This window comes from Chaetodon trifascialis, chromosome 8 (assembly GCF_039877785.1).
Source record: "Chaetodon trifascialis isolate fChaTrf1 chromosome 8, fChaTrf1.hap1, whole genome shotgun sequence".
Lineage (NCBI taxonomy): Eukaryota > Metazoa > Chordata > Actinopteri > Chaetodontiformes > Chaetodontidae > Chaetodon > Chaetodon trifascialis.
Window position 1 is genome coordinate 20840736 of NC_092063.1, and position 121896 is coordinate 20962631.

Here is a 121896-nt window from a genome sequence, read left to right on the forward strand (position 1 = left end):
ACAAATGGGGACTGGAGCTTGTCTTCAGTAGTGGGACAGATTAGAGTTCTGTTGCTTCGAGACAATTAAGAAATACTTGTCCTTTTTAGTTGACTTCAAATTTTCTTGGAGAATGAATTGAGCAAATTGAACACCTCCTTAAATGAATAAGAAATAAGTGTGATTTATCAAAGAATTCCTTAAAGGATAATCCCCTTTTATTAAAACAATGTAAAGTCACAAAATGTCAAGAAAGGAAATATTCTTACACCTATTTTCCCCATTAAACAAAAAAGTACAACCATACACCTGCTGTTTTATGTTTACCTAACTAAGATGAGCTCATTTGCCAAGTTAACAGCGTAAATGACACATCATTCAAGCTTGACAGAAACAAAATAAAACTCATCAAACTTATCTTTCCACTGCTAAATCAGTCACCACCTCTGGGTTAGTTCTCCAAGTCAGATGTGAAATTATTCTGTTTCTAGACGCTGCTGATGCTGGCCTTGCTGTCACTTCTGTCCTGCTTCATGCCCGTCCCGTCCTGGCCCGCCGTGTTCTCATCAGCCCTGGACTCAGAGTCCTGGTCGGAGTCACTGATGACCTCAGCACTGTTTTCCCTGCCATCAAACTGGCCTAGGTCTTGGAGGCTGTTTTCAGTTGGGTTTTATTCCCTGGGGCTGTGAGCTCTCGGCCCAGGCAGACTCAGATTAGCTAATAGGGCCACTAGTTGCATGGCTTACTGAGTGAACTAACTAACAGGAGCTAGTTGCTATAGCCAAAGATGGCTACAGCAAAGAGTGCTGTGAGCAACAGGAAGCAGTTACTCTGGTGACATGCTGCCTCCTATTTGTTTTGAGTGACCTTCCATTGTGATTGGCAATATTTTTTTTTTCCTGGTAGTCAGGAGGATATTGGCAGGTTCCTTTAACAACTCAAGTTATTTTTTTTTAAAATTTCATTTTGATTTGTGATGTTTATTTTATGATTTAAATTTTTTCACACCAGCAGTTACAAGAACGTGGACTGCAATCAAGCTTTGATTAAGCTAAGCAGGAACCTTGTTACTAACCCTATTATTCAACAGTTTACCTGAAAGCCACCATGAGTATAATTTCATATTGCATATAATCCTGTTGGCATGTTTTTGTTGAGTACTGATGTGGTCTATGTGTTCCTCTCAGTGGGGTGTTGAGTCGTGCACTGCTGTATGTCACAATGTCTCTTTTTGATCCGACCACTGGGGGGCGTCAGAGCCAGAAATTTTCAAGTTCAACACAGTAGCTTTGACTTTGGACTCCATTTGAGAGAGTTGTTGCAATACCTTTTAGTATGTTTCAGGTATAATTCAGAATGAGCCACTGGCCATTTGCATTGCCACAAGATGCTGATACAACTTTGTCAAACTAGACAATATGGGTGTGATGGATATGTGATGGGTGACTTATCCCACGGACGTTTCAGGCGTCTTTGAAGGGATTTCCACAGCGCACTGAAATGAATAGAAACCAAAGGCTGCATGGAGGTTAACAGTCACTGTCGAACTCTCAGTGTGCTCTGGAACAATCGATACTGAGGCAGTGTGGTTCAGCAGGAGAAACACACCAGCAGGGTTACACTGTGTTAATTGGTGTACAAACTGTTTTACAGGCTTTTGCTTTCATTCCCACTGGATGTTATTCTGGGTAGACACACTGTTAATAATGCTGTTACAATGTGCAGATCACTGAATGAGATAGTGTGTAATCTCCTAGGTGGATGACATCCTGCTAATTACAATAAGAGGCAAAACGATAAGCTCTGATAAATGTTTATCATAGAAGCCTCCAGCTAATGACAGTTTTGTTTGTGTGCAAATATTGTTATGCTTTACAATTACAATTTGTCATTTTTATGCTTCGCGAATGAAGAAGTGATATCATTATTAGAGCCAGGCTTGCATTACAGTTAATCAGACAGAGATGGATTCATGTTTGCTTCAGAAAGGTCAAAGGATTTGCTTATTTCCTGTGGATCGCTGCTTAGATTTCTTTGGCCAAGTCCTCTATTATTCTCTTCAGCTGGAGGAGAAAATAGAGAAAGAAACAGGGGGGGAGGGAGGGAGGGAGAGAGAGAGACTGCTTTGAATCGGTAAGTAGCCATTTTGCCTCCTACACTCTGCATAATTTTCACAAATCCATACAGGGACATGGTCGTGTTTGCTAAGTGCATATGGACGAGACAAACACCCACAGAGGAATGTAACAAGCTGTTGTGTCATTAAGAAAATACTGAAGATTGCATTTGTGTAGATGAGTCTAAATACACATCTTATATTGCAAACACTCATTACCTCCGGCCATGTGACGAGCCCGACCAGCCTTCCCCTGTCTGCCACGAACAATGTCTGGGCTCCAACCAGACTCAGGATACTGTGGACCTGTGAGAACGCAGACAAAACTGCATTTGAGGCGTAAAATATCACTGACCTTGGGAAAAAAACTTACTCAATTCCTTTCTGAGAGCTGGATGAGAAGATGTAAATCCCTTGCTTTATAGCCTGAGATTGACCCCAAATATGTTATGAACACACACTGACATATCATCACCTTTTAAGTTGATATGCAAAGTTTGTTAGCAAGCAATTGGCTTTTTACGCATACAGCAGTTATTCAGCAGCATTATCATTCATTTGGAGTCGTGTTTGAGTCGAATAGTCACTCTGTTCTGGCTCCATTTTGAGTCTCTACCATCACCTGAGGGAAATATCTGGTGGTTCTTGAGCTGCTAAACTCACCAGCTGGTCCCCAGGTGCTCAGTGGCCAAAAACAATGCTATATGAGAGCAGCGAGAGTGAACTGGTAAACCTGTGGGCCAGACGAGCCCAGTAAAACAGAGAGGTGCTCAGTGATTCTGTGGTTCATCACTACAAGTGACTCCTTCCACAACGTCACATTGTTTGATAAATGAATAATGAACAAATAGCAATTATGTTGCTTAGCATAGAACTGGAAACAAAAAAAACTGTACAAATTAAACACCTAACAATTCACTGATTAAAATGTTAAATTTCTGTACTTGTCTGAATAAAATATCTAATAAAATACGAGGTGTCAGTTAGCTTTAGAGGTGCTGGTTTTTGACCTTTGGAGAGAGCCGGGCTATAACTGTCTCCTCCTAGTTTCAGTCTTTATGCTAAGCTAGGCTAATCACCTCCCAGCTTTGCCTCTGTAAATAACATACAGACATGCGATGGGCTCAATCGTCTCATCTTAGTCTTGAAAAGAAAGTGAATAACAGTAATTCCCAGAGTGCTGATCTATTCCTTTCAATTCAGCAGTTCTAATGACATTTCCCAAAGTCTCCCTACCTCCTGAAGCGTGTTGTGAGGTGATAGCAGGACAGAGGTTGGATAAATGCAGCAGACCTCATCCAGATGTTTATCTGGAGTCTGCACAGAGCAGCACAAAGATATCACATTTAAATGTATTTTCTCTCTGGCAGACGCTTGTCACGCAGTAGCATTCAGTATAATTTGAGAAATTATGATTCACAGTGGTTTCCATTGCCTGAACACACTCATACTTTCTCTAGTGCATCCTTGGACATTATTTGAAGCAGCAATCCCATAAATTGGTTTTCTAAAACCATTTTTGATAAGCAGCTCAAGTATTTTTCTGTAACTACATAATGCTTTGAAATGGATCTCAGCTGTCACGAAATAAGCGTCTCAGTCAGCCATCCGTTCTGTCTGTACATCCTGCCCCAGTCCTCCTTTTCGCAGCTGTTTTACATTCAGCCAATGTTGAACAGATTGTAAAGACATGACCTGCCTTTTAAACAGCATGAGAGAGTTCACTCCTCTTTCTTCTAAACATTGAGCTACCTGACTTACTCCGTCCTTACCTCAGTCTTACTGTGACGCAGGAACATCAGCAGCTCTGATCGGAGAACAAACCCCAGTAAAATCAGCGACTCTTCAACAGAGGAGAGGAGAGGAAATCAGTTGTCTTTGGTACAGTCGGTGCTATGGTTTACCGTGTGTGCACCTTTCTAGTGGGCTGTGAGCTGTCTGCAAACATAACATTTTCATGTAAGTGTGATTGCCGCTCTGAGCTGAAAGGCTCATCCAACCAATTGACTATTTTCTAACACATGTCCGACACATTCTCACTCCCAACTCACACATACAGGCGCTTTCTATCTACCCTGTCTATAGCAGTCAGTCAGACTACCCTGTGCCTTGAAACATGGGTACCTAAAGGGGTACCCAGTGCGTTAAAAAGTGATGCCAAGGGGTCCTGACTAAGCATCCATATGTGTGAGTTGGGAGTCTGATGTGGTTGACTCGGCTCCTTATCGAGGCACTTTGCTGAATTGCCACAGTTTTCAGAGTGGTTACAGTTTTTCATCATTTCTCATCATTTTCATCCTTTCTTTTCAGCAGCTCTGTGCGGTGTTGTAACTATGTTTTTGACCAGCATGTATGTGATGTTTTCTTAAGGATCCTGCTGACTTTCTGCCAATATTCCATATCCTTAAATATATCTTATTTTTTGTGAGACAATTTAGACAAAATATGATTCCTCAGCCAGAACTCTGGGATGAAAGCTGTCAAATATCTTTGTCTGCGCACCATGCGAGTCAACCACAGGGATTTGTGTTTCAGCGCTGGTGTTGACAGCGTGCTGAACCTCCGCTGGCCCTGCTGCTTTCTGAAGCTGCCCTGATCTCGCTCCCAAAACCTGTCCGACAGGCGTGGAGGGAAGCCTGCAAAAGAGATTAACCAAGTCACACCTGGAACAAAAGCAGCTGTGGTTAGATGAAATGATAAATGTAAGCGTTTTTATCTCCGAGATGTCAGAATTGATTCATCTATGGTGGGCCAAAGGTGAAATATTTAATTTGAAGCCAATTTAACACTAAAAGAAAACTATTCTCTGGATGTGAGGATTCACAAAACAAATGGTTTGGTTTGAAGGCGTTAACAAAAGACAGCGTGACATGTTTGTGCTCAGTCAACAGAGGTGAAACAGCAAAACCGCAGGTGCTGCAGTCTGCTGTTAAATGCACGTTACAAAGCTTTTCCACTGGCACGTTTGTTCAAAAGTTTAAAGTCAAAAGGTTAAAGTGACCCGACCACTTCCAAGCAGACTACAGTGACATCAGATGGGCTTCATTATAATTCAGGAACAATTCAGTGACATGTTTAAATAGAGTAGCTGGTTACCAACCGTTGTACAGTGCAATAGCAAAGAGAGCTAAAGAGGCCGCTGCTGTACAATGTTAACAACACAAGACAAAGTGTGTCATCACTTCAAGGCACACCTTCCAGTGGGTAACCCTGGCCATGCAAATCCCTCCTGCACTTTGCTGACATGCCGAGTCAAGCCAAACCAGAGCACGTGTACGGAGTAGGGCGACTAGAGTGCATTTCCTGCTGTCAACACATTCAAGCCAGCATTGAAGCTTTTTGTTTTTCCCTCTGGAAATCATTTTCAAGTAGTTTAAGCTGTCTGGCTCACAAAATGATGAGTGAGTTTGTCAGAGGAATAGTTGAAGCCATCTCAGCCTGAATGTTGTCAACAAGGAGCTGTTGGTAGCGTAACGATGACTTGATTTCTATCTAAACATATCATTAGGGGCTGAAATCCTGTCTGGGTGAGAGACAGATGGAGAAGAACAAACCTCAGTGGGGCTGCTAACTGCTGTCATCACGACAGTAAGTTTTCCTTGACATTTACATCTACATCATATTTTTCAGGAAACTCCTGTTTCACAGTTGTCTATAGTTTGATTTATATCTTTAATCAGTGCTTTACTATTGAGTCACATTGGAACGCCTGCTGAGGAAAATGACTGATCATGATTCAAAATGTCAAGGTCTCCCTTTGACACCTCATCAGTGACACCGGAGGATTATTAACCCGGGTGATTACGTTGAGAGATAGTGGGGGATGTTTTCATCACAGCTCCTATAGTACAAAGACCACCGATAAACAAACTCTTGTATGGATGAAGTGCAGACTACATATTCTTACATGTCCACTTACACTTTAGTCCACATCAGTGAATCTTCTGCCTGTTGTTCTGCCTGAAGACACATTTCTCCCACAGCTTCATGTACTAGAGATGCTCGACTTTAACAGGTAACAGAACCTGTTCTCAATCAGTGTCCACACATGATGTAAATTATTTTCCTGCAACAGTGAGTAAGGTTTTCCGCCCTCGGAGCACAAATTGAGAATAAGAGATTCGTGGGTGGTTGAAGGGATTCTTGATCAATACCAGTGACTCAGCCAGTACTTGGCAGGCTGCTGAAATTTCTGCCTAATAAAAATCACAAAGTCCATCCTTCTAGTTGAACTCGCTGTGAGTTAACATCAGGCACCACAAGACATTTCTGGCTAGAAGGTTAAACAGACTGTGTTTTGTTTATTCTGTTTTGAAAATGTAATCACCGTCTGTCAATTATGGATCACTGAAAGCCAGGTACGGGAATAAGAAGTGTGTGTGTGTGTGTGTGTGTGTGTGTGTGTGTGTGTGTGTGTGTGTGTGTGTGTGTGTGTGTGTGTGTGTGTGTGTGTGTGTGTGTGTGTGTGTGTGTGTTGTTACCAGTTGTGGCTAAAAGGATAGAAATTTTAGTCTGGGAGTTGCCACAGGAGAGGACATGTTACTTAAATCCAAATGGTTTATCGTCGTGCACACTCAGCTGTCAGATTTGACTAATTTTACAGAAGTTTTAGATATTAGACTTCTGCTGCAATGAGACTCAACCACGCTTAAATCAAATGCTAAAGTTAACATTTTAACTTGAAGACAGTTGATCTTAAAATGCCAGTGTTTACTGCTGGTATGCAAACTTTAGGATGTTAGCCTCCTATGTTTGTATTAAGCTCAAAGGAGAGCTGAGGGTAACTGGGATTTGGTCATAGTTATAATTGGTAGCTTTTCATGAGAATGTATTATCTAATGTATTTATATACACATATACATAGTTAAGTTTTGATTTTTTATCCTGTATCCTTACCTTGATCTTTCTATGCCACTGTTTTTGTCTACCTTTTAATAATTTGCTGGCTGTAACTAATTTCCCCAGTGTGGGATCAATAAAGTTTTATCCTTTCTTATGTCGTCTTATCTTATCTTATAACTAACCTGGTGCACCAGACGGTTTGTTACACAGAAAGTCATGTAATCTGACAAATGTTATTTCTAAACTAGACAACTGGACATTTTGACAAATTGTTGCTGTAAATGTAAAGTGAGGGGACCATCTGAGAGAAAATGGTGATGTTGCTTCTGTCTCACCTTGCTTGAAACATGTTGCTGCATCAAATTCAGAATAAGTAGATTTTTGCAAAAATCAATGAAGTTGATGAGGTCAAACACTAAATATGTTGTGTTTGTACTGTTTTCAATTGAGTATATGTTAAAAAAGATTAGAAAATGGTCACATTCTGTCTTATTTCTGTCTTATACAGCATCCCAACTATTATGGAGTTGGGGTTGTATCCCTTTAATCAATCTGTTTTTACTCACTGGGGGCATGCCTTCATCAGAGAGGGCAGGTGGGGGAGCCTCTTGCTGATGGAGAGCGCGTCATAGAAAGATGGGCGGTGCTCAGAGCGAGCCACAGCATTGGCCAGCAGAGTGGCGAGGAGGACGGGGACTGCATGGCTGAACTGACCAGTTAACTCTACAGCCAGGAGAGCTGGGGACAAGGTGTGTGTCACAGCCCCGGAGAAGGCTGCTGCACCTACAAGACAGCAGTTTGATCTCTAAGATCGTTATTGTACAGTTGATCAGTAATATTCCTGTCGTCAGTGAAACTATGACCCCAACTTCAATCTCACACAACATTTTAGCAGATTCAGCACAAATTTGTATCAAACATAACACTGTTTCATAGGTTTTAACATCCTAATATAAAACACTTAATATTTGTAAGTTTCTGGAAGTTTACATGAAAAATATCAGCAGGATCATGACTACGTCAGCACCAAAGAGCTATTGATCAGGTTTTTCTACCAGCAAGTGCGTAGCCCCCAGGATTTACAGCAGCCCACTGCTCGTCTGTCGTCAGTGCAGAGGAAGACACATAAGATACTCCTTCTCCAAGCAAACGGCCCAAAGCTGCCCCTGGAAAACAGAAATTTATATTTCACTTTCCAAGGCAAATTCAAACTTTTGCCATTTTAGTATTCTGCAGAACAAAGTTGCCCAAGTCCTTTCCTTTCACTCACCGTAGACAAACACTGGCATGAAGTATCCAGCTGGCAGAGGCAGAGTGCAGGCGAGGACCAGCATCCACATCTCCAAACCAACAACAGAGACACACACTGTCAAGTCTCTCCTTGGCATCTGAACAGCCACGAGAGCTATACCAGCACATGCTGCACAGCAGATGAGTCAATGTTTGCAGTGCATCAAATCAATTTTGCATAAACACATAAATATTGAATCATGCCCATTTACATGTCACATTTGCATGTGGTAAAACTGGCTAGTAGATCAGACTGAATGGGTTCTGGAAAAGTGAACATCACATGTGGCTTCATGCTTTGCAGAAGCTTTACTTTGGCTGGTAGAGAAATGCAGAAATGTTCACATATGCCGCTTTTTTTTTTTCTGCAGCAGTTTCTGCAAGGATTTCTTTCCATTTGGAGTACAAATGAGAATAATAGATATGTGGGTGGTTCTTGATCAATACCGGTGACTCAGCCATTACTTCGCCAGCTGCTGAGATTTCTTGTTAAAAATCCATCTTTCAACCTCCAGTGCTGCAATGAGTAAGCATCAGACATTTCAGCCAGAAAGGTTACACAGGCTTTAGCTGGCTCACACTACTATGAAAATGTCAATTCCTGTATGTTAATCATAGGCCACTGTGACCCAAGGGAACAAAAGGAGTGACTGGTTGAGCTTGGTGCCTTGTTAAGATCCCTGACAGTTATCAGTGCAGAGATGAAATTCCTCTTAATTGGCCTTTTCTGTTGCGAGTACCTTCATTAGCAGAAAGACGGCCAGAGAAAGGTAGACAGGAGTCCCCGATGAGCTCCACTCCAACAAAGGCTGAGCAGAGGCATTGTGGGATTCAGAGCTCCACTGCCTGCTGTCCAGTAAAGAGGTGAGGAGCTGCTTCATGGTGTACTGTGAACGAGATTACTGTCATTCTCCACACAAGAAAAACTGGAAAGAAACCAAGGGTGAACATTGAAGGACAAGCCTGTCATTGTTCTGTATTTTTCATACAGTAGCAGGAGTCTTTGGCTATGCTAGCAGCCCTGTGAGACTGTACTGAGGGACCCCATGTGCACCACAACAATGCTAACATGGCAATGTTTTGAAGGTAATGTTTAGCATTTTAGCTTTGCATGTTAGCATGCTAACATCCATCCATCCATCCATCCATCCATCCATCCATCCATCCATCCATCCATCCATCCATCCATTTTCTATACCGCCTATCCCTTTCGGGGTTGCAGGGGGCTGGAGCCTATCCCAGCTGTTAACAGGCAAGAGGCGGGGTACACCCTGGATTGGTCGCCAGTCGATCGCAGATGCTAACATTCAATTTTTAGCAAATGTTACTCAAGCAAGAGTGACTAGTGCATTTGATTGGGACTCTTTCCCGCCGTGGATTAATACACATTGTTGTTCTAGTGAGTATTTCTGGTGGCACGAGGCTGTATGGAGAGTTGAACCAAAATAAATTGCAGTCTGTGTGTGTGTGTGTGTGTGTGTGTGTGTGTGTGTGTGTGTGTGCGTGTGTGTGTGTGTGTGTGTCTGTGTTCATGGTAATGAAGGAACATGTGACCCAGTGCAATAGTGCGGCTCAGAGATGTATTTTTAACAGTGTTTGGACAACTTGTGGAGCTCTGTGGCGCAGAGCAATAAGGTTTTGTTTGTCTTGGTCTTTGGGATTTATCAATAAGAAAAATAAAAAATATTTCCAGCCGTATCCTTCAAAGGCACAATCTGTGATCCATGCACCAAAGCCAAATTATATACTTCATCAGCTCATTAATCATGTATGTATATCCACAAAAGTCTCAAAGCTTTGTTTGTTCCCACCTTAGAAGCCATATATTGACCAGTGGAGTGGGGAAATGTCAGAGATGCCAGGAGGAAGGCCACCATGCCTGAGTATAGACCCTTCCTGCAGAGAGGTATTCACATATGCTATAATTACTCATTTGGGTCTCTCCAGTTTAAATTTAAATAGGTTTTAACAGGTTAACTGCTCTCTGTGACCTCATCAGAATAAACGTGAGTGTTCGGCCTGCTCTGGTCTTTTTCAGATCTGCAAAGGTTTACAGGTTGTTGTTTTTTTGTTTTTCACATGACTTAAATCTTTTTCTTCTTAAACAAAGAAAACAGTTAAATGAGAAACAGATTTTCCAATTTGTTTAGGAACTATTTAATGAGGGTTGAAAGGCCTTACATAGTCATTGAGCGTATTTTGTGCTTTACACAATCTATTATGCTATTTTTAAAGCAGTTTATATAGTTGCATAACAGTATAGTAAACTGGATTATCCTTAAAGAAACACACCATATTTTGGGGCATTGGTCCAACAAGCTGCTCGAACTGATGCTCCACTCAAAATCTACAGTACCTCATGAGTCTGCCTTACACAGCAGATGACTCATCGCTGTATCACAATCTGGCTTATGTATTTCAAAGAGCTCTCACTCTGTTGTCAGCATCTTGATGAAGATCGAGTTTGTTTTGGTGAACTGCAGGATCCACCGATGGCAGAGGAGATAGAAGCAGCTCACAGCTCCACACAGCAACCTGTTTCCAGACAGAAAGCTTACTCAAACAAGAAAGACAAAAGGCTTATTTTAACCCAGGCAGCAGCAGATCTGAAGTCATCAGAGTTGGGGAAGTGATGAGGAGGCCAGGAAATGCTTTGAACACTCTGGATGCTAATTAGAATAGGAGGAAAACACAGAACGGGTCAAAAACTTTTCATTGTGCTTGATATGAATATGACTACCAAATGTCAGATTGTATTTGTAAGACACAGACAAATACACAGACACAGACTTGTTTAACCATGCAGATGCTGTCAACAATGAACTTACCCCAGGAAAGCAAACAGCAGAATCTCCAGTGGGTAGAAAGGTAAACCAGCAGGGAAATTAGTTTTGAACAAGGCCTGAATAGTCTCTGTGGACACAAAACAAATTGGAGTCATCCCTCCAATTTGTCCCACAGCCATTCAAATCTAATCTGGCCTCACTTTATTGCATTGGTTTTTATTGAAATTTACATTCTGTCAGCTTAAATGTTTCTGTAAATTCTGCCAGTGCTGCTGTTCCCGGTCACTGTCATGACATGAACAAGTATGACATTTACTTTGAAAGCAATGCGTCTACCTTCTCATGGGAGAAAGCGCTTAAACCAAACTCAGTTAAAAACAATGCATTTTAATAAAACCATGTTTGTTCACAAACACATACATAGCATAGAACACATTAGACCTTTTACAAATTGTCTGCTGATTTCAGCATATACACTACATGGCCAAAAGTATGTGGACATTTCATTCCCAAACCATGGGCTTTCTTCTGCAACAGCTCCCACTCTTCTTGGTGGGATTTCCTGTCCTGGTTATAAACTGGGAATTACACGGTTTCTAAAATATAACTGTATTATGTAGCATTAAGATTTCCCTTCATTTGTACCTTTGTTTCTGCTCAAACCATGAAAAACAGCCCCAGGCCCAAAGTATGTGGACAAGGGTGTCATACATAGTTGGCATATAGTTAAGGTGCTCCAATACACCTTTTTTTCAATAAAATCTTAGCTCTTAGGTCCTGTTATTGTGTTTGTGGCCCCTTTTTCAGTGACTCTAAAGGGAAACTTCTCCTTGTTGGCCATGCAGGGTCAAGTGCTGATCAGGGCCTTCATTACCTCCATCTCCACTCCAGACTGAGAACAGGTGGAAGGTCAGCGCCCCACAGGCAGCTGAGAAGAAGCAGGGGCAGTAATGCCTCAGGGCAAAGTGAGACCACATCACCTCCACACTGAACAGGACACCTAGCAAAGGAAGGACAAGGGAGCGACAGAAAACAGTGAGTGTGAGGAAGTAACTTGAGACAAAACAGAAAAAAAGAACAAATATATCACAGAAAAAGGAATTGTGAAAATATGCAGATATTTCAAGAGTTGATATGTAGTTTAATGTTTTATTGTTGTAATAATGACATTTTAATTTCATCCTACACCAGTGTTTCTCAATTCCAGTTCTCGGGCCCCATTGCCCTGCATGTTTTAGATGCTTCCTGCTCCAACACACCTGATTCAAATGATCAGCTCGTTATCAGGTCACTGCAGAGCTTGATGACGAGCTGATCATTTGAATCAGGTGTGCTGGAGGAGGGAAACATCTAAAACATGCAGGGCAGGGGGACCTGAGGACCGGAGTTGGGAAACACTGTCCTACACTGTGAGTGTGTGGAATTGGAACCTGGGGTGACGAAGCCTCGACATGGTTGTGAAAATAAAATAGAAAGCAAAGTGAGAGGATAAAAATATTAGGCGTCGAGTTCATCAAAGGAAGAAGAAAGAAAATGATGAATGGTGGAGGAGCAGTGAAGTGAGGGCAAAAAAAAAAAGAGAAAAGAGCAAATAAGTGAGGTGTAGGAGAGGGAAATCAAAGGTGCAAACACAGTAGCCACAAAAGTGTAAGAAGGGCAGAGGTAGCGCTTGAAACCGATAAATGAAAATCATGGATTCCTGATGCTGAACCTTTACTGGCTGTCTCACCGCTGATGGGAGCTCCGAAGCAGCTGGCCACCCCAACTGCAGCAGCTACAACCAGCATTTCTCCAGAAGCTTCTTCCTAAAAGAGAAGCATGCTGTTAAGTGCTGTCTCTTCTCAGATCTTTGCAGTAACAGACTGCTGCATCCGTGGATTTGACACGGTTGTAAAAATAAGATCCTGACATTAAGTAGTATAATCTGCACATTGTTAACGGCAACATCTCCTTTTAGCTCTGTGTTGGTTTCCACCCTCTCCTGGAAAGAATTATATGGCCCTTGCGGTTAAATGCTCTGCTATGTTCACCAGCTGGTCGCTAACTTTATCCGTCTGTCGTTAGATGCTGGGCAGGTAGTGAGGGTTTTGATTGCTGTAAACAGCTGTTTGCTTCTGCTGGAAACAAAGCTAAAGGGAGCAGAGTTTACTGGCCAGAAAAAGAAGATAACCAGCAACAAGAGGCTAAAAGGCTACGCAGAGCTGAGATGATAATTCTCTGTGATTGACACCTCACACAGAGCCATCTGACCCATTGTTTATGTAAATATATTGATTGGTACAATTTTAAGATTTACTTTAAAGGTTTTTGATAATTATATAAGTAGAAACATGGGTAAATATTTCGCTACATTTGAATGACTTCACTGTGATTTTACCTTCTCATTAGCTTGAATAAGAGTGCAGAGTTTGCTCAGGTAGGCTCCAACCATGGTGGAAAGATGCACAAATGGGCCCTTTAGGAAATATAGAAAACTTTTCATAATGAAGCAGACGATGCATAATTTTAAAGAAAAGCTCCGTATTTCGAATCACAAACAGGTATACTGAGATGTGTCTCACCACTTTGCCCAGGAAAATAGTGCTGCCAGCTGCCAGTGTACAGATAAGGCCCAGGAACTTGGTAAACATATTAGTGAGAGACAAGTAATGAGGCATTTCAAAACCAGCCAGCATGGTTCTCACCTCTGGAATCCCAGAGCCTGAGGAGAAATGAAGCAACCAGACAAGAATTGCGAAAGTCGCAGGCACTGTACTAAAGCAATCAAGAAGTTTTTTGGCAGCTATTTAAAGTAAACACACAGGACTGATTTCAGAATAATTAAACAGCGGGTAAGGAGATGACAAGGACAGTGAGATTTCAAGGACAATCAGTACAAAACAGATGAAAATGAGGCATAATCTAGTTTGTGATTGGTAGAGTTATGTAGCTGTACATCGTGTTTCCAGGCCTGAGGAGAACATGGTCACAAATCAAATACATTTCCCCTTTTAGGGTTCATCTGAAAGTCATAAACATGAACATGAAGCTGACAGGGGTGAGGGGGTAATGTCCTCTGAAAGATCGGGCGCTTGGGGCAGAAATGGTCAGGGAGAGCGAGGTCCTCTCTGGTACATCTGTCATATAACACCAAGCCTTCTCCTGCAGTGCCATAAACAGCAGCACACCAACACCAAAGAGAACTGCATAGAGATCCCTACTCCCAGGACTTTTTCCATAAGACATACAATCATATTTGACTTTTCATGCTGTATGTCCCCCGCTACCTCGCACTGAATTTGAAAGATCATATCACACTTGACTTTTTCTCAGTGCCATTTACTTCAGATAGGAAAGTTGGTTCTTAAAGAAACCGGGGGGAAAAAAATCAACATGTACAGAGCAGTATGTCTCCGTTCTTCATCTCATCTCTTCCAAGAGTACTCGCCTAAGATGGAAACCTGTTCCCTGAGATAGTTCGCTTATCTGGTCGATTGTTTGTTCAGGTTCTAGCCCATGGATACACACCTTCCATAATAATGAACAACCAGGAAAATGAATGAACGACATAAAACAGTGCCATCTATATTTTTACTTTCATTCCAGCTTTTCCATGTAGCCAGCCAGCATTTGTTTATACTTGTATGGTTTTAAATCCACGCTAAGTCTAAATTTAGTAGTGCTGTCCTAATACTTAACCATGCAGTAACCACTTGGGGGAAGTAGAGACAAGGCACAACACTGACAATTTTTTGGGCGTACTGTAAGACATTGACTGTTGCAGGACAGACCTGTGGAGAAGGGACAGATGTTGTGTGAGAACGATGATGCGACAGCACACAGGCATGCTGGGTAAAGAGTCCAGCAGAAGAACTGCAGCAGACTGTTGCCCTCCAGCTTCATGTAAAGCCACTGGTGAGCTACAAGCACAGTGACAGAGAAACATTGATAATCCATTGCTCACTCAGACCATATCCTGTACATCGGTGTGTGTGTGTGTGTGTGTGTGTGTGTGTGTGTGTGTGTGTGTGTGTGTGTCTACCTCTCAGCAGCTTTGTTACAGTGAGGTCCATGAGGAAGCTGAGGATGGCAGTGAAAATGCCCAGAGCAGCATAGCCATACCACTCCATCCCACACACTGTTCCCAAACAACGTGTCAGCTTCCACAGCCACTCTGTGGACAAAAACATGTGGACTAACTTTCCTGAAATTTAGTTTGTGTCTTATGTGAGGCCAGAAAATGTGCATTAAATATGATTTATGGAGACTGTGAGAAGACAGATGGGTTTTTCTGGGTTAGATCTAATGTTAAAATGCAGAGCTTGTAAGACACACAGTGGCTGCTGACCCTTTAACTGCTGTTTTCTACTGCAAGAATTGAATGAAAGGCGACAAAACTTGCAGCCATTCTAAAAAGTTGTACTTTCGTTTCCAATATTCTCCATTTGGGCATGAGATACAACAAGGCTGACTACAACAGTCAGTCAAATAAAATCACAATTTTACTACTGCATCTGTATCGACCGGGACGATTGCTACTTGAAAGAATAAGAAGAATGGAGGATGCGTGTTTAAAAAAAAAATATCCAGGCCTTCATTAGAATTTGGGTTCAAGAGGCAGGAGGGAGCTTGAGTCAGAAGTTAGACACAAACCAGAAGATTTCTCAGTGTCTGGCAGAAACGGACATACCCAGGAGGGGCACTGAGCATGAAAGAACCGGTAAGAAAATCAATAACAATATCAGCACCATACTTCTTCCATTGTCGTCTGTCCTGCAGCGGCTTACATCATAGCTGGTTCTGCTTTTGGCTTTTTCACATTATGCATAAGCAGAACTTGTTTTGTAGCCGCACAAGGTACTTAAAAGGTTCAGGTCATGCAAAGTCCGAGGTTTGGGGCTGTTACATTGATGTAGTGGAAAAGGGCTGCAAGGATCTTCATTTGGAATGTGGTCACATGCAAACACTAATATAATACAGAGAAAATACAGATACACATATGAAACAGAAATTACTGCATATGTGCAGAGTATGCCACAGATCATACCTATGTATGAACAGATAATGAATATTAACAAAATAGAAATCTCTGACAGTATGAATAGTGAGGGAAACAGTCACAATCTGAGAAAATATTTGCATATTTCAATAGTATAAATATTATAATACCACAATGATTGCGTTGTCCTTCAGCTCAACAATAATCTCTGACTTTTATTAAGGTCTAATAAAGCTCTTCTTGCATGATATCACATGCATGATGTAGATTGGCTTTAAATTACAGCAACTACTCTATGATGTGCTGATGAGTATTGATCACATTCTAATCGTTTCCCCCGCTCAGTCTGACCTTTGACAACTGCACGGGTCCGTTGGCATGGTTTCATTGGGTCAGCAAGGAGCAGACTCTTGTAATGGGATGTCGCCGATTGATTTTCTCGCTCCTGGTTGTTCAGTATGACAGTTTCACTCCCAGGAGCCTCGTCCATGCTCTCCATTGTGTCTAGAAATGTTTTGCGTTATTGTGAGATTAATACAGTCTCAAACAAACACAGAGGCTCAGCAAAGATAATATATACATATACATTAATGCAGCGATGCAGGCTGTTACTGCTATAGCTACTGTAAAATGCAAATAGAAGACCGGCTGACTTACCTTCTAGTTGCATCTCTCTATGGTTGTGTGTGCATGCAGTGTACCAGTGTATCAGTCCCACCACTGGCCTCTGTTAAGGCATTAACATAGAAGTAATGGAGCAGTCATGGCTGAAAGGGTAGCTAATATTAACTCTTTGGAGGAACATTTTTAAGTTGCCCTTCATTTGTCTTGGTTGCAAAAATGCAATGTGAGAGTCAGACTCTTTCATGCTGCTCAGCTTTTTAATAGGTTTTTGGTGATACTATCAAATGTAGCACAGAAAACAATGTCATAATACCTGTTCCAGTCTGGTATAATCCCATTAATGTAAACATGAGCTATAACAACGTGTACGACTGCCGATTATAACTATAATGTATCTGTTTGACAGATATATAACAGATACATATTGATTCCAAGGTCAAGAAGGAACTTTGGTGCTGAATACTGTAATATTTTGGTATTAGTAAAGACATTCAAAATCAAGTAGATGGAGATATATCCACACTCAAACCTTGGAACAGTTAGAGCCGGAAAATATGCAGTGAAAAATGGGGCCAACTGATGTCTGCAAAGTGTGAATTATGGTTTATAGTCACTGTGCTTATCCTCATGAGAGCACTATTTGGTGTGAGTAACATTTTACAGCTCAGATGAATATGAACATGTCATTTCCCCGAGCCTCCTTATGTCCGTGATTGGCTTCAGAGACGTCCATCTGAACCCTCTAACGTCCGACACTTTTTAGAAAATCAAGGTTGTGTATCTGAAATCAAGCAGCCTGCTCAAAGTCAAGGTAATCATTGGTCCGATCGTGACACACACACACACACACACACACACACACACACACACACACACACACACACACACACACACACACACACACACAGACTTTAAATGAGCCCTTAGTTAATGTTTGTTTTCCCGAGTTCCACCTTGCACCTGGCACCAGTACTTGCATTATTATAGATTTGAAATCTGCATGCTGTCGGTCACACTAACTGATGGAAATGTACACACACACACACACACACACACACACACACACACACACACACACACACACACACACACACACACACACACACACAAGCCTGCTTTTGTCTGTGTGAAAACTTGTTGCCATGGGAACAGCACAACGAGGCGACCAGAGAAGCAGACAGGAGGTTATTTTACTCTCATAACAATCATCACTGCTTAAGAAGGTTTTCCTCAGGTAAATTACACGCAAACCCAATTATGTAATGCAGTTACCAAGCCCCAAAACTGAATATGAACATATTTACAGATCAAGTTAAATCAAGTAAAATGTCATCTTTTGTTTATTCAAATGAATCTGTGCTTTTCCTTCCAGAGCAGTGCAAGATCCATATAAAATGCAAACTACTGGTTAACTCTTTATTAGCTGAGATTTTAAAATGAACCACTTAAGTTAGCATGATAATCGGCTAGCTCCAATCAGGGCAGACTCCAGTCAGCTAACAGCACCACTGGCCCTGCAGTTAACTAAGCTAACCTGCTAAATGCAGCTAGTAGCTACAGCCAAAGTTAGCAACAGCAAAGTGAGCAGCTGTTAGCGGTTACTCTAATGATATGCGGCCCGCTCTTAGCTTGGATCGACCTTCAATAGGGGGCCATTTCTTACACATTGTACCTTTAAAGCTGCACTAATCAATACTTTTTATATCAACAATGGATCAAATGACTGTGTAACATGAGAGATTGCTCACAGAGGTAAACGCACAGAGAGCGTTTTCAGCCCACTCAACAGTTTATCTCAGCTCTATTTAGCTTCTTTAAGTTCATTCTTTTGGTTTTACTGACCACACACTCTGCCCTCATCAACCCCATTTTCAGCAGCAGCAGGCAGCAGAAGTGTCCCTGATGAACCCACTGTACTCAAACACCAAAGAGCAAACAAAGTTAGCAGCTATAGTAACACTCATCATGTGGCCAGGAACAACTCCAAATGAATGTTAATGTTGCTCCATGTCTGGACGTGTAAATGGGTGACTGTGTGCACCTTTGTGAGGCAATAGTATGTTAGATGCAATCTTTTCATCTTGTTCTGCTGCCCCCAAGTGGCCATAAACATGAATTAATGCAGCTTTAAAGGAAAACTCTTTGAATTCCCCCCCCCTCCCCCCACAGACTGGCTAAATGACTAGACTGACAAGACAAAAAAAAGTAAAATCAAAGTCTCATCTCAATAGGACACTACATGAAACTGAATAAAGTCAATTTCCATTTGTTTGTCTGACAATTACATAACTTACAAAAAGAAAAGAAAAGCACAGGAAAACACATAGATTTTATTTAAATATTTCTGTTTAACGTCATGTTAAAAATGTATGCATAAATGTTTCAAAAATCAATTTTTCATAAGAAGTGCAGCTTTTTATGAAGGAGGGTTTCATATGAAGGTCAAGGTCGGTGAAGCCACTGAACTGAGCCCCCGGTCTCAGTGGCTTGTTATTCATGAATACCTGTATAACTACAATTGTTTACAAAGCTTATTTATGAAAATAAGTCGGAGCAGTGAGCCGACCTTCCAGCTCAGCCAGTCACTGTGGGATTGGTCCCTCTGTCTGCGACATTATGTAACAGTTGAGTGTGTGTGTGTGTGTGTGTGTGTGTGTGTGTGTGTGTGTGTGTGTGTGTGTGTGTGTGTGTGTGTGTGTGTGTGTGTCTGTCAGTGTTCTATGTGGGCAGATAGGAATGCACACACAAACACATGCATGTAGAGGTGATTCAATGTCACTGGTGAGACTGCTGAGATTACTGACAACTGGATCAGACTTGCACATTTCTTCCTCCCACTCTGTTGTCTTTCTTGTTCCTCATTCTGATAATTCCCATGCTCCCTGATGTTATTATGAAGAATATTTCATTTTATTCATTTATTGGTGATTCTCATGTTTCCCTGTCCTTTTTGACTTTATCTTTTGTGCTGAACTTAATCAGAGCATAAACACTGTTTGTCCTGGTTTTAACCTCACAGGACAACAGTGTTGATATCTGAATGCTTTGAGGTGGCAGTCACACATGAAATAAGACCATTCATTTCTTTCAAGTTGTGAAGGTGCCATGATCCATTGAGTTTTCCAGGGCACACCTCTTAAATGTTATCATTAAATGTTATTGTTTGCGAAGATAGAAGTGTGAAGATATGAACAAGCCTGCTTTTCTGTTATCATCTCTTAACATCTCTATGATATAATTCATACAGCAGAAACACATCTTTTTGTCTTTATGGGTGAGAGATTATTGTGTTGTTTATGTACTTATTATTCATTTACCTGTGCTGACTAGAGTTCATAGGTGACCCACCGTGCTTCAAATAACTTTAACTTTAGAACTCCTTCATTCCAGACTGTGACCATGCTGTTCTGTCTTGATGCTGTTGATTACTCAGGCTTGAACAGAGAAAAGCTCAGTTTTCAGGTGTCTTGAGTACAAAACGTCACTGTTGGCTCTCTACTGTGTTTTTCAACCCCTCCCATCCTTTTTTTAAATTAATCTCTGCATAATCTTAGTGTATCTCTATCACCACTCCATCTGACACCCTCTCATCTTTGTCCATCTCTTGTCTTCTCACCCATCGGTCCTCATTCCATCCCTGCCCCAATGGAGGCGTCCCTGCACACACTCCTCTTTCACTTTCGCTCCATAATTGCTCTGGAATAGCAGCCTGGTCATACAGGACTCTTGATTGACTCCTGATTGAGAGTTTCATTGTAACACGAGTGCTGATGGAATGAAGCTGGAATATGTAATGAGTTCAACCAAAGAGCGATGTTTCAGATGGTTTCATTTGAAGTTAGAGTAGGAAACTATCCAGTATTTGACAATAAATACAGGCAAAGATTAAAAAAAAGAAACATTTCTTATGCTAAGAAATGCCAAAGAAAAAACGATTAAGAAATAAAATCACCAGCATCATTGGCATTTCATAACACATTTTGCAGACTACCTCTAGCTTTGGTCTCTGACAGCTCGGTCACATGTGCAAAACACTCTCTGGTCAATTTGAATAAAAGACCAGAAAGAACAAATAGTATTAGTGCTGTTACTAGGGAGGGGAGGAGGCTGTGTGTGCTCCCTGGCAGGGGGGTGCTGAGTTGCTGGGCTGGATTTAGACCTTCAGCAGGGGTCTCTGAGCCCAGTACTGATAAGACTGGAAGCACGTAGCACTGTGTGGTGTCATTTGTAATGCTGGGTAACCTTCAAATATAGCTTCAAAACAAAAGATGACAACCTTACAGTGAGTTTCATTTCAACAGCGGACTGCCTTGAAATTCAATTTCAGGACACCTGTCATGGCTGATATTTGATGTTTGGGACTGAGGTCGTGGTGCCAGTCAATAAATCAGTGATGTGTCGTATGTGTCATACTCAGGTCATTACAGGCAGCTGCCTGAAAAGACAATTCAGAAGTCAAAAACATAATGTCAATGAGTCCATAAATGGATTGTAATGGATTAGCTGTCAGCAGCAGTGACTGGAGAGAAGAGCAGTGACTGTTTTCTAATCATGATGGGCTGTGCTCTCCGTGCAGATATTAATAGCCACAAAGCAATGTCACTACTAAGTCCCCTGCTCCCGCCGACGGCTTTGTTTTCAAGCACATTCTTTCCATCTTTGTTTTGCACCCAACTTATCCTCTGAGATAAGAGGCGAGGCCCCTTTTTCACATTTCAGTTCACTTTCCTCTCACCATCCAGCTCAGCGGGAGAAAACAGCATTTTCCATTTGGTGTTGACGTTGTGTGATGCAAGGTTTAACATGTTCATTCTGACAAACAGATGACCTGAAGTGGGATTTTGGTTATGAGGTAAAAATCTCTAATGAGATGAAACCATGCCATGCAAACATTGGATGCTATGTCTTTTAATGGCAGAACCATGTGCGGATCTGATTTCAGGACAAAAGGCACAGCACCCAATGTTAAAAAAGCAGAAGAAACAGACAGATGGAGCAATTGAGTGCTGGGAAATTAGACAGGAGAAGAAAGCTATTTCAGGGATGGTGTATGTGAAATGACAACTGTTGCCACCCCTCACCCCCTGCTCTTTCTCTACCTCTCTCCATCAAATCCCACTCTCTCTCCTGCTCTTAACCTCAGGGCCTTCAATGCCCAGAACTTTTCCAACCACAGACCCTTCTGTCCATCGCTCTGTGCGTCTCATGATAAATATAGAACACTGTTACCCTTTCCCAATGAGCTGTGACACACGTGTGCACCACCCAACCACCCATGGGACCATACAGTATATAAGAGCCAAGGCTGAGTGGCTGCAGGAGAGCAGGACAATAAGCAAATTTCCCTAAGAAGAAGCAAAACAAGTAGATAAAGAAAGAAAGGAAGACAGACGAGCTGTGCGTATACTTTCTTGCATTTTAAGCCTGTGAAGACTGGCAGAGCAGCCGCAAGAAGAAGAATCAACTCTCTCCGCCTCCCTCTTCCCTCTCTTTACACTCCTCCTCTGTCTTATCCAGCGCTCTCAGCCATCCATGAGTGTGACCAACTCCTCAGCCTATCGATCGGAGCGTAGTTTCCACCAGACTTCATCCTCGTCCTCATCCTCGTCCTCGTCATCATCATCGTCCTTGTCCTCTGGTAACCCATACATGGAGAAGAGCCGGGGACTGTTCACTGAGGACTTTGGCTCCTTCATGAGGCCTGGGAGCGATGCCTTGGGATTTTCCAGTAAGTTGGGAGCAATTTCAGGCCTCTGTTACTCATTTTGTACACAAAAGTGGTTTAAAAATGATGGTAACAGCAAGTTGAAGTGACAGCTTTGACTGTAATGTAGATTTATGTGTGTGCTTGGGAAGGATTTGTTTGAAGTGTGGTGTTTTTCTCCATAGTGTGGTGATAAAACATGTCCGAGGTGACAGATCAGAGGAAGTAGACAAAAGGCAGGACTGAGTTCACTCTAGTGTGGTTGATGTGTGGAATAATGTGTTTCTAAATAAGATAGTCGCCATGGTGCTGTTTGATGGAATGACTGCAGTGTAGAACAAGCTGAAAAGATAACAGATGCATGCAAGAGAGCACACACTCAGAGCTGTTACAGAGCTGTGGTTTTGTAGAAAGTCACACACTGTTTGAGCGCTCTCAGATTTTTCAGGCATACACACTGAGGTCAGGAGTCATTTCACTTTCCAGTGTCTGTTCATCTTCTCGCTCAGTGATGAGTGGAGCCGGTGTGAACTGTTCTGTGTCACATCAGGGTTGGAATATCTGAATGTGTGACGTCTGAACTTTAAATGGACTCCGTTGAGTCCTCATGGTCCACGATCAGGGCCAGAGCGGAATTGTTTTAGAGCCATGGTTGGTGTCCCATAAGTGCAGCAAAGGAGCCTCAGGGTGGGTGCAGCAAATGGGAAAGCTAGGCACACACACACACACACACACACACACACACACACACACACACACACACACACACACACACACACACACACACACACATGCATGCACGCATGCAAGCCAGGGAATGTTGGACAGACTGCCAGCACTGTGACTTCACACACTGAGTATCTGGAATGACGCCTGCATAAGGAATGACCAGATGGTTACCGGGTGACCAGTGTACACACCGAAAACATACACACACAGTTGGAATGATGTCACACAATCAAATGAGCTGTATATGTGAAGTCAGAGCTGACACACACACACACACACTCTCTCTCTCTCTCTCTCTCTCTCTCTCTCTCTCTCTCTCTCTCTCTCTCTCTCTCTCTCTCTCTCTCTCATTTCCAGTCTGGTGATGTGTGTGAGGTAATGTATTACCTTGTTCTTCACTGAGCTCTGACTCACTGCGGCCACACAGACATCCCTGACCGGACAATGCAGCAGACTGCATGAGGATCATGTTTCTCTACTGTAGCCTGTTGCTGTTTGTTCCTGCCTTGAGCCTGCTTTCTCATAGAGATCATTAAAGCTGTACTAATCAACATTTTCATATTAACATTGCATCAAGTGACAAATGTGTATTGTAAAAGCTGTCACTCATAGTGAAAAACTCACTGAGAATTATCTCCTGACTCTGCACTTTTTACCTCTTTTAGCTCATTGTTTTGGTTTTAAATCCCCAAACTCCGCTCACATCAACTCCATCTTTTGCAGCAGGCGGCAGTTCTTTTTGTGAAATGCCTCTCTCCCCAGCACCAGACAGTAGACAGAAACATTGGCAACTAGCTGGGGAGGAAAGTCAATCAGCGCTAAAGGGAGAGTGAATATTGGACTTACATTGATCAGATGGACAGAAAGGAAAGCTGATGCTGTTCTGTGCAAACAAACTTTTTTTCTCCATAGCATATTTGCCATAATAACTTTCTAAGCTGTTAATTCTGTATGTCAGATGCCTTTTTAAAATTATTCCACTGCAAAAAAACTATGGATGCAGCTTTAAAGTACACAAAGCACAGGAATAATGGAGGCACAAAGTTTCAGAAGTCTCTAACTAGGTAAAGCTGGTCATTTCAGAGAAGTTAAAGACAGGTTGTAATATATTCTTGGGTGTTACCCTTTATAGTTATCTTTTTGTTTAAACAGGTTTTAGTGAAAACTATTTTGTCCAAGTCTGAATTTGCCACAGACATTTGTCAAGACACGTTATGCTCAGCAGACCAGTTTGGTCAGAAGCAACCTTTAACATTTCAGTCCAGACCCCAGCAAATACAGTGGTAGATACAGTTTATGTATGACACATCTTGTTTTCAGTGACATGAACAATACAGCATATTTTATGACATGATTGTTTGCCGTGCAGTTTAAATAATTTGTAAAACATGTTCACATGCAGATTATTCTATTGGTCTGTGTTTATTTTACCACGCTAACAAAAAAAGCCACTTTCTCATTGTCATATTGGTATTCAAGAGTCCCAGTTAGTCAAGGCAGTGTTACAGTGAGCCAGCATGAACAATACAAGACCCTAAAACCGAGTGAGCTACATGGTCAGCTTAGCCTCTTTAGAAAGCTTAAAATCTCAGCTGCCTGTGGGGGAACAGAGAAGTCACCTCTGATAAGCTCATATGTTTATGTCCATTTTCTGGAAATAATGAGCTTCAGTAATGTTTGCTTTTGGCAAAGAGGAGAAGCGTCCTCAGTGGATAAACCTCCTCCTCCTGTGGCCTAACATGTTTTTTCATCTTGTTGTGGGCTTAGGTGGAGCTGGAAATATCAAAGCTCTTGGGGATTCATACCAGTTCACAGTTGACGTGCGAGACTTCTCCCCCGAAGACGTCATCGTCACCACATCCAACAACCAGATTGAAGTTCATGCAGAAAAGGTGGGCAGCCCTCTATTTGATTTGGAATGGTAACAGTAGTGTTGGCGGTGACAAAACAATGTTGGCCTTCCCACAGCGGGGCCTTGAGATACAGCTATCAATAGCTCTGCAGTCACAATATGCGCAGTCATCGCTGTTATTCTGCCCTTTCAGTTGGCCCAGGATGGATCAGTGATGAACACTTTCACACACAAGTGCCAACTACCCGAGGATGTGGACCCCACCTCGGTGACGTCATCGCTGGGCGCCGAGGGGACCCTAACAGTCAAGGCACGGCGACACCCGGCCAAACACGAGCTCGTACAGACCTTCCGCACGGAGATCAAGATTTAGAGAGGGACCCACGTTCTCACCACAAACCTCTCACCTTTTTGTGTTTTTATGCAACTTGCTCTATTTCCTGTCTTCACTCAAACCACTCCACTTCAAACACTCAGCGTTGGCACTGTGCTCTATAAAACACGCCAAGTTCTCCCTCCATGACTGCAACAGTGGCTGCTCAACACTGCTTACTACTACTGCTCATTTAAATTCTGAGTTAGTTCAGCATACACCGTAGCAATGTGTCATACATAGCATATTGAGAGACAGGTGCTTGGACGTGTACAGCATTTGGACACACACACAGAAATGAACTGAGCAGTTCACTGCTTCACTCCTGTCCTCTAACACAGGTCTAAAAATGAAGAATCACCTCTGAAACTGATGGTTGTCACGTTAATAATAATTTATTGTATATTATTATTTGTGTGAATAAAATTCTTCTGCTTTGACAATAAACATTTGGATGTTTTTTGATGGAGGTATGGGATGTTTCTATGAAAGATATGGACATGGAGTTTGGGAACAGAGCTGGTTTTCTAAGCTTTGTCAGGAGTATCAGCGTCTTCATTTAACCTGCTGCTCAATTAATAACTCATTTTGAAAAGATGATTGATCTGACGCCATTGGTTTCTTCACCATAACATCCACATAGAGAGAAAAAAGATATGACACAAGAGAAACTACTGTCAAAATCAATACGAAACAGAGCAGTATTTCTGCACAGAGGATGGAAGGTGCCTCTGTTCAGTCTTTTGTCTGTGGAGACATTTATGAGACGTCTGTCCTGTTTTCATGTGAAAAGAATTTCAAAGGCACTATTCACTATTCAAAAAAAATGATTTAGACGTCTTTGTTATGTGACTATAATATATGCCACAGGCTGTGGTTGCATTTTGGTGTGTTTCTCCTGGAGGAAGGCCACATGATTAAAAACACATTACATGATTTATAATGCTGCATTACAAGTAGCCTTGAAATGAACGCTTTAAATGTTCCCTCAGGTACTCTGGAGGTGATTCTGTATCATTATTGCTAAAGGACATGGACCTGCATGATTAGTTTGATAGTCCTCAGTGCACTGTACGCTTCCAAATTGAGGCAGCTTAAAAAGAGTTGACGTGGTGTGTTTGGGTTTATCAATCGTTCCATCACCTCCATGTGTAAATCAGTTTTTTAAAAAAATCATATGTGTTGCTAGTGGTGCTGTGTGTCACCAACGTGGATGTAAAGAACTTCGTCGATATACCACAGAGCGCGCGCCTATTACACCATCACGCGGCCATCATCGGAACAGCGTGTGTTCACACTGCGCGTGCTCCTGTGGTACATCCGGCCGGTCCCTATCAATCGATCAGAGAGAGGAAGATGGTGGTGGATGGAGTTAGCGGGGCAAGATCGATCACCGAAAAACTCGATTGGGTTTGTTTTTCCTAATCGACTCAAATACTTCGTAAGACTGCCTGGTCCAGCGGTTTGAACCCGGAGAGAAGACGCGACAACAAGCAGGTAATTCAGGAGTTAGTTTCCGTTAAAAATGGCGCTTAAACGAAGCGCAAAGCGCGAGCTAGCTGCAAAAACAAGACGGGATGAAGGGAGGCCCGACTCGTTGTTCCGCCATCTTGTCCCTTGGCGACATGTATGTCAAGGCACGCTAAATTAATCCCTGATAACAAAGCTACAAGGATGGAGGAATTATAATCGATGTGTTGCACTGTCAAACCAGTGTGACGAAACTTTTAGAGCTAAATATCCAGTCACCAAATATCTTTCTTGGTGTTTAAAATTAAAGTATTTTGTGCCTGTCATTTGTATGGTTGTCAGGACGTCAGATAGGGCTAAATCCTATTGTCTGAGTAATGTTGCCACTGCGTAGTGTAGTTAGCTTTATATTAGCTAGCTATATTTTGAATGATTTTTGGGGGGTTGAACTCTGCCTCGGGTATTTTCTAGTGTTATGAAGGAACATGAGCCTGAATTGTGACGTTTGACCCGTGAATGCAGACGACACGGCCATTCACAACCATATAACACAAACCCAACATATTCTACATGACAAATAAAGTAACAGAATAACTATTATGAATTGTTTGCGTTGTAAAATTTATTGATACAAACCATCGACCTCTCCTCAGCTATGGATTCATTACATGCAAATATGGGTAAACTGCAGGTTGAAGTTATATATCACACTGTAACCATATAACACATATAGTATGAAAGTGGTAAGAAAATACTCAAGATAAAAATCAGTTTCTAAATGTTCCTGACTACAGTTTTGATACTCTGGAACTTTATTCATGTTTTACTTTAAGGCTGATGCTGTTTTTCTTTCTCTCTCCCTTTTTTTTTAAACTGGTAATCTGTATTTTGTGTCACATTAGACTCACATCTCACACTGTGGAAAATCTCTCATCACTCCTCTCAGTTATTCATAAAATGAGATTGCTTTACTGTGCTGAGGGAGGAGGCGTGGTCATCTCAGAGGCGATCAACACTGATTGATTGGTAGTTTTTAATGAAAGACAAACTGTTTCTCCAGTCCAGCGTACCCTCAGCCTTTTGAGCTTCTCCTAATGCGTCGTGAGTGACTTCTTGTGGTCGGCGCTCCACAGGGCCCGTTCCTGCCTGCCAGCCTCCTCCACCATCCTACAGCCTTCAGGACGATGGAGTTTCCATGGCACAGCGGGAAGGTCCTGGAGCAGCTAAACCGCCAGCGCAATCAGGGCCTGCTGTGCGACTGCACCTTTGTTGTGGACGGGGTGGACTTCAAGGCCCACAAAGCCGTGCTGGCGGCCTGCAGTATCTACTTCCGTACCCTCTTCCTGGACCAGAAAGATGTGGTGCATCTGGACATCAGCAATGCAGCAGGTGGGTTCCCGCCAGCCTGTGCCACATATTTCTGCATATTGCGCGCCATTTTCATCTTACTGTGCTCTAACTTTGCTTAAATAATAGTAAATGTACCCCAATTCACTGCTGCTAACCAGACCTGTCGTATTGTTGATTGCAGGTTTGGGTCAGGTCCTGGACTTTATGTACACAGCCAAGCTGAGTTTAAGTCCTCAGAATGTAGAAGACGTGCTCGCTGTTGCTAACTTTCTGCAGATGCAAGAGATTGTAAATGCCTGCTGTGCGTATCAGTCGATGGCAAATCCATCTCCATCCGTCATAACCCTGGATTTTGCTGTTGGTGAGTCCAATTTTCACATAGCTTTGTCATCTTTTTCAATGTAGGACTGCAGCAAATACCCAGTGTAATTATTTATTGTCATCATTGCGTCAGTCCTCTTTACATGTTCATGTCTGTACCTTTTTAAATTAAGTCAGTGTTCTCAATTTAATCACCCGTGCCCTCAATTTTACAAGAGATGAGCCAGGTCAACCATTTGGTGCTGGCATAGGAAGGGCCACATAAAGTTAACGAAATTATTCTATGTTGAATTAATTTAACAATCTAATGTGTTTTAATTAAACTTTAGCTTTCCATGGCGTGAAGTTTTCTATGTGTGTGTTGCTATTGACGAAGTATTTCCACTTTGTCTGCGGTTGGTAGCAGTCATCATGTGTATCGTACTTCATTTCATTATAAAGAAATAACATTTAGAGCTTTACATTTTTACTCTATTTCATTTTTGTTAGTTGGCTGTTGTATTGAATTCATTAACCTTTTATTAAAATGAACATCTGGAGAAGTAGTTCACTGGTTATGAGGATTATGAGACAATTTCACAAATTTGACATTTTGAGCAATTTTTTTATTCGTATTTTTTGCTGTTTCAGATTCAACATTTTATTTCAGTTGTGCATTGCAGACCAAGTATGAAATGTGGAGTCTGATATCCAGTAGTTACAAATGCAATCCAGTACAATATTCTATTAAAAGAAACATTTCCTTTTTTTTTTTAACGAACCAGAAGACAAACCAGGTGGCGGAGAGCAGCGAGAGGAACTGGAGAGCAACCTGGCAGAAGTGGCTTCACAAGCAGACAAGAGTCCTCCTAGCACCGTCACTGAGGATAAAGAGCCCACAAATCAGGCAAACGTAAAGGAAAACATGTCCACTGAAACACAACAGACTGTTTCTCAGCCCAACCCCACCAGGACCCACTCGGGCCGAGGACGACCCCCCAAAACCACCCCCCTTTCTGCTCAAAAGAAGATATCTGTAAAGAAGGAGGAAGGAAGTGCAGCGCAAGATGCGCCTGGATTTAAGGACGACCCCTCTGACTCCGACTACATGCCCAGTAAATACACACAAGCCCATTTCCAACAAAGTTGGGATACTGTTTAAAATGTAAATAAAAACAGAATGCAGTCATTCTCAAACAAACTGTTTACCTTCAGCAGTTTTGTGACGTGTTCCTGAGTCCATGTACTAATATCCTTCATACAATCATGTGTTCACAAAGTGGTGAGCCTCACTCCGTCCTCCAAACAGGTGTTTTTGGAGCATTCCACATCTTTCCCAGTCTTTAGTTGCTCCTGTCCCAACTTGTTTGAAATGTGTTGCTGCATCAGATTCAGAATAAGCAGATATTTCCAAAAATCAATGAAGCTGATGTCAAACATTCAATATATACTTTGTACTGTTTTCAATTGATTATATTTCAGAAAGGATTATAAAGTGCATTCTGTTTTATTTATGTTTTACACAGCGTCTCAAATTTTATGTTAATCAGAAGTGTTGCAGCTCCATGTGATGAATTACAGTGTCCGTAACAAGTCTTTCTCTTTTCCTTTAACGCATACACTAATAGATGTTTCTTCTCTTTTGTTACAGAATCACAGGTGAAATCTGCTGGTAGCTCGTCCTACATGAGCTCTCGGGGGAGAAGAATCAGAAAACCTCCTCGAAACTTCCCACCTGGTGAGCAGGTTTCACTGGTTGGCTCTGCTGCATTAACCCAAACAGCAGCCTTTTCCTCTAAGCTTTGCACTGGTTGTGGAATTTGTTGAGTGTCACCTTAAAGGGACACACCAGACAGGAAAAAGTCAAGGAATGTGATACATAAAAAACAAATCTTAAATGAAGTTAGTATAGTTATTCTAGTGTTTCTCTTTTAGTCTCATATTCAGATCCAGGCGTACGTGACAGGCTTACAGTGTGTCTTCCTGAAACCCGCAGACACTTTGCTATTATAGTAATTGCCCTTTCCAGTCAAGAGTCCAGACAGTGTTCGTTTTCAAGAGCCTTATTGTCGCCTTTGTAGACAATGACTCAGAGGATGAAGGCACGTCAAAGGCAAAAGCTGTGAACAAGGTGGTGCAGCCGGAAGAAGCGGCCGGAGAACAGGAGGACGACTCTGGGGAGGCTGGCGATGGGGAAGCTGATGATGATGATGAAGAGGGGACTGGAGAGGAAGACGACGAGGTCGGCCAGCAGGCGGGAGGAGTCGATTGGAGCAGCGAGGGAGAGGGCAGGCAAACTGCGTCAGCGTCTATGAGCAGCCGATCCGAGTCGAAGCCTTATAGCTCTGTGACACATGAATGTGAGGTGAGAGATGTTAGTCTGGGAGCAGGAGGAACGTCACTTTTTTAGTTTTGTGTTTACACTTGTGTCTTTAGCTTAATATCAACTTTAATTGTGGAATAGCACTGCTCATCACTGTCACAGTACTAACAAACAGCACCAGGCACAAAGAGCCGTTTTGCATTGTGCAGATGCATTAAAGCTGATATATGTTCCTCAAACGCGGAAATGTTGCTGATGCTGGGAGCTTTTATGCCATCTTTGCATGAAAAGCTTGTGTCAGCTCACTCGTCCTGACATATTTTCTTCTTTCCAGGACTGTGGGAAGAAGTTCACACACACTGGAAATTTCAAGAGACACATGCGTATTCACACAGGAGAGAAGCCGTTCAGCTGTCGGGACTGCAACAAGGCTTTCTCTGACCCTGCCGCCTGTAAAGCCCATGAGAAAACACACAGGTGAATGACACGCATTTATGTTACCTGTGCTCCTTTTTACTGACCCGTGCTACTGAGCTCTGTCAGGTTTGTGTCTTAAAATTGCGCTTCTCAATGCTTCCCAGCCCTCTGAAGCCATACTGCTGCTCGACCTGTGGAAAGAGCTACAGACAGATCAGCCTGCTCAACCTGCACCGCAAACGGCACACCGGCGAGGCGCGGTACAGCTGCGAAGTGTGCGGCAAGCTCTTCACCACGTCTGGCAACCTGAAGCGCCACCAGCTGGTGCACAGCGGCGAGAAGCCGTACCACTGCGACTACTGTGAGAAGGCCTTCTCTGACCCCACCGCCAAGATGAGACACCTGGAGACGCACGACACGGAGAAGGGCAACAAGTGTCCACACTGTGACAAACGCTTCAACCAGGTAACAGCATGTCCTGTGAAAAAACAGCAGCCACAGCGGCTTTCTTTACGAAAGATTCCATTAAATCTTCCAGTATATTATATCATATCATCAGCAACTGTCCTACAAACATGATTCTATGAGTTCAGATTTTTAGAAAACATTATAATGTCTTTTAAAAGTTATATTGAGTGTGTTAACCTGTTACCTGTTGTGTCGCCTTCAGGTGGGAAATCTGAAGGCTCACTTAAAAATCCACATCACAGACGGGCCTCTCAAGTGTAAGGAATGTGGCAAACAGTTCACCACTTCAGGTGAGAAGACGGGATGGACCATATGTTTTCTTAACTTGTGTTTTGACGTTGACAAATTGGTATTTGACCTAAACCCTCCTAAATGTGATGATTTGCTGCCTTTCTCTCTTTTTGTCATATGAATGCCATCATGTATACAGTGACACCCATCAGTCAGATAGTGTTTTCATCTGGAGTTAACACCAGCTGCTTTCAGTTTGTCTGCATGCTCTCTAAAAGAAGTTGACCTCTGTGGTTGCGTCTTTGCTTTGAAGCATTTGGCCTCACCTCTGTGTGCTTGTATTTCACTTGTAGGGAATCTGAAGAGACACCTGCGCGTTCACAGTGGGGAGAAACCGTACATCTGTGTGTACTGTCAGAGAGCTTTCAGTGACCCTGGAGCTCTGCAGCGGCATGAACGCATCCACACAGGTACTCCCACCACCTTCAGACAGGCTGTTCAATGTGAGAGCAGCATATTCTCCTTTCTTCAATCTGAAACGCCACATCCACCATGATGGATTATGTTTTCCAGGAGAGAAGCCCTGTGTCTGTCTTATCTGCGGCAAGGCCTTCACCCAGGCCAGCTCACTCATTGCTCACGTCCGCCAGCACACTGGAGAGAAGCCCTATGTGTGTGATCGCTGTGGCAAAAGGTCAGCAAGTTAGATAGTCAGTGTGCAACAGATGTGTTTTTTTTTTTTTTTTCTTGTTTTGTAGTTTTTGTGAACTGACCCTTTAATGCAATGCCAGTGTGAATGTTGGAAGCCAGCTGAGAGATGTATACATGTCTCTGTCTGGACAGGTTTGTGCAGTCCAGTCAACTGGCCAATCACATTCGCCATCACGACAATGTCCGGCCCCACAAGTGTCAGATGTGCAACAAGGCTTTTGTTAACGTGGGAGACCTGTCTAAGCACATTATCATTCACACAGGTAAGGACAAAATCAGTGTCAAATGATTGTGGGCCTTTGCAGTAATGGAGGAAATAGAGATACAGGCTTTCTCCTGTTGTTGATATTCCTCTACATCCAGCAGGGCTGACAGCTTTAATCTTTAGTTGATGCCCTCTGTCCTTCTCTGCATCCTGCTCTCTCAGGAGAGAAGCCTTTCCTGTGTGATAAATGTGGCCGCGGGTTCAACCGGGTGGACAATCTGCGCTCCCACGTCAAGACCGTTCACCACGGCAAGGCCGGCATGAAGCGGCTGGTGGTAGCTGGGGGCAGCGGAGAGGAGGGAGCTGATGGGTGCGCAGGGGCATCCACGTCTGACAGCGAGATCAACATAGTTACCGTCACCACGGAGGACATTGTCACCCTGGCAACCGAGGCCCTGGCAGCCAGTGCTGTAGCCCAGCTGACAGGTCAGACAACAAGGCAGAGCTCAGTGATGTCGGGGGAATGTCAATATTGTGGCATAGAACCCGTGATGAATGCACCCCGAGCTAGTGGGATTAACAAAAGCAACATGAGGATGAAGGCTTTAGACAGTGATGAGTGTTAGTTTGTTTTTTTACATTGTGCCATGTTTCTGTTTATAGTAGTACCAGTGGCTGCATCAGTGTCTGCAGATGAGACCGAGGCTTTGAAAGCAGAAATCACCAAGGCAGTGGAAAAAGTGCAAGAAGCTGGTAAGACTGCAAGGACCTCACAATACACTTTGAACTCTATGAACTATGAACTTAGAACGTTACAGGATGTCAGACACGAGTTGGGAGAAATGAGAAAGAAAACAGAACTAATGTTGAGAATGGACGGTATGTAGTGCATAATTATGAGTTAAATATAAAAAAATGTCTGTTGAGAGCTGTGTTGAGTGAACCTGAATCTGTGGCTGCGTTACAACGTGATATTGAGTTTGATAAAAGGAAAAGTGACAACAACTTCACCACAAGGTCTCTTTAATAACTGTGCTGCAGCTTTCGCTGACATCAGAATATAGAGCTAGTCCTGTTGTCGCTGAATTGTCAGAGAAAAATTGAAATTCCCATTGAACATTTTAAGGACTTCTCATCTACGCTGGCCTAAAAGCTGAGGTTCAAGGTTCGTTCTTGACCTTGGAAACAACAATTTTTTTTCAATACTGTGTTTTGTCAGTGATGCTTACTGTCATGCTCCAGTTCAAGTGTTGAGCTTACTTCATTTTCAACTCTTCTTCTCTTTCCAGACCCCAACACTCAGATCTTGTATGCTTGTGACTCGTGTGGTGATAAATTCTTGGATGCCAGCTCCCTGGCCCAACACGTACGCATCCACACAGCTCAGGCCTTGGTCATGTTTCAGGCAGATTCAGACTTCTACCAGTACACCACGGCCACCGCCGCCGAGGGGGATTCTGCCACAACATGGCAACCCACAGCCGAGCAGGTCATCCAGGAAGGAGAGCTTATCTTCCGTGCCCCGGATGGAGAGGGAGAGGCAGAAGGAGGGATGGTGAGGGAGACACAAGAACGAGAGGAAGAGTCAGGAGCAGTGATTCATGAGGAAGAGGGGCAGGCTGGTGAGGAGGAAACCCACAATGAGCTCCACACAGAGGCAAAGGATGAAGCTGCAGCAGAGGTAGAGGAGGAAAAAGAAGAGGGCATGGAATGTGAGAGTCAGGCGTAGTAGAGCAGATATGTGAAGAGAGGATGAAATATTGGTTGGAACAGAAATCTGTTTTTTACACAAGAAGGAAGCGCAAGAAATGAAGTGAGTCGATGCCACGGTGTTTAAAATAAACATCAACCATGGATTCATAACTTATAACACTTTTTAAAGAACTTTGTCCGGGGATGTACATTCATAAGTCATGTTTTTTGCCCTAATTTCATGAAAGGAGGTGATATCCAGTAATATTGTGTAGAATTCCTTTAGAGATGGATATATATTACTTTGTATAGTTTATTTTTAGAGTGAAATGCAGGACTGTGCATTGTCCTTTTTCTGTCTTACCTGATCTAACTTAAAGAAAGACCTCTGTTATTTTTCCATTTCACTCAGATGAGATATGTACATTTTCCTTAAACAGTCAACAATATTTTATTGTACTTAGTCGAAGTATTTTCATGAAAAGCACATTATACAGAGAGTATCTACATGAACATGTGGGGCTACTAAAGATTTAACTGGCAGGTAATTATTACCTCCTTGTTTTCCAGAAGTGGGATGTCATACATTCATGGACTGACAAACATCTTAAATGCTGTGCATGTATGATATTTGTATATTTGTTATGTGTCCTTGAAAAAAGTCTTAATACCGCTGATAAAATATAAAAGGAAACGTGTGGTGATGACAAGCTGGACAACAATTCTCAGTTCTTTTTCCACAGTTTTGTGGTATTGCATTAAACTGGTCACATTGGCTTTCAGGCCGTTCCCTGTCACCAGTGGTTTATGTCATTATTATGTCCGTTTATATTAACACCTGCAAATAATATTCAGTATCAGCAACATTCTACCCATAACATTGTTTAGACTCACCGGTATTCATCATCTGATCAATAAAGAACCATCACACAGTCTGACCAGCCTTGTGTTGAGCTGTTATTTTTTTTAAAAAATAATGTGCTGTGACTTGGCTCCTTAAATTTTACATTGTTCATGGAATTCCTATTTTGCCAAACTATTGGCAACCATACTTAATCTCAGGTAAATAAACATCCACAAAATATGTGGACATTTTAAGTCAATTCTGCACTCCAACTCAACTCATAATAAAATCATGGAATTACCGCTCTTAGTTAAGATAATTCAATAAATGTGGTAGATATCTTTGATTTCAGTCCCTTCATTTGTACCCTTCCGTGATTGTCAGCCTTATAATAAAGCTTTCATCCCATTGGCGGGGTAGCAGTCAGTGTGACGCGTTCCTCTCTGTGATTGGCTGGATCTCGGGGTCAAAGTGAAGGCGACTACTAACGCTGACGTCGACTTCTGCAGCAAAATGGCGTCGTTGACAGGAGTCATGCAGAAGAACCGGTCCAGTTCTTCATCAATGTCCAAAAAACGAACCGGAATGATGACCCAAAGGAGGTTCAGACTTTTGGACAACAATATCGTTTTCCTCCTTTCGTTAGCGTCCATATTGCATTGTGCTTTGGCTGACGGTAAAACGCTGGTTCTGCTGGACAACCTCAACATCAGAGACACCCATTCAATCTTCTTCCGCAGTCTCGCAGGTACTCGTACTTCGTACTTTTCATCCATAAATCTTGTTTGTACTGTTATAGACCCCCACTATATTTCAAACAGGGCTCTGGCGGGGAATATTGAGCCTGTAGGACCTGAGTTGTAGACTTGAGCCTCACGTAGCACAGCAAGGATGCTAACGTTACCTTAGCTGCATTATGTACGCTGTCTCGCCAAATTTCATTCAAGCCTCTGGCAGTTTAATGTTTCTAGCTAAATAATGTGTGTGTGTTTGCTCTTCACAATGTTACCTTACACTGCAGTGAGTCGAGTCTGGGCCACTCTTCATTTCGGCATTCTTCTAATACATTAAATAGTTAATAATTTGATTCAGCCTTTATATTTTATGATCGTCTTATCACTTATCTTCAATCAAGATTCAGTTAAAATTATGCAAAAATTCAAATAATTAAGTTGAATAGATACATACGGTTGTTAACATGTTATTCTGAATTAATGCCTCACTGGCTAATGTACTGTAAATGGGCTTGCAAGTATTTCTCCATCTGTTTGTTTAAAGGATTTACTACCATGTGCATAATGTGGTGGAGAAACAGGCTTTCCCAGTTGTGCAGTAGAATTTAACATTTGTAGGCCAACAGTCCTAATAAGAGGAATGTGTACTGTACATAGAGAGCTGTGGGATGCAGTGCACTGACACCTTGTTCTGCAAAAATGCATGAAAGCGTGTTAGTGTTTCAGTGCCACTGATAATGTATCTCTCCTTTTCAGATCGTGGCTTTGACATCACATTCAAGACAGCGGATGATCCCTCTCTATCTCTGATTAAATATGGCCAGTTCCTGTACGACCATTTAATCATCTTTTCACCATCAGTTGAGGGTAAATTTCACCCACTTAATTCAAGGTTAATCATTAAATGCCTTGTGTTTGCCCTGTTGAAGCAGTCTTTAAAAAAAGAATTTGTTTTTGCTCATCTGCAGACTTTGGAGGGAACATCAATGTGGAGACTATCACATCCTTCATTGATGGTGGAGGCAACGTCCTGGTTGCGGCCAGTTCAGATATTGGTCAGTTGATTTCCAACGGTTTTTGCTGTAATATTATATAAAATGCTGTGATTGTCCTGTATTAATGCCTTTCTTCTGTTACACAGGTGACCCTCTGAGGGAGCTGGGCAGTGAGTGTGGGATTGAGTTTGATGAAGAAAAGACTGCCGTCATTGACCATCACAACTATGACGTGTCTGACCCTGGAGAGGTAAACAACTCTGTTCAGACAGCAGGCACATCCAGTTTCACCAATCCAGTCTTTAGATCTGACACTCCCTGTTATTTACAAGTGATCCCTCTTGTCTACAGCACACCCTGATTGTTGCTGATCCAGAGAACCTGCTGAAAGCTCCAACTATTGTCGGCAAACCCACCAATAAACCTGTTTTGTTCAAGGGTGTTGGGTAAGTATATCACTGCCCTTCTCCACTCTAATAGTATGCTGATGCACTTTCACTCACTGTTTTACTTGCTCTTGTTTACAAATTTTAAACAATGATTAAAATTTATATACTAATAATTACAGCATGGTGGCAGACCCAGACAACCCTCTTGTCCTGGACATCCTTACTGGCTCATCCACCTCCTATTCCTTTTTCCCTGACAGACCCATCTCTCAGGTAAAATAGCTGAACATGATAATTACAGGAGATTGTACATTTAAAAGCAGTTTATTCAGAAACAAGCGTATCCACACTCTACAATGATCCTTGTATGTTGTTAGCTTTTAGGATTTGCTGAAGCTCTGTTGTAGATGGCCTCTTATTCTGTGGATAACAAAAGAACGACACAAGGTTTAACATCATTTGCTTTGTCTCTGACTCTCTCCAGTACCCCCATGCTGTGGGCAAGAATACCCTGCTGATCGCTGGCCTTCAGGCCAGAAACAACGCCAGAGTGGTTTTCAGCGGCTCCCTGGACTTCTTCAGCGATGCCTTCTTCAACTCTGCTGTGCAGAAGGCCACACCTGGCTCCCAGAGGTATTCATAGATTCAGTATTTCATAGATAAAATCAGTGACATCCTGATTGATTTTAGTTTTGTATTTTCTGTGTGAACAACTGGTCTGTTACTTCTCAATCATGTTTAATACTATGATAAATATACGTGGATACTATACTTTTTTTTACTCATCAAGCTAATTTGTTGAAGAAAAGTAGTCTTCCATAGTGTTTGAAGAAGTATTATGGTATCATTCTCCTGTGTTTACATGTAATATGTAAGACTTAAAACAACTCTTGAGCACTTACTGGTGCAGTCATAGTTGCTATAGACGGTTTGGCCAAAAACTGTGATATTTTTGTGTTGGCTGCTGCCAGCAAATATTATTTTATTTTTTCTAAAATTGGCTGGAAATGTACTCTAATCCTGTTATGGACAGGATAAAAGTAAAACAGTAATCAAGCTGTATCCCATCAGAGGTGGACGACTGGCTGGACTAAACTGCATTTTCATTTTCATGCAAATTAAGTGTCGTCTTCTGTGGTTGATGCACTCCTCTTCTTGTCGTGGTATCCGTTAGGCACCAGCAGACGGGGAACATGGAGCTGGCTGAGGCTCTGTCTCGCTGGGTGTTTAAGGAGGCCGGAGTCCTCAGGGTGGGAGCTGTTACCCATCATCCTGTCGGAGAGACCACTCCCCCTGCAGCATACACCATCACCGACCTTGTGGTGAGTTTAAAGTTTCAGTGACCTGTGTGAGCAATCATCGCCCTGAAGATAATTGTCTCGGCCTGAATGAGAGGCTGTTTATTTTATCTTGAACAGTTTATCTCAGTGAGTGTGAAACTTTCCCCCCCGCAGGAGTACAGCATCGTCATTGAGATGTTGTCAGAGGGCCAATGGGTTCCCTTTGACGGAGATGATATTCAGCTTGAGTTTGTGAGGATCGATCCCTTCGTCAGGACTTACCTCAAGAAAAATGGTATGTTGCTGTGGTTACAGAACATAAGCAATACCAAAAAATCAATTTTGATAAATGCTTACAACCTAAATGTATCCACTATAATGCTGTGTCATCTTTCTTGTAGGAGGTAAATATAGCGTCCAGTTCAAGCTGCCTGACGTGTATGGAGTTTTCCAGTTCAAGGTGGACTACAACCGACTGGGATACACACATCTCTACTCCTCTACTCAGGCAAGTTAATCGGGGTTGCTTCACATAACTGGTATAGTTGCTGTATGGAGATCTCCATGCATGGAAAGTGACAAATGCAAATGTAAACATTGAAATATGAGAGATTCAGTCATTTAGAGAATATTTACCTTGGTTAATTCATGTGAAAAATATTGTTTGCAATATGTAATGAGGTATTCAGAGAGTACCTTGGTGTTCATTTTCTTTGTATTTTGACTTGGAACATGTTCCTCTCACTTACAATGCTAACTCGTACTGTTTTGCTTCTCTGTCACAGGTATCTGTACGTCCCCTACAGCACACTCAGTATGAGCGCTTCATCCCCTCAGCCTACCCATACTATGCCAGTGTCTTCTCCATGATGGCAGGACTTTTTGTCTTCAGCATAGTCTTCCTTCACATGAAAGAGAAGGAGAAGTCAGACTAATGCAGAGGAACAACGGGGAACAGATAGCAAGATGACAGAATTGAACTTGGTGTGAAGAGTTGAAATCGAATGTCTTGAATCTTCACGCAGGGACTTGGACTGCAGTCCTCTGTAAAAATACAGTATCTCTTTGGTTATTGGGGCACTCAACTACAACTAATAGGGGTCTGGAAGCCCAAAAGGAGTGCTGACTGTAATGAAGTGGATGGGTTTGTTTTTTTTTTTCTATTCAGAAATCACTCAAAGGCCTGTAAATGTTCTGGAGTCAGTCTGTGTTTGTACAAAGTTGCTTTACATTTGATAAAAGTGCCTCCAAAGTTGAGCACTTACCTTGGAACATGAAAAAAATCCATCTGAAAATTTGACCCACATTTTCTCAGTCTGGAAAGGTTATTGTGGTGACTATATGCACTGAATATGCCAACTGTTCATTTGTATTTGATAAGATTAATGTGTTTCCAAAAAAGTTGGAATCATCTTAATAAAATATTGACATTCCACTCATTCTTGTCCTTTCTGCGACATGACAATAATAATAATAGTGCTATGTTTTACTGAACAGACCTAAGAGATATAATTTTTTTTTTTTTATTTATTTATTTTTTTTAATCCTGGAAACGAGAAAGTGGGTACGTAGAATATTCACGCCAGGCTCAGTGTAAATATATGGTAATATAATGTAAGTCTGCAGCTGCCTTGCAAAAAGCGAAATGTGTATAACATGACTTAAATAATTTTCATAAATTACCGGCCAGTTGCCAGAAATCCTGCCTTGTTGTATTAGTGCCAATGAAAGGTGTAACTTCTAAAAACTGTTTTAGCCGCCTCCTTGAGTGCATGCAGTCACCGAATGGGACCGATAGTGTGAACCAATCCAAAAAGCAGATTTATTTGCGAGTAAGTTCAACATTGAACATTGCACGCACGCCGAATTCAGGAGTTAGCTGTCATTTTACAAAGTCAAGCCATAATTCATGATATATTATTTTTGCGGACAAATAAACAGAAGAAACCTTTTAATTGACAATTTCTGAACGGCGTTCGTCCCATATATTCCTCCCACGCGCTAATGAGGCGTGCTGAGGCAAGTAGTGACGTAACCCAGTGACTGTGAGTTCAGACTCAGAACAGTTAGGTTAGCTCTGAAAGTAACCTGAGCAGCTGTGACTTTGATGCAGTTGGTTGTATAGGTAAATACGCGAAAAGGTAACTTAAAGTAGGTCACAATAGCTAACCAGCGTAATTAACCGAGAGTATCATAAACAAAATTGCTGCTAAAAGTTATTCATGTTAGACTGTAAAACTTGCAAGCCATCCCCAGCCTGAGTCGAGGGCTGGAAGGAAGTGAAGTAGCTACAGCTAACGCGAAGCTAAGCAAACGTTACTTGGTGAACCGGATCCGTTGACAGGTTTACTTTTCCTGCTGCTTGTTGGACATTAATATGAGGGCTGTGAACTAGCGGCGCTGTCACATTCAGTGTGTACAACTGACAGCCAAAGCTGTGTCGTTAGTTTGGCGGCCAGCTGCTTTGGAGGGCAAGATAATGATAGCTAGCTAAGGCGGGTGGCGTTAGCTTTAGCAAAACAAGAGCTCTGCTGAAAGAGTCAGCTGACAGTCTGCTGTGAGCTGCCAACAGACCAGTGATGGACCAGCTCAAAGTAAAGGATCGCATATTGGAAAACATCTCCCTCTCTGTCAAGAAGGTAAGCGCTGCCCGGTTGGCCAGTTCACTTTAATACTGTCACAGAATTTATTTTCGCATGCTTGAAGTACTGTAGCTAGGTTAGGTCATCTTTTGTCCGCCAAGGAGGGCAACTTTGAAGTCAACATCATTAGCTCGCCGTCATGGAGGGGCCTTGCCCTTACTGATACAAGCAAATAACGGGTGAACTATTCCCTACTATGTCTCAGTTCACATTCTGTTTTACAGCTGCAGCTTTTGGCTGTCATGTTGTAGTTTCTTTTTTGTCCATGATCAACAATAGTGGCCCCGAGCCCCCCCCACCTGCAACCACACCGCGGGCACATAGTTGCAACATTAGGGTTATCCAATACATCTTTGTTCCTAATTTCCATTGAAGTTTTGACACATTTAAGTTTTTTTTTTTTTTTTTTTAGTGAAACTATGTCTGGTGTTGTGAAAGTACCATTCTTGTGACAGATGGAAGTGCATCTTCTTCCTCCTCTCCCTGCATGATCTCTCCACATACATGTTATTTTCCATTAAGAGCCCACCAGTCCCACAATCAGATGGTTGCATTAGAAAGCTCATCTTGGTGTGTTTAATGCAGTGAGCCCATTGCTGTTTCTTACTCCCTTAATCCATACTGATCTCAGTTTTTAGTTCAGTTGTTTATGTCGTTATCATGGAACCGTGAAAGTGCTTATGAAATGATACACCTCAAGCTTCCAGACAGTGTACAACGTTTACCCAGACAAACATTGCTTAGTCATGTGAAGATAGTCATAGGATAGATTCTCCTTCTTTGGGTCTCTATCCTCCTCCTCAGACCTACACATGGCTTGGTCATGTCTCAGGATTTCAGTACCCCATGCAAGGTTCTGCAGGTCATTGTAGCACAGCGGACCACAATGAAATACACTGAGCATCATCTTCATCAACAAATGGTACCTTTCAGCAAATGCCTGCAGCTAATATTGTGCTTTGTATGTGTTGGTAGAAATGTAGAATTTTTGTAAACTGTTCCAGCCAGTAAGATACCTACAGTGTAGTTAATTCAGAGTTTTTGTTGGTTTTCTCTGTATGCTAGTATATTGGATCTTATATAACAGAATGGCTATAATGACATAAGTGACACCTTTTCATCATTAATTACATCCACATCAGATGAACAGTGTAGGAATTCTAGCCATTTTAATACGTTGTTCCCCGATTCAAGGGGACCAACAACAGGAACTGCTTGGTTGCATATGCTGTACAACCATATGTGACTGGCTTGTCCCTCCAACCTGCAGACATCAGCAGGCACTCAGGCTCGTCCCTTGCTCTGTCAGACCTGTGCGGCAGCCGGTTTCCCTTACAGCTTCTTTCAAGTGTTTCTTGCCTTCAGTCTGATCTTCAGCAGTAAAATTCCAATCCGAGGAGTCCCCGCACACTGGGGCCGCAGTCGTAAAACTCATTCTCAGTTGGATTTAGGTCAGGAACATTCCACTGCTTGGCACTAAATTCTTTGGTTCTTTTGACTGTATGTTGCACTGTAGGATCTTTGTCCGGCTGTACTCTCGTAAACTGTGGGGATCATCAGTGTTCCCTCCATATTGATGTGAATAATTTTGTTGCAGCATGCAGTTTTGGTATGTTTGGTAAGAGCTCTTTCCCAAACTTCCTCCAATAGCATTAAACATGCCAGACTGGCTGAGCAGTCATGGATAATGGCTTAGTAGAGGTAACTGTGTACCCAGCACGCGGCGTCCTACACAAACAGTAAATTGCCACCAAAGTTTTAAACGGCAGCTGGTTTCAGATATATGCAACATAAATAATAAAAACATTCCTGTGTCTAAGCTAGCCAGTCCTAATAAATCTGTTAGGCATCATTTCAAAGGTCTGTCCTTTCTGCTAATTTAAATACAGTCAGTTCTTTAAAAGTCAAAAATAAGTTCTTTAACTTTGTAACTCCCCAGCAACAGAAATTGTAGAGAAAACATGACTCTCTCTACAGTTGCAGAGTTACTTTGCAGCCTGTGAGGATGAGACTCCAGCAATCCGAAATCATGACCGGGTCCTGCAGCGCCTCTGTGAACACCTTGACCATGCTCTGCTGTATGGGTAAGAGGCTTCAGTAAATTGCACACTGGAAAGGAGAAAAGATGCACAGTTTTTATTTGTCATGCAAAAAATCCGGTTCTAAATGCTATTGTTCTTTCTGCATATATACAAGTCTCATATCCCTTCATGTTAACTGTCACAGCACATGCTCTTTTATATCATTATTGACCATTTTGTACATTGCAGGCTGCAGGACATCTCCTCAGGCTACTGGGTCCTGGTCCTTCACTTCACCAGGAGAGAGGCTGTCCGTCAGATAGATGAGCTTCAGCATATAGCAACCAACCTTGGTCGAAGTGAGACATCTCCGTCACACAGCCACACACACTCACATGTACAGTACTTAGGGAGCAGCAAATAAGCTCAGTGTTCAGTGGGTTGTATGCTTAGAAAAGAACTCTTTTCTGTGTAGGTCGTGCATGGTTGTATCTGGCACTGAGTGAGAGCTCTTTAGAGAGCTATCTACGCCTCTTCCAGGAGAACCAGGCATTACTGCAGAAGTATTATTTCAAGTGAGTCATCTGATGTGTCCTCAAATCTTTCCTGAATTCACAAATTGATGCATTCCAGAATGACTGTCTGTTGTTGGATATCCTCGGGTGTTTCTGTGCTTATCTGTAAGAACTGATGTTCTTCTCTGCCAGGAACGCACTGGTCTGCAGTCATGACCACCTCACGCTCTTCCTCACGCTGGTCTCCGGCCTGGAGTTCATTCGCTTTGATCTGGAGCTGGTTAGCACATATTTCATTACAATATCAAGAGAAACTAACCTCCTGAATGTTAGCAGCGTGTTTGTAATGTTTGTGTTGGGTCCTGCTGATTCAGGATGTGCCCTATCTGGACGTGGCCCCCTACATGCCAGAATACTACAAACCCCAGAACCTGCTGGATTTTGAGGAAAGGCTGCCCAGCTCAGACAGCTTATCTCTGCACTCTTTCACCTCCCTCACCTCCACCAACCTGGAGTGGGATGACAGCGCCATTGCTCCCTCCAGTGAAGGTAAGCAATAATGATGTCCTGATCCAAGTCCTTCATATTGGGTCCGTTCCAGTACTTATACTTATCTAAAGGAAACAGCTGTATCCTTCTAAATTTGGCCCATCCTTATTTTTCCACACACTTCTTGATCCACATACTTAAGGTCCTGATTCAGAACTGTAACGCTGATAAACTTAAATTATTGATATGAAAAATATTTATCTCTCTGTTTGAGTTGTTGGGTCTACAGAGACACTCAATGGTTGTACAGTGGTGTTACAGAACGATGCTTTTTTACATCATTAACTGTGTTTGGCTGAGTAAAAACACCAGCTTACAGAGAGCGCACAAACCTGACAACAGCCAGGTGTAATTTTGGGCCAATGAAAGTGCCGGCTGAAAGTGAGAAGCTGCAAGCTGAATGTTTTGACCACTGCTCTTTGCTAATAGAGGAGGGATAAGAGATTTGTTGTCAGGGCTTGGTTAAATATATTTTTGCCAATCCGTTTGTCAGAACAGGTCAATCATCAGTTTGACCAAATCATTTTTCACATTGACATTTGGGCTGTCAACAAATGCTCTAAATTCAAATCTATATTCAAATAGTAAAAAAAATCCATACATCCCATCGTGACAATTAATATTCGATTGTCTTTCCTGTTACACCGTCAGGTGAAAACAATTCCTGCCTTAGATGTGAAAATATCCCAGCTCTACTCATCATTTTTGCTGTGTATCTGATATCCATCCTCCCTTGCTCCTCTCCTGATTCATTGAATGTAGAGTTTATTTCTATATAACTCATCTAGAGTTAGTGATGGTTGTTTGCACAGTGAGAGACTAACCAAGAAGATTTTGGTGAGTTTTTGAACATTATCATTTTTGGCCAGTTTTGATAGCCCAGAATTATCCAGTATGGAACACACCGCAATTTAATCCCACCAGTTGTTTGCACACCATCAATGTACGTCTTAAATTCTTAAAATATGTGTCTGACAACATTATGGAAAGAGATATATTTTTGTTAAAGAGTAAGATCTGTTTTGTTTAACCAGAAACAGCTGTTATGTCACTGACCAAAGCCACCAGACTCCATTCACAGAAACACTGATTTTATAATCAAAAAAACACACTTCAAACGCAACAAAAAGTAAATAAAACTCAACAAAACCTTCTTCATTTGCCTTTTCACTGTTCCAACAACCATCACTACTCCTGGATTGGTTGAAATAAACTCTTAATTCACGACATTGGGAGAGGAGCGAGAGAGAGGGCGGAAAATAATAGTAAAGTAATGGGCGAAACAGACAGAATATTTTCACATCTACGTTCACACTTCTTCATAGACACAAATATATCAGACTTCAACAGATTTTCCTATTAAAAAAAAAAATGAAAACAGGAATTTGAGAACAAGAGAAACTGGTTTTGTGACTTCTGTCTGTCATGCAGTGCTTTCAGTGCAGCCAGCGCAGCAGTGCTGCTTTTTTTTTTACACATTGAAATATTAATTTTCACAATGGAATGTTTGGATTTTTTTACAATTCGAGGATAACTCTGAATTTAAAATAATGGTTGACAGCCCCAATTATCACACAGTGATTTTAACTTACACGTGTAGCAAAGTGTAGAGTCGTGTAGAGGCTAGCTGTCATTGAAGAGAGTGGCGTGTTGCAGTAGGATGAGGTGGAAAAAGCAAAATAAAGGTCAGTAAAGAAAGGATTGGATTCAGATAAGCTTTGTTTTAGCAGATGCCAGTCCATTGACGCCTTGATCGGCCTTGATACCGATCCTTATGATAGGCTTGGCACATCTCTAGTAATCACCACTGATTTTCTCAGACACCTATTTAGTTTGATTGCTTGCTTCACTTTAAAGCATAGTTTGACAATCCTTTGGACCCATACTCACTTTAAATTCTGAATCATTGTTGGCTCCCCTTTAATTCAGCCCTATCAAATATCTAGTTTCAGTTCTATGTGCTGGTGTCTTGAAATGCCTCTAATTTGGACAGTATAGACTAACTGTGATGTGAGTCTCTTGCTCAAAGGTAGCTTTTTTATTTTGGGATTTATGATGCGATCAGGCCCACTGGAGTGAAAGTAAACACTGCTTTGGCACAAATTCATACAGTGACGTCAAGCTCATGGCATGTTGAAGCAGAAGGTGGATTGATTTTTGCAGACTCTCGTGACTCACCGATACCAAAGTGCATTTTATCAAATGGATCACTTGGCGTGCAGAGGCTCATGGCTACAGAGTGTTCTCACTGGGGTGATTGCAGCACTCAGTGAAGGCTTTCCCCATCGCTCTCCACAAAGGACTGAGTCACTTTTCCTGTTTTAGTTCCCTTGTCTATTTTTTCCCCCCATCGCTCATATTATTTCGTATTTCCATATGTCATGTTATTTTTCTGCTTCTGTGCCATTGTCTCAATCTCCTCTCTCCACTCCATCTCTCTCTAATACTAAATGTTATCCCTCCTTTTTTTAGATTATGATTTCGGTGACATCTTCCCCGTGTTGCAGTCATTGCCAAGTGCAGACTGGGAAGGTGGGACATTGGTCAACCCCTCCCCTTCCCGCCTTTCCATTCCTCCCTCCCTCTCCCTCCCTCTCCCTTCCTCCCTCCTCTCTGGCATGGCCATCCCACAATTTGTGCTTAATGCATGCAACTTATTCTAGCCAGTAATAGACATGTTAATATGTAAAGTACAACGAGCTGGTGCAAAAGACTGCTGGCTTTGGTTTTACTGCTGACACATGATCAAAGGGACATAGATAAAAGTGGCTCTTGGGAATGGATTCATTTAGAAGGCATGTGGATTTGTATTTAAAGTTGCAACTATGAGTACTGCGCAGCTGGATTTGATGAACATTAAATATGATGCCAGTAGTTTAATTTATTTTTGTACACACCTCTGTGTTTATCATTACAAGGGACTGTGCACCCTCTCCTAAACTTCCCCATGACTCGTGAGGGTTGATGTAACAGAAAGCCTTCTTTCGTATTTTCATTTCCAGTAAAATGTGACAGTGTTCACACATTTTTAGGAAAGATTTTTTTTGAATGCTGATTGAGTTAAATTAACTCACAAGTAAATGAACAAGGTGTTATTATAAACAATAAATTGACAGGTAAGTTTGGGAGGAACAACAGCGCTTTGGCTCAATGGGGAATTCAGTGCTGGGGGGTGTATGGAACTGTCATCTGTCATGTTTTGCATGTGTTATTCATCTGGGCAATGTTCCCAACGCTCACTCTGCCTTATTATTTACCACAGCAAGATACATGCCTGATGTAACTGGTACTCACCACGTTCAGTCTGTCTCTGTTACATTGTGTTATCTGTTTGTCTGGTGTTTCGTTTCTTTGTAATGTCTTCCTGTGTGTTATGTGGCACTGGCCTCGGTCAGCTCAGCTGTAGTGTGAGTGTATTACTGCGGCGTCTGTTTGCAGTAAGCTGCACATGTCTGTCATCTCATGGTTGACTGTTCATTTCATGGTCTAAATTTTAATTTGCAAAACAAATCATGTTCAGTCTACTCAATGATTAATCTCAATACAGACAGAAAAAAATTTGATTCCCATCAAATGATATTCTTTAAATATTTGTTTTTGACCCATCTCTAGCTGCAGAAGTAATGCTTGACTTAGGCCTGTGCCAGTGCAAAGACAGCTGCTGCCTGTGTACCTACTTGATGTCTTCTGCATTGCGTTTTGTGCCTCTCTGACCCCGCCAAAGATCCGCAAACAGCACTACAGCCCCTAACATGTATTTGTGCGTGAAGCTGATGAAGAAATACACAAAGTTTTTGTGTAACTGTCTTGTTGGTCAACTTTTCATTTGTGATGAAAACAAAGTAAATCTTCCAGAATGTGTATTAATAGCAACAACTCTAAAATACTTTCTATAGTAAAACCTTTCTAGTTCTATTTCACTTACCAACAAGACTATGCCAAAAATTCAGTGTATTTCTGTGTGTGTTCGAAATGTTGCTGAGTGCTGCTTGTTATATTAACTCCCAGCCTTTGATTTTCATGTTAGAGGGTGACCTGACGGACCAGGCGAGCTGCCCACGTTCCAGTGGCTCTGATCCCCAGACAGTCATCAGTGACACAGTTGTCCTCTCTGCCAGCACTATCAAAGTGAAGGCGGCGGCTCATGTGTCTCCAAATAGCCCCACGTCCAGACACAACCCCTTCAACGAGGATTCAGACACCAATACCACCAACACCTCAGCCGACGTCACTCCGGTTCATGTGGCGAGCCGCTACAACGCCGCCATCAATGGAGATGACATGGAGAACGCTAGCAATGACCTGGAGGTCATCAGGTACATTTGTTACAGTTTCTGTCTTGCAGGCTCACGTTTCATCTGTTAATCAAATTGAATTAGGGTGGAGGCACTCTAGCTAACCTTTCTGGTTCTCCAGGATGGCCAGACGAAGGAAACCTGCCAAGAAGCGGCGGGGGAGGGGCTCCACAGATTCCAGCAGCAGCATCCATAACTCTGCCTCGTCTGAGCACATGGAAATGGACAACAGCCTCCTCGGTTCAGAGGATGTGGATTCTTTAAACTGCACTGTAATTCAGCTGGATGCAGAAGCGGAGTTGAGGAGAAGCAGGGTGGGATCAGAGGTTGTGGCGGAAGGAGATGAGGATGCAGGAGAGGGCCACCTGCGGCTCCCAGAGATGACGGACACCTCAATGGATACAGTCGGCCAGCCCCTCCGTGATGTCATGGACCGTCTCAACGGAGTTCTGGATAGGGAGGAGGCCTGGGAGCACCCAGAGGAGGCAGGAGGGAAATACAAAGAAGGCTGTGACCAGGACCTGGAGCCTCCAACACAGCAGCCCTTTCGAGGGGATTCAGGGGGCGAGCCACCTGACCGAGCTCCGGGAGAGACGTCTGTCTCCTCTCTGTCCACAAGCCCCAATTTCCTGCAGGCCTCACCTGCACCTACAGACGTATGCTGCTTTACCTCCATCAGTCCAGACTCTACTCCCTCGGGTGGTGGCCACAATGACTCTACAGAGCATAGCCAGTCGCAGACTCTTTCAGGTGGCCAAGAATATGAAGGAGAGGCAAAAACGGCAGCAGGACAGGAGCCAGACATGAAGCCTGGGGAGGACAACTCAGAAGGTGTACAGGAAAGAGACAAGAATACATTAACTGAGGAAGCAGAACTACAAGAGGAGAAGCTCAGTCCCTCTGAAAGTTCTCATCCTGCAGAGTTTAAGTACGGAGTCTCTATAAAATGAGTTCTTTGCTTTCGTGTTGTTTGAAGTGTCTAATGTTGTTCATTATTCATATTTCAGGGTGGACAATAATCACTTGCTTCTTCTCATGATTCATGTGTTCAGAGAGAATGAGGAGCAGCTCTTCAAGGTGAACACACACAGATTCATTATTCTTTATCTGTTTTGAAAGAGGTTATATTCTGTGGAGAAAATGTGGATGTATGTGTTCAGTAAGACAGTGCAGTGATGTCATGTCATAGCAGAAATACAGATTTGATTGGCTTCGAAAAGTAGTTTACTTTCACTCGTCTTTAAGAGGCTTTTGGTCTTGCCTGACTCATTTTAACATTGAAGATGTGGTTTGGAGGCTGTTGCTCAGTGGAAGTGTTGCAAGGCTCAGTTTGCCAATTGCCTTCCAACGGCTTCCTCTCAGGCCGTAGTAACTTGTCAGGCTTCAGTTGTGTAAGGACAAAACACTAGTAGCTTCTAAAAGTATCATATACAGCAAGTATCAAGTGAATAAAGATTGCATTGGTTTGTGATAAATTAACCAACAGCTGCTGTATGTCTCCAAAATAGCAGTCTATATCCTCTGCTCCTGCTGTGTTTGAGGCATCACTGTGCTACAGTCAGCCGTCCAGTTGTCAGGAGCCATCACTATGACTAGAACAGTTTGAGAAAGGTTAATGTGGAGGTTGCTGACGTGAAAGAATTTCTCTTTGTCTTTTCAGATGGTGAGAATGAGTACAGGCCATATGGAGGGGGACCTGCAGCCCCTTTACCTGCTGCTGACTGACTGTTACATCTACCTGCTTAGGAAGGGTAAGTGGCTAAAAACCCAGCATGCACTGGCTTTATTTGGTAATAAGGGTTGGAACAGCGCAGGTTGTAAGGTGGTACACAGTGATGTTGGTATTGGGAGGATGCAAGCATTGATCTGTTCATTTGAGTTTGACCGGCGTCCACCTGTACTAGCAAACTTTAGTGTTTCGGTTTCTGAAAGTTTCTACAGTTGTAATTGTCCTATAATATCTGCATGAGTTTCAGGAACATTTGAAAAGGCTATTCTGCAGGCAGAACACACTTCATTAACATGTGCTCACTGCATGTCTTGGTTGTACATTTGTTTCCCTCCACAGGTGCAGCAGAGAAGCCCTACACAGTAGAAGATGCCGTTTCTTACAATGAACTGGACTATCTTTCAGTAAGTGTGATCCACAACAAGGGATTGCCATTGTCTGTCATTCATCCACAGCATCATAGTTAAATGTGCAGTCTTCCTAGTCGTCATTGTGATCCGTGTAGAGTTAATGACATGATATTTCTGAACCATGTAGACTTGATGTGACAGCTAACAAAGTTCGTTTTGTGTCTGATGTATTGGCTGTGATGGTGTCTTCCTTTAGGTGGGCCTTGACCAACAGACTGTGACTGTGGTTTGCACCAACAGACGAAGGAAATTCCTGTTGGACACAGCGGATGCTTCTCTGACTTCGTGAGTGTACCTCATGTTTCTTTATGCTCTTGACTCCATTCTGGATCAAATACAAAGACTGAATAGCTGAACTCCTCCAGGAATCCAACATTAATTTCCACCAACTTTGTGTGGAAATTAATGTGTCGGGTTATATGAAAAATAATAATAGGTAAGAACTTAACTGACCGACTGAATCAAACATCTTATATGTCAGGAGAGAGACCTGGCTGGTGCCCTAAAAGAAAAAAAACCTCCCTCCCTCACATGCCCACAGAAAACTGCCACAACATGCACACCTCTAAAGTCTCTAAAGTAATAATCGTATGCATATCTGTGATCTTGTACGTGAGGAATATTGACTTTGAGTCTTGTACATCCTTAACTGGATGAATGTTAGTCTCAACTGTGACCTTATCCCCTCCATCTTTCTTCACTTACAGCTGGTTCTTGTCTGTCCTCAAGTCAGCCATGGTGAAGGGTTGTCGTGAGCCTCCTTACCCCTCTGTTCTGACTGATGCTACAATGGAAAAACTGGCTCTCACTAAGTTCGTCTCCCAGGAATCTCAGTGTGAGGTAAAGACATGTTAAACTTTTGCTCTTCATTGCAGCTCCAGTCATACATGTGACTAATCAACCCTAACCCTAACCCAAAATTACAAAATTTTGCAAAATCTTACAAACTTTTTGGAAAATCTGTAACACAAGATATTTGTTGTCACAGCTCATAGCTAGCATGTGTGAACTGTAACATTCACAGATGCACAGCATTTTATTTTCTCCATGTCTTTGATCCCAAGCCAGAAAAATGACATAACAAAAAATGTCTTTAATTGAATTTGTATACTGTACACAAGAAATTTTTGTAGTAATTTTGTGTACAGACCGTAACACCACCTGTCATAAAACATTTTGTATATGGATTGAAATGACTGCCTGGAGGGTAGAAAAGATCCCAGGTCAGGAAATCAAACACCTATGTATGCTTCAGCAAATGGTTAGCAATAATGTAAAGTTAAACATGAACTAAAGGAAGCTTGGCAGCAGTAACCTCTTAGTATTTCTGTAATTGTAGATTTGTTTGGGAGTCTCTCCCTTAAAGGTTCATTTGACCACTGTCCTGCTCTTTGGCCATCTTTCAGAGCAGTGATAAACTAACACTTACCTGTTCCTCCAGGTATCTGAAGTGTCTATAAAGCTGTATTCACTGGTCCATTGGGAGGATCCCATGGACATGAGTTTCTCGACCCAGGGTGGCCCACCAATGTTGGGAGCACTGGCCAGCATCAAGGAGGGAACTCTGCAGTACCGGTCTGGAACCACCTACCTGGGCAAAGAGCTGTGGAAAAGCTGCTACCTCTGCCTCAGGTATGGGCAGGTCATACACATCAGTACCCCTTTCAGCTGGAATCACTATGTTCCTTTAAACATACGTTGGCTGGGTTCCATGTAAGACGCTGTATATCTGTCATTAACCTTCCACACTGTGTGTTCACAAGGGCAAGGTCTTTCATATCTAAGACTGATATCTAACATTGTATTCCTCTAAAAGTGTTTTGAGTGTTGAGTGGCAAAAACCAGACCAAAATTATGTAACTATTTCTATTCTAATTTCTAATCTTTATGTAATATACACTTCAGATTAGGTGAATATAAATATTTGTCCTGTTTTCTCACAGCAATGGAGTTCTGTACCTGTATGCAGAAAGAACTGATGTGACACCTCTGCTGTCGGTCACTATGGGGTAAGCTTCAACTGGCTGAAAGCCATTTTTCCCAGCAGGCATTTTGACTTGTCATAGGAGGAAATGCACTGGTATCAACAATGGTGCTGTTTACTTAAATGCTCCAGTAAGCCATGACAGCCATCACTCATTTTATTATTTACACAGGGGACATGTCAAAAGGTCTTGTGTGAAAAAGGCCTTTTTTACTGCAGGTGGTTAACCTGTTGAGGCCCTTGCCATTCACAATAGTCAAAACTTTACTGTTCAGACAGTCAAAAACTCAAAAAAGCAACTTAATTTCCCGACAGAGGAGAGCACTGTGGAGGCTGCCGTCGCTCAAACAGCACAGAGCGTCCTCACGCCTTCCAGGTCATCCTGACCGAGCGGCCTCCACTGGAGCTCAGTGCCAACGATGAGCAGGAAATGGCCGACTGGATGCAATTGCTCTGCCAGTCTGTCTCCAAAGGGGTAAGGAGTTGTACAGTGCATAGACAATGTGTTTAGCAAACATTCACTTTACATTTCTAACACTGCATCTAAGTCCACATTTGAATTTAATACAAAATGTCAATATGGATTCTTATAAGCCTCGTTCATGTCAGCAAGCTATAATTAAACTATAATCACCTTATCTGCAGGTCATCCCTCAGGGTGTGGCCCCCACTCCATGTATCCCATGTTGCCTGGTGGTGACAGACAGGAAGCTGCTGACCTGCCATCAGGACTGTCAGACCAGCTTCTTCCGTTCACTGGGCAGCATTGATATCTGTGATGTCACTGCTGTCAGCGTGGAGGCCAACAAGGAGTATTGTGTCATTGTGAGTGGCCATCTGTGCACACGCGTAGAGGAAGAGGAAATTAGTTGTATTTTTGTGCCTAAAGGCGTAAAGAATTAATGAGACACCATATGTATCAGTGCATGCTGGTATACTCTTATAATTATCTCGTGTTGAGGGCCTTTAATGTAAGCTCTCCCTTTGGGCTTTTTCCCACTTTCTCCCTCTGTAGGAGTTTGCCGCAGATCGGGCTGAGTTCCTTCCTCCATGGGTATTGTACTTCAGCGGCTGTGAGGAGAGAGATCGACTGCTGGAGGCCTTAGAAAACACATGGAAGGCCGTTTTCCAGGTGGGAGGATAAACTTATCAGCGATTTAAGGAAAAAATAAGTAATATTAAGCCCCAAATATCAGCATTCACAATCTTATATCCAGTTACTGCTGCTGGCTGTCCATCTGGACGAACCCTCATGTGTGACTTCTCTCCTTACGCAGGTTGACCTTCCCCGCAGAGGGGTGCTGGATCCGTCAGTGCAGAAGCGCTGCAGGGAGGCCCTCGCCCTGATGAACAGTGCCTGGCAGAGGGCAGACAGTCTGGCCCGAGGCAGAGCCCGGCGTGAACCCTGGTGCTGACGGACGCACGCACACATACACACACGCACACATGCACACATACCTTTACGTGTGGGTAGCCACTAAGACAGACTGCCAGTTAAACAGTCTGATATAGTTCCAGGATGGATGGATTTAACTCAGACTTAACAGTCACTGCAAACTGTTCAGAGTTCTAAGCTGAAAGACTGAGATGAACCAATCAGATGTGGTTATTGGTTGTTGTGCCACAGCGTTAGCTTGTGATGCGGCTCTGATTCACTGATGAACTGTTTCTATCAGAGAAACTTCCTGCAGAAGTAACAGTGCATATGGCTCATCACGAGGCAGTGATGCAACAGTCTCACATGAAGTTGATACGAACGAACCTCCAACAGAACACTACGACAGATTTCCTTTGATCCTTAGCCATTATTCCTCTGCTGGCAATTCTAAAGAGCAGCGATGCAGAACAAATATGTTGGACTAAGCAAAAGTTTGGTGTCACATGTTGTGATATTTTGTACAGGGGGAAAAAAAGCTCTTTAGGAATTAATAATGGATAAATGTACAAAGAACAGTAATTGTGTCATGGGAAGACTTTGAAACCAACCTTCAATACGTCATGCATTCAAATATATCTCAATATTTGAGTGCACGATGTATTGAGTTTGAGAATTTTGCCTCATAGTAAAGGTCATACCGTTCTCTTCAGAGGAGAATCCACCTTAAAATGAACACTGATGTACAGATTTCATCGTCTAAGCCTTGACTCTAAGAAGCAGCCTGTAAAATGATATGACACATATTTAGTACATTAAGCAAGCTGAACAGATCCATGACCGGCAGCATCCCTGCACATTGAAATGAGAGAATTATTAATGTTTTCTTTAAAAGATAAATCTGGACGCTCCTTGCGATAAATATCAAGAAAGCCATATTTGAAGAGGGCAGTTGCTGCTTGCTTGCGACGTGAAAAGTTCTCACTGCTGGCCTTGCACACAGTATAAATCTCTCTCTGCTCGCACATTTCACACAGCTGTGTGAATATAAAAGCCACTTCTTGCTTACTAACAGATAAAAGATGTTCTGCTGAACCCAAACTGTGGTACAGTTAAAGAGCAAATGTACAGCGCTTGTACAGTATAAACACATTATTATTAGTGACTGTTGTCTGTGTCCGATGTTCAGTTCGGGTTTGTCTCATTGGACGTACCTCTGAATTATTGTCATGTGAGCTTGAGAGGATGAGGATCTCAATATGATGAATATCTGGATGTTTAACACTTGCACTGTTACATGACATGCTCATGCCTGTGTCGTCCAGCTGACAGTTTAAATGTTGTTACTCAGATTTAAGAAAAAGAAAAAAAAAAAACCTTTCAGGAAATGCAACAGACTTGCCTTCTTCTCCACCGTGTAGAGACGAGTGGAGGCTTCCATGCGGACTTGCACATTGTTAGTCTTTTTTTAATGGTACCAGTTGTGGTTTTGTGTTAATATCATAACTTCATGTGCTGTGCTCTTTCCATTTTAGACAATGTGGGAACAGTTGTTACTAAATTATTCAGCTGAGTGGGGACATTTTGAAGGTATTGACTGATTGTGTGTGCATTAGCGGACGTGTACTTCCTCTTCAGTGTGGGTAAGAATTACAGTCCGTGTGAAGAATCCTTTACTGACAAGTTGTCTTGGCTTTTTATTTTGCACCGGTGAGTGGCGGCATCGCACTGTACTGTACTGTATGGTCTGGCCACTCTATTAAATTAGGACATCCCTTTCTGCACTAGTCATCATTTAGTGGTGTTCGACCATGTTTGAGGTATATAAAGTCCTTAAATAGCCTTTTAACTTAGAGCAAGTGTAGCATCTGTTTTAGCAGGTTAATGCTTAGGGTTAGGGTTGTAATATCATCCAGTATTAAAGCTTTACTTAAGGAAGAAATGAGAATTAGACCCTAAACCAAACTGGCCTCAGTTTCGCCTCTCATTATAGTCAGTAGATGGTAGTGCACGTGTTACAATCTGTCCTTAATATTAATACTGATTGGAGCACTGCTGCTCTGTGGATGACAGCGTGTAACTGCTCTCATTGCAATGACAATGTCGCCTTTTTGACAAGCTTGACTGGACGAAATGGCCAATTCGTTTAAACGAAGTGAAGCACTATTTTTCTTTTGTTCTTGTTGCCTTACACTGTACACTTAAAACAATCATCTTAGTTTATATTCTGCGTTCTTTTGATAGACAAGTCAAATATGTGCCGTATGTAAGGCTGGGTATCCAACCTAAATATATTTGATAAAAGACAGGAAAATGTGATTATATTCAGCAGAGTGAGGTATTTACAAAATACTGTCTTGGTATAAACTTGGGTTTTGAACAGCACTAGTATCAAAAAACTTCAAATGATACCCAGCCTTATACATAATGACATATTATGTCACTTATGTGTTCCAGTGTCAGCATTAATCAGTGCTTTAAGCCTTTCTAAGTGCCACTTGGTCTCACTCCTCTTCAGCTCTTTTACAAAGAAATCTGATCTCAGGTGAAAAAGGTACGTTCACATCCAAAACCTTAAGTCTCACCATGTGTTTTTTGTTTTGTTTTAATCGCTGCTGTTTTGTCTGATTCAGTATTTTTTAAACCCCCTTTTTCTGTTTTGGTACCTCCCATGTTGCGTGCAGCATTATGAAGGTATTTTGCGCACACGGAGAAGGCTGCAAAGTAATATGATGTGTTGGAAATGTTTTATATAAAAGTCCTTCATAATTCAGTGGGTTCTAAAATAGGATTGGTTGGCCGTGTAGAATCTTCTCCCCCAGTGGATTATTTAAGGACTTTTTGACCAGTGAGAGAACACTTACAAGAGTTGGACTTACTTGAAATGTTTGTTGGATTATCAAGAAGAAATGAACTGCTTGAAGTCGTGTCCGTCGAAGTGTATATGGAGAAAAGCTAAAATGTTTTGGGCAGTGTTTTGAATGTGAGACATTGCTGGCCAATGATGGGTGACATCTTCTAAGTGATGCATTGTGAAAACACGCAGTTTGGTTTTGTTCATTAATGTTTACTGCATGTAATATTTGTATTATGTTTAGCGGTTTTATGGAATTGTAAATAGGGCACTAATCAAATATAACATACTGTACACTCACACTTAAAGACGTGCATGTCCAGAGGGTTTTATACTGGTAATGAATGTACAAATAAAGCTTTGTGACTGGACAGTGTAACTGAATAAACTGAAATGAAAACCATGGCTCCTGTGGTCATACATATGCGCTGTGTACCAGTGTCTCTGCTTTTAATGTCTACTTTTCTGTTGTAGGTTAAACCAGTGAAGTGCTGTATGTTGAAAACACCGTGGCAGTCATGTTAGCGCAGGGACAGAGGATTCACAGGTAAGAGAGCAGGTGTTAGGTCACTGGCTGCTTTGACACAGCAGAACAGTGTATAGCATGTCAGAGCACAGAAGGTTCAAACAGTAAGCAGCATGCTGACTGTAATGTGTCAGTGGGAGGTGATCCGCTGTTGATTAGTACCCATGACTCTGTAATAACCTACTTGATGTCTTGACTAAAAGCTTGCTGTGCGTCACTGCTGTGAAATAAAACCTTCCCTCGCTCTGCTGTTTCAAACCAGCACTGAGGGAAGACAATGACGCAGTGACGACTGGAAAGCCGAATAAATAACCAAATGACACATGGTCAGATGAACTTGGTCCATCACTCCGTGCTGTACTCAGTTTTGTCATTGTTGCAGTTCCTCCAAGTGACCAGTAGAGGTCATAGATGAATGCAGCTGTTTTTCACGGTCTGAAGAAGCCTACTTCGATCCAGTTTAGAGAAATCTTGATGCTATGGCATGCAGTCATATTTCAAGAGACTCTGAGCTTCCAACTTAGTGGCAACAGTTCGGCCCTTTCTTGTTCCAATAAATCCATAACGTCAGTGCTCAAGAGCAGGTCTATAATGGTTTGATGGAAAGTCTTCCTCGGGAGCTGATAGTACCATGTTAATGGCCATAGTTGTAGAAAGAGATGGACACATATCAGAACATAATGATCACATGTCCAGTTGCTGAGCATCATGTGCTTTTTTTAGAACAATGGTGATGCAAATCAAATGTGTCACCAGCTGTCTTCTTTGGGTATGATCAGAAACATTTGGAACTGAAGGTGCTGAAAGCGCGGATGCGAACAGTGAGATCTTTCTAAAAATGTGGACAATAGAGATCCACTCAAGAATCGCTGAGTTAACTTTGAGGTAGTTACAACAGAAGATGTTCAGTATCAGCTGTGAGGAGTTCAGAGTGAAAAGAAGACAGCAGCCAACACTGCACAGAGCAGCTTATGTTCACCGGCGATATTGATTATCTTTTGATAGTTGCTAGGGCAACAAGTTACTGCTGGTCTCGTTCGCATGCATTTCTATTATTTTAGCAGTATAATAATGTCACCTTGGGTGTACTTGTGCTGTTACCATGGTTTCGACGAGCCAGTAGTCTTGTCCCTGTCTGTATTGCTTTCTTTGCACAGAATAATACAGAAGCGGATCAAAGAGGATTACAGGAGAGTGTTTTTTGAGCTTCAGTAATGGTTGATGGTTGACAAAGTGTTTCAAAGAGCTCGACAAAGGAAGGGAGGAAAAGGCACATTGATTCCCTGCAGAAATCGAAATTGAGGAAGAAGGCAACACAGCAGGAGGCAGAATCAGGCTGTTAAAGATACAGTGTGAGGTTTATGGAGACCACAAAATGAGATGCTGTTCTCACAGAAAGTGTTGAAGGTACCAGGCCTGCTCTGGGAAGTGTAATGTCTGAATGACTCGGCAAGTGCGAGAAAGATTAAGTAAGCGAGGGGAAACGCTTGTCAGATCGATAAGAAGATGGAGTAAAGTCAAGTAGCGTGGGTTGAGTCCCTTTGGGAGGTGCAAAGGAAATATTAGAGTTGGAGTAAATTAAATAAGGACAGTATCAGCAGTGACTCTGAAACAGAGCCAGTATTCAGGAGAGAAGGAGCAGCACTGGACATGATTAGTGATGACCATTAAACACCCTGTCTGATCAAGTCATGCTGTGTTTATTCAACAGATCAGTAGAGTCACCTCATTCCCCACCCAAAATAAAAGTGATCTAAGAGCGCACGATTTAGCACTAACCCCCCCAAAGCACATGTTCAAAATCTACTGCTTTAGTTTGGGGGCTTATGAGAGACATATTTTTTTTAAAGCATGTTCAAAGACAGTAGCAGAGGCCAGAATATTGTAGATGAGCCTCTTACACAGGTCAAGCAAACTGTATGCTTCCCTTCCCATAATACGACTCCGTGATTGTTTTATCAGACGCTGGCTGTCCGCGGTAAGAGTCTGTGCCCCCAGTTGTGATGCAGGCATTACATCCAAAAGCCCTCTCTGAGATAACCCTGATGACATCATCATGTGAAAAATGGCTGGAGTGCTCCTTAAATTTGGCAGCCAAGGTTCATAAGAAAATTTTAATTTCATTTCATATATTTTATGTGACAGTTATCACTGTTGATAATACTTCAGTGGATTTAGTGTTACAGAACAAAAGTTCAAATCTCAGTTGAGACTGTAGATTGACCTGTGAAATGTTGCATTCATGTGCAGGTGTGTAGGCTGGAAAAATCAGCTTCGTGATTGGCTGTAGATGGTGAATCTAATGCTGTTTTGCAGTGGACCCTGCTCTCTATATTTTCTTTAAACCATGCCCTCCCTCCCCTTATTTACGCTGCACTTTTTCCACTTTCTTATGCAATTTTAGTAGCTCGCTCTCTGTTAGCTCTCCACTTTCCTGGTATGGCACATTACATAGTTTGTCTAAATTAAGGAGTAGAATACAATAATAATAAAAGAAGAAAGAAGGTCATCGACAGCTACAAATGCCATCTTAGTCCTGTGCCTATGATGATGCACATCGGGATAGAAATCCCAGAGGGGTGGAGCTTCTCATCTAGTGCTGTTAATAATTGATTTTAAGTCTATGTACATTTCAAAACCAATTAAAATGTGCAAAACAGCTTGTATGGAGGATGGAATAGCAGCTATAATCAGAGAGGAGATTCCCTCTACATGTGCTATATCCTGCATAATGAGCATGTCAGAGACAGAGCGCTGACTTTATTCACCCTCTCTGACTGTTACATTATTTATGAAGTGGGGATGTGAGCTGTGCTGTATGTCTTGATGTACATCCCCTCTGCTGAGATGGTGCAAAGCACCCGCTGCCTGCTTGCTCGCTCCATTACGGTAGTCCATAGCTATCAAGCGGTGGAGCAGAGGAGCTTGGCAGATGCAGAGATAGAGAAGAGGGAGAGGACAAGAGAAGCACAGACTGAAGCAGCAGCCTCATTCTCATCACAGCAAAGGTACCGTGTCAACCATTCTTTTGTCTTTCTTTAAAGCATGTGTATAACTGTCACCTGTGAATTACTTCAATGAGATTTCTTCTGCAGTGCAATTTGTATGAAAACTCAGTTTCTGTCCAGCCACAAGACCTCATCCTCCTCCTCATCATCATCATGTTGAGGAAGGGCTCAGAGCTGCGGAAGGGAGACAGAGAGGTCCTCCTGGATTTGGACTATGGGGGTGAAGCACAAACCACAGACAGCTACGGGAGTCTGCAGAACGGGAGCTTCATCCCGCCGAGATGTGTGAGCGCTGTTTTACTTTTTCCTGTAGTGCTGCAGTATGTTTTCCTGTCATAGAGGAGCCACAGAGATATTGAAAGTAGCTGCACATGCACACAGCAGCCATAACCCTGCTGCTTGCTCAGCTCGTCACACTTCACTGACTTCCCTCAGACACTGCATTGAATCTGATATCAACCTGAGAGCACTGGTGTGGGGCTCTGTGTGTCACAGGAAAAACCAACAATGTCCTCTTTCTGAAAGAGTCTTCTCAGTCATACTGTGAAAAGCTCACTGATCATTTTCCATCTCTCTTTTCTGGACTCGTTATTGCAAAATGGAGGCTTCTATGGTTCTGTGTAATGGCACAGGATTTATGGTTAAACCTCTTCAAAAGGAAATTAACTGTCCAAATACAGAACAAAGATTTTACAGGTTTTTGTTCCAGTTTGTTTTCGCCTGCAGCTCTCAGTTGTTTTTAATGATTAGATTTCTAATAATAACTAAACTGGATGCTTTTAGCTTTCAGCCACAGCTGCTGATGGAGACATGGCTGGCGATGAACCCATTCATATTCACTGTAACACAAGAAGTAACCAGCCAGTTCCACAGCTGGGGAATTACTTCAGAGATGGGAGAACTAAAATCGGTAGGCAGCATCAGCAGCTCGCATTTAATGAGTTGTCACAAGCTCACTGATGGGTGACCGAGTCAGTGCTTCATTTAACCTTTTGGACCTTTATGGTTGATCTGGGTTTAGACTTTGTACTGGTGTGGGAAATTCGCTCACGGAGGAAACGGCGAGGGAGGGGGAATGTGACGGGTGAGGAGGGGGAGGCCATGCCTACTGAGGAGAGCAGCAGATCTGAACGGAGGAAGGCACAGCTGGCACAATGGAGGGAGAAGTTTGTACAGAATCTGGAGAGTGCTGGATTGCTCATGGAAAAGGTGCTGGAGATCAGGTTCAGATTATTCATTTTAGTCTTAAATTTGGAATCTGCTCATTGTTTTTGTTGACTTATTGGTTAAAAATGTATCTATGGTGCCTCTTTTCCCTTTAGGAGGAAACAGCAAATGAAAAGAAAACAATCCACTTTCTGAAACTCAGTGCTCCTTGGGACGTGTTGGTGTTTTACGCAGAGGAACTCTGTGTGAGAGCTCCACTGCAGGTTAGTGCTGCTGTTTACAATTTAATGTCTGTCTGTCAGTTGGATGGTCCAGACTGAAAGAGCTGAAGAACTGTTCGATGCTATGGTATTGAACATTGACATTCAAGATGCCCATCCTCTGGTCAATCCTAATGATTCCAATAATCCTCTGACTTTTCATTTAAACCAGCTGGTCAAAGTTTTTATTGTGAAATCTCTCAGTACCAACAAGATGAATTGTCATAAAACCTTGTTCTCCAAAGATGTATCATACTGACTTTGATGATGCCTTAACTTTTTATCTGTGCTCTCATCAAGTCAAAAATGTATCCCATACTTAGTTTTATGACTAAATACCTGCAAAGCTAATGACACTCCCATATCCTGAGCTGTATTTTGTGTTTAGTGAGCATTAATGTTCATTCGCATGCTCACATGGTACACAAACATGTCTTAAACATCAGCATTTTAGCACTGTGATTGTGTGCATGTTAACATGCTAATGTTAGCATTCAGCTCAAGTGAAACTTCGTAGAGCTGCTAGTGTGCTTGTAGACTGTTAGTCTTGTCACATCAAATGCCACTTTTGTTGGATTGACAAGATAATTGCATGCACATACTGGTCATGATGTGAAAGACCAATGACATTGAGGTGATGATTACCGTGTCGGACAACACTGATGACTGTAGCCATAAAGCAACGTGGCGTGATGAATCCTCTCAGCGTACTGCTTGTTTGGCTGTATTGTAAACGTGTTCCTAGTCTTCTGCTGCATTACTGACAGAGTAGCTGCTGAAGGTGCATTTGCTGCGCCTAGTGGGAGATTTTGAACATTTCAAACAAAACTCCTGGACTTTTATCACTATTAGTTATTGGTGGTTAATGGAAATTTTAAGGATTGTAACTGTGTGATAAAACTCTTCACACTGAGTGAATGTATGTTTGTCTTCCAGGCACAGCCAAATCTGGACTTAAACACATCTGCCCAGGTACTGAGTAGATTATGCATACCTAACGTGATGATGGAGTCAGTGCCCAACAGGCCGCTGGACTATTACACATGTGCCTTTCGCAAGTCAAAGATGAACAGGTGAGTTCTAGCTGATGATGGGAAACTAATAAGATCAGTTAACAGTGTATCACAGTATAGAAAGTGGATTTGGCTGAATGAAGGTCTCTCTTCCACAGGTTCCTTGGCTGTGACAACCATGAAAACTATTTCACTAATACACAGAGACACCGTATTGTGAGTAACAGGAATTCCCCTCCAGCACAGGTGCTCAGTGCAGTTGTTCTGTGGGTGTGAGGCTTGTGTGTTATTTCAGGTGTATGAGATTCTTGCTGGGACGGTGTACGGCAAAAGGAAGAGGGCTGAGGTTGGTGTGGACAGGCTGATAAATGAAGGAGTGTACACCGCAGCTTTCCCCCTGCATGAGGTCAGATATCATTTACCTGCTCATTAGTCCAATACAAAATTGCTTCCCTCTCTAACTAACATGTTTTGTTTTTTTCACAGGGCCCCTTTCAGCTTCCAAAGTATGAGATCCGTCCAGACGAGCTGAACCAGAGGCAGATTCTTTACCACTACTGGGCCCGCTGGTGCAAATGGTGCAAGTACCAACCACTGGACCACATCAGGGAGTACTTTGGAGAGAAGATCGCACTCTACTTTGCCTGGCTGGGTAAATGTAAATTCTTATTCAGACATAGTAGTGTGCCTAACATATCCAACCCATGTCCACTTTCCCATGTGGATGTAAGGTTGCTTTTTTTAAATGCTGATCAATAGAAAAAGTCAAATCATATCTCTAATTTTGTTTTTATTCAGTTAAAATATAAAACAAAGTGTATTATAAGTAAATACTGAATTGAAGGGTTAAATGATGTAATAAATGAACTCACATTCCACGTACAGAGTGTCGCGATACTTTGACGTTAAATAGTGTGTTTCGGTTCATCAGTATGCAAGACCCAAGATTCTTAAGCCATGCTGCCATGTGAGGCTGCATTTCCTAACAATGCTAAAATGTTGATGTCCAGCAGACATAATGAGCAGATTGGCATGCTAACATTTGATGATTAGCACAAACCACAACACATAGTTGAGGATTTGCAGGTCATAAACTAAAAATATTTGTCAAATATGAATTTGGACCTGATTAAGGGCAATCCATCAAATAGTCATTGAGATATTTCAGTCTGTAATAAAGTGGTGGCCAAATGACAGACAGGCCAACTGTGCCATCCTTAAAGCCATCCATCTAATAGTTTGACTGTTTTTAATCTCAGGATAAAACTTCACTCATAAAAACCAAGTTAATATTATATGTCCTCATAAATTGGTTTTAAATGAATAATCTGCAATATTTTCATGGATCATATTGTGACAGTCATCCAGGCTATAGCCAGGGAAGCCTTTACTGTTCTAAACCCCTGCCTTGGAGATTTATCTGGGAAATATCCTCCTGGTGCACAGAGAGTTGCACACTTTACATTTCAGCAGAAGTGGATGATTGGCATGGGAAGTAAAATCCATTATGTCTGAACAAAGAAAAGAGTATAGCATTCACAATATTGAACTTTGTCTGCAGAAAATATGAGGAAAATGTTGAGACAATAAAACCATGATCCTCAGGATGAGGCATGCATCTGCGACGCCAACCCGACCTCTTCACCAAGGACATTTCAGCATTAAACAGCAGTGCTGAAGTGTACGTTCCCCTGCGTCAGCCAAGAGCTGCAGCCTAATGGAGCTTTATGTCTCTGCAGGTTTCTACACAGCCTGGCTGCTGCCGGCAGCAGTGGTTGGAACCCTGGTCTTTGTGTCTGGAGTCATGTCCATGGGTAACAACGCACCAGCGTGAGTACACACGCTACACAGTAAACACCTGGAATAAATGATGAGGAGCAATTTGGAGCGCAGGATGACCAACATGTATACAGTACACGAAGAGCGAGGGAAATCAATGCACATTTCAAAGTCATTTACATGGTGAAGCTGTATGTACATTGTACATTGCATGTACTAGTACAAAACTAGTGTTAAGAGACTATTATGCAACATCTGATACTGTAGCCATAGTCCATCTCCGTACTTAATGCACGCACATTAGATTAGTATTGATCTACTTATCTTAGTTTCTGAAAGAAATTAAATAAGCATATTCCCAAAATGTTGAATGAATTATTCCTTTGATGGATACAAGAATTAATGCTCTACTTAATGCATTTCCCTCCAAGTTATGTTAAACAGGCACAGTTTGAGTTACAAATATACCAAGGTATCAAAGCATAGTCTGTTCTGCATAAAAACAAACTCCATAATTACACAATCCACACGGGGTATGTCTGTGCACAATTAATTATACATTGTTCATCACTACAGTGGGTTTACTCTACCTACACAACACTGCGGAATCACTTCTCTTTCAAAATAAATGTACCTGTAAGTCAGTGTTTCTCAACTCCGGTCCTCGGGCCCCCCTGCCCTGCATGTTTTAGATGTTTCCTCCTCCACCACACCTGATTCAAATGATTGGCTCGTCATCAAGCTCTGCAGTGGCCTGATAACGAGCCACTCATTTGAATCAGGTGTGTTGGAGCAGGAAACATCTAAAACATGCAGGGCGGGGGGGCCCGAGGACCGGAGTTGAGAAACACTACTGTAAGTAAATTCTGCCTGACCACCTGTTTTGTGTTTCACATTCTGTTGCTACAGCATCGTGTTGGTGTCAGCAACAGAGAATTCGTCCTGCTATAAAGTAACAATGCTAGAGAAAATATAAGATGAGTCAATATCTCAGGAAAGAAAACAACCAAATGTCTCTTGTTTACAGTGTAGATTCAAGCCATTTATTAGTCTATAACGGATGGAGAGCAGTCAGTGGCAGCAATAAACTGCAGCCATCTCATGTGATAATGGACAATTAGTGCGGAATAATCTCTCCATTATATCAACGAGGAAAATGGACGTCTCTCAGTGAGTCCAGACTGTGCAGCAGATCTCATGTGTAGTCATTGTTGCAGTGAGTCATTGAACAACTCTAATAATAAAAGCACAGCAGCTCTGGGACACTGATTTCAACACGTTCAATCTGCTCTACTTTCTCACTCAATCAATATACCCTGGATTGGAAATATACATACAGTTAATTCACCTAATCCCTTCACTCACACGTTAATATCTGAGTATATGTGATTAAAAGTAAGATCTATCTTTTTCTCTTAGATCTGCTTGATCACCTGATACATCAAAATCTATAAACCTGGTATGAAAAATTTAAAACATGTTTTCTGTGTTGTTGCAACTACTCTGTTTATGTGTCTGTCAACAGCAAGGAAATCTGCAACAGTGGGGCAACTTATCTGATGTGTCCCCTCTGCAACACATGTAAGGCCTGGAACATGTCTGATATCTGCACTATGGCCAAGGTAATGAGCTGTCAAATCATTTCACCGGCTAACAACCCAGTTTATGATCAGAATACGGGTAGGCTTAAAGGTAGACAAGGCAGAAATTCTTGGTTTCCGTTTGTAAACAGTTTTAGGCACTGTGTCCGCCATTTTTGGAGCTTCCTCTTGGATCCATGCTGCTTACTGTCTGGCACCTGGTCACTATCTTTTTAGAAAGTCCTGTCTTCATCCACATGCTGTTATTGACTGATCCCACACACCCACTTCCCAAAGGTTGCAGCCCACACAAAAATAAGAAGCAAATAAGAAGAAAATAAGAAAGTACAGGCAGGAGGCACAGCTTTGCACATAAATACACTGCCACACACTTCTAGGGGGTCAGAAGTGCTGATTGTTTTTTTTTTGTTGTTTTTTTTCAAATCCTGCATAGTATACCTTTAGACTTGGCATTTGTTTCAAAATCTCCTGTACCTCCCTGCATTGCAGATGGGCTACTTATTCGACCACCCAGGTACAGTCCTCTTCAGCGTGTTCATGTCCTTCTGGGCTGTAACCTTCCTGGAGTACTGGAAGCGGAAGATGGCCACCCTGGCCCATCACTGGGACTGCATGGACTTCCACGAAGAAGAGGTCTCACAATCCTTCCTTTCCTGCTTGCTTTCAGTATGAGTGTTCATACGAGTCTCACTTGTCTCCCCAGAGATGAGGTGTGTCTCGCATCCTCTGTGTTCTTCCACACAGGACTTTATATAGCTTTAAACGATGTTATTGTGGCAAACTAACACTGAATGCTGGATCCTAGATAAGTGTTTAATTCACTTTCACCATTTCATTCGGAATTTACAATACTGTTACCTTCCCATCCTGAGCAACCACGAGTAAACGACACAGTAAAACATTGTCGCTGATGTAAAGGATGCTGCCACCTCACCTCTTGGGAACCTTCTACCCACTGGTTTGCAGACCTGGGGTCTGTAGACCTGAAGTCTGCAGCTGGACCGTTCTCAGCAAACCCATAAAGTCTGTGTGCATTAATGCTGGTGTCATCACTGCGTTCCCCTCAGGAGCGTCCTCGGCCAGAGTTCGCAGCCATGGCGCCCACTATGGAGCAAAACCCAGTGACAGGAGTCAAAGAGCCCTACTTTCCAGAGAAGACCAGGCTGTCCCGCATGTTCACTGGCTCCATGGTCATCATTATGATGGTGAGACATGTTTAAAAATGTTTTAAAGATGTGTGAATGTAGCATTACTGTAAATGAAGTAGTCTACTGGTCAGTCTGATGAATGCTGTGCAGGTTGTTTTATTGGTGTCATTAATTACTCATTTGTTTTCTTTGGAAATAATTACGTCATGATTTGATTCTAATGCAACATTCTAATCAGAATACAAGTACGTACAAATATACTATGCTGTTCTTATTCTTACAGTCATTTCCATCCTACTTTGTTTCAGTGAAGAGTTTCCTTTGAGCTTGTAGTGGTAACTGAACCCTTTTCCAAAACTGAATCCAGGTCATTTGCCCACAGGGCTGGATATGATCTGATAATCTCAGCCGTACACTGTAGACTCAGTCTCAGGATTAACTTGTTCTTGAACAGGTATCTGAGGATCAGCTTTCCTCCACTCCTCTCCTGACAATACCGATCAAGCTGGAAAATCTAAGATGCTGAATGGCACCAGCACGCACAGTCTGTAAATGGACACTGCAGAAAATCGTATCTGTGATCACTTATCGAAAGCAAACCAGGAAGAGTGACTGAGATTGAAGCCTATCCAGTCAAATAGCTTTCTTTTTTTCTTATTGTTGAAAAGAATCAGTGGGCAGTGGTGTAGACAAAGATGGCTGCTCTCCATTTGGCCATGCTGGTGTGTCACATAATATGTGGCTGTGAGGGTTAGGAAACCTGCATGAATGGAGTCCATCTCCTGAATCTCATGAAGAACGACTTCACTGAGATGCTGTAGCTCAGCGTCTTTTATGTTTTCAAATGACCTCATAGCCCCGTGTCTTCCCTCTCAGCTGTGTGTGGTGATGATCTTCCTGGTGACAGTGGTCATGTGCCGCGGTATCATCAGCGTGATGATGTTCCACACCGGGAGCCCCGTCCTGCGTACAGAGGTATATCACAGCTTCACAGGGCGTGGACTTCATTTTTAATTTTGAATATTTTGTTCTTGTAATGAGCTCTGTGCCCTCTGAGTTTGTGTGTCCGTGTATGCATACTTAACATTCATACACGAGTGTGATCTCATCCTCAGGCAGGGACCATAGCCAACATCTTGAGCAGTATTGTGAATCTGGGCCTTATCCTGTTGATGGGCCGGGTCTACACTGCATTAGCTGAGCAGCTCACTAAATGGGGTAAGAATCAATACTGCTCTCTAACACCTCAAACCTCAATACTGTATGTTGATATCAGCCTCTCACTGGATCCCCACTAACTAAAAGCCGAGACTCCTCAAAGAGCAGGCGATGTCTTGAATTTGATCCCAGCATCTGCAGTAAAAATAGACTTTTACTGAGGGCAACAAAGAGACACTGCAGAGTGGGAGAGTGCACGCATCACTGCAGCACACACTCTCTTATTGTGTTTTTGACATCCTTTAATCAGTGCATTACAGTAGATGCAACATCTAATAGCATGCTTGTGGTCTGCTGGACAATAGATAGAGAAATAATGACATAAATAATAAGAGAAAGGAAACTACCCTTAGCCTCAGTCTGAACTCATGAAGATGCTCATAAGCAGCGTCAGCTCAGTGAACCTCTACAAAATGTTCAATTTAGACTTTATTTGCTAGTTACAACTCCAGGAAGTCTACTTGCACCGCAGTTCCTCCTATGTCACTTTTAAAGATGGTGATACCTTACCAGGTTCTATTACTTAACCTAGATTTTAGCTAGTTAGCGCTTAGCTAAGCACAACAAGAGTGAACAAGACAATCAGGGTTGCCATGCTAACATGCTCATGTACCATGGTCGTCACCTTAGTCAGCATGTTAGTGTGCTAACACTTGCAGACCTGCTAATTGGCTCTAAAAACATGGCAAAGCCTGATGTAAATATTGCAGTATGGTATAGAAGTCGTGGTGGTTGATCAAGTGGTTGACCACCAGACTGTCAGACCAATACTGCCATTCCTAGAGGCACACAACTGAAGTGGCTAAAACAAGGGGGTATGTAAGCAAAAAGCTCAGAAGTTAACCGTACTGTAAACATTCAGTGCTGCTGAGACAGCCAAGTTGAACTATATACTAACACATTTTTCAAGTCTTGTTGTCCAAGAGTTGAGGACATCCATTATGGTCACTAGTGGCTGTAATATATCATGTTAGCAGGTCAAGTGGATGTTGTAATGGTTGACGTCTCGCTTGAGTAAATTAGACTCAGTTATTTTGGTTAATGGCTGTCTAATACAGTTTACTCTGCTCAGAGTTGTTTTGTCCATTTCACTCCGTTTGCTATTAGAGGATAATTCCTTTTTTTTCTTGGATCCTTTTAACAAAGTTCTGGTCATTATCTCTATCAGTTAGGATGACAATATTATATTTTTGCCAATTATTGCTGAGTTCTCCGAATGGCAACATGTGCAGTGATCAGACAGGGTGTAAGCAATGCCCTGATCCCTAAGCTTATCTGAACAGGCAAACAGTTAAATGATTACCAAGGATCCAATGCCACAGTGTAACCCTCTGTCCATGTTTTCTCTGTGGCAGAGATGCACAGAACACAAACCCAGTATGACAATGCCTTCATCTTCAAGGTGTTCATCTTCCAGTTTGTCAACTTCTACTCGTCCCCCTTCTACGTGGCTTTCTTTAAAGGAAGGTGAGACATGGAGCACACAAATGGTTTGGAAATGTAGAACATTTTGTGCCCAATAATATTTTAACTTTGCCTTACTTCCCTGTGTGGGTAGGTTTGTGGGTTACCCCACTAACTATGGGACTTTGTTTGGAATGAGAAATGAAGATGTGAGTATAATAATTTACCAGTAAATGTTAAGTGGAGAAAATATTCCAGATCGCTGCTGTTGTATTTTTATCCAAACATGCTCCACTGTGTCATATCTGTTTGTGTCTGTGCGTCTTCACACCCTTTTTGCAGTGTGGTCCCGGGGGCTGCCTCATTGAACTGGCTGAGCAACTCTTCATCATCATGGTGGGAAAGCAGCTCATCAACAACATTCAGGAGTTCATTATCCCGTATGTTTCCTGCTGAGGCATCACTTAATTACTGAACATGTTATGTTGTACGATGCATATTAAGTTTTCCTGCTTGTAGTTAAACAGTTCTCAGATTCAAACCTGTCACACTTTGCTTCATGGAGCTTATGAGCCACTTCAAGAAGAGGTTTTCCAACCACTTGGGAGTCGAATTTGGTGAAGTGAAACTGAATTATAAAGATAATTTAGCTATCATCAGCTTGAATTCATAAATAGCTTTCATAAACCAAAATAGAACCGTAAAATATAATGAAATAGAACAGAATAGATTAGAATTAGCATAATATAGTTTTCAGATTTCATAATATCCAGAGTTCTCTTTTTTACCTGCATGACATTATCATTGTTTTTTAAGTGTTGCATCAGACTGCTGCAGCCTGATTGCAGCTCTGTTTGTTTGGTGCAGTAAAGCTCATTGCTTTACCTCTGCAGTACTGGCACTATGTCTGTGTGTGTGTGTGTGTGTGTGTGTGTGTGTGTGTGTGTGTGTGTGTGTGTGTGTGTGTGTGTGTGTGTGTGTGTGTGTGTGTGTGGGTGTGTGTCTCCAGACACATAGCAGACCAGACAACAGGGAAAATTTGGGTTGCAGTGGGCTTTTGAGTTTTTGAACAGGAGTGGTGCTGTAATGCGGTGTTTCCCTTCAGAGTTACCCTCAGTTTGTAGGGGCCTTCCATAAAGAGACCAATGAGGGCAAGTGTGAGAACTTTTCACCTTCAGCTCCAGACAAATCATCAGAAACTGGCAGCAGAGTGAAAACTGTATAGAAAAACTGATGACAAGGGTGTGGAGGCATGGATTTTCTTCTTCTTATCATGTTTCTTTAACGTTTTTCTTGACCCACTTGCAAAGTGTTATGGTTAGCCTTTCCAGGCAAGTGACATTTTGTATTGGAACATATATGAACTTTTCTTCTATTAATATTGTAGTTGCATCCCAACTCAGGTCCTGAATCCTTTGAAGGACTTACTCCACATGTTTATAATGGATGACCCACTGGCAAGGCCTTAAAGGTGCAGTGTGTAAGATACTGTATGGTCTGAATTTTAGTTTAACATTATCAACAGAATGTAAACAAGTAACAGTTCTGATGTTATGTGCTGCTTCACGGATCTCCTGTCCAGGCCTGCCGTGTCTTATGTGATAAGCGGAATCAGAGTCCTGGTTGGAGCCATTGGTCACTTCGCCACTGTTTTCCCTGGCGTCAAACTGGCCTCCATCAGTCTTGGAGGCTGTGTCCAGTCCTGGTCTGGACATGCTCACTGGGCTGCTGCTGAACCTGGTTCTGTTGCCTGCAGTGTAAACACCAATAACCCTGCTCCGAGCTCTCGATCAGAGCAGACTCCAGTCAGTAAATAATGCTACTAGCTACACGGCTAACTGAGTTAACTAGCTAATGGCAGCTAGTAGCTACAGCAAAGAGTGCAGTTTGCAGCAGTTAGCAGTTACTCTGGTGATATGCTGCTTCTTCTTTGTTTTGAGTGACTGGGTGGCAGCATCCTCGTCTTCTGATCAGCACGTCTGTTCCAGATGTCCTTTCTTGTTTATATCTGAGAAACCCGTCCAGCACCTTATCTTTGTTATACCGGATACTGTAAATGGAGCAGCTGATAGAAGGCACCAGCTCTGACCTGCTGTGACTCTGACAGCACTGTGTGAGAGTCAACATGGAGGACTGGGTGTGGTTTTCCATGTTTGTCTCTCCTGGAGGCAGCAGAAAGAAAAGCACGTGCCATTGTCTCCATGTACATAAAAGATACTCTGTGTGTGTGTGTGTGTGTGTGTGTGTGTGTGTGTGTGTGTGTGTGTGTGTGTGTGTGTGTGTGTAAAATTGGTGAAAGTGGACATGTGGTACTGTTTTGCTGAACACGTTTTTGAGGCAGATACGTCTCACAGCAGAGCTGGAATGAACTACTGTGAGATGCCAGTTGCAAAGACACAATAGGACCATCTGCAACTGCTTTTTAAGATTTGAGACAAAGGGACTTGTTACTCTGACAACGGCTCCAAATGAATCCCGCTATGAAGAAATGAAAAACTCATGTTCACAGCAAAACCTTAATGCTGAAATCCATGCAATATCCATGATTTCTAGTTTGTATTCAGGATATACAAACTACAAACACTAGAGACAAAAAAGATTGAAAGTTATGTAAACAGAAATGAAAGGCAGTATGAAACACATTAAACTAGAATCAGATAAAACATCGGAATGACCACCAGCTCCTGTTTTGTAAAAGAGCATAATTAACAGTGTTTTCATGTCTGTTGTCATGTTTATTTCTTGTTCATAAGCATGCTCCCTGTCTCTCTCTGATCGGACAGTAAGGTGCAGGCCTGGCGCCAGAAGAGAACTTTGGCCAAGGTGCTTGGGGCCAAGGCATCCCATGAGCCTCAGCGCTGGGAGGAAGACTACCAGCTGGTGGAGTGTCAAGGCCTGTTCGAAGAGTACCTGGAGATGGGCAAGTATCCTCTACTGCATCTAAAGAACATCATGTCAGTGCATACAATATCATGTAGTGTGATGAACAACTTAAACAGGAATAATGTAAGAAGTTTCGGTGGTGTGCCATGCTTCATTGTGCTGCAGTGCTCCAGTTTGGCTTCATCACCATCTTTGTGGCAGCGTTCCCCCTCGCTCCGCTCTTCGCCCTCCTCAACAACTGGGTGGAAATCCGTTTGGACGCCCACAAGTTTGCGTGCGAGTACCGCCGGCCGGTGGCTGAGCGCGCCCAGAACATCGGAGTGTGGTTCAACATACTGGAAGCCCTGTCACACCTGTCCGTCATCGCCAATGTGAGTGCATTGAACCTGACGTCCATGCCAGACCAGATACCGATCTCTTTTCCACAGCATTATCGTTGTATCATCTTCTCTTTGCCATCTGCAGGCTTTCCTGATAGCCTTCACATCAGATTTTTTACCTCGCCTGCTCTACCAGTACAAGTTTGATAATGATCTCAATGGATACATCAACTTCACCTTGGCTTACGCCCCACTCAACTACACTGAGTACCCCCTGTGCAGGTACAGTCTGCTGATTCTCTCAATGCATGGAAACAGTGGGGAAACAGTCTTTGCTGCTAAATTCTGTATTTTACCTCTCAAATATTTTATTTCATTTCATTTTGGCCATATCCTTCAAAAATTTCAAAAGGGTTTAGTTTTCATCTTGCTGGCTTCAGATCACAGACTTGGCCAACAGAGGGTAGTATTACTAATGTTTCATCCCTTGTTTCAGTCTGTTCTCGTGTGCTGCTGCTGCATATGAATGTATACCAACCATTACACAGTATGTTCTGCAGTAACTGTATTTTATTTATTTATTCTGTAGATATAAAGCATACAGAGACAACAATGGAAACTACTCACTATTCTACTGGGAGCTTCTCGCTGTCAGACTTGGTTTCATCATTGCCTTCGAGGTATGAAGGGAGCTGCTTTGTCTCTGTCTCCTAATGTGTTTCCTTCTGCCTGTTTCAGACATTTAATTGTCGACATTTTATTCATTTCTATCTGTCGCCCACATCTCCCTGTGCCTCTGTTCCCAGGCGCTCCTTTAGCCTTCTCTTAGTGAATGTTTTAGTTTTTCATGTTGCATTGTACACAACTGTTATTTTGTAGCTGATGTGTATTTTTACCATGTCTCCTTTCTTTCTCCTCTTATTTGACACTTTCCTAACTCGTTCTTCTCCACCATCCCATTACTTCTCACAGCCTCTACCTCAGGCCCTGTCTCTCTTTTCGAAAGCCTTGTGTCCCACTATTTACTAAAACAATGCTCAAAAATGAGGAAATAATGTATTTGTCAGGGTCAGTCCATTCATAGATGAATAGCCATTTGTAACCCAGGGGATTTTTTATGGCAGCAGGATGGTGGATGTGTGCTTCACTGAAAATAAACAAAAGATTTCAGAGTTTTATTTTTATTTTTTGGCCTTCATCAGTAGTTCCCTTGGTTGTCATGGAGATAATTCAATTAAGCAAAGTCCAAAATGCTCTTCCCACATCTTTACATGTGATGCCCAACTAATTGTGTAGTTCAAGCTTCACATTGTGTGACAGGATGATGAGGATCTTAAATGTCTCTCCTCCTCCAGCATGTGGTGTTCTTCGTGCTTCGAGCCATCGACTGGGTCGTACCTGATGTCCCCGAATCCCTGGAGCTGAAGATCAAGAGGGAGCGCTACCTGGCCAAGCAGGCTCTGGCCGAAAATCAGGAGGCTCTGTTGGTGAGTCGAGGCCAAGGGGCCACCCCTGCCACCCCAGGTATTTCCAGCCCAGGTCAGTGGTACATGGGACACACGCACACATGCACACATGCACACAATGCAGTGCAACATACAGTCATTCATAAAACCTGTCAGTTAATATATGTTGCTATAGTTCTATGATTGAATATTTAGGGCAAGAGCAAGTTTTGACTTGTAGCTCAGGGGTCCTTAATTGCTTTAATATAAGGGAAATTGAAGCTGTAAGCACACATAGACCCTCTTTGATATGAGTTACTCTAAGAGAAGCAACCATTTGCAAGGGGAATGTTGGTGACAGTGATCTATGATCAAATATATCAAAGTTATGCTTTAACTTTAGCAGAAAATTCATAGTTCACCCAAATCACACTAAAGCATATTTTCTCAGTTGGCCCTGTTTCTGTCTAGCACACAAAACTTTAGATTTTATGAGCAGAATGCTTTCAGATATCAGCCTCTCGAATATCTGCTGCTACACAAATACAATGGAAGTGGGCAGAATTCATCTTGTGCTTTTCAAAGCACTGAAATTACACTTGAAAGCCTCAACAGAAGTGTATCTTTAGACTAACAATGTCCTTGTTACTCTGGCTAACAGACCTCACTGTTGTGCTTTTTGTGTGCTTCTATCCACAGTCAGTTATTAAATTAAACACACACATCAGTTCCATATCAGCTTTGTGGAATCTGACCTAGATATCAGAATCATATTGTAAATGATTGATGTCGTGCAGCAGTTTGTTTTCGCTGTGGTTCCACACAGATGACAACACTCCAGCAGAGTTCACAGGTTACACACAGCATTAAACCTGTCACTGAGACTGTTGATTCTCATAAATAAATTCCAGATTTTAAAGGCTTTTAAAAGCTCACCTACCCATGTGCACGCCTCCGCAGAGCATTTGCAAAGCACCTGCGGCTCGCTACGCTGCATACAACATGATCATTAAAGGTAATCTGTGTGGGATCTTAGCCAGATACGTCGGAGTCAGATGGATTTGATTACATCCACAGACTTTGTGGACTGATGTCTGTTGGAATAGTTTGTCATTTCCTGTCAGCACCGCCGTTGATGTGTAACTTAAAAGTATGACAGAAATGACTCGGCCAGAGTAAAATGAAAAATCATTACACTTCAGAAGCGAGTAAACAGTGAAGAGTGAAACATTTAAATATACTCTGAGTCCAAGTTCATCCTCTGCACCTGAGGATCACAGCATGAACATTCACATTCTGCTCAAGGAGAATACAGTCCCATGGAGTGTACTTCCACCTCATCTGTGTGTGTGTGTGTGTGTGTGTGTGTGTGTGTGTGTGTGTGTGTGTGTGTGTGTGTGTGTGTGTGTGTGTGTGTGTGTGTGTGTGCGTGCGTGCGTGCGTGTGCGTGTGTCCCTGTGCTCTGACCCATGCTGTTGTCCTGTGTCTCATGTAGTGAATGTTGCTGGATGAGGACAGGTGAGTACTACACTACTACAAGTAAGTACATGGCATTCTCAAGAAGGATGCCATTATTTCATTAATCATAGAACTGATTAAATTAGAATGAACTCAGAGAGGATCCTTTGATATATGTGATAAATAAGTACATAAGAAAATATATATAATATTATGTAATATATATATATTGAATTATCGCCCAGCCCCCAGGTGCAAAACTTACTGGTAATGATGAATCAGGACACGGTTAGCTAGCTTAGCATCTCTGGCTATATCACTGGTTTCCAGATACTGTCAGTAAGTTCAGGTTATGCTTTCAGTCTCTGTAAAGGTACGATGGTACCAAAGCTAGCAACCTCACAACTGCACTAAAAGCACAAATTGCTGTGTTTTTATTCTAGTTTAGGTTATTAGTCAGGAGGTTTGGAGGTGCTGCTAGTTATATTTTTTAACTTTGGACTGAGCCAGGATGGCTGTTTTCCTTTCCTTCCATAGTCGAGCTCGAGCACACGTACATGAGATTGACATTGATCTCATAGTCTGAAAAGCACATAGGTATATTCCTCAAAAAGTTTTAGAACTCATAGTAAGTGAAACATGTTTTATAGCCAGTATCACTTTTATAACCAGTCTGTGCTGCAAGAATATAATACAGTAGCAGCCAGCTGTAATTCAGTAGCATGTTGCAACAGAGATTGTCTGTGTCAGCTTTTTTCCCTCTCCATATCTCAGAGTGTTCATTGTGACAGAACTAACTCTCTCCTCTCTCTCTCTGCTCCTTCCCCATTCCTTCTGTGTCCAAACCCAACTGCGCTGCCTCCCCTGAAGCAAGCGACGCGTCCTTTGGAAATATGAGTTAGGACTAGCGTGGAAAACAGGAAGAATAAAAGACAGTCCTTCCCATCGGGGATAACAGCAGTGAACCTTGAGTGGAATGCTGTCTTTGCGCTGGGATTTTATTTTCATTTTATGAATGAGCATACTGCTGCACAGATATTATGATGAGCAGGTGTGTAATGGAGCCTGAACTTGTCCAAAACTCAAGTATATTCATACTAGGCCTATAAAAGTGACATCTGTCCCTTATCCAAAGCAAAAAAAAAAAGAAAAGTTTCCACTGGCTAACTAAAGAGGCAGCATGGCCTGTTAATGCTGTCAGACTGTTTCAGGATCTGTTGGGTCCAGTTACAGTTTCACACAGACCTGACATGTGCATCTGACCCAGCCTGAGAGTGACTATGAAGCGTGGACTCCAGGCCCAATAATATTACAGTAAAGTGATGTCATATGTTTAATGACACAGTAACTTATCCCCTCTGAAAAAATGTTTGCACTCATCCCCAGTGGTTTTTATCCTGATGCAGTGATGCACAGGTGTACTCGACTCTGTGACATCATGTTGGGTGTGGTTGCAGATGCAACAGAACACACTTCTGAACACACACAAACACACACCATCAGTGAAGCTGGGTGTGGTCAGAGGTGGAACCAGAGAGGACAGTGAAACACTGCTCTTGAACATGCTATTATTCTTTAAAGGGGCACTCCAGTGGTTTTGCATTTTCATAAATTTGGGGGACAATGCAGCAAAGGCTGAGATATCCTGGCTTAAGTCCTAATGCAGATCACAGTGTTTTGCAATGTCTTTCATAGACTTGTGAACAGGGAAGAGTTGTTTTTGAGGGTTACAGAAGAGGTTCTCCTGTCAAACTTATTCCTTCTGAAAAACACACAGGTTTGACCCATTCAGATATCTTTTTTTTGCACATTATGACCATCAGAGAGCAAACCAGTGCAACAAGACACATACTACTTGTACATTATTTCAACATAAAGAATTTTTTTAAAAAGATCTACTTACCTACACATTGAAATTTAAACTAATAAAATAATGTCCTATGCCGTGCTGTTATTATTGGCTCGTTTCAGCTTGACCAACATTGAACTTCCAATCAATGAAAGTGATGTGTGCAGTTTCCAACTGGCGCAGGTCCACGTGTCCTGACACGTCATGTCTTGGACAAATGGTATAATTTCTGGTCACATGTCATCTGATTATGGACCCTATTTCCTCATGTTTTTGTGTCCAGTGACTGATGGAGACAGCAGTTTTTGACAAATTTCCAATATTGAGTGAGAGCGCTGCAGCCATGAAACAGGTTGCAATGTAATCCCTGTGGGCATTTGGTTTACGTACAAAAAGTGTTTGTTTTGCCACTGACAGACTCAGAGTGTTGTTCTACAGACACAGAGGTCGACCTACAGAAATAGGCTTTTTTGTTACAGAGTGAAATCCTGTTTGTTTGCCCAGAAACAGGCCCGCACAAGAACAGCCACCACAGCTGAGCTGCTTTTTTTCCACATCAAATATAAATTTTCACAATCGAATGCCTGCCCGTTTTTTACAATTAAATTATGTATTTGAATTGAAAATATTTTTTGACAGCCCTACTGTTCAACAGTTCAAAAATATAGACATAAAAATCTAGATATAATAAACATCCAATCACTGACCTTAAATTTCTCTGTGTGCACAGCTAAAAGAAATTGTATTTGGCAACTATGGTCTATCTTTAAAGCCACCTGCCAAGTTGAAATATTTCAGCCTGATGGGCACATGTCTCCACGACACTCACTTTATCATTGAAACAAATATTCGTCAGTGGAATACAGTGGAGAAACCACCGGTGACTCCTCTCTTCACAGCTGCATTAGACTCTGTCTGCTAAATACCTCCATACCCCCAGCTTGTAATGCAAGCTTCCTGTCAAACATTTATGGCCTTTAAACCCAAGACAGGTTATTTTTTCCAGACTTGGCAAAGCTCCTGCAGTGGGACAGACGACATTAAACAACATACTACAGTACACCCCATAATGAGTGACCGATCTCTCTGTGTAGAATCAGTGGAGTGCTCCTCCAAACTGAGTTCACGTGCTGGTTGTTTTCTTTATAGTGACCCCTACCTTTTACCACTCGCTGATACTGTAAAAAGAAACTTTTATCCTGCTCATTTCTAAAAGGCTTTGATTGTAAGCTGTTGTCTTCACTGTGATGAAGAACATCTGCACCCTCGCCTGCAGTCTGTATGTACTGTATATACACATTCAGTATACTGTAATGTTTACTGAGCATGTTTGTCTTTTCTACTCAAATGCTCTGCAGAGTTTCATGTGGAGGGTTTCTGTGAGTTGCTGCTGTATGATACTGTAAACAGGAGTGAAATAGTACCTCGCTAAAGGACGTATTTTGTGTGTGAGCTGTTTTGCATTTAAGACCTTTTAGAGCAAAATAAATCTAGTTTGATGAATGCAAACGCCTCCATAGTGTGGAATTCTGAAATGCTGATGTGTCAGCTGGGAGATACTTTTCTCTACTGTGCTGTAGGGATGAACTTTAATGTTATCACTGCTTTCCATCTACATTCTCCTCTGTCTTCCTCTTCTCTCCCTCCCCCTCAGAGGGTATAACGTTTTGAAGCAGCAGAGACCTGCAGACAGATTAACACGACGCTGACTTTTTTTAGGAGTCTGAAACAGACAGGTGTTCGCTGATGATTTCTCGCTTCCTCTCCCTCCGCCCCTCACAAGCTTCACTGATGGCAGTGACCTTGGGCATCTCCTGACTTCTATTTTATCTCCTCCTGTTCCTCTTCACCCTTTCTTCACCCATTTCTGCATGCTCTCCTCCCTCTGTCTCTCTTATTTCACTTTTTTGTCATCCTTTTTTTAAATAAGCTCTTTCTCCCTCCCTTTCCTCGCTCGTGGCCACATTCATCTCCTGATTGTTATGATTGCTGTGCGTTCCTCTGCCATGGCCTGCAGGAAGAGTGAGTTAGTACATGTCAGCGAGCACAGGTATGCACTGTGGACACCGGCTGGCTCATTCACCGACTGCTGGAGCAAGGAAGGAGAGGCTTGCATGCACGGGCTGCAAAACAAAGATCCAAATCAGCCACAAGGTAACGATGCAACACGCTGCAACATGGTATGTGAAGGAGACTAGCCTGAAAAAGTAAAACCTAAAACCTACTTTTAAAAACATCTATTTGCATTTCTGCAGATATACTGTACAGCTAGATGATGTGTCTGAGATCAATGTGATACTAACAAGAATGTGTCGGCAATATTGATAAGCCGTGTGTAGAATATATGCAAAGTCACATCCAACAATCAAACTGATATTCAATGCAATGAATTGTTTTTGTAAATTTTAAAAAACATTTCATCAGGAGGCAGTTCCACATAATGTTGACAATCAATCATTTTGAATTGTCACACATCCCTGTGTAGATTTTGTATTGAGCACTAGCATCAAAACAAAGAAACCAGATTAAGACAGCCTCTTCAGAAATGTTAATATTCTACTCTGTTAATAACCAGTAAATCCTCACTGACTCCCAGTTGGTTGGTCATTACAAAGTTGTGTTGTGCAGTGAAACAAAAGACAACAAATATGTCTGTATGTACATATGAATTTTGAAGAAATGTGTACAAAAATGCTGCAAACAACATGTGGAGAATACACCCATAGACACCCGTAGATAAACCTGGCCGCAGCCTTTGTCAGGTCACCCATAGGTGACCTGACAAAGGCTAGAGCCATTGTGAAACTCACTTGGCAGTGTCTGACTTCACCAAACCTTTAATGATGCTAATCAAAATCTGGGCAAAGAGATGGAGCGTGGGTGGAGCTGCGGTGGGTTGATTGAAACCTACTGGCTAGTGCAGCCATGCCAATAATTATTCATAACTTTAAGCCTTAATGTAATTTAAATGAACAAGTTATTTAAAAATTCACCAATACAGAGACTAAAACGTTTTTTTTTTTTGTACCAGGCCGTAAGCATGCTTATATCTGCTGTAAAGGTGGGCATTTTAATATGGGGGTCTCTAGGCGTTGACTCACTTTTTGAGCTAGTCTCAAGTGGCCGTTTGGGGAGCTGTAGTTTTTGCCACGTTGGCTTCATTTTTTAGCCCCAGAGGTTGCCACTTGGGACGCACTGGGCATTCAGCTAACTCCACTGTAAACCCACCAGCAGCAAGGTGACAAAGTGGAGAGCAAGAAAGTCCACAAATGGAGGAAGGTTGGGGTTCATGGATGGGTCAAACAAACACATGACTTTCACCAAGGAGACCGGAGTTCATGTCCTGTGAGAAACCAAAAGTAAATGATCATGTCAGTACTCAGATTGTGCACTCTGCGTGGCCACCTTAAAATATTCATTTTCTCAGTTTCTCTCAAACCTTTAGTGACCTGTTTTCCCCTAACAAAAAGGGGATAATTAGAAGTCCACCACTGCTGAGTAAACTAGTGTCCCGAGGTAACCTACAACCCCCACCACCACCAGCACCACCATTCTTTTCATGTTTGATTAGTGAACATAGTTGATACAGCAGCAAGCACGGAGCTCTGAAAGAGATGAGAGAGTTCAAGCATGCCGCAGCAGCTTCTCTCTGTCACCAACTCCACCGTTTGACGTTTAGTGAAAGCTACATACAGGCACATGCACACACGCACACGCACGCACACACACACACACACACACATCCACAGGCATTTCTATCTACACACACAGTGATGCAAATGCATGCATGCACAAAGACTAGTATGCAAACTTGCACTTTTGCATGTGAGGATTTGTGCCTGTTTGAACTTGACTGTGTAAATGCACACCTCACACATTGAGGTGGCACAGTAAATGAACAGTACACAATACACATGTATTGTGTGAATGTATTGTTTTGTTGATCACATAGACACACACGCACATTTTTGCATGTACACAACCATCGAGGAGCAACTTTTTTTCTCTGCAAGGCTCACTGTTGCGTCTTCTCGCTGTCTCTTTCTGTCTCAAAGCAAGTGCTGAAATGAGACACTAAATAACTATTAGAGTTAGAGGAAGGGCAAGAGAAGGGGAGGAGAAAGAGAGAAAATGAGAGAGCTCTTCCCCAACAGTAGCAGAGAGAGGGTGGGAGGGAGGGAGGGAGGGAGGGAGGGAGGGGAAAGGAGTGAGAGGGAAGGGAGAGCACAGGAGCTTAGAGAGGGGATCTGCATTGTAAGTAGCTCTGAGAGCAGCAAGTGGTGGCTGTTTTTCAACCTGTTTTTGTTTTTCCCGAGGAGGCTGAGAACAAGAAGAAGAAGAAGAACCAGGCAGAGGAGCACAGATTTGAAAAGCCTGAACTGCATTTCAAACAAAAGCAAAAAAATAAATAAAAAAAAAATAGAAGAAGCAAAAGAAGCGGAGGAAGGAGAAGGCAGGAAAGAAGCCGGGAGGCACACAAGGCAGCAATGGATAGCAGAGTGGCTCAGCCTGACCCTGGGATGGCCTGGATTCACACACTGCTGCTGGCCACCATCCAGCATACACACTAGGCTGCTAACACCAATGAGGTAGAGTACTGAAAACAGCAACAATAACTCTTTCACACAGTAATGGACAAAGCAGAGAAGTACATTCATGTTCCATGTTCATGTGCTGCTGGGAGTGAAAGTTGAGTGGTGTTATGTGCAGCCTCTGCTTTGTGCTGAGCACTTTGGAGGCACTTGTGCTGTGCAGCTTGTCAGGTGCATTTCTCTGACAGCATATATGCTCTGAAAACAAAGGTAGACATTGTCTGCATGTGGGAAACAGCTATGGGATAGATTATCAGGTGGCAAACACAGGACTCTGTCTGGATACTGTTACCTCTATTGACTAAACCAGCTGTTTAAATCAGCTCCTTCAATATATGCCTGTGCATTAAAATGGAGTTCAGGGTTCAAATGTAAAATTGGCAGTTTTACTGTTTCACTGTCGTGCAACAAAAAAAAATGTTGCCGATGGCCAAAAATCCATCACAAGTAGACACATACGTCCTGCCAGAGGAATCATCAGCTTCACTATTCATTTATTCTCTTGGAAGAAGTGACTGTTTGCATCTGTAATGTTCCCAGCAGCTCTCTAGGCAGTGCACAGTGATTTGAGCTTTGAATGTGATGGTTACAGTGCAGCAATGAGTCGCTGCAGAGCGGGGCAGGTAAGTGCATGTCTTGAGTATGCTGGATGAGGGGTTGTTAAAAACTGTACATGGCTGAAACTTGGCACTCTGTTTCTCCTCCATGGGACATTTTAGCATAAGACTCAAACAAGGACTCTGCAGCGTCGAGCGAGAAAGAGCCTTGGGTTGTTACCTGAGGAGTGTACGTGGATCTGTGTGTGTGTGCATGTGCGTGTATGCATGCGTGTGCGCACGCACACACATGCTTTTAAAGGTGTGAATGCATGTATTCGTTCATGCATTAGTGTACATATGTGTGTTTCCCAGAAGCAGCTCACAGTGGTTTGGTTTTTCTTTCACCCTGAGTTGTTTACACTGCCTCGTGAAGAAAAAAACAACACTGCAAGCTTCTGATTTTTAATGCCGTGGAAGCTGTTGTCTTCTTCTTGTGACCCACATGTGAAACAGATTACCAGATTATCTCCAAACTTCTCTTCCAAACTCCATCAGCGAGAAGACTGGCTGAGGTGACGGCTGCTGTTTCTGTCTGCCGTCCTGATGACTAAGTGTATTGTCATGTGAACTGACTGTATGGATAGTCTGGAGGTACATATTTTGGCTGGAGCATAAATAGATAGCTGTAGGTGTTTTCTGGATTATCTGATTTACTACAGTACGTCTGGCTCGAACGCACCACCTGCACATTGGGCAGACACGTACCAGCGCAAAGCATAAATCAGGACCTTGAACTGTTTTACTGCACTTTATTACAGGCTGGAGATCCCCTGTGGGATGACAGACTTCTGATGATTTTTTTGAAATAGTTGTCACATTGGGAAAAAAAGGAGATTTAGGAGGAATGATTTCCTTTCGCCATGATTGAATTTCTAGCCTGTGAACACTTATCTGTACATATGATATCCCTCTGCATGCCTGCTCATATCACACAGATTTTAAACTCAGCTCACCACAGGGTCCCTCCCTCTTCCCACTTCCTCCCTCCCCCCATATGTCTGGAGAGCACCTGCCCCATCACCTGCCACTCAGACAGTGGCTGTCTGAGCATTCGTGTGTGTGTGTGTGTGTGTGTGTGTGTGTGAGTGTGAGTGTGTGTGTTTGTGTGTATGCTGTGGGGAAACAATCCAGGATGCCACACCTCACCCTCCTCCTACCCCACACCTCCCCCACCTCCCCTGGCTAACCTTGCATGTGCTCAGTTCCAAACGTGACTGTCTCTGCTCTGTTTTGAACTGGCCTGTTCTTAAAAGTAGGCAAAAATCATTAGGAATCACTGACTGAAAGCAACCTGCACTTTAAACGTCAGCGGCACTGATATTTTGAGGAGGCCCTGTCACTTTCCTAGCCTTTTTGGCCCATGGCCTAAATAGCAGTGGCCTTAATAGCCCATAATAGCAGTCCTTGCTCCTGCACGTGTGTAGTTGAGTTTCTTTGTTTGTCTCCTGCTTCGGTTTAGCGGTCAATTTCAGAGGAATGAGCTTGCCGAGTCATCCAGGGAATGTGGAAAAGTGTCTCTGTGTGTCAGAGGGTCTAATCTGGGAGTTGGGGAGCCTCTGAAGTTGGAGGCGAACTTGTCTCAAACCTGGACTATAAAGCAGACCACCTACTGAGTTTAAAACGTGTGTATTCACTTAATAATGATATAGTAATGGGACGGCTTTGATTTGTAGGAAGAAAAGCTGCTTTTCTGAGTCAACAGGAGATCTCCTTGAATGCACAAACCTTTTACTTTTTGGGCAGCAGTGCTCAGGCTCTCTTATTTATTAGTTAATCTGCGTGTCAGAGAATATTTGGTCTATAAAAGAAGGCTAAAACTCAAGCCCAGAGGCGGTGTGTGATGAGCGCTGCTCTGGCTGGGCTGCTGCACACCTGTCTAGCACTGTAGCCCTCAGGTTATTTCACATTGTGACTTGGCCAAGACACGGTGTGTGTTTCACATTTGTGCTCGTGCGAGATAATATGTTTCTGCCTGAGAAGGTTTTGCAAATGTTTGTTTTTTGTGCCTCAAACCAGGTGTTGCTCTCAAGAACAGAAGCGGCAACTTTTTTTTTTTTTTTTTTCAGTGTCTTCAAGGGCGTTTAGCTCACTTTCAGTTCATTGATTTAATCCTGATGACACTCGTGGTATTCTGAGGTTGGTTTTGAAGAGTTTACAGCTTTAGCTCCGGGCTCAAGTGGAACCGTTTCTGGATGGTCAGCTCGTTAAAAGGTGTGTTCCATTTTTACCCGATCACGTTTCAAAACAACAAGCAGCCCAGCGGATGGCTTGTCCATACCTGTCCAGATAATAAAAACAAGAAGCTGGGTGGGGGGGTGAGGAGAAACCACTGGTGCTCAGCTGGGAAAAAGTGGAGCAGAGAGTTTGAAAACAGATGAAGAGAGCGCGAGTGAACAGCGGAGCAGATGAATGCAAGGGATGCATCAGCAATTTGTTGTAAAGTAGGTCAGCCTCTTGAGAGCTCAGTGGCAAAGGATCAGATTGGAATCAAAGTGCTCTGATTGACAGTTTGAGTCCAGCAAACCCGGCCTCCTCCTTTTCAATGAATTTAAGCCATATCAAAAACCCTGAAATGAAACTACAGCAGATGCACAAATGGCATACCCTCTTTTAGTGTTAGTTACAAGAAACCGCAGATATGATAGAGCTGATGTGATTGGTTGACAAACAGCCAAGTAACCGCCAGTATCCAAGAATGGATTAAAGGATAAGGCTGACAAATGACTTCAACATTTAAAGGATAAGGTTTGGGATATTTTCTATTTCCTTATTGTCCACAAGTCCGATGGAAATACCAAAACCAACAATGCATTAGTTTCCCTTCCCTGTATTTGGCCCACAGCCCCAAAGCCCATTAGTTCCTATTAAGAGCATAAATCTTTAAAAACAGGTCAATATATAATTTCCAGATAACAAAGTAATTCCCTACAACATCTGGGCATTGTAGTTCTTAGCAAACAGAAGTCAAAAAGGAATAAGCAGTGCATTCTGTGGGAACTATTTTCAGTTGCGGAGTAATACACACTGATGTTCTAGGTGTATTTACAACAGCAGGATGGTGTATGTGTGTTTGACAGTGTGTTTGCACAACAGTGGATCTCTGTGGCACAGAGAAATGAGATGTATCTGACTTTGGATACACAGACAGTACTTGTTAGGAACAATTCATTGTTGGTTTTCGTCTCTTTCGATTGACCACAAGACAAATATAGAAAATTGTTCACCTTATCCTTCAAATGTTTAAGTTGTTTATCAAACAACATTTTCCAAAATTTGCTCTTTCCAGCTCCTCATGTGAGGACTTGCAGTTTTATATCTGTTTCATATCACTGTATATTGAATATCTTTGGGCTAGGGATATTTTGATGGGTATTTTTAACTACTCGCTTTCGTTTTGAACCCTCATATTAATGGATAATGAAAAGGTGAAAGTATGGAGACCTTTGGCACATTATATACTGGCTCATTACTTTTATTCCACAGTGAAATATCTGTTATTGGAGAAATTGTTCTCTTAATATCTGTATGAAACATAGAATGGACTCAGCTATTTGTTTCTTATTCATGGAGTCAGGTGGGCTTTTGACCATACTGTGTTGGATTCAACTTTTCATATGACCAAGTAACCTGCCAAAGCATCTTAAATCAGCACTCCTTTTCTTAGAGTCTCTGCTCACATACAGATAACCATCGACTGTCAGAAGGTACTGATTATGAGATTTTCTGGATTTACTGCGTGTTGGATCCTTGGCCCTCCATCGACTTGGTAGCTTTTGCGACTTATGACAAAGCACCATAATTAGACCAGGTTATTTCCATAAGTTTGTCAATAGCTCCTTTGTGTCTTTACTATCCTGGCTGTATGTCTCCTGAGTGTCAGCTTATCTGCCTGCAGTTGTTATGGTGGCAGAGTAAAACGGGGGGGAAGGGGAGGTTAAAGGTCCAAAAGTCTTGGCGTTTACTTGTGAGATGGTCGCCATTTTTTCAGGCTTCTAAATGAGAGATTACTGTTTGTCCTTGTCTCTTAGCGGGAATCCTGTTGGGTGAGACAAGGTCAGGAAAGGCCTCTCTACGTCTTGTCGCTTTCAATCAAAGACAGATCTCAAGCACACACTCACAGGTGTGCCTTGTGTCTGCTATAGCTTTGTGTGATTGTTGGGCAGGTTGTCAGTATGCATCCTCACAGTGTCTCAGAAGGTCGTGGGTATGCAGCTTGAGGCTGTAGAGGAGGATTAGGAGGACTCACACCATGTGTAAACATTTGGGTAAACCCCCCACCACCACCTTCCCATCCGCCTCCACTGTAGCCTCTGGGGTGCTTACCTGTCTCAGGGGGTGGAGGCTAGAAGAGGAACAAATACCAAGAAACTCCCTGACCTGAATTCACTCAACCGTGCTCACACAAATCAGACAACTGATCTTGCAGAAAAAAGAAAAAAAAATGCAGCTTAGTGTGTCAGTTCGACATCTGGTGTGCTTTCTCTGAATGGAATTTGAGTTTGTTTTGATTAAGAGATTTAGGTGAAGCCCATTAAAATAGCAACACTGCCTGGTTTTCCATTCAGGTATTTTAGGCCTACCTTGAGCAAAATATAATTCAAGCTACATGCATTGCCATCAGCTCGGTTTAATGAATCAATTTACCATCTAAACCAGAAAGGGAGATCATTTCAAGAATTGATATGGATAAAGTGCAGCTGTATCATCCAACCACTCTAATAGTCAGGGCATGTGGTAGAAAAATTTAACTGTTTGAGAGTTTCCAAAGCCACCTTGTTTATTGATTAAAACCTGCCTACCTCAAACACGCATATGGACTTATTGCACAATTTCTGAATTTTATCAACAAGTTCCCAGTTGCCTTCAGTTGTCTTTATGTCAACGCTTTATAATTTGTATTAAAATAATTCGGCTGAATTTTGCACACAAGCCTGCAAAATACATGGTGAAGATTTGAGGTTTACATCTTAACATTATTTTAGTTCCACGGCAGCCAGCAGTAACTCACCACAGCTACACAGCCTGCTCCATCAAACAGTAAACACACATTTATATTCATATAATCAGTGCTGTGAAGTAACACAGACACTAATAGTTTTTAAAAGACACATCCTTTGTGACATTGCACTATTTAAACTTGTAATTCAAGTTTAGAAGTTGAAAGAACGTGTTGCTGTTTGTTGTCTGAAGGTTAGCAGAGTCTCATCGCTGTCCCAGCGTTGATAGAAAGTGTAATGGTTTCGCCCAGGAGGCTGGTTTTCCTAGAAGTGACGCTGAGTGATGTCATGTCTTGTCTCGGCAGACAATGCTGGGCTCTTTAGTCTACTGCTTGGCAATTAGTGGTCTGATGTGACCAAGTTAAACTGCGATCTCACACACACACATGAGCTGGTCACACCACACTGTGAGGACACTCTAGTCTGTCTGACCAAACACACCGGACTTACGCTCATGGGGACGAAATGTGTGAGGGGGAAGGGACAGAAGGTCTCCATGAGGTCTGATCAGTGTTGGTTCATCTCCCACACCTGAACATTACAACACTAAAAAAGAGACCCTATCTGTGACCAGGAGGTCCTACAACAACAGAGCAAAGATCATGTCAATGTCCAGAAACTGATTAAAATGTCTTCATTACAATCATTGCAGTTAACTTTTACTCTTCTATCACCACAATCAAAAAATAAACAGACTGACAGTTACTTGATGAAAACATGTTCAGCTCTTACATTTTTTAGACGCATGCTTTTTGTTTTCAGAGTCTGGCACAGGAAGATGATGTCCCCAGTGCCACCATCTTAGTCCTGCTCTGTTTGGCTCAGTCTGGACCCAGCTTCCTTACACTGTGTATCACCGTGCAGACTACTGGAACTGCTTTGGCAGACATTTTAGATATAAAAGCTGATATGAGCTGCGTCAGGGGTCACCGATATGGAGCAGCATCCCTGTTTGAGCAGCTGAATAGTAAGTAGGGAGTTTGGCAGTCTGTTAAACTCAAGCAGGTTTGGAATTTGTTTGTTCCATATCACACAAGAGGATGGGAAGTGACTTTTAACAGCGTCTCTCTCCTGGCAAAGCCTGACTTAATCTCTTTAGTCTGGAAAACATCCACTGAGAATCATTGTGTTCAGATCAACAGACTTCGGGAAGTTTGTTCCAGAGAACAGAACCAATAAAAGACACCCTCACCGGATCTGAATCATAGCTCAGGAATAGTTAGTCACAATCTGTTGCGTCTTGAGGAAGGAGACATCGCAGGTCGGCAGCGATCGACCCTGCCACCAATCACAGCCACAGCCTCACGGGTCAGCACCGTCCTACTGAAGACATATATAAATCTTTAAAAAAAATGGATCACAAAGTTTCATTTGTTATAAAGACTTTAGACTTCCTAAAACAGCTGTGCTCTGAAGTTTTTTTTTTTTGCAAATGCTATTAAAAAATTACTTTTGTTGGGGACTATTTTCAGCTGCGGATTAATGCACATTTTGCTGCTTTAGTGAGGATTTACAGCAGCAGGATGGTGAATGTGGAATGACTTAAAATTAACTACAGTGGCCATGTTCATAGTTGGATGAATTTGCTGTTGGTTTTTCCAAGTCTTTTTCATAGAATTTGTTGACAGCAAGAAATATAGAAGACATTTTTTAAAGCGGGCTGCACTGGGCCCGCTGGAAAAAAATGACCTGAGAGATCCACAGCCTGTTGACATGAACAATGTGCTTTGATTGTTGTCAGTTTTTTATGAACTATTAGCAGAATTTGGAGGTTCATTGTGTAGTTTAGGTGAAAATTGAGATTTCTGGAACAGCTGCCATGTTTAAAAATCAGGGCCAATTGCAGCCCTATTTGTGATGTTGTCCAGCAAAGGTTGATATTTGATATGTTGATGTCCAACTTGCAGTGATGTCTGACCCAAACAGATATCTGATCAGCCCTGCAGGACCACACCAGGCAAAACAGAGTCAACGGCTGTTTCCACGCTAAGAGATCCCATCACACAGCCGAGAATTTGTTGAGTCATTTATTGACAGTAAACCCACATCCACACATGGAGCATTAGCTGACGACTCTTAGAAACCAGGCTCAGATGTACTATGATCACTTTCCTCTCTGAAACATTAAGCGTCTTCCATCCTGCCACTTTAAAGCAGTGTTAATATCAGCCATTAGAAAAGTAAACAGTAAAACATATTTCTTCACTTTCATGAACCACAAGCTGTGAATCCATTTGTTTCAGCACCCTCATCTCCCCCTGGCAAACATCAAACAAACTTTAATTATGCAATTACACAACGTTTGGCTCTGTCATGAAGCTGAATCAGCAATGGATTTATGCTCATATTTATGCGATACACTGCATTAAAGGATTATTCAGAGACCTTCAAGATGAAAAATATCACAATTAAAAATGCTCCGCGTATGGCTGCTGGCATTAAAGGCATGCCAGAGTGTCATTCATTAACGGCTGTATGCAGACATGGCGTCTTAGAGCAGCCTAGTGAAATTACAGGGGGAGACACTGGCAGCAAAGTCCATAACAGTCACAAATAACACCCTGCAATGACAAGGGAAATTACACATCTTGAATTGAAATTTTAATAGCGTGATATAATTGTATCTGTGCAAAGAATGCAAGTACGTGTAATCGGATGCTTTCATGTTTTGATAAATGTTGTGCTGAGGCTTATTGTCAGTTTTTGGGATCTTTGAGGTTTTTTTGATCAAATGAGCAGATAACTAATTTTCTGCTAAGAGCATGTTGATTTATGACGACTTGGCTGCTGGTAGAGGATTATGTGAACTGTCTTTGATTAGAAAAATGAGGAAATAATTTAATCTCATGCAACAGATTGTGGACAGAGTTAAGTAAAATTTGGTTAATGCTGTACATCTACAGCAGGATTACACCATAACCAGCTGGTAATCACATCCAGACACCAATAAGCTTGTGTCATTATGTAGCAGTGGTCTGGATGCGTTTATATGGCTCAGTGGGTGCACTATATGAGTGGATCAGTATAAGCAGTTCCCACACCTTCTCAGGTGTCCTGTGCTCAGGGCAGCCTGGCCCAGGCACACAGATAAAGGCTGCCTTTGTCTGCAGCAGGGAACAGGTAACCATTTGTGCCTGTACTGCCGCGTGTGTGTGTGTCTGTGCATGCATACATGCATGCAAGCGTATGTGTGTGAGTGTAAGAGAGAAACAAAGAGAGATAGGATTGACTGGGCTGCCTACCGTTGCCACAAGAACAGGTGTGGCTTTTCAACAGCCTCATATTCACAGCAAATGGCGCATGTGCGCTCAGTAAAAGGGGAGGTAAACTATGATTTCCACTCTGTGATTCCCCAGGCAAACAAACACCATATAAACAAAGTTATACTTTCAGGAAAAGCATTCATTTTTGCTTTTATCCTCTTAAGAGACACTGTGAGACAACTTTTCTGATCTAAATTACAGGTGTAACCTTAACGTAATGCTTCTCACTATAATGTAAAATATACGTATCTCATAAAGATTTAGTGTGTCAGTGCGATAATTAAACTCTAAATTACAAATAAAAATGCACTATAATTTCTTAGAATTATCCATGATAGAGATCCTGCTGTGTGGTTGAGTGTGTGTGTGTGTGTGTGTGTGTGTGTGTGTGTGTGTGTGTGTGTGTGACCCAATAGATAAAAGAGATAAAATAGTTAACAATTAACATTCACACAATGCGACCTTGTGGCCCAAATTGCACACTCTACAGTCAACTAATTCCATGTTTTGAGAGTATGTTACAGGAAAAATGACAAACTGTACTTAAAAATCGTCTGATTTTGTGAAATTGTTTGGCAGATAATATTATCCCACATGGTAACACAAAGAAAAAGGGGGAGCTGCACAGAGAAACACAACAATTAATACATAAAATACAAGACATTTCAAAGTAATAGCTTTATTAGTCTCAGAATCAGCTGTCGTCACATGATGACTTAGCCTTTGCGGGAAAGGGACAATGTTTCAGGGCTTCCAGTGTAGCCGGTAAATATTTGGACAACAGATATCCAGGCCAAGACTTCCTCGTCTGAGCGCTGGTCATTGGTTATAGTCAATTAGTTAGCAGTTAGTTAGTAGCTTGACTTTCAAGCATTTTGGCTAATCTCTGTGAACAGATATCTGCATATGAAGGCAGATCAATAGAAAAAAAAGATAATAAAAAGCTAAATCGAAGTCAGATGACAGCCGATGGGTTCTGAGATTACATTTCAGACAATGCATTGTGCCTCTTTTGCTCACCATGTGGACAGTTTATACCCAGCATCCACCAAAGCCCACTCAGCCCACATGATTGGTCAATACTACTCGGGCTACAAACAGAAACCAGGACGTTTCCATTATTTAAATCTCACACCTTGTCTGCAGATTCTGCATTCATATGCAGAATCTGTTGATAGAGATTACAGCAAGAAGGTTGCCGGTTTGATCCCCGGGTCGGGCGGGGCCTTTCTGTGTGAAGTTTGCATGTTCTTTCCGTGCATGCGTGGGTTCTCTCCGGGCACTCCGGCTTCCTCCCACAGACCAAAAACATGCTCATTAGGTTGATTGGTGACTATAAAATTGTCCTTAGGTGTGAGTGTGAGTGTGAATGGCTGTATGTTTGTATATGTTGCCCTGCGATCGGCTGGCGACCGGTCCAGGGTGTACCCCGCCTCTCGCCCGTTGACAGCTGGGATAGGCTCCAGCCCCCCCGCAACCCCAAAAGGGATAGTCGGTATAGAAGATGAATGAATGAATGAATGAATGAATGAATGAATGAATGAATGAATTAAGCAAACATGGTCTAGATGTTATAGCACTCATAACACAAAAATGGAAATATGAACATCTACTTTTCCATGACAACAGGGCAAACCTGTGATATGTGAGGAGCTCCAGAAGAGCTACGAAATATGCTCTGTGATTAGAGACTGTTTTATCAACTGCTGTTTCCAAGGTCAAGAATAAACCTGCCAAACTACTATCAAGATACTGCACTGTCTGGCACGGGGACACAGTTGCCACTTTTCTCAGCTAATGTGACTAAGATGCTTGGTAAATGCTATCTAGTGTACTTTGTTCACTAAGATACAGACACAGCGCGAAGACATGTGACTTAAGAGAACAAATATTTGAGTTTTATACTGGCCTTTTACCAAACAAAAGTCAGGAAATCAGCTCCAACAGTAGTTGTTGTGGTTTTGCTGGCTAGGCTAACAGATAAGCTAGTGCCTCTTTTGGTTATAAGGTGCTGCTTTTTGCATTTATTACAATAAAAGAACAAAATGATGTGGGCCTATAACAAAAAAAAAAAAAAAAAAAAATTACATGAAAGCAATTTTCCTCTGCATACCTCTGTGCATACGTATGAGACTGTGTGTTAGTTCATTTTAACTGGTGTTTAAGTCAGAAGTTGAGGATTACCTGTTCAGGAAGCAGGAAGAGACAGGGCTTCGGAGGTGTGTGTTTCAACAGCCTGCAGGAGAGCTGACTTTATGACCCACCGCTGCTCTAACAGACGCTCACTGTAAATATTCAGTCTGAGACGCTGCCTGCTGGCTAACGTGGGTTGACAGGAAGCTATACCAACATCCAGAGTGATAGATGAGTATAGATCTCAGGTGAAAGGTGAGAGTGCTGAGGATGTGCTCTCTTCCTCTGTCTGTCTGTTGTGGTATCCTGTCTGGAGCTGGTGTGTGTGTGCGTGTGTGTGTGTGTGTGTGTGTGTGTGTGTGTGTGTGTGTGTGTGTGTGTGTGTGTGTGTGTGTGCGTGTGTGCGTGTGTGCGTGTGTGTGTGTGTGTGTGTGTGTAGAGATGTTAAGTACAGGGGCTGAATGCTGCATGTGGAGAGGTCTTTAATTAGAGCAGGAAGACACGGCTCAGAAGACACACTACACTAGACTTAAGTGTGTGTGCGTGTGTGTGTCCATGCAGGTACGTGTGTGTCTGTGCATGAAAACCAGGTTTGACTGTGAAACATCCTGCAATAGTTTCAGGGTCCATCCAGCTAATTCCAGGAGTGTCTGCTCTGTGTGTGTGTTTGTGGTAAATATCTTAAATGAGGCTGCATGAATCCCAAAAATGTTCAGCAGCCATTTAAGAAAGTTATTCTTCTACCAACTCTGTTAACTAAACATGCACACACACTCTTATTAGTTTATGAAACGTACACAGCACTGCGCACGGTTCATTATTAGTGAGTATACTGTGTAACACTCGGTCGAGTTGGTGGAATCCTGTGGCGACACTAAGCCAAGTTGCTGACAGTGAGTTGTGTCCAGTCAACCATATTTGGTTGCAGGATAAGTGGTCTGCAGACGAACATACCAGTTTTCTCCTCTGTTTGCTTCAGATATTTATGCAGAAATCCACATAATTCTAGATAGTTCAATCATCCCAACCAATTGGTCCACGGGAGCATCTTAAAAACTGATCCTATGAAGAGAAGTAAGATTTTAATCTATGATATTTATTTGTGGAATTACTCACAAATAATCAGAATTTCTCTCTTACAGACCGGAAATGAAACCCTATCTTTTATATGTCACATGTCCTCCAGGAAACTTTAAATACAAGTGACATTCAAAACATGTCCTCCACCTCCCATCTACATCATGCCAATACATTTTGACTGATGTCTGTTTAATGGATTTTCTGGTTGGGTTAGAAAAGTTTATTCAATTTAGATACAACAGTTGGAGCCAGTTCTTCTCACCTGCACAGATGGTTTAAGCAAAACGATCTTCCTCCCTGGATTTAATAAATTTTTTGCATTGTAACAATAGTTAAACATGTGAAACATGAGATCCGACCCTCCATCCTTACCCTTATGATTTTCATGCAGTTTCCCTCCCTTCTTTTGCAGCTCCCATGTGTTCATTCAGCCATGCTCCCTGGGTATGGATTCTCACCTTTCCCTGATTTTCAACCCCACCTTCACGCTTTTCGCTGCCGAGGAGAGAGTCCCAGCATGTGGATCCCTGGCTCAGGAGAGTCCCAGGCTCTGAGTGAGGCCCGGGAGGACAGGCCTCTCCTCCACCCGTGCCACCACAAGCATATCGCTGTATGCCAGCAGGAAACATTGGCTTTTATTGAGCTGCAACCACCAGTGACTCCTAAACTAAATGGTCTTGGCTCTCCGAGGCCAACTGTTATTCCAGACACACAATGCACGACACACTCCCTGAGCCTGAATGGTTTTAGACACACACTAAATGAACTGAATGACATGCAGAACGGCTGCCACAGGATAGGCAACGAGCATGAAACAAGGTTCAGTTTGAACTCGCGTGCGCCTGCAGCCGACGATGAGGTTGAATGCCATTATGGTGTTAGGACTTCTTTGCAGGAGCAGACTGAAAAACCTCGTACTGTCACAACAGTGTGTCGTCCACTCCATGCAGCTCTTAGCCTCCCTCTGTCGCTCCCGCTCTCCTCCCTATATGCAAACAGAGACTCCTGGGAATCTCAGTTACCTTGTTCCCCATCCTCACCTGAAGGTCCTGGGTTTCAGAGCCCAGACTCCTGCCAGCCGCAGAGGAGGACATCGCAGGGTTCACTGAAAGAGAAGTCCATCCGTGAGTGTGCAGCTTTCTTCACTATGGACAGCTGATGTAACACATCAAGCTTTAGAAACTCTTAATATGCTTCCTTTTGATCTAATAAAGCTATTTTCTTGTTTCCAGGGCGAAAGATGCAGGTTTACTCTCCAGAAAGCCTGAGCGATGAATCTCTCAGCCCAATCCTGGATGCAGACTACATCTTCCCTGGACCTTTTGCATCTTTCCTGGAGGAGGACCTTAGTGGATTATCTTCCCTGGAGGCCATTTCAAATCCCTCATCCACAGATGGTGTTGCAGATCTTCCAAACCTCAGTCATGATGATATATTTAGTCTACCTGGGGAACCACTGCAGATAATAGAGGACTCAGTACCGGGGGTGGGCGAAGACAGCGGGAGTGTAAGTGCCACAGGGGGGAGCTTTTTGTCACGCAGCCGTCAAGGGGACCAAGAGCGGCGGCGCTTCTCAGCTTCAGAACTGATATCTAGACTGCAGCTGTCTCAAAGGAAGAACTCCTTCACCTTGAAGCTGGGGAAGTCGCTGTCTGCCCGGGTAGCCTCCCGAGACAGACAGAGCTCCAACAGCCTCAGCCCCAACCCGGACTGTGAGTAAACTACAGAACCAACATCATGCCACTGTGACTGAAAGACATCTGACCCTGTGTATTACAGCACACAATGAAAAGCAGTTCTAAAAACCTGTTATAAAACAAAAGCACATACCACACCTGACAGTAGGTGTACAGACTGGTGACAAATTACAGGAAAAAACTACTTACGTGTCAGAACAGCCTCAGTGCTCCTCGCCATATATTCCTCAAATCTCTGAAGTCTACTTGAGGGATTATTACTTTTCTTCCAAAAGATATTCCCTCACCTGACAGCTCATGTTTCCTCCAGGCACCTCAAATCAAAGACTTCAGTGCAAATAAGGATATTACACACAGTTTGAAATGGTAAATATCGTAAATGGTCTCAGTATAAAGATGTATAGCCAAAAAATAAAGCCACAGATACCTTAAACATGAATATAAACGGACAAAATTTCATGAATATAAATATAGATTTATGTGGATAGATATATAGATGTGCATGTCTTTTTTTGGTGGATACCTAGATACACAATTGGGGAAAACATTAAAATGTCCATTTTCTGTGCCATTGTTGTCAGTTTTTATTGAACTTAACTAGGGTAAGGCTTCATGCTGTGGTTCCAGTGTGTTTTCCAGCTAATAAGTCCCAGATACAGTCATCTGCAATCATCTATTTGCAAAAAAAATCAGGTGGAAAAAAAAACCAACCACTTCTACAGTGTGTTTAGACTTATATTACTCATTGCCAGTAGCACTTAAAGTGATTGTGACTGTTGGGGATAAAAGTTCAGCGTTAGCTTCCAAAACAGACCAAAATCTTGAGTGTACTCCAAATGGTTCAAGAACAGCCATCAGTATCAGTGTGTGTGCCTTGGACAGGCGTTTTAGGCTGATTTTTACTGGATTACTGGTTAAGAAGGCACAAACAGATGAACTGTGATCTTAAACAGCTGAGGATAAATATCACACCATGAACCTTCACATGAAGTCTCCTGCTTCTTCCCTGGAGCTCACGCCTGCATGTCTGCTTTTCGTCCTCTTTAGATAAGCCCAACTCCAAGCAGCGCACCTCAGGAGGCTCTACTGATAGCGCCCCCCACAGTCCTGTCGGACCCACACCTACTCTGCTGCCCAGCAGTGACAATGGCATGCCTTTGCATCGGTGGAGCACAAAACTTGGGTAAATATGGTCTGAAAACATTTCAACACAAAAACTGCAAAGATTAAAGAACATATTTTGATGTCAGATCACATTTTCTTCACAGAATGCGAAAGAAGTCCATTGAGGAGGACGTGGGCATCCTTCCAACTGTTGCTAGTTCAAATCGCCTATCACGGTTTTTGCCAAGCTGTGAGTTCCCTGATCTATTCTATTTACTTAATGAAACCGAGACTGTTTGGTTGTATTTTCCTGTAACATCTCTTTTCACTTCTGATATTTCCTGCAGCGATTCTGTACCAGGAATACAGTGACGTCGCCATCAACAGAGAGATCCAGAGGCAGCAAGGGAAGGAGCCCGGCACAGAGGAGGAAGGGCTCAGGGATGAGGGGTCTGACGGGACCCCTTCTCCTTCTAATCTGTCTCCCTCCAGCTCCTTTCGCTCATCACGAGGCTCTGCTTTTGCACTGTGGCAAGACATCCCTGATGTTCGAACCAGCGGCCAGCTCGACAACTTCAGCAACGAGGAAAGGAAACTACAGGAGGTGAAGGAGAAGTGTCATATTTTGCTACAGCTGTTTTCCAGCTTGTGCGTTGTAGAAGCCTGGCTGACATCCTGTGTCTTCTTCAGGCAAAGTTTGAGCTGGTGACCTCCGAGGCATCATACATTCGTAGCCTGACGATCGCAGTCGACCACTTCATGTTCTCGCAGGAGCTCGCAGAGTGCCTTGGGGCTCAGGATAAGCAGTGGCTCTTCTCCAAACTGCCAGAAGTCAAAGATGTCAGTGAGAGGTGAAGTAATATGCTGCTAATGTGCCCCTGTCGCCTCAAGTCGTTTTTTTTAACATTTCAGTTATCACGTCTCCTAATCTGAGAGTGTTTTCTGCTCACTGGTTGCCTGTAGGTTTCTCCAGGACTTGGAGCACAGGCTGGAGGAAGACATCCTGCGTTTCGATGTGTGCGACATCGTCCTAGAACATTGTCCGGCTCTGCGGAGGGTGTATTTACCTTATGTAACCAACCAGGCTTACCAGGAGCAGACTTACCAGCGTTTGCTGTGAGTAACGACTTTCACTGTTTGTACATGTATAATGAGTCATCTGTAGGAGCTCTGAACAGGCTGTGTATGTACGGTAGGTACTATGCTAGTCAAATAGTTTTGTGCTGGATGTCTCTGATTTACTCTATAAGCGTAGGGCTGGAATTTACACCCACTTTCACTAATAGTCATTAAAGTGTTTCACTAAATGTACGTGTCCTGTTTTCTCAGGCATGAGAACCCTCGTTTCCCCGGCATCTTGGCTCGTTTGGAGGAGGACCCCGTCTGCCAAAGACTTCCTCTGACCTCTTTTCTAATCCTCCCGTTTCAGAGGATCACACGGCTCAAAATGCTGGTGGAGGTACAAAATGAAACATTTGCTGCAGAATTCATGTTCGCGCTTGAAACCCAATTATATGGAACTGTAAATGGGGTAATATTTGGACCGGCGAAGCAATTTGCCGCTGCAGGTTTTTTTTCCCCTGCAGTGTATAGCAAGAGTACTATTTACTTTTTGGCATGTCTTCTAAAACGTCCTTATTTTTCAGAACATCTTAAAGAGGACGACTCCAGGCTCCCGAGATGAGGACACTGCCACGAAAGCTTTCAATGAACTAAAAAAGGTGGTGATTATCATCCCTACTGTAATAGCCAGTTGGCTGCCTACCAGTATTATCACTGGTGAGGCACAACAGTAATAACTATGTTGGTATGTGTCCTCTTAGATCATCAAAGAATGTAACTCCAGTGTGCAGTCAATGAAGAGGATGGAGGAACTTATTCACCTCAATAAGAAGATCCATTTTGAGGGCAAGGTGAAGTCTTTGTGAATTGTTCATGGTGTCTTTAGCAGTGTTGGCACTGGATGAACTTTTTTGTCTTCATTTTCTACAGTGTTTCTTATTTAGCAACATGTGTCCTGTCTCTGCAGATCTTTCCTCTCATCTCTCAGTCCCGCTGGCTGGTGAAACACGGTGAGCTCCTGGAAGTGGACACTCAGATGATGAGTATTTCTGGATCAAAGCTCAAGTTACCCACCAAGCCTGTGTACCTCCACCTGTTCAATGACTGTCTCCTGCTGTCCAGGAGGAAGGAGTGAGTGATATGCAAACAATACCAAGAGACCAAGAACTGAAGCATTGCAGTGATTGATGACCCATGATATGCAACAAGGAAATTTGAGAAAATGTGTTAAATTTGAGTGAAGGTTCATCTGAATTCAATGCTCACATGCCATATACTGCCTGCACGCTGAAGGGCAATGGGTTGCTGTAATCATTCCTCTTCTCCAGACCAGCTCCTTAAAAGATCTGGATGTGACACGAGTCCAACAGTACTGGATCTAGAAATAGAGAAACCAGGAGGTGCAGTGTCCTCCCAGCACAAGTCACCAAGCAAACACTGTCTATTGAATCCGAAGAGGGAATTTCTATTGAAAAGACTAAAACTTTGGGAGATATCCACTTGATTTTGCTCATATTAGCTTAGGATGAACTTCAGAATGCATTTTGCATGGAACAAGTATTTTTTTCTTTTGCATTAGGAAGAGATCTCTTCACAGCCAACACTCTGTCAATTTACATATGACGTGACTATTCTGGTACAGGAGTAGTTTGTCATTTTGGGAAATATGATTATTCATTTTCTTGGTGACAGTTAGATGAGAAGATTGATATCACTCATGTCTGTACACTAAATATGAAACTTCAGCTGGGAAACCTTTAGCTTAGCTTAGCATAAAGACTAATTAACACATTGTTTAATTCATGCAAAAAGCAGAGTATGAAAATAAGTAGTTAATGCTTAACAGGGATTTTATGTATTGGAATATTTCTTGCGCTGAGCACAGGGATTTCTGGGAGTCACGTGAGGTTGCAGAGTAACCAGCACAGACTCCAGCTAAGCTAAGCAAACTGCCTCAGCTTTGGCGTACAGACACGAGAGCGGTATTTAGGTTCTCACCAAGAAAGTGTATTTCCCAAAATATTTCCCAAATTTCCAAACTGCTCCTTGAAGATAGAACCTGCCTTTTCAAGCAACAATGTGCAGGATTTAAACAGCTCTAAGTTTGGCACCTTCCAGTGGTAGTGTCAGAAAAAAAAATAATAATAATTTTTTCTAAACATATACTGTACCATCATAATCATTTTGAAAAATGCTACAACCACATAAAGATTAAATACACAGTAGCTTTAAAGATTCAATAGGTAGTGGTCAATCTGTAAAAAAAAAATAAATAAAAAATAAATACTGGTGTTTTTAATAAATTGGCATCTTTTTGCAGTACATGGAAGTTCATGGTGTTTGTACACGCGAAGATAGGAGAGCTGAAAGTGAAGGATCTCAGTCAGAAGCTGCAGGGCATCTCAGGCTTCATCTTCCACCTGCAGCTGTGTGAAGGCCAGCAGCTCAAACACCAGATCCTGCTCAAATCACACACCGAGTGAGTAATAACACTTTGTCAATGCAGTGTCAGTAATAATTTCACTTCTGTCCAAACTGGACACATTTTCTAGCAGACACTGCTCTAACTCCATTCTTTGTGTCTGCCAAGGAGCGGCAAGCAGAGATGGATCACAGCGATGTTTCCATCTGATCCGCTGGAAGACATCGAGCAGGCCAGTGAGAACGTTGGTCAGTAGAGAGCTTTAAGTGCACTGTGAGAAAGTGTAAACCTTTTAATCCTCTCATTCATCTTTTTGTCTTTTCCTCTCAGATATATCCCAGGTGCAGTGCATCAAAAGCTATCAGGCCCAAGAGCACGATGAGTTAACACTGGAAAAGGCAGACATCCTTCATGCTAAGACCATCACAAGTGACGGTAAGAATTTGAATTTAGTCCTCTTTCAGATAAACTGCATTCCAACTTCAACCTGCACCTAAATTAACATAACTTGCGGCCATAAAAAGTTAGGTTTGTGCGCCTCACTGGCTGTCTGAGCTTCAAACAAGCAGCGGGTGAAAGACTGTCGTGGTTTATTTGACGTCTAAGCGATGTTGTCTTTCACCAGGTTGGGTAGAAGGCATCAGACTGTCTGACGGGGAACGGGGCTGGTTCCCCAAAACCTACGTGGAGGAAATCACGAGTCGCAGCGCCCGCCTCCGCAACCTCCGAGAAAATATCCGCATCAAATGTGTCACTCAGAAACTGGAGGGGGAAGACTAAACACTTTCACTGCAATCGGTCAAAGCTGCATCTCGTTTGCTAAATTGTATTTTTAAGCTTCTGGATCATTGTTTTAACTTTAGGTGGATGTGGAACAAACATGTTAGTGTGTTCTTCGCATGGATGTTAAACTGTGTTCAGCATTTTCCCCTAGCATGCTAGCTGTGGATTTTGAAATGAGAGTGCAAAGCTTTTAATGGTCCTTGACATTTTTAGTTTGGAAGGCTTTTGTACAGTAAGAATCAAAAGCTCACATTAGGACATTTCTAACAGTTTTGCCACACTGAAGTTTTTAAGCTTTGTAGGAGAAATTATTCTGCATGCTTTCTGTGAATGCACTTGTGGTAAATGTTGTATACAAGGCATGCACATTTACCAGCAGAGCTAGTAAATTGGAACATATTCAGAGGTAAATGTGTACATTTCTCCCTTCATGTCAGAGGATAACAGCAGAACGAAGCTCACAACTCAAAGTCTTTGCACTGTGCAGTCAGCTGAGCTTTGCAAGGTGCAGGACGATTCATTCATAGAATATCACAACATCAGAAAGTCACTGGAGGCAGATCCTGCTGTTGAGCTGCATCATCAGAGGCCTTTTATCTTTACTCTTTGTTCACACCAAGTGCTGCTTTCATTTCAGAGGGCAGATGAGAAGATGCTCTGTTGTGTAGTCCATGTATTCAACAGAACGAACACTAGTTACTAAAAGAAATTAAAACCTGATTTTTAGTCCAAACCTGGTTTTTAGTCCACCCAATATCTGAATCTACAGTGGATCAGTGTGCAACACTTCATCTCCACTCAAGATGTACATTGCTAAAACATCCTTGTCCCTTTATTAAAGAGGACGACACCCTCCCTGTGTGTGCTTAAAGAGGTCTGTAGTAACAATATGGACTGTGTAAACTCTGATGGTCAGCCAGACAAGGTAACTGCAGCATGACAGTTTCATTTGTAGAAAGATGATTTTCACAGTTCTACTGTAACATAAATGAAGGACAGACCATCCTCTTCACGAGGCTGCATCACACAAATACTGTTTTCTGTCAATGCCCTCATCTGATTAAAGGATTTGGCTGACTTTATTCTGTATTTTTATTACTGTCTACAACACGCATGAACAGATCAAAACCAACAATGAATTGTAGTATTGTCTGAATATCCAAAGCCTGATAGATCTTATTCCTCCATAGAGCTCCATGGTTCTCCAAAAACTACTGAAAAGACATCAGTGAGCCTCACTGACATGGCATGTTACCATGAACACACACACTCAGTCTATTTTGAGTCAAGCCTACATACACCGTCCTGCTGACGTAAATACTGACGAGAGCACCAAATGTTTATTAATCCACAGCTGAAAATAGTCCCCAACAAATGCACTATTTACTCCTATGTGAGTAATGTTTACTAGAAACTCAAGTGCCCCACTTCTTCAAGCAATGATTGAAAAATGTCAAAAATGTGTGTTGCTGGACTTTGAGCTCTTCCCAATTCTTTCCCCTCTCCATGCACCTTGGAAGTTGTGCCAGAAACCCCCACTCTGCTTCTACAGTCTTAAGGTTTGATTTAGCCTTTTGAAAAAATGATATTTGTGACTTAATTGTAAAAATGTATGTCTTCAGTAGTGGGTGAGTACCACAGACAGGGTGGGGAGGTTGGACATTGTTGGTTTTGGTCTTTTCATTGCATTTGTTTAAGATATAAAATAAAATAACACCAACTTTTTCCTTTAAAAAACAGGAAATGAACACGTACCAAATTCACCTTTCACACGCATTTACATTCATCTGTGTGGTAAATGTGCAAGTGTAGCTACACTCATCATAAAGGACCAATACCGCCATACACTAAGCACTGAAGGACATTTAGGCCGACATCATCCACATCGTGCAAGAATCAAAAAAATGACCAAAAGCTCAGTGTGACTGAGCCGAGGCCTGTTGTTAATGAACCACTATAATCACCATTCAGACGTAAACTCTTCCAGTGGCACATGAAATGTTTATAACCTTTTTTTATATATCTGCATTGTTAGTTGTAATTTAAGTGTTTGCTCTTGCAGCATGTGTATTTATACTCCTCTAGCTGGTCGTTCCCGAAGGAGATTCTGATGTAAATGTGCGTTCCTGTAGATGGCTTCATGTATAAAGAGTAGAAAATGGTTCATTTACTTTTATGACTGTAATTTATATGAACAAAGATTTGACAAATATTATTACGTTCCACAACTATAAATTTCCAGTTTGATTCATTTCTAATACACAATAAATATCAATGCTTTAACACACTGGATGTTTACTGGATCTGTGCTCACTACTGTAAATGTTTAACCATTGAAATAAATACAGATACATCCACTTTATGCTGTGTTGGATAGATGACTCGTAAGACTTTTAAAGAGTTTATTGTGGAAAAGTCAAACATTGTGAATTTTATGGTAAAAACATCAAAGCTGAATATGTACATTTTCCATGGTTCTGTTTTCTTTGGTGACTTTACAGCGCTACAGTCTCTACAGCTAACTTTTCTTCAGCAGTGGTCTGGCCTTAAATTGGGTCATGACCTTGTTTCTGTTTGCCCCACATGAAAGAGAACTATAAGTATCTTCTTGGTCCCTGCAAGTGACAAAATCACCCAAATATATCAAAATCAGGGTGAGAGCACTTAAGAACCTCTTCACAGCTGTATTCTGTGGCACATTTAGACATAAAAGTAATATGTACATACTATCTACATGTTATTTCAGGTTTGTTATCACAGTGAGAGTCAGCTGCGTCCATTCATGTGACACTGGTCGCTTGTTATCATGGGTTCCTGGGACTCCTTCCTGCTCCTGTGCAGCTTCGGCATGATTGGAGGTGCAGCGTGACTCACAGTAACGTGGCTGCTTCTGTCTGGCTGCAGATTAAACAGAAAATATTGCTGAGATAAAGTTACTTCACATTTAAGGTATCAAACATTACCTTGGTATGCGTGAATATTTTTTGCAAACACAAGCAAAATAAATAAATCAAGAAAACCACAACAGGCCCAAACTATGATAGGAGCGTTGCATTTAGGACTGCACAATACTGCAGCATGTGTTAGAAAAAAATGGTCAGAAGTAAACGATATTTAGCAAATGGGCTAAAACAGTAGTTGTTAGTCTAAGGGCCCGTCTCTTAAATCTTAATTCTTAACTTTAACAGATTTTTTCACTCTAATTTTGACTCTGTTTTGGTCTACACCAACTCCTGCAGAAAATATCTGGTTCTTCAGCTGCTAAACACTGCAGTCTGTTCACCTGCTAGATGCTAACTTTGCTAACTTTGTCATTCGGTACTGGGCGGGTAGTGCACAGTAGGTTTTTAGAACATCTTTACTATAAACAGCTGCCTATTGCATTTGGAAACAACGCTGATAAGAGCGATCAGACTAAATCAAACAATAAAATTGTGGGCCAGAAAACCAAAACCGTTTCTTTGAAAGACTCTGCAAAGTGAGACTCTGCTATGAGCGGCCCCTGTCTCATTACACATGCTCATCTGATGCACTGTTAATCTAAACAAATAATAATCAATTGTAGCAGCTTTAAATCTTTTCTTTTTTCCTGTAAAATGCTACCAACAACCTCTAAAAACTAGTCAAATGGAATCATCTGAGAAGGCAAAATCACAAACCTTGACCTGCTTACAGCACATGTAATCACAGCTCAGGGATAAACCACTGGATGAAAACACCTGTATGGTAATTACATTGCTGCACTTCCCTCTAATGGCTGATACAGTGGATTCTACTAAAGTAATATTTGACTTTGTTCTTTAAGATTAACAGACAGATCTTTTTATACTTGCTAACTGGGCCTCTGCTTGGTTTTATGCTCACTGTAAATCAAGTGAGCTGATTAATAGTAGAAACCTTTAACCTGTATTACAGCAACTTATCAATGGATAAAATTCCATGTAGAAGAATCCACCAACTTTGCAGTTCACCTAAACTCTACCTAGCTTTTTAGCCTCTTTCAGCTCAAAAGGTTTTACAGCCCATGATTGACTTTTAACCATTTTCTTAACCATTTTATAGTCTTTTAAAAGATGTCAGACCACACAGTCTAACCTGTTGTAACTGAAAGATCCAGTTCCAATAATCCTCCTGACAGCTACAAGAAATCAGCAGGGGCTCCATCAGCTCACCTGAAACACAACAGCGATCATAAATGACTGTGTTCCTCACTGCACTCAGTTTAGCTAGAACACTATTGATGCTGCATGTTTGTACAGTATACCTATCAGCTCAAACTCCAGCCGTCCAGGCAGGGCTGACCTCTCCACTGCTTTGACGCTGTGTCGGGGCAACCTGCCCTGTTACAGATGACGCAGAAGAAAAAGAAATCATGTAAGTTGGGCAGAACTTTATCTTGCATAAAATGATACCACGATTGTACAAGAAGCTCATGTTAGCTGCTGACTGAAATCCACTGAGTGATGTCGTAGGCGGCAGGTGTGAGTTACAAAATGTTCCACCCATGTTATATGTCATGTGTCAAAAGAACAAGCACTGTGGAAAGATTACCAGGACACGTAGTTAAGCCACGGTGGTTGCGGAGGTATTATTATGGATTTTTCCCATAGAGTCATTTTACACTACCTCATATCTTATATTAAGACGCTTGTTGTCCACTGACAGTAGTAGGACGTCTTGAGGGAAGAGAACCATCAGTCTTTCTTGGAGTCCCTGTGAGAACAAAGCCAACAAAGTCACAGTTTCTCTTGTTAGCTGTCCAATACAGACAATACAACTGAAGTTCTCCAATACTGTGTGGACACACACTGTGGGACACTGTTCCACAAGTGCCATTCAAAGAATCTAATCTTATTAATCTTATTTTAATTTGTGTCTTATTTTTGTCATTACATTAATAGCATTGTACTTTCCTAGTTCATTGCTGAGATATGCTAACGTGGCTACGTTGGCATAAAGGGGGCAAGATAAACAAGTCAGACAATCCTACAGGTTGCACTCCCAGGTTAGCACAAAATATTTTGAAGGGCCACATTCAGTGCATGCCACACAGTGTGCCAGCAGGTCACATTTAACATGACACCTGAATGGCACAAAGATAATGTTGCAGACTGGCGCAGACAAAGCCACATGTGTATCTGGGGTCAGAAAGGTTGCTAAGATACAATCTTGTGGAAACACATGGGAGCTGGGCTTATGGGAAATGTGGTCTTTATTTTCAAATACTCTGACAAAAAGTGGTGGTTTATCTGATATTTTGTGGTTAGTATGCAGGCCAGAGATGGAAAGAAAACATGCGGAAGAATGAGTAATTCTTGCTGTCAAATGACTTCATTGGTGCTTATTAGTAAGCGTAGTTATTTGGGTCAGTAGGGGAGTAGCAGCTGTGTTTGCAGTATATTTCTTTGTATTAATATCATGGTTTCACATTCATTACATTGTCTCTGTCCCCTCCATACACTTTATTTATACATCTGTGATTACAGTGGACATTGTTTCACATTTACTTTGTGTCACGCCATAATCCCAATATTTGAGCTGTCCAGCTGTCTCATCGTATGACAGTTTTGTGGTCTTAACACAGAAATATTTATATATATTGTATATTATCACAGAATCTTTTTTTTGGGGGGGGGGGGGGGGGGATTTGCATTACACACAAGTCATCTCAGGCCTTCCATAGTGACCGCCTGGCAAGAACTGATGTGCTCTATTTCAGAATGTCAAGCACTTGAGAACTGATATTATAACACAGACAACGGGCAGATTATATGCACAGTGTGAGACAGTATTTATTACCTGTCTCTGTGTGTTGATGATATGGACCATAGATATGCATCTCGGCTGGCCCATGTGCTGTATTGGCGAGCCCTCCCACTGCCATATCGGAGCCTGGAGTAAGTAGCTTTTCAGTTCTTCTCTTTTCCAGTGCTCATCACAAGGTAACTAGAGAAGAAATACTGCATGTGATCAATTTATTAATTACAACTTCAACATACTGCTTCTCATTTACAGCTAGAACCAGATATACAGCAGTTAGTCATTACTAAATAGGAGAGAGCGCAGTGAGAGGGACTCGTGGGTTGTGTCATTGACTTGTATCTCCTGTCTTCTAGGTGTTGCATCCATTTCTGCAACTCTGCAGCACTGGAGCAAATGAAGAGCTTGGAGTCCATCATTGGACCTGGATGAAAGAAGGAACAAAGCTAATCATGCCCACTGCTGTATGTGCTGCCATGTCGTAGCTGAACTTTAAGGTAATTTCCTCTGACTCACTGCTGATCTCAAACATGTGTGGTGAATGTGACGTGTCAGGGTCCATGGAGACAGCTTGCAAGGAAAGTCCAGAGAGGGGAAGGATGCCCTGCGAGATAAGAAAAAAATCATGTCTGTCATTGTGCTTCAGCTTCCTCCAAAGACATTATTTTTTAGGAACTCCCCAACAACACAAACCAAAATTGACACTGGTCTGTTCATGTCATGTCTACATGGACCTGCTACATGTTAAACTTGGTCACATGTGCTGGTTAATATAATAACAGCTGACCAAAAACTTTTAGAGCTGAGGGAAACTGCGGAGCTGGAAAAAGCTCTGTTCACATTACAAATAATCATTCGATCTGTTCTTAATGTAGAAATCTTGATTGGTGCAGTTTTAATACGGTTGAATCTTAGCCAGTAGCTCACAATTAATAAATTGACTTTATCTATTGTTTAATGTGTTTTTGTGTCCTGTGTCCACGTTCAGGACCTCCACTTAACAAGCACTAGAGTACATTTTTATGTGAACCACTATTTGACATGTCACAGCCATTGTCAAAAAGTAAAAAGCACAAAGAATACCTCATAAATGAAGTCTTGTCGAGAGTGGTCCAGGGAGAGGATCAACAGGTGGAAAGAGAACAACACCAGGAAGTGCTCACTGGTGCCCTGTGGGAACAAACAAAGATAAATAATGCAGCACTGAGTCCTGATTAGAGACGTGTAAGCTCATTAATTCATAGTGTTCAGTTTGATCAAAGACTGTGTCCTTATGTTCACAACAACAAAAAACTGACCTGTTTTACTGTTTTCCAATAAAATATGTGCCTTTTAATCAGTTTGGGCTAATGTGTGGAATGAAAAATAACTGCTGGCAGATGATTAACAAACATTCTTAAGGCAAATTTTAGAAAATGCCCCTTTAGGATGAGTCTTTGATGGAGCCACACCTTGTGAGGCCCTGCTTACTCCCACAGGCAGTGCTGTGTTACCTGTGTGTAGCTGTTGCAGAGAGACACCAGGGAGGAGTGGATGATCTCTCCATACATGTGGGGAGGTTGGCCCTCCCAGTCCCTGATTGGCTGCTGGGAGTAAATCCTGTGGTGCAGCTCGTCTCTGCTCCTGCCCCACAGCACCACCTGCAGACACAACGCTGTATCAGTCCTAGTCATTATAGACGTTAATATTTAGCAGCTTTCTGTAGTTGTCATAAACCTTGTATGTCACTGTGAGGATCTGTGTGTGCTTTCTCATATCACTGCTCCCACCAGTATTTATATGTGGCCACATGTTTTACAGAGTGATGAGTCATGGATTACTCAGCATACTGGAGTTTGTCTCACTGTTGCAAGCCTCTCGTTGTGGTTGTGCAAAATGTTACGCAATTCAGGGGAATTTCATATCTGAAATTAAGACTATATCTGTTCTTCGAGGAACAAATGCACAAAGACTGCTGCGTTGTTTTATTCTGTAGGAGTTTGGATGTTTCACATTCAGACAATTTCTCGTTCAAGTGGAAAGAAGTGTGAAAAATTTGCTTTGTGTGGCAGTGTTTCCTCCCTCCTTTGTTTCCCGTAAAGTTTGAATCACACCAAACAAGGAATGCAGAGTCTCTCACGTTTGTCATGGAAATTCATACAGTGTGTTTACAGTGTGTCTGGCCTCAACACAAATAACAGCACCGAGTGGAAACTGTTGATCTTCATGTGAGGCGCATATGACCACATTCTGCTTCAGCTCTAAGTGTTCAAGTGTTGTTGTTGGTGTGTTCTGAGTGTGAAAAGTCTCTCTCTCTCTCTCTCTCTCTCTCTCTCTCTCTCTCTCACACACACACACACACACAGAGTGACCTCTTGCTCCAGGTGCCGTATTGAAGGGTAGCGGGGTGGTGGTGGTGGTGGTGGTGGTGGTGGCTGCTGCTCATCTCTGCTGTTCCTCACTGACAGCTGAAGCCTGGTTTCTCCCAGACTCCACAACCTGAATAAAGACAGATGTCCACACATTTCGTGGGACAGTATTGTCACATAGCAGCAGTTTGTGCTGAGGGCACAGTGGCTCAATGGTTAGCGAGGTGGCCTCATTGTGGCACGGATGTGGGTTCATTTCCTAGTCCTTTCGGTGTGGCATGGATGTTAAAGTGTCTGCTCTGTTTGGTTCTGTCCTGCAGACCAGAGACATGTGAGTCAGGCAGACTGGAGACTTTAGACTGTCCATAACTATGACTGTGAGCCCCTGTTTGTTTCCAAATGGTGCATGCTTGGACTGGCTATAGCCATGGAGAGCCAAAGACATACAGACTGAAGAGCAATAAGACATATGACAATTTAAATGACTTGTCATGATGCCCCTGCAGCCCAGCAGCAGCCAGACATAATCAGATTACAGTCATCAGAGCAGAGACAGACCCACCTGCTGACCCTTTACCATCACCACAGACATGAGCTTTGTCATACGTTAGTATGTACCACGTGCTAATCCTAAGCAGGTTTTGATGATAGATAGATAGATAGATAGATAGATAGATAGATAGATAGATAGATAGATAGATAGATAGATAGATAGATAGATAGATAGATAGATAGATAGATAGATAGATAGATAGATAGATTTTGTACAGGAAGCAAATAAGATCCCACCTCTGACATATTCTTAAGAAACTAGATGTGTTAACTTTTGACCACTTCTTTATATTTGCTAATATCAAACCCATCAGAAATGCCCAAATAAGCAGACCGAGGTGCTCAGTGACTCTCTGGGTGTGTTTATGGAGAAATGTTTCGGAAGTCCTTTGGACAGATGTTGATTTTTAAGGAAGTTTTGTTGTTTTGTGCTGTTTTGTGACCATCTTCTCGCTGAAGGCCCATCTTCAGACTTTCATTGCAAACTAGCTCCATGCTATGTCCTTGGGCCTATAATAACATCAAATAAATAAAGCGATAAAAATAAACATTTGAATATGTGTGGATGATGGTGGCAGGTTCAAGGACATTAAATCATTGGAAATACAATTTGCTTTTTCTTTGTGAAGTTAACAGTCCCATCCTACAGTCACTGTTTGAACGGCATGGCTTTTCTCACATATTGCATTATTTCCTGTAAGGACAAGCGAATTCATTTCTGACATATGACCACAGTCAGAATCAGTATGAAAATACTATAACAATTAGTAAAAAGTGTTTTATATGTTAAAAATCACTATGTGTGGAATTTGGACCCAACTCAGTACATACAGCAGACACATCTGCTTCATCGGACGTGCGTCTAAATGCGAGTGTGCATCTTTAAAACATTGAGACATGAGTGGCCCGTGAAATATAAGTAGTAATTATCAAACAGACACACATGAGGGCTGGTAGCTACTGTTGTGATTAGCCTCTGCTAATCCTGCAGCCTTAGAACGAGTGGGATTTGTCCCGCCCTGGTTCTGTATTAAACCCCTCCATTGTCTTATAGTAATCTGTTAATCACGTCAGTGCAGCATCACTGAGTACTCAAGTTCATGTTGAGTAAATAGGAGCCAATTAGTTCTCCTGTCTTGTTGTTCTGCTGGGTGCTGATGGATGAAATTCATATGGCTATAAATTGTTGTTCTGCAGGTGTTTTCATTTCATGGTTTCAAGGGTTTATAATTAACCTTTTCTTTTTCTGTGTAAAAGCTCACCGTGTGACTCATATAGTATGTACATCCTGGAAATGGCATTAATGTAACACTGTGCAGCTTTAAAAAGGCCGTGCAGGAGGCTGCCTCCTCTTGTGTTTTACATTTTCAGCTCCAGAACGTGATGCACGACATGCCAATGAAAACCACAGAGGCAGAAAAAAGTGCCTCACTTCACAGAATGTCACAGCTTCCACCTCCAGAACTCAACGATACACAAAACCACATTTAAACAAACCTCAAACACACTCTCTCTAAAGTTGTGAAGATAAGCACAGTAAAGTTTACTTAATTCATGTTCAGGCTGGGGTACTGCTGGTATTCCTGTAGCTCTTATTTCCTCTGTCATTTCTGGATCCTAGTACAGTCATCACTGTGTGAATTCCCCTCCAGAACATTTCCATTTCATTTCTTAGCTTCAAAATGTCAACATGTGTTTGTGTCTTACCCGAGATTGTCTCCAGAGAGTTCCAGCAGCTCGATCTCATCAGGGCCCACCTCGTCCACTCCAGTATGCCTCTGGGTCACACTACAGCATCCCATGATGGATGAGGAGTCTGTCCCTCTCTGCCTTGCCTCAGCTTCTAGTCCACACACTGAGCACCATCTGCCCAGACAATCATCCCCACTGTGTGTGTGTGCGTGTGTGTGTGGGCCACACTAAAACCAAAGAGATAACATAAAAAAACGGGGGCTGGTTTGGTCCAAAAGAGGATATTGTGTGCAGGAGGGAGGGAGGGGGGTTGCTGCTAAGCTCTAGTTCCCCCTTTCTGCCAGCATGCAATGCTCATTTCCATCAAACTTCAAGAACGAAAGGTGTTAAAGTTTAAAGAGGAATCGAAGATAAAAGTGACGAGAAGTTTTTGTCAGGTCGCAGCGCCGTCGTTGTTCCTTCCTTCCTGTCAGTTGGCTGTCTGCAGAGAACTGAGCAGCTTCCTCAGTCTGGTTTTTTTTAACACTCTCAACTCACACTGGGAACCTGCTGACGCCACAGCACCACAAATAAAAACTAGCTCTACTGTCATTCAAAAGACAAGCTTACCGTTTCTTATATGGGGAAAAAAAAGCACCTCTTGCCGACATTACACCTCTTCCTGACGATAAGTGTGGGCTCCCTGATGCTCTCAGCCTCCTTTTTGAGAAGCATGTGGATGAAGCAAGCATCCTGTTGGGAAAGATGGGACCAAAGCCCGCCTGTGTTTACACGCACCCAGCCTGAATGTGGATGGGTAAGTGAGATAATTAGGAGTTATGAAACAGAGAGGTAAAGGGCTGCAGTCAAAACAACAAGCCACAACAACTGTGGAGTGGAGGCCTGTGTTGATCTTCCTGGTTAGAATTACAGTAAGATGGTGGGAGGGTTTGTACACAATCATGTCTGAGTGTTTCTGGCTCTCCACAGAGCAGGAGCTGTTCTCTTGTTTCCGTGAAGGGATGAATGATGACTGATGGATATATTTTCCATTTGCCACAGCTGTTCATTTGTGCTTTGATTACAGTAAAAGAGTCTACTGTTATGGGAAGGAAAAACCTGTTTTTAAATTGAAATCAAAGGACATAATCCCTACAAAGCAACAGTAACAGGAGCCCAGTTATATTATTTTGTATATATTTTTTATTGTCACATTGAACATTTATTAGTATTTCTCTGAAACAGCACCACATGTCCAAAGTGTGGATCTTTTTTTAGATAAAGCTCTTTAGATCCCAGCTGTTTGCATATAACGTGTCACGGTTCCTCTTTCGTCTCATAAACTGAGCTCTTTATGTCATCTCTGAGCTCCCCTTCACCAGGCTCCTCTCCTCTTTGTTTGGTGCCACATACAGGAGGTGCAGCGTGAGGAGTGAATGGTGGCGTCATCTCGTCGCCCAGCGCTGATGAAGACAGCAGCATGATGATCCTCCTCTTCTGCTGAGTCTTAGAGCGCTCTGCCTCATCTGCAGCCTTCAAATGATGATGCAAAGTGCATTTACTCGGCTTGAGTTCGACCCGAGGCCTTGGGTTCTTATTTCGGCCAGTCTGCACTGACAGAGAGCTTTGATGGAGAGGTGAGGTAGGGGTGGAGGTAGCGGGACGGTGGCACAACTTTGAACCACCCCTTCCTTCACCGCTCGCTGAGACAGTCGCAGAAATATCAGGGGATGCTGGGGACATAATTTTGCCCTCCGTCCCAGACTTACATCTTCTGGGTTCAGTCTTTTTGGTGCTTTTCCGGTTGCAGTCACTGTTTGTGTTGCTCTTGTTGCCTACCAGCACTGACTCAGGAGGATAAACTCCATTGTACAGCAGCACAAACTCCCTCTGAGTGGCCAAAGGAAGAATCCTCTGCCTCAGACGACACTTGTTGAAGATCTCCAGAGTTAAATCTAGAGAAGAGCATGGAGGAGTGACAGCAGATAAAAGCATGTTGGGTGGTATCACACATCGGTCTGTTGAGCATACAGTTGACCAAATAACACATCCAGTAAAGGAAACTATGATTGTACCATGCACACAATGTGAGAATTTTTTGTCTGAGCATTGAGTTTACTGAAAAAGGAAACGTAACAACATGAGCTCACCCAGTGTCTCCACGACAGTGCTGGGTATGACCTCCTTCAGCACTTCACAGTTCATATGGAGAGCTGGATTACAGTTCATCTCCAACAGCCACACCTATTAGGAGCACATGGAGGCACGATTGTACCAAAGACATGAATGTTAATACACATGTTAAATGCTGACCACCTCTCAGATGATCAGCAAAGGCTCACCCACCTTGAAGTCCTCATCAACCATGAAGTCACAGCCAATCAAGTCAAAGAAGCCCAGTCGGCAGACTAACTTGGATTTGACCGCGAAGAAACACTGTGTCATTATCTGCTGCATGCGCTTCTGATGCATGGAGAGGAAAAAAACAACTAGTCAGTCAATCCATCGTTCATCAGGCTTCAGAGTGACAAACAAACTGTCTCCAGCCATGTTTGAGGTCTGCAGCTTTTAGCAACAATATCTCAGAATGCATGGCTGGATTTCTTTACGATAAATAAATTATTTATTTTTCTGCTGTTTTTAAATAATTTCATGATTTCTTTGCTCATGAATGACTTTAGCTGAATTTATTATTATTATTATTATTATTATTATTGTCTCCTTGGAGCCAGCAGAACAAGGTTTAAGCACAACAATAACACCATATAAAGTTTTTATGGCAAATGTGTTAGCAAACAGCGGCCTAGTGACACATCCAGCAGACATGGAGCAATGTTATCATTCATTCGGAGGCCTCCTGGTGAATATAGCAAAGCGTCTGTCTGCTGTTTGGAGCTGGATTGCTCATGTACATCAGAGTCCTTTGGCTGAAAACATCCACCTGCTGCTGCAGCTGAAAAAAGGCTGATGAGAGGCTAATTTGTAGGCCAGAAAACTAAAACAAGAAGTTATAAGAAGCTTAAACTCTTAGCTGAGTAAATAAAAATATTGCTTAATGCAGCTTTACGTTTGTTGCTGTATCTCACTAACCACAGTGTCTTACCAGCTAACGTACCGTCTGACAGAAAAGTATTCAATTCAGTTCAATTCAATTCAATTGGACTTAGATGTATGGACTTATGTTTGTGGTACAATTGCAGTACAATAGCAGGTTTCCGTTAAACTAAACACCCACATTGTGGTTTGTTGTATATACTTCAAAATGTCACTATCAGAGTTTGAGGTGCAACAAATGATATAAATGATTCAAATGTGTACATTGTGCTGTTTGTTGTAGAGCAGGACACTGTGGATAAAAACAGGCACCAAACAGCACATGTGATATTCCATTTCAGTAATAATATGATGTATCCTCAGACAGGAGTGAGATCATCGAAGCCTAACCACAATCTCAATTAGCTGCAAGCTCCAACAACCATCATTATAATGGTAATTGGTCCCTCAGAGCTACAACACGCAGCAGCACTCACTGCAAAGGCGCCCAGCACCCAGTCCCTGGGCAGACCCTTGGCAACCCGAAACCTGTCGTTGACGTATGTGTTGAGGCTCTCCATGGACCACACAGTGTCCTCTTTTAGCTGGCTGTACAGAGGGTTCTTCTTCTGCATGTACTGGAGTCGGACAGCAGGGGGACCAGAGACACACGAAGCACAGAGACAGTTAGTGTCACAGCTAATGCTTCATCTCCTCTACCTCTCTGGAAATAACAAGTAATGTAAAGATGGATGGGATGCAAATATCTCTTCAGTATTATCGTGAATGATTATGCCTTTTTCAGTAGTGAAAGAGTGAAATGGGGGGTTTACATGCTAAATATTAAGCCTTAACAGGTTAAACAGTCAAGAAGCACATGAAATGTTCTCCACTGAGAGTCAAACGTAGAGTATTTAAACCTGTGACTCTGTATCAAGCTGGTGAATAAATGACCAAGCGCCCTTATACAACCTTTAGGCAAAACATTGTGGTGTAGCAAAAGAAAAGTAGCAAAGAATATTCAGTGTAGTCATCCTGGTGATTCACAGCATCTTGACCACCCTGTGGTTGCAGAATAAAAAGAAGTGAATCGAACAAGCAGGAATTATTTAGTTTTTCAGTGCAGGTAAATTAACACTGTTATATGGCTATTGTTATAGCCTGCTGTGACACTGTATATGTCAATGGACTGATTGTGACAGGAAGTCAAGGTAACATGTAAAGCCATGTTTAGAACCACCATGAGTCATTTCTCTATTTTCATAGGATGTATCATGGTGATGTTTCTTTAACAGCCTGATTTCCAAATAGAGACTCAGTCTAACATCACCGCAGATAATCTAAAACCTGTGTGGGAGGTCTTGGTTTAAAAGATAAGTTTGTAATTTCAGAGAAAACTCTTTCAATGCACGTCCGTACCTGAGTATCATTTTAAGATAGACTTAAAACATTGTCAACCTATTCTTTAAAGGTCCACTGTGTAGGATTTAGCGGCATCTGGAGGTGAGGCTGCAAATTGCAACCAAATGAACACCCTTCATCACACTGCCCCCTATGATGCCCCCTGAATCCTGTACCCTGGACCTTAAACTTTGACCTGCCAGCTGGCCCTAGAGATGTTGCCAGAGTCTGCACACTGGTAAGGCATACCTGATTGGTCAGGTGGGCGGAGAGGTTGTTGGAGCTGGGGTCGTAGAGGTCGCATGTCAGTCGAACATATCCGTGGCGAAAGAAGACCATGTAAGGTGCAGTGCAGGCAATCAGAAGGTATGAGCGTACGTCAAACTTTTTGCCCTTGAGGAGCAGCGGACTCTGGATATAGCTGGGGGCAAAAGGTCAGTTTGCCTTCAAGACAATGCCAACAGCTACATCAGTGTTTCTATGGAAAGTGTCAACAAGAAGGTACTGGAGTACAACAGACAATGACCCAGGTGAAATTGTCTAAAATATTCTGTGAACACTGTCTGAACATGCTGTGAATTTACTGAAATAGCATCCTGAAAACCTCAAACAAAGTAACCTTTAAGAAGTAGACATGTTGAACATATGACATTCCTTTAAATAACCCAATCACTGTGCATGTTGACCCACTGCTGGACAATGCGAGCCTGAGGCTGGCGCTGGTGCATCTTCCTGCTGGCCTGGCTGTCCTCTATGTGCTGCAGCTTCAGTCTGAAGGCAGCTATGTCCTCCTGACTCTTCAGCAGAAAGATTCCTCTGCCCTGGTTCAGACCCGTGGGCTTACAGATCCACATATGAGTCTCTGTGTTGCTCACACCTGGCAACAGTCGTAAAGTAATATCAAGTCAATCAGCAAAGCTACGACATATACGGGTATGAAAGACATGTACTACTATTGTGTTTAGAGCAGGTCTGCACTGGTCTGTGTTTTCTGTGTCCTCTTCTATATTGTTTCTATGTTGTGATACAGATGAGTGCTGCGTCACTGGGAAATCACTCTATAATTATTCTTTAGTACACCATATATACTTTCCATCAGTTTTTTGGAGTGTCTGAATGTAAAAAATTGTGTCTTCAAATATCGCACAAGGCACTTAATTTCAGTCCTTGTTGGTTTGGTAGTTACTGGTGGTAAGAGACAGGCAATGATCTGTCTTTTCCATCATTCTGTGAGCAACTGATTTCATGCTGCAGAGGACACTTTCATCAGTGAGCCATAGGCCCAATCACAGTAGTGTTACCTCATTCAGTGATAGATAGCAGGTTAACAGGCATTTATTGAATTGAAAGTCTTTGCGATTGTTAGGTAGTGCTGTTTGAAATCCTATGCAACTGCTACTTTTCACTGCTCGACTGTATAGCTTTAGGTACATATGTCAATCAAACTACCAACCATATACAAATTAGTTTAAATTAGTTCACCATCAGCCAGCTACAAGGTTAAAATGTTGCTTACACTGCCATGCATCAGTAATAATAATCCTACAATATAATGTAACAGTAAAGGTAAAGTAAAGTAAAGGTTATTCTACTGTCAAGTAAGGACTTTTGGTGGCTGATACGATGAGGGCGGCATTTACCATGAGAAGAACAGTGAACGTGTGAATGAGAGAGACATTTCAGACACCATCAGAGATCTAAACCAGCTGTCTGTGTCTTTCTCCTGTTTACTCAGTGATAACCATGTTTGTCATGACCTGAACACCATTTATCATAAGGCTGTGTGTCTGTGTTATGATAAACAATACAGAAAGCATTGGAGTGTTTCAACTCCAGTCCTTAAAATGACGGAAAATGTTTTCATATTTACTGTAACTGTACATGTATTCAGCCCTGTTCAGTGCTGCAGTAGCTCCACATCCAGATCCTGAAGAGCGTCCGTCCTCGTGTTTGTGCCTCATCCCTGCCCTCTGCTGATTCATCTCTATGGCAACAGCATGTTCCCCTGGTGATTTTATCAGGGCCTTATGGGAGGTGAAGTGCATTATTTTCCAACCTCTTGATTAAACAATCACCCTGGCAACTGTTGTCTTAAGACTGCCGAGCACAAACTATTCTCTTTCTTTTCAGTGTTGGATGCACGACACGCCGAGTTGGATTCAACCAGTGTTGTGTCGTTGCTGCATCAGGACACTGATGTGTCAGAGGTCTGTGAAGGTGGGATGTTTGGTGCATTTTACCCTCCTGCTGGGCAAAGAAAGCCTCCCTTTCTTCCCTCACATCCATGCGGAAGGTAGTGGGAATGAATTCTTCCATTTTGAGCCTCCTGTGAAGAACAGCACAACAAGGTGGAAGCAGAAAAATCAGAATGTGATCATGCCTTGCTTAAAAGACCGTACCTGTGCTGAGCACTTGTTTAACCATGCCATAGAGTTGTACAACTGCCTTTCAGACAGCCTTGTTTTCGATGTCTTTGATAATCCGTTACAGTGACCAACAAGTTGGCTTTTACTCTCTGAACACTTAGATTGTCATTGAGTGGTAAGACAAGCAACCTCTCAAGACTCAAGCTAATCTCTGAAAATGAATTTTCCAAAAGATACAAATTCAGAAATTGAAAACATTAAGGGATGATTTGGGACACTCTGGGAAGGAACATAAAGATTGAGGGATTTCTTATGAGTGGGTAGGACTACCAGCACGGTCCATTGCACAGACACAATTCACTTTAAAGCTTTAGTGTAAGTTTACTATGCAGAGAACAGCACATTCACCTGTAAGTGATCTCGCGTAGGTCCAAATTCAGATATATTGCCATTTTCAGCTTTTGTCAAAACTTATCAGTTACTTCAATGGCTGCTGCAGTAGCCTAATTAACTATTTTAAGTGAAACCTTCTTACACTGTGTATGAATTGTTGGTTTCTTTGTAGATAAAAGAGCTTGGTCTGTACCAGCTCTATATGGAAAGTGTCCTGAGACAACTTCTGTTGTGATTTGGCGCTATACAAATAAAATTGAATTGAATTGAATTGAATGAGGGCCCTGTGTACGATAGACTAGTGGTCATTTGACATGTTTGTCCTGGTAGGTGTGCATTATGCGTTTTTACAGGTGCTTACTAATAGACTGGGCTATAAGGTCAAATGGTTGGTCTGAATTTTGAGCATCTTTATTAGTAAATAAATCAGGCGAATGAATCAACTGTATTAATGTACCATTAAAATTAACTGCTGATATAGTTCATACAATTCATACACATAATGCTCAATGGCAAGTTTGTGTGATTCAGATGGGAGGCCTGTGATAAATAATATCACAGGCTGATATGCCTTTCAATCAGTATTTGCGGAGCCAGGCCTCTATTGAACCTACATTATGGCACCAGATGGTCGCTAGGAGATTTGTGGCACACTATAAATTATGTAAAGGAAACAGGCTGTTATATCTGTATGCGTTAACACACACAGCCTGTCTGGATAAGAAACGAGCAGCAGAAAAAGACAGCAGGAATACAGCTGTCCAGTTCACCTCAGTTCTCCACCGTGCTTCACTTTGCTGCTGACTCGCTCATGCTCCCGCAGGCTGCTGAGGAGGCCGATCTTAGTCGTGAGGACCTTATTGTTGGGAATCTGGTACACCAACTGTTCACCTGAGAGCAATACAAGAGGATTTCAAGTTTTCTTTCTGTGAATGGAGAGCAAAAAAATGAAAAAAAAAAAAAAAAAACCCAGCAAAATGAGAACAGAAATTAAACCAGACATGAAACATCAGCTAGATTTTTGAGATAAATATGAGCAATTTTCTTTCATTTCCTCGGCGTGGATGGTGATGATTAATATAGCAATGACTGAACCTTCTCTGAAGTTACTGTAGGTGGTGGGTGATTTGGTCTCACACCACTTGAGTTTGAAATCCTCCCTGTGCTTGTTGTAAATCCTCTTCCATCCCCTGCTCTCACAGTAACTCTTCACTCTAAAGGTAAAAGTCACACAGAGGAAGTCGCTCACACTTCTGCTTTATACACACGTCGATGCTCCCATGTAAAACTAGCATTCCACTGATGAGGGGTCCACACCCAAAGACACAGCAGGTGAATGATGTTTTCAGCTCACATGAAAGGAAAAAAAAAATGTGATCACATGTGACATACCTAAAATCATTATTGATACTCTTCATGTCCTTTATTTCATATTTCTCTGCTTACATTTCTGCCCCATTGGCTCCTCCGAAGAAGTAGAAAGGCCCAGGGCCCCTTGGCTCTTCTGCATGCCGCTCCCTGTGCCTGTCTGGGTAGCATGTTGACAAGCCCCTGGGGAAGGACCTCCGGAGGTATCGCTCTACCAGACATGCACCTGATACTTTTACACACAAACAGACAGGAATTATGCATGTACACAGTCACTCATACATACACAAGCGCTATTAATATGTGCATGTGAATAATGTTAATGATTACATGTATGTCAAGTTAAAAGCATCAGCTTATTACTGATACTCTGCACATCAATAGTGCCTCAAAGACAATAATAGGATGATTCTGAATGGGAATTGCCTGTCTATTTTACAGCTTTAAAAAGTGCTGGCTTAATTTCATTATGCTGCAGTGAAAGGATCAAAACACGGAAAGAAGAGCAACCATCATCACACATTAAGTTTCGCTCCACACACCTGACCCTCTATCCCAGCTTTCCTGGTTGACGGTCATGTGGGAAAACCCCCCTCTCCTTTCCGGAGTCTGCGTCTCCACCTTCTGGACCGACTCGGGTCCACCTTCTGATGTCACTTCCTGCATGCCACTATGGTCAGGTGACAGAGGCCCTTCTCCTCCGGGCTCCTCCTCTTGCCTCAGGTTTCCTGCAGACTGGTTGTCCCCACAGGGAACCTCTGCTTCCTCCTTCTCTGCTTCTTCCTCTTGCTTCTGCACTCTGGTCCCCTCTGCCCGGCCCACACCACAGGGCTCCACCCAGCACTCAGATGACATGACCTCGTGCTCCTACAAATCGCTAAAAATGTTCCAGCATGAGAGGACAGGTGAATCTTTCATTAATAGTACTGTACATGCTTAGTATGGTCAAATGAGATTGTTTTTATTAGCTAACTCCTTGACTCTTGGGAATTGTTGGATGGGATGTCATGAATGTTTTAGAAGGCATTCCTGGTTCCAGCAGGATCAATCCTGTTGACTTTGGTGAATCCCTGACTTTCCTCATCTATCATGTGCCATAGTTCTCACTTAATGATCTTGCAGAGTGCATCAATATTC

General features: G+C 42.4%; 9 protein-coding genes across 15 annotated transcripts; 6 read left to right on the forward strand and 3 right to left on the reverse strand.

Annotated features, from left to right (window-relative positions):
• Positions 1-203: 203 nt before the first annotated feature.
• On the reverse strand, positions 204-16490 carry clcnk (chloride channel K). The gene is made up of 19 exons (XM_070969201.1): positions 16343-16490; positions 15035-15166; positions 14784-14912; positions 13575-13714; positions 13391-13468; positions 12743-12818; positions 11888-12013; positions 11056-11140; positions 10661-10762; positions 10039-10123; positions 8968-9114; positions 8208-8277; positions 7993-8103; positions 7504-7720; positions 4598-4731; positions 3868-3938; positions 3332-3412; positions 2315-2401; positions 204-2042 (listed from the first exon to the last, which is right to left on the reverse strand). Exons 1-19 carry the CDS (start codon positions 16488-16490, stop codon positions 2004-2006), a joined length of 2058 nt encoding a protein of 685 aa, XP_070825302.1. The 3' UTR covers positions 204-2003.
• Positions 16491-22005: 5515 nt separating this feature from the next.
• hspb7 (heat shock protein family, member 7 (cardiovascular)) lies at positions 22006-25416 on the forward strand. The gene is made up of 3 exons (XM_070968940.1): positions 22006-22343; positions 24816-24940; positions 25094-25416. The coding sequence occupies exons 1-3, from the start codon at positions 22148-22150 to the stop codon at positions 25271-25273; spliced, it is 501 nt and encodes a 166-aa protein (XP_070825041.1). The 5' UTR covers positions 22006-22147; the 3' UTR covers positions 25274-25416.
• Positions 25417-26609: 1193 nt separating this feature from the next.
• Positions 26610-35380, forward strand: zbtb17 (zinc finger and BTB domain containing 17). Of its 3 annotated transcripts, XM_070969233.1 has the most exons (15): positions 26610-26770; positions 27877-28132; positions 28275-28454; positions 29179-29508; positions 30045-30131; positions 30475-30758; positions 31051-31193; positions 31298-31598; positions 31804-31891; positions 32186-32302; positions 32406-32526; positions 32676-32806; positions 32971-33234; positions 33412-33501; positions 34038-35380. In XM_070969233.1, exons 2-15 carry the CDS (start codon positions 27928-27930, stop codon positions 34475-34477), a joined length of 2781 nt encoding a protein of 926 aa, XP_070825334.1. In that variant the 5' UTR covers positions 26610-26770; positions 27877-27927; the 3' UTR covers positions 34478-35380. The 3 variants fall into 3 exon arrangements, with proteins under 3 accessions (XP_070825334.1, XP_070825333.1, XP_070825335.1); XM_070969232.1 differs by lacking the exon at positions 26610-26770 and having other exon boundaries at positions 27886-28132; positions 30045-30148; positions 30489-30758; XM_070969234.1 differs by lacking the exon at positions 26610-26770 and having other exon boundaries at positions 27886-28132; positions 29182-29508; positions 30045-30148; positions 30489-30758.
• A 401-nt stretch (positions 35381-35781) lies between these two features.
• On the forward strand, positions 35782-40117 carry ddost (dolichyl-diphosphooligosaccharide--protein glycosyltransferase subunit (non-catalytic)). The gene is made up of 11 exons (XM_070969477.1): positions 35782-36032; positions 36775-36885; positions 36987-37073; positions 37160-37263; positions 37365-37459; positions 37582-37675; positions 37887-38035; positions 38577-38724; positions 38857-38977; positions 39084-39190; positions 39468-40117. The coding sequence occupies exons 1-11, from the start codon at positions 35798-35800 to the stop codon at positions 39615-39617; spliced, it is 1401 nt and encodes a 466-aa protein (XP_070825578.1). The 5' UTR covers positions 35782-35797; the 3' UTR covers positions 39618-40117.
• Positions 40118-40741: 624 nt separating this feature from the next.
• On the forward strand, positions 40742-54999 carry plekhm2 (pleckstrin homology domain containing, family M (with RUN domain) member 2). 2 transcript variants are annotated; one of them, XM_070968286.1, is made up of 20 exons: positions 41139-41321; positions 43302-43408; positions 43595-43704; positions 43821-43920; positions 44053-44140; positions 44235-44409; positions 46882-46941; positions 48437-48725; positions 48826-49632; positions 49712-49781; positions 50365-50455; positions 50773-50837; positions 51040-51128; positions 51551-51683; positions 52285-52475; positions 52787-52852; positions 53143-53302; positions 53473-53652; positions 53843-53959; positions 54105-54999. In XM_070968286.1, the coding sequence occupies exons 1-20, from the start codon at positions 41262-41264 to the stop codon at positions 54240-54242; spliced, it is 3096 nt and encodes a 1031-aa protein (XP_070824387.1). In that variant the 5' UTR covers positions 41139-41261; the 3' UTR covers positions 54243-54999. The 2 variants fall into 2 exon arrangements, with proteins under 2 accessions (XP_070824388.1, XP_070824387.1); XM_070968287.1 differs by lacking the exon at positions 46882-46941 and having other exon boundaries at positions 40742-41321.
• A 5513-nt stretch (positions 55000-60512) lies between these two features.
• On the forward strand, positions 60513-79641 carry ano11 (anoctamin 11). 3 transcript variants are annotated; one of them, XM_070969332.1, is made up of 24 exons: positions 60513-60590; positions 60711-60875; positions 61374-61500; positions 61612-61799; positions 61913-62020; positions 62954-63090; positions 63189-63246; positions 63326-63436; positions 63517-63682; positions 64770-64860; positions 66335-66431; positions 66900-67043; positions 67478-67615; positions 68435-68533; positions 68674-68776; positions 70132-70243; positions 70335-70389; positions 70523-70620; positions 72964-73100; positions 73229-73434; positions 73529-73665; positions 73973-74063; positions 74739-74870; positions 77157-79641. In XM_070969332.1, exons 2-24 carry the CDS (start codon positions 60744-60746, stop codon positions 77181-77183), a joined length of 2694 nt encoding a protein of 897 aa, XP_070825433.1. In that variant the 5' UTR covers positions 60513-60590; positions 60711-60743; the 3' UTR covers positions 77184-79641. The 3 variants fall into 3 exon arrangements, with proteins under 3 accessions (XP_070825433.1, XP_070825431.1, XP_070825432.1); XM_070969330.1 differs by having other exon boundaries at positions 74739-74922; positions 77157-77422; XM_070969331.1 differs by lacking the exon at positions 60513-60590 and having other exon boundaries at positions 60703-60875; positions 74739-74922; positions 77157-77422.
• Positions 79642-82349: 2708 nt separating this feature from the next.
• On the forward strand, positions 82350-104228 carry arhgef19 (Rho guanine nucleotide exchange factor (GEF) 19). Of its 2 annotated transcripts, none has more exons than XM_070969336.1 (16): positions 82350-82724; positions 95212-95923; positions 96032-96511; positions 97544-97679; positions 97765-97850; positions 97948-98204; positions 98291-98451; positions 98564-98716; positions 98930-99059; positions 99247-99321; positions 99424-99513; positions 99630-99793; positions 100983-101141; positions 101253-101332; positions 101415-101519; positions 101710-104228. In XM_070969336.1, the coding sequence occupies exons 2-16, from the start codon at positions 95233-95235 to the stop codon at positions 101862-101864; spliced, it is 2922 nt and encodes a 973-aa protein (XP_070825437.1). In that variant the 5' UTR covers positions 82350-82724; positions 95212-95232; the 3' UTR covers positions 101865-104228. The 2 variants fall into 2 exon arrangements, with proteins under 2 accessions (XP_070825437.1, XP_070825436.1); XM_070969335.1 differs by lacking the exon at positions 82350-82724 and adding an exon at positions 85462-85537.
• A 27-nt stretch (positions 104229-104255) lies between these two features.
• LOC139335175 (probable pleckstrin homology domain-containing family N member 1) lies at positions 104256-112716 on the reverse strand. The gene is made up of 11 exons (XM_070968656.1): positions 112235-112716; positions 109979-110105; positions 109121-109267; positions 108711-108797; positions 108144-108231; positions 107915-108051; positions 107667-107813; positions 106494-106580; positions 106132-106207; positions 105963-106039; positions 104256-104765 (listed from the first exon to the last, which is right to left on the reverse strand). The coding sequence occupies exons 1-11, from the start codon at positions 112327-112329 to the stop codon at positions 104634-104636; spliced, it is 1200 nt and encodes a 399-aa protein (XP_070824757.1). The 5' UTR covers positions 112330-112716; the 3' UTR covers positions 104256-104633.
• Positions 112717-113515: 799 nt separating this feature from the next.
• Positions 113516-121677, reverse strand: ttll10 (tubulin tyrosine ligase-like family, member 10). The gene is given in 11 exon segments (XM_070969206.1): positions 113516-114153; positions 114349-114442; positions 114545-114661; positions 115729-115869; positions 116882-117053; positions 117323-117509; positions 118873-118958; positions 120162-120282; positions 120487-120605; positions 120838-120991; positions 121302-121677. Coding segments are annotated over 11 exon segments (2205 nt in total).
• Between the last annotated feature and the right edge of the window lie 219 nt (positions 121678-121896).

Coding starts and splice junctions, on each gene's coding strand:
- clcnk (XM_070969201.1), bottom strand. CDS start 16,490: ATGGAGAGCATGGACGAGGCTCCTGGGAGTGAAACTGTCATACTGAAC. Junction 12,819..13,390: donor TTATTCAAGCTAATGAGAAG/GTAAAATCACAG, acceptor CTTCTCTTTTAG/GAAGAAGCTTCTGGAGAAAT. Junction 3,413..3,867: donor TGCGTCACAGTAAGACTGAG/GTAAGGACGGAG, acceptor TGCTCTGTGCAG/ACTCCAGATAAACATCTGGA.
- ddost (XM_070969477.1), top strand. CDS start 35,798: ATGGCGTCGTTGACAGGAGTCATGCAGAAGAACCGGTCCAGTTCTTCA. Junction 37,264..37,364: donor ACGTGTCTGACCCTGGAGAG/GTAAACAACTCT, acceptor TCTTGTCTACAG/CACACCCTGATTGTTGCTGA. Junction 38,978..39,083: donor GACTTACCTCAAGAAAAATG/GTATGTTGCTGT, acceptor TCTTTCTTGTAG/GAGGTAAATATAGCGTCCAG.
- arhgef19 (XM_070969336.1), top strand. CDS start 95,233: ATGCTCCCTGGGTATGGATTCTCACCTTTCCCTGATTTTCAACCCCAC. Junction 99,322..99,423: donor CTTTCAATGAACTAAAAAAG/GTGGTGATTATC, acceptor GTGTCCTCTTAG/ATCATCAAAGAATGTAACTC. Junction 101,142..101,252: donor CTGCTCAAATCACACACCGA/GTGAGTAATAAC, acceptor GTGTCTGCCAAG/GAGCGGCAAGCAGAGATGGA.
- LOC139335175 (XM_070968656.1), bottom strand. CDS start 112,329: ATGGGATGCTGTAGTGTGACCCAGAGGCATACTGGAGTGGACGAGGTG. Junction 108,232..108,710: donor GACAAGACTTCATTTATGAG/GTATTCTTTGTG, acceptor CTTATCTCGCAG/GGCATCCTTCCCCTCTCTGG. Junction 106,208..106,493: donor GTCTTAATATAAGATATGAG/GTAGTGTAAAAT, acceptor CATCTGTAACAG/GGCAGGTTGCCCCGACACAG.
- zbtb17 (XM_070969232.1), top strand. CDS start 27,928: ATGGAGTTTCCATGGCACAGCGGGAAGGTCCTGGAGCAGCTAAACCGC. Junction 28,455..29,178: donor AACCCTGGATTTTGCTGTTG/GTGAGTCCAATT, acceptor TTAACGAACCAG/AAGACAAACCAGGTGGCGGA. Junction 30,759..31,050: donor CTGTGACACATGAATGTGAG/GTGAGAGATGTT, acceptor TCTTCTTTCCAG/GACTGTGGGAAGAAGTTCAC.
- ano11 (XM_070969330.1), top strand. CDS start 60,744: ATGTTGAGGAAGGGCTCAGAGCTGCGGAAGGGAGACAGAGAGGTCCTC. Junction 70,244..70,334: donor GTGGCTTTCTTTAAAGGAAG/GTGAGACATGGA, acceptor CTGTGTGGGTAG/GTTTGTGGGTTACCCCACTA. Junction 73,666..73,972: donor ACTGAGTACCCCCTGTGCAG/GTACAGTCTGCT, acceptor TTTATTCTGTAG/ATATAAAGCATACAGAGACA.
- plekhm2 (XM_070968286.1), top strand. CDS start 41,262: ATGGACCAGCTCAAAGTAAAGGATCGCATATTGGAAAACATCTCCCTC. Junction 43,921..44,052: donor CTGCAGAAGTATTATTTCAA/GTGAGTCATCTG, acceptor CTTCTCTGCCAG/GAACGCACTGGTCTGCAGTC. Junction 52,476..52,786: donor AGCTGCTACCTCTGCCTCAG/GTATGGGCAGGT, acceptor GTTTTCTCACAG/CAATGGAGTTCTGTACCTGT.
- hspb7 (XM_070968940.1), top strand. CDS start 22,148: ATGAGTGTGACCAACTCCTCAGCCTATCGATCGGAGCGTAGTTTCCAC. Junction 22,344..24,815: donor CGATGCCTTGGGATTTTCCA/GTAAGTTGGGAG, acceptor TTGTGGGCTTAG/GTGGAGCTGGAAATATCAAA. Junction 24,941..25,093: donor TTGAAGTTCATGCAGAAAAG/GTGGGCAGCCCT, acceptor CTGCCCTTTCAG/TTGGCCCAGGATGGATCAGT.